Source organism: Neophocaena asiaeorientalis, unplaced genomic scaffold, assembly GCF_003031525.2.
Source record: "Neophocaena asiaeorientalis asiaeorientalis breed wild unplaced genomic scaffold, Neophocaena_asiaeorientalis_V1.1 scaffold177, whole genome shotgun sequence".
NCBI lineage: Eukaryota > Metazoa > Chordata > Mammalia > Artiodactyla > Phocoenidae > Neophocaena > Neophocaena asiaeorientalis.
Window position 1 is genome coordinate 8,334,283 of NW_020172779.1, and position 144,179 is coordinate 8,478,461.

At 41.8% G+C, this 144,179-nt stretch overlaps 2 protein-coding genes across 3 annotated transcripts in view; both read left to right on the forward strand.

Moving 5' to 3' along the window:
- The first annotated feature begins 24,223 nt into the window (after positions 1-24,223).
- On the forward strand, positions 24,224-69,132 carry FAM91A1 (family with sequence similarity 91 member A1). 2 transcript variants are annotated; one of them, XM_024741326.1, is made up of 24 exons: positions 24,224-24,295; positions 29,231-29,315; positions 30,325-30,476; positions 32,352-32,409; positions 33,113-33,180; positions 33,739-33,852; positions 35,087-35,177; positions 35,593-35,655; positions 39,676-39,782; positions 40,304-40,342; positions 40,872-40,984; positions 41,411-41,526; positions 42,387-42,496; positions 42,815-42,901; positions 44,952-45,084; positions 48,622-48,770; positions 50,136-50,270; positions 50,409-50,522; positions 54,600-54,672; positions 56,655-56,804; positions 58,802-58,906; positions 59,434-59,557; positions 61,166-61,235; positions 66,539-69,132. In XM_024741326.1, exons 1-24 carry the CDS (start codon positions 24,224-24,226, stop codon positions 66,641-66,643), a joined length of 2,433 nt encoding a protein of 810 aa, XP_024597094.1. In that variant the 3' UTR covers positions 66,644-69,132. The 2 variants fall into 2 exon arrangements, with proteins under 2 accessions (XP_024597094.1, XP_024597093.1); XM_024741325.1 differs by lacking the exon at positions 66,539-69,132 and adding an exon at positions 63,266-66,214.
- Positions 69,133-110,925: 41,793 nt separating this feature from the next.
- FER1L6 (fer-1 like family member 6) overlaps positions 110,926-144,179 on the forward strand; it is a 118,055-nt gene continuing 84,801 nt past the window's right edge. Inside the window, exons 1-13 of the mRNA XM_024741324.1 lie at positions 110,926-110,998; positions 115,203-115,323; positions 118,014-118,068; positions 118,165-118,296; positions 122,595-122,657; positions 127,009-127,087; positions 128,403-128,559; positions 129,179-129,365; positions 130,382-130,574; positions 134,880-135,220; positions 139,294-139,402; positions 140,163-140,334; positions 144,172-144,179. The exon at positions 144,172-144,179 is cut by the window's right edge and continues 113 nt beyond it. Coding sequence (XP_024597092.1) covers positions 110,926-110,998; positions 115,203-115,323; positions 118,014-118,068; positions 118,165-118,296; positions 122,595-122,657; positions 127,009-127,087; positions 128,403-128,559; positions 129,179-129,365; positions 130,382-130,574; positions 134,880-135,220; positions 139,294-139,402; positions 140,163-140,334; positions 144,172-144,179 — 1,690 coding nt within the window. The remainder of the gene's footprint in view (positions 110,999-115,202; positions 115,324-118,013; positions 118,069-118,164; positions 118,297-122,594; positions 122,658-127,008; positions 127,088-128,402; positions 128,560-129,178; positions 129,366-130,381; positions 130,575-134,879; positions 135,221-139,293; positions 139,403-140,162; positions 140,335-144,171) is intronic.

Here is a 144,179-nt window from a genome sequence, read left to right on the forward strand (position 1 = left end):
GTGGAGGAGATATACAAAGAACAAATCATTACGAATTGTTGTATGGGCTACGGAGAAACCAAACAGGATGCTGTGATGGAAGCTAAAGTGTGTGTGCATGAGAGTGCGTGTAATTTACTTTAAACAGAGATAGAACTCTTCAAGGAGCTAACATTTAGGCTGTGAACCAAGGGGTGAGAAGAAGGGCATCATTTGAAAGGAGAAAGTGTTCCAGGTCAGGTGTTTTAGTTTGTGCTACACCTCAGAAATAAGACAGGGCTTTGCAAATGGCAGGAAATGAAAGCTGGCCAAAGAGATTGGAGTCCATTGTGTGCCAGGTGGGATGCTGGGTGCTGGAGATGCAGTGGTAAACAAGACACAGCTGTCCTCTGGGTACTGACAGTGGAATGGGGCAGAAGGAAGAAGATATAAGTTAACAACGAACGCTTTGACCATTCATGAGTACTTTGCCTTTAGTGTCTAGTTTGCGTTCTATAGTTTCACTACCTCCTTTTCCCAGCCCCAGTATTCTCAGGGCCTAGTCTTCCCTGCCCTACCTCCGTGCTGGCTTTGGAATGGATCTCTGTGTCACTGACCCCTCCTAGAACCCTTGATCAGTGACAGTTTTCCTCCCTCCCTTCCTCTCCCACCCCAGGCTGTTGAAGCTCAAAGTTCAGGAGGAACAAGGGCAATTTGATGTGCGGTGCTCAGTGTGGAGATAAGTTCTGCCCAGTTATGGAACACCGGCAATTCATCAAGAAGAGATATGGTTTATGGCTCCAGGGAGGTGAAAGATAGAAAGCCTAGAGGCCAAGGAAGAAGCTGACACACCTTATTTTTCTAGATCACCACCACTACAGCCACCTCTTGATAATTTAAATGTACCCACAGTCAAGTTTGGATTTGACTGAAACAGAACTATTTCTGGTATCATCTCATCCTTTTCTCCTTCCCCGTGGGAGTGTGAGGAGGTGGCTGGGATAATTCCAAGCAACAGCAGCAAGGGGGAATTCCTATGACCCCAGGCCATTACTGGAAGGATGTCATAGCTGGAGGTCCAGAGGGCAGAAAAAGAACTGCCTAGGAAAGAAGAGTGAGCAGACTTGATGGAGGAAAAGAGGGCACAGGAGGGGTGATGGGAGGCGTTTGGGGATTTTATTTTTTTGGTATCTTTATGAATATTTAGTGCTTCTAAATTATTACAGGTGCTGCATCTTTCTTTATTAGACTGGGCCTGTTTATTTGCATTTCTTGGATTTTGGTGGTTCTCAAAGTGGTGATGCCAGCCAAAGTTCTAATCTAACTTTATGTGTCTCAGTAGCAAGTCAGAAATCAATCTTGCCAGAGAGTCTTTCCTTCTTAGCCCACCAAGGTTAAGTTTCTAACACTTCTTAAAAATGTTACTTATATATCTGTTGTGGGTTAAATTGTATCTCACCCCCACCCCCCAAAAAAAGACACACTGAGGTCCTAACCCTCAGTACCTCTGAATGTGACTTTATTTGGAAATAGGGTGTTTGCAGATGTAACCAAGCTAAGAGGAGATACTTAGGATGGGCCAGAACCCACTATAACTGGTGTTTTTATAAGAAGAGGAAAATGCCATACAAAGACTCCATCACACAGGGGAAGGCCTTGCAATGACAGAGACAGAGATTGGAGTGATTTAGCTGCAAGCCAAGGAACACCAGGGACTGATAGCCACCATCGGAAGCCAGGAAGAGGCAGGGCAGGATTCTCCCCTACAGATTTCAGAAGGAGAACAGCCCTGCCAACATGTTGACTTTGAACTTCTAGCCTCCAGAACCATGAGAGAATAAATTTCTGTTGTTTCAAGCTGCTCAGTTTGTGGCATTTTGTCATGGCAGCCCTAGGAAACTAATGCAACATCTCAAAAATCAAACAAAACAATCTCATCAGTTGCTATGATTCTCAGAGCAAATACATTATGCTGGATAATTTGTATTTAATAAAACATCCATTTAGAAATACCCTGGTGAAAGCTCATATGATAATACAAACAAGTATTTCAGATTATATTGTAGCCATACAGTATTCAAAATAACAAAAATACACAGATGCTGATTTTCTAAATATAACCGTCAAGTTGAACACTTGCCTAATATCTATTTCTGCAGGGAGAATTAATAGTATTTTCTTTATTTAGTGTAATTTAATTAGAACCCAAAAATTATAGTTGATTTTTGGACTGATTTTTTTTTTTTTTTTTTTTTTTTGGCTGCATTGGGTCTTTGCTTCTGCGTGAGGGCTTTCTCTAGTTGTGGTAAGCGGGGCTTCTCATTGTGGTAGCTTCTCTTGTTGTGGAGCACGGACTCTAGGCACAAGGGCTTCAGTAGTTGTGGCTCGTGGGCTCTAGAGCACAGGCTCAGTAGTTGTGGCGCACGGGCTTAGTTGCTCCGTGGCATGTGGGATCTTCCCAGACCAGGATTGAACCCGTGTCCCCTGCATTGGCAGGAGGATTCTCAACCACTGCCCCACCAGGGAAGTCCCTGGACTGCTATTTTCTTCCATATAAACAAAAGCAAAAAAGTTAATATTTTGTCATGTTTGTTTACACTTTTTTCTCTACATTAAATAATAAATGTAGATGCTAATAAATCTTGCTTAAGACAAAAAGACTAAAATCTGCAGGAAATGATTATAGTTTCTGAAAACAACTGTATTTTCATACTCCAAATTTTTTTCAGTAGTAAAAACCCTGAAAGTAACACATTTCATCTCGTAAGCATAAAAGCAAAACTCTCACAGATCAAAATACCTTCTTAACTCACTGATTGGTTAACAAGGACTTACTGCATATTTACCACATGTAAGACATCATGCTAAGCTGCAGGGCATGTGAAAAATTTCGGACACAGTTCCCACAGCCAGAGGCTTATGTTCTGGTTGGAGAGATAAAGCATCTACATAAGAGACAACACCTTGATTTAATGTAGCATTTTGTGGCCAAAAAAACCTCCAAACCAAAAAATAAACCGTAGCTCTGGGAGAGCAAAGACCTGAATTTTAGGCTGGTCTCTGGTACAACTATCAGTCACAGTCTCCAGTTCTTGGGTTTCAACTAAGTAAATGTAAGAGTTGGACTTCCTCTCTACATTTACTTCCAGACCTAAAATACTACGAACAGTTGGATTTAGGAAGGTATGTTGGGACTCTTTTGGTTGCAAGTGACTAAAAGTCTGATTAACAATAACTTAAACAAGGAATTTAATGGCTCGTATAACTGGAAAAAGTAGTTAGCTTCAGGCATACCTGGATCCAGCTACTCAAACTATATCGCCAGGATCCACTGTCCCTCTCCATTTCTCAGTTCTGCTTTCTCCCCATTTAAAGGGATCCCCCTCTCACAGGCAAAATGACTGCCAGCGGATTCATATTTTCATCCTCCCAATTCCAAAGCTGTAGAAAAGAACACGAGAGCTTTTCCTTTCCTGTAAGTTTCACTGTATGTCCTGGTCCGATTCTCTGGCCCAAATTGGGACTCAGCACGCGTCTGTGAACTGGCCACCGTAGCTGGAGGGAGGTTGTGAGGACTGGATTTCCTGTCACCTCTGGAGCTGAGCGTGGAGCCAACCCGCCCCCCCCACAAACCACGAGGTCTGAGAGTGGGGGGACTGGTCACCCAGAGAAAACTGGGGTGCTCTTAGTAAAAAAAGGGTGGGGCTTCCCTGATGGCGCAGTGGTTGGGAGTCCGCCTGCCGATGCAGGGGACACGGGTTCGTGCCCCGGTCCGGGAAGATCCCACATGCCACGGAGCGGCTGGGCCCGTGAGCCATGGCTGCTGAGCATGTGCGTCCGGAGCCTGTGCTCCGCAACGGGAGAGGCCGCAACGGTGAGAGACCTGCGTACCGCAAAAAAGTAAATAAATAAATAAAAATAAAAAGAGGGTGAATGGATGGTAGGCTGGCCAAAGCAAGAGATGTCCACTGCAGAAGGGCAAAAGGGAAGGCATAATGGGAGTAAGAGAAAAGAAAGGAAAGGGAAAAAGGAGAAATTGTGAGAATAGGAGGAAGAGGTGGAAATAGTAGCCCAGAGTGTTTTGAAGCCTCTCAGAGGCTGAGAATTAACTGGAGCCACCAAAAGGGGAGCAGAGTGCCCTTCCCTTGGAACTTTGTCTTCCAGTACAGCTTTCTGTGCATCCTCTTGGGTTGATCTGCCTGTGGTTGGCCACTGCCACCGGCACCTTCAACAGCTGCCCAGGTCACCGCACAGCGTCCCTCTCCTGATGGCTCCATCCTGTAGACTCTGCCCCTGTGAGCTCTGCCTCAGTGCTGACTGGTTGACAGGGCTCCATTGTCAGTGCTTCTCTGAAGATGAAACAGGTTCGGTCTATACTGCAGGATTTCAGAACCCAGCACTCACTCATCAACACATATGTATCAGTCGCTAAGTGAGGAATGTAATAGTGCTGTGCTAGGCACCACGGGGCAGAAGAAAGGAAGGTAAAAGACGGAGTGGTTGCCCTTCTGGAACTTAACATTTATCTGCAGAGGATAGATATTAAAAAGTACAGTTGGAAGCCAAGATATAATTGAGGTAGTAAATGACTATCTCAAAGGGATGAGGAAGACTTCCTGGGGGCATGAGCCTTACTCTGGGGGCTGTGAGTGGCAAGAATTTGAAAGGGGCGGGGGAAGGGCATGGGGTGACAGCATTGGTAGTGGTGAATGCTGTTTGGGGAATGATCAGGAGGCGACTAGGAGTGTGATATGTGGAAGGGACAGGGGGAGAGTTGAGGAGACCTTGGAAAGTTGATGTGGATGAGAATGGCTGCACTCGAATAGTAGCAAACGGAAAACTTGAAACCAAGGTTTCCAACAGGAGTGACTGGGACTCGGTGCCGACCTTTAGCAATAGGGCAAGCAAGGAAGGAGCTACTCTAGCAGGGAAACGTGGAAGCCAAGGTTCCAGAAGACCCCCAAAGAGAGGAGTTCAGAGGGCAGTTGGAGGAAGAAGAGCTGGGCCTGGCTGAGAAGACAGGGACGGACGGAGCCAGGTCAGGGAGCCATTCACCCAGGGGGTGTTAGCGTCTTGAGATGTACAGAGGACGAGCACGGAGAAAGGGAATAGAAGGCTGAAGATGGGGCTCAGAAAGCATATTTGGTGGGTGGTAAAAAGAAAGAGGCATGGACATATCTACACTACCAAACGTAAGGTAGATAGCTAGTGGGAAGCAGGCACAGGGAGATCAGCTCGGTGCTTTGTGACGACCTGGAGGGGGGGGATAGGGAGGGGGCGAGGGAGGGAGACGCAAGAGGGAAGAGATATGGGAACATATGTATATGTATAACTGATTCACTTTGTTATAAAGCAGAAACTAACACACCATTGTAAAGCAATTATACTCCAATAAGGATGTAAAAAAATAAAAAATATTATATATAAAGAGCTGAGCATGATATCTGGAACCTAGTAAATGTTTAATAAATGTTAATTATTATTAAAAAAAAAAAAAAAAGAAAGAGCGAGCCCATCAGAGAAGTCAGACGGTTCATCAGAAAAAGTGATAAAAAAGAAACGAGATAAAACAAATGCATATGTAGCATCGTGGGAGGCAGGCTGTCTCTTCCAGGTCAGCCCTCACCCCACTGGATTGTTTTTATTTGTTTCTCTGTTTGCATGTTCTCGCCCTGGAATAGGGCAGCGAATATCTCCACTTCACCCTTCTATATCCAGAGCTTGTATGGCACCTGTCATACATGGCATGTGGAAATAACGGCAGCTGACTTACAACATGTATTTGGTGAGTGAATGAGTGAGAGGAAGGAATTCCTTAGAAAGCTGTCTGTCGCAGACCAGATTTTGTTATGACAAACCCCAAGGGATGGAAAAATTTCTTGAGCAGGAATTTAATTCGTTCAAATATTCCTTTAATAACTGGATGGTTTGGCTGGAAATAGGTGTGGGGTGTGTGTGTGTGTGTGTGTGTGTGTGTGTCTGTGCATGTTTTTCTCACTTTAAACCAGTGCAGGTTAGAAAGGCTGGGATTCTCACCTACATACCCACAGATGAAGTATGTGCGTGTGAGTGATTCTGTAATTCTTAAATTGTTTCCCATGACCGTTCTTGTAAGTGTGGAGAATTAGCGCATGCCAATCCACTACTTAGTTCATGAATGAAATAGACAATCTATTGAGTATCTACTACATGCCAGTGGCTCTGGGGGTTGGTGCTGACGAGACCAAGTCCCGGCCCTGGTGGAATTCACGTTCTATTGGAGAAAACATAAAGACTAGACAGTGACACAAACAACATAGTTACAGAGTGTGAAAAGTGTGAGGCTGTGAGGAAAGAAACAGGGTGATATGAAGGTGAACAGTTGGGGAGGCCACCTGTCAGGGGGCAGGAAGGAGAGGCAAGTAGGAGGAAGGGGCTGGGGGATGAGCCCTGAAGAACAGACACAGCGTTTGAAGGACAAAGGGAGGCGATTTCAGGCCAAAAGAGGTCTTGAGGTCAAAAGGCTCTGGTGCCTTTGAATAACAGAGGAAAGATGTCCTGTGGCAGCTGGAGGGGAGGGTGGGGAGAGTGGGCTGAGTGCAGAGAAGGGAAAAGCAGATCAGACCAAGCAGGACCTCGAGGGCTGTGGTGAGGGATTTGGAATTTACTCGTAGAGAATTGCAAAATCACTAAAGAATTTTAGACAAGAGAGCAGTGCGATCTGATTTAGCGTTTCAAAGATAGCCCTTGCTGTGTGTACGTGATGGATCCCAGGTAGGCAGAGCAGAAGAGATAGGTGAAGAGGCTTTTGCAGCTGAGCAGGTGAGCGATGGAGCTGGCCTGGATGCAAAGGCGGAGTTTAGAGGTGGGCTCGGATTTGGAGGTGGAGCCAAGAGGATTTGCTGATGGATTGGATGTGGGGACAGAGGGCAAAGGAAAATCAAAGATGTCTCTCCCAGATGTGAGGTGAGGAAGGCTGGGGTGAATTGAAGAGATCTCCCAGCAGGGCATCAAGATTTTGGGCTTTGGTCATGTTGAGTTCGAGATGCTTATTAGACACCCAGGTGGCTACGGCAGACTGGCAATTGGGGATGAATGATGCCTGGGTTAGAGAAAACTTTGGGAATCGTTGGCATGTATGAAGTCATAAGCAGGAGGGAGATTATTATTATTTTAAATTAATTAATTCAATTTACTTTTATTTATTTTTGGCTGTGTTGGGTCTTCGTTGCTGCGTGTGGGCTTTCTCTAGTTGTGGCGAGCCGGGGCTACTCTTCGTTGAGGTGCGCGGGCTTCTCATTGCAGTGGCTTCTCTTGTTGCGGAGCACGGGCTCTAGGCGTGTGGGCTTCAGTAGTTGTGGCGCACAGACTCAGTAGCTGTGGCGCATGGGCTTAGTTGCTCCGCGGCATGTGGGATCTTCCCGGACCAGGGCTTGAACCCATGTCCCCTGCATTGGCAGGCAGATTCTTAACCACTGCACCACCAGGGAAGACCCAGAGGAAGATTATTGATAGAGAGTGTGAAGAGAGAGAAAAGGAGAGAGAAGGAAAGAGAAATGAGGCCCAGGACTGAGCCTTACCTGTGCCAATGGTCACCTGCTGAACAGAGAAAGAGCAGGAGGCAGAGAAGGAGCCGTGAGTTTGAGCAGAGGAGAACTGGAAGGATGTGGTGGCTAGAAAGGCAAGATAAGAGAGTGTTTCAAGAAAGAAAGCAGTTAACTCTGCTGAGTACCCCTGGGAGTCATATGAAGCGAGCACAAATATCTAAACTATACTTGACTGTAAACATTAACCTTGCAAATTTTCAGGAATATACATATCACATGAACAGAAGCAATCTTTTCTCAGATGGTTTTATTTTTTCATTACAAATTAATAATAAACTTTAATTGATTTAATGTTTTTAATTAGCAAATATAATTTCATTTGTGTAAAGAGGTCTGATTAGAATCAGAGTTGGCCTGATCGCAGTGAGTTAGAGCAGGTGGCAGTGTACAACAAGGTCACGCAGGACACGTGGGTCTCCTTGGTCACCTCGGCCACAAGATGCTCCACACCATCCCGTGTCTCTGTAACTATCTGATGACCATACCCAAGTTCCTTCCTCTTTATAAAGTGCTTCCATTTTTATAGTTCTAAAGCAAGAGGGTTAGGCCAAGTACCTTGTAAAGTTCCTTCTGTTTTAAGACGACTTTGATTCTATGATTCCACCTAGGTCCATTTATGGAGACCTTTCTTATTAAAGTGTATTGGCACCAATGAAAGACTTTTTTCGTCGTCATTCCAAAAATTTGGCCGAGGCTAACATTGCCTGTGTCAACGTGCAGAAGAATATTTTTATTTCTGGCTTTCATTTCATGATTCTGGGCAAAGCAGTGTCAGTAGCAAGATGCAGGATCCCCACTTTCAAACTCCGTTACTTTTATGGCATCTTAAAGCCTGACTCATGTTATAAATTAAATTTTACTTTTTAAGGGTACGCTATGACTACGATGCCTGAGATAAGAGTTCCAAGCCTTTTGAACTCCCCCATATTTTGGCTCTATATTACTGGCTGACTTCAAGGCCTGAACTTTCTATAAAGAAGGTACATGTTGAAAGTTATTTGTTCTGAAGCCCTTTGCTTTCCCAAGGACCACAGCCTGTGTGGGCTCCTCTTAGCAGTCTGATTAAGCTTTATTTGATGAACTACACATGGCAAAAGGTAGACTAAGTCATGCAGTTCCATAAAAATCTTTTTTTTCAGCCTGCATTTCAGATCTCATGAATATTCCCAAACTATCTTTAAAGAAAGGCTGTAGCAAATTGTAATATAAGTCATGCATAGTGATAACAGATAAGTAATTAATACAACAGAAAGTTAAAAAATCACCTGCTGACCAATATGCCATTCAAAATGTAGTTGCCAAAAGGGGGAAGTGGTGAACTTTATGCACCACTTTTTAACAGATAACTAGGTTTCTTTATCTTTCCTGATAGTCAAGACTACTTTTAGAGATAAGATTCTTAAAGTAATAAGTGGAATCAAGCATTACTAAGAGTTTAATTCATAATTTAGATACAGTGACTTATTTTATTTTCCATAATTTATGTTTTAAAATCCACCTTTTAATCCCACTCGTATATTTATTAGCCCCTGGAGAAGAGAAAATTGAAAATTCTGCAGTTTACTTTTGGAGTACATGTTAAATGGCTAGAAAACATGAAGCCTTTTAAAGTATCAGTGAGTGAAGAGATCTACCCAGGTGCTATGTAGCCAGATGTCTAGTAAATAGCTGAGAAAAACACAAAGAATAATTATGTGCTAAGTGGATGCACAAAACGAGACATGAAAAGAATTGCAAAAGGTACTTTTTACCCCCTAATAAATACAAAAATTCCATATGGGTGAGGACTCCTTTTCTATGTAAAAATGCTCATTTATTGTTAGTTCTGTGTCATCAGGGGAATTCTGGGGGTGGAGAGAAACTCTACTGGGGGCAAGTGTTTAAAACTAATTAGTACAATAGAGACCATTAAAAGGAACATTTTTATTTCGTTGAAAATATACACAAAAACCTTCTTGTAGAAAAGTCAACTGCATTGTATAGGCGTGTGAACATCACTCAACATCAACAAGAGTAAAACCCCAGGTGCCTAGTGGTAGATATTACATACACTGCAGATTGTTTTAATTTGGTGGCATTTTATCCAGAGCCACTACCCAAGGTAAGATTGTCTTGTGGTACCTGAAGAGAATCTAGATGCCCGAGAGGCCAGAGGGGGTAGGAGAGGCAGTGGGGGAGGTGTAGGAATGGAGAGCAAGGCCAGAAGCCCATACACCTTGGATTGCTAGGTGTGCTGGTTAATTCTGTGTCAACTTGACTGGGGAAAGGGATGCCCAGATAGCTGGTAAAACATTATTCCTGGGTGTGTCTGTGAGGGTGTTTTAGGAAGAGATCAGTATTTGGTTCAGTAGACTGAGTAGAGAAGATCCGATCTCACCAATGTGAGCAGGTATCATCCAATCCTCCGGAGGCCCTAATAGAACAAAAAAGGTGAAGGAAGAACCAATTCCTGCTCTCCTTCGTCTCCTCCGGCCCTGGGATTTCGGAGCTCTTGGTTCTCAGGCCTTTGGACTCAGACTGAATTATACCACGGGCTTTCCCGCTTCTCTGCTTGCAGATGGCAGACTGTGGGACACCTTGGCCTCCGTAACTGTGTGAACCAATTCCTATAATAAACCTCCTCTTATATATAGTGATCCAATTTTTATAATAAATCTCCTCCTATATATAACTATCTATATATCCTGTTGGTTCTGTTTCTCTGGAGAACCCTGACTAATACAACAAGACCCGTTAAAGCTGCGGTATTGGGAATTCCCTGGCAGCCCACCGGTTAGGGCTCCGAGCTTTCACTGCTGAGGGCCCGGGTTTGATCCCTGGTCAGGGCACCAGGATCCCATAAGCTGCACAGCCAAAAAAATGGATTTTTGTATTTCAACATGGTTATCACCCACCTCTGGGTTTCATTCCACTTGACAACCTCTAGATGTTTTACAGATATCTGCCGACCTAAACCAAACTCACCTCCCTCCCTCCTGTGTGCTGGGCAATATGTAAATGCTAAAGACATAAGTGATAAGGATGCTATTGGTGTCATTGACCGTGTAATTGTTGAAAAAAGCACATACACATCATTTCATATGATGGGGAAGTGCCACGGGCGAGGCAGGCCCACTGTTAGATCTGTGTGCACATGGCCACTCATTCTGGTGTGGGGACGTCACCAGCCCACGGCTCACATTGTGACCAATGGGAGGCTGAAGACAGGAAGGAGCTAAAATACGGATCCCTCACCCCTCCTACCACCCAAGTAACTGCTTTGAGGTACAGCAGTTTCATACTGCATCTGAGAGGCATCACACAGGACTTAGCAACCAGCTGTGTTTTCTTGAGAAGTGGTGGCCTGCTTAGGAACGTAGTATCTTATGTTTGTTTTTTGTCCTTTCCTGACTCCAATTATTTCCCCCTTACTCTTGCTGCCCTGGGATTATACCCCCTGATAAACTGTTAAGAGGTAAGCTTTGTCTAGCTGTTTTCTAGAGAATTGGTACAAAGACATTGCTTTTTTAAAATGTTTGGAACATTATCCTTGTTCCTATTATGGGATACCTAACCTAAGGTGGATGAGTGGGGGAGGAAGAAGTGGGAAAGGAAACCAGGAGAGGCTTCCAGGTGGAGGTGAGCCTTGAATAGGGTCTAGAAGGAAAAGGAGTCAGGCAAAGTGGGGCTGATAAAGGAAGATGAAACAACATGAACAAAATACAGACATGGAACTGTGTTGTATTCAGGGAATAAGGCTTCTGCGTAGAAGGCCAGTAGAAACTATGGGAGTCTCAAAGTCTTACTAATATTACAGTTATTATTACTGCTTAATAATATTAATAAGTGATACTACTACTTAATAATATTATTATTACTAATGATGTTTTTACTTCATATTATCAGCTACTTGAAGTCTTACAAATATTACAGGGGTATAGAGAGGCTGCTTTAACTTCTCTCTTCATTAACCCTTCCACTGAAGGCGAGATAAGAAGTGAGAGGATTTAGGAATACCCCGGCATTTGCATATAGGTGGCCTGAGGACAGAAGCTGGCTCACAGGCACGTGCCCATCAATGATGCCCTACACGGTGCGTGTTTATTTGTGTGTTTGAATTGGTTGCCCATCAAGTCCACATAAAATTCAGAGTTCCTGTTTCTCTCAAAAAATCAGACCTGGTAGTACAGGGCTTCTATCTCCACAGGAAAACCAATGGCTGGAACCGAGCAGTAGATGCCCACATTAGAAGAGGATACGAGACCTCAAGATTGCACCGTCACCCCTACAACCTGACCTGGCTCGTGTTGCACATTTACTTGCCTTGGTCCCTCTAGCATTTGAGTTTGCAGTTCTGGGAATTCACTCAATACTGGGTAATCTTGGGTCAGTGAGAGAATCTCTGCCACCTCAGCCTCCCAGGGCTGCATGCCACTATAGCCACTGAAGCTCATGGTGCTAAGACTGAGAAGATTGACACATGCCTGCTTCTTTTGGTCAGCAGCTCCTGATTCACACTCTGGGCCGAGCACGTCTGATTGGTGAGGCTGAGGTCACGTGCTCTTGCCTCGGCTGCAAAGGCAGCTGGGAAAGGGAGTATTGGCATTTATAACTTCTTTGATGGGAGGTGGACTCTGCCTCCAGCAAGATTAATAAAATGTTTTGCTGTTGGGCAGCCAAATGAATGACAGGAGTCCATTAGAAAGGGGTTGGCTGTCTAACTGTGGCATGTTTACCAGTGGGGCACAGGACACATGAGATGACTTTATGTCAAACACAAAATCTTTGCTTTGATAGCATGGCATTATTTTATGTGCATTAGGAAGTTACAGTTAAGGTATCAAACCTGCAAAGGACAGGAAAAGTTTATGAAGAGTGTGAAGTGTGACAATTTAAAGGAAAATCTTAAGTAAATAGTAGTTTAGATGATACTGGAAATAATAAAATTACTATTCTAATGACTGAACTTTTGGAAATCAGTCTAGGTAAATGAAAACCTTTACATTTCTCTTTATGCCAAGTAATGATGATGATGATGATAAAATTAATACTAACAATGCAAAATTTTACATTTATTTAGTGTTGTGGGCAAGACTGTGTTCTAAGAATTTTACTTTTGTTTATTTACTTAAACATCACATCAACTTTACGAGATAGTTACTATTATTTCCCCATTTTACAGATAGGGACCTAAGGCCCAAAGGGGTTAAACAAGAGTTCACTCAATAAATAGTCAAGTGAGGATTTGAATTCATGCCCCTACTTTCTACCTGACAACTGCATATATTAGGGTGGATATAGATTCCTGTACAATGATTGCACCAAAAATCTGCAGAACTGATTTAGGATTTGGAGTCAGAAATTTGGGGGTGAATGCTTTTCGAGTACTCATTTTCGTGCCAAGGAGAGTTCTCAGCCGCGGCACTGTTGATATTTTGAGCAGGTAATTCTTTTTTGTGTGTATGTGTGGGACTATCCTATGCATTTTAGGGCAGCCTTTCTGGCTTCTACCCACTGGATGCCAGTATATCTTCTCCAGTTGTGACAACCAAACATGTCTCCAGACATTGTCAAACGTCCCCTGGAGACAACATTGCCCCCAGTTGAGAACTCCTGGCCTAGAGAATTCTGAAGTCTCTCAGTGAGAAGCCCAGAAATAATTACCAGCAAGATTAAATGATACGACTAAGCCGCTCTGGTATGCTTTCCGAGGTAGTCTTCCATAGTATCATGTCATTATTCGTTAATAGCAGGCATGGCTCATTTCTTGTATCAGAAATACACAGTACCAGCTTGTACCAGCTATTGGTTTTTAATGCAATATGTGGTGAATCTTTAACTTTGTGGTTTACTTATAAAATGAACAACCAGCTTCTCATTTTTCTAGAATCCAGTGGCTGTACACTTGGCAAGAAATGACAGGTGACCTCAGTCTCTTTAGATTTTTAAGCCAGTACATGTTTCTTTCCCTGACTTGGTGTTTGATCACATCAAGAATTTTTTTTTCTCTTTTTTTTTTTTTTGCGGGCAGTGTTCTATGTAAAAATAGGACAGATTATAAATTATGTCCATTCTCTATATTTGAATATGGTTGTTAGGATTTTCAATACAATGATCAATATTATGTTCATGATGTATTAATACATCATAAAACGTTGAAGAGCTATGAAAGGACAAATCATCTCTCAGGTTGGGCTTTCTGGTCATTAAATCATTAACTTTTACTAGACACCAGAGTCTAGCAAGAGCATCACCTAATCCTTTTTATTTTAGTGTGCCCTGGCCTTCATGGCATCTCCCATACCATTCTTTGCCAGCCAAAACCTTCCCTCCAATCCCTTCAGATCTATCTGAGCATTAAAGTCCAACAAAAAAGTCACCTCCTTCACGATTGCTTCCAGAAGTCATAATCAGAAGAACCACTTCTTTCCACTGGCCCCACTTATCATCTTGTACCCATGCTTGTATTCATTGCATCGAATTAAGTGAGGGACTAGCCCTCCAGTGCAGCCTTGCTCCTTATCTTTTCTGTGCAGAAAATAAGTCTTAGCTCTGATTAAAGCTGGCCGTCGTTTGGGGGTTGAGGATGTTCATACACGACCATTCACATTGACAAATAATATTATAGCTGCTTTATTTTTGAAGGTGGATCAGTTTGTCCTCACACTCTCACCCCACAGGGTAGTGTGTGTGCAGGGGGTGGGGCCTTAAATCTACCAGTTAAGACACTCTTCTTGAAACAAATTAAAGTAAGTTGATTTATAATAGTGTTAATTTCAGGTATACATTACTCTTAATTCGGTCTCTCCCTGTTTTAAATACAGCCATCTCATTCGGGCAAGGTTTCTACTCAGCTATGCTCCACCTTGAAGATTTCATCTTTCTCACCTGTTTCTCCTCAAGATATGCCAGTGGGAACTAAAATAAACTAATTCAGAAAACTGTTTCTCAACAAAGCCTGGCTTTCAAGACTACTGTCTTAGACTCAAAAATCCTATTTTTTTATTTCAAAAGATGAACCTTGACTTTGTCTTTCTCTGTAATAATCCTTATCTGCTCAAAGGCAAGTGGATGATACTGGCTTTTTAATTAATTTTTCCTGACTTTTGCTTTCCTGGGCTTACCTTTTACCAGGTACATGATTCAGTTGGCTTTTAATATCCTTTAAAAATGATAAGAAAGAAAGAAAGAAAGAAAGAAAGAAAGAAAGAAAGAAAGAAAGAAAGAAAGAAAGAAAGAAAGAAAGAAGGAAGGGAGGAAGGAAGGAAAGAAGGAAGGAAGGAAGGAAGGAAGGAAGGAAGGAAGGAAAGGAAGGAAGGAAGGAAGGAAGGAAGGAAGGAAGGAAGGAAGGAAGAAAAGGAAGGAAGGAAGGAAGGAAGGAAGGAAGGAAGGAAAGGAAGGAAGGAAGGAAGGAAGGAAGGAAGGGAGGAAGGGAGAAAGATAGAAATTGCTGTGCATTAAGGCTATACAAATTATAAAAAGATATGGTCACTAATGACATTGAATTCAATCTTTGCAAATTCTAAAAGAAAGAGAATTTGCTTCTGTAAAGTGAGAGAACAAATGCTTACGTAGACCTGGGCCAAGAAAGCCAATTTCCATTTTCCTGGAATCAGTTGTAATGGGAGCCAAGACAATATCCTGTCTCTCACTGAGATCTCATTTACAGAGGTCATGAAACAGTCCTATTATACTTCATTTAATCCTTGATCACAGATTATACTAGTAGACAAACTCGTATTTCTTTTTTTTTTTTGCGGTACGCGGGCCTCTCACTGTTGTGGCCTCTCCCGCCGCGGAGCACAGGCTCCAGACGCGCAGGCCCAGCGGCCATGGCTCACGGGCCCAGCCGCTCCGCAGCACGTGGGATCTTCCCGGACCGGGGCACGAACCTGTGTCTCCTGCATCAGCAGGCGGACTCTCAACCACTGCGCCACCAGGGAAGCCCAAAACTCGTATTTCTTATTGGACAGTTAGATTACCTGTTGCTAAAGGTGTAAAGTTTGAGTGACACAATGTAGAAGGAAAAAAAATATTTCATTTCAGCCAGTTCTAAGCCACTGTGACAATACACCCAAATAAGCTAAAAAGATCTGAGATGGACCCATACCATATGTGTAACACAAACTCAGATAATTTCCATATTAGTCCAATAGCATGTAATTCTTCATTTATCTCATGGCTCTCCCAAGGGGTAGAGAAATTACTTCCTCAGTCTATACCAGTGTTGAATAGATGCCTGCTTATTTCTCGTACAGAAAAGTCTAGATTGGGGGGATTATTTTGAATATGAAAAAAATTACATTATAGTTGGCCATGAACTTATTGACCTGTAGAGTTAGAATGGACAGTAGAAGTCATCTTTGTTAACCTCATCATTTTACAAATTCATTTCAACAAGTGCTCATTGAGTACCTGAGGCCCAAAGAGGCCTGAGAAGTGGTTGTCAACACTGTGCTTTGAGTCACCTGGGAATATTTTAAAAACATGCATTACCTGGGCTCCAACTGAAGAATTCTGATATAATTGCTCTGGTGTGAGGTTTGGATGTTGGTAAGTTTAAAAAACTTCGCAGGTGATTCTCGTGCTCCTAGAACTACCCTCTCCCCCCAGTAAAAAAAAATGGCATTAAAATTTTTATTCTGTATCTTACCCACTTACTTAGGTTAACTGATTTGATGAGGTAAAGGGGGAGAAATGAGAGAAACTCTCCAGATGCCTCCTCACTTCTCTGGGCTTTCATAACTGTGTCCATTTTACCTCTATAGTTATTTTTCCAGCTAGTCGAACCTCTTTTTAAAAAATTAAGTTGCATACCTACTGTAGAATTCACAAATCCTATTCCCTCAAAATGTGATTTTACTCCCCATCATGGATATTGTGAAAATATTTTCAGTTAAGGATAAACCATGCCTGTAGCTGACTGACTTATCCTGTCTACCAGAGCTACCAAGGAGCTCTGCTCCAAAACTCGAGGCTCAATGGTGACCTTGAGATGGTACAAACCTCAGCTGGACCACTGCTCAGCAGTCCTAACTCCATCAGTTTCCAATGAAGTATTTGTTGCTATCAGATACTGGAGACAAATTAGAGAAAGAATTTCAAGGACTTTGAGGCTTGAGAGAATGGTGTGGATAAAAGTCAATAGTCAGAAATGAGGAAGTGTAGAACTTAGGTTGTAGGTATAGAAATGTTGTGTGAGATCAGCCCCTAGTGGGCACTGTGACGATTGCAATTGTTCAGGCTTTGTGTTGAGGTGACGTGGCTTGCTGTTGGAACAGTATTCATTGCCACGTCAGACCACAAGTGTTCTGAACACAGACTGACTTCAGATGGCAGAAATATAACATTCTCTTTATTATATAAATATATAATATTCATATTTCCCAGGCTACATGGCAAAGGATCTCTCAGCTTCTCTCTAAAACAGACAGCTCTTAAGTTGTTTTCTATCACTTGTAGAAGAAAATCCTAGAAACTCCCTAATGTAGAGGACAATGGTCCCATATGATCGTGCTTCTTCCCACCTCTCCATTCTCACCTCCTGATCCTTCAGTGTTCCATTCACAGTGTCAGGATGAGAAAGTTTTCAGGTGGAGATGGAGGAAAAGCATTCCAGACAGGGGTATTCTGTATGCAAAGACCCAAAGGGATTAAGGAGTGTAGCACACTTAGGGAATTCTAAATGTCTTGGTATTTCTGTAGTCTATAATGTGAGTGAGAATGGACGGCTGGGCCTTCCAGTCTAGCGTTCATTTCCTTCAGTTTGGACAGAGACAAGGTTAGAGAAATATTTCTCTACCCTGAGATAAACAAAGTACAAGTGAGATGGGTTTTGCAACTGACAACCTCTTAACAGAGGTAGGGGTGGTGGAGAACGTGGCCCTGAGAAAGCCCACGTTCTGTCTAATCCGGGTAGCCTGTCCTCAGCTCCACTGACTGGTGTGGGGAAGGGTGTCCAATGCTGTGGGATTTCCCACATTTTCAAGAAGATCCCCAAATCTGGATTTTTAGGAGAATTCTGCTCCCTATGCAACATCTATTCATTCATTCAATACTATGTGTTGTTCTAAGCCTGAGGCCAAGGCTGAGAACAAAGCAGACAGAAGTTCCTACATTTGGGGTGCTTCATGTCTGATAGGGGAGACAAATAATTTTAAAACTAAGTAAATTATTAAATATATTAGATGGTAATAAGTGTTATAAAGAAAAGTAATGTAGGGGAGGTGGCTGAGAAGGACTGGAGATGTTTTACAGTTTTAAATAACGTGGTTGGGGAAGGCTTAATCAAGAAGGTGACATGGAAGAGTTCGGATGTCACATAACTGATTCACTCATTCAATACATTCAATGGCATTTATTGAGCACTTACTATGTGTGAGGCATGATTCTAGGTACTGGGGATAGACTGAGGACGAGACAAAGTTCTTTCTTCCATGGAGATTGTATTTTTGCTGGGGAGACAGATAATAAACAAGAAATCAAGCAGGATAATGTCCATTAGTGATTCTTTGCAACAAAGAAAATAAACCAAGATAATGTGCTGCAGAGAGGTGGGGGAGAAGTGGCTAGGTCGGACAGAGAATTTGGCGAAGGCCACTCTACGTGACAATGGGTGGAGTGAAGGGAGCCTGCTTTGCAAAGGTCTGGGGAAAGACATTCGAAGCCAAGGGAACAGCAAGGGCAAAAGCCGTGAGGTGATAACAAGCTAGGTCATGGTGCTGAGCATCAGGGGTGATGCCTTGGGTCGTGGAACAGAGCAAAGCACATTCAGGAGGTAAAACCATGGCCAAGGTCGGGCCCAGGCAAAACTGTGAAACAAAATGTTCGCAGTGACTTCCTCTTTCTTCTTTCTAGACACCCCTTCCTCCTCTACAGGTCCTTCCTTGGCCTCATTTAATCCCCAAGCTCTTTCTCTTTCAAACTTCCTCTCAGAAAAAGATGTGATAGCTTGTACATACTAAAAAATGATAAGGCTAAAAAGCTATTATTCCTCCTAAGGGCATTTATACTTCAACTACAATGGTTTAATTATGAAATTTGATTTAATTATGAAATATGAATTTGATCAGCTGTTTGGGTGTTGGAGTATTTGATTGTTGTGGGAATATATTAATTTCCTATGGATGCGGTAACAGATTACTGCAAATTTAGTGACCTAAAACAACACAAATTTATTATCCTAGAGTTCTGGAGATCAGAAGTCCAAAATGAGTTGGCAGGGTTATGATCTTTTGGGGAGCTTTGGGGGAGAATCTGTTTTCCTTTTCCAGATCCAAGAAGCTGCCCATGTTCTTTGCCCTGGGGCCCTGTGTCACTTCAACCCCTGCTTCAATTGTCCCGTCTCCGTCTCTGACTGACTTTCCTGCCTCCCTCTCCTAAGACCCCTGTGATTACATTGAGCCCACTCGGATAATCCAGGATATACCCCTATCTCAAGATCCTTCACTTACTCACACCAGCAAAGACCCTTCTGCCATATCAGGCAGCATATTCTCACGTTCCAGGGAATGAGAATGGGGACATCTTTGGGGGCTATTATCCTATTTACCACAGGGAGTGATATTCTGGACTTTGTGAAATTAGTCCACCAGATAGCGCCCTACTTCCGGGTTGTTTCTGCTCCTTACTTTTGTTGGAATTGTGGGAATGAAATGGTTCTGTAGTCTTTCTGAAGGGCAGCTGTTCAAGACAACTGAGTAATTTTCCTTAGTCCAAGTTGGTAAAGCCAGATAAGATGGAATCTCATTGCACTTGTATTTCTGAACACACTGTTTACCCATAAGGTTAATTTGAATGGTAGCTTCTGGAATCGGGTTTCTAACACTCTGCAGTTTCTGACCTCTCTGGAATTTGAATAGCAAAGGCCTACTGAAGCAGAAATAATAGGGGGTCTGAGTTAAGGACCTAAAAGAATGGACATTATCGTTTACCAGAAAGGCTCTATGATGTAATGAGTGCTACATGTGGAGCCCAATGAGTTGTTTTTGCTTCCTGGTGGTTTTTTTCTTAAATTAATTAATTTATTTTTATATTTATTTTTGGCTGTGTTGGGTCTTCGTTTCTGTGCGAGGGCTTTCTCTAGTTCCGGCGAGCGGGGGCCACTCTTCATCGTGGTGCGCGGGCCTCTCACTGTCACAGCCTCTCTTGTTGCAGAGCACAGGCTCCGGACGCGCAGGCTCAGCGGCCATGGCTCACGGGCTCACGGGCTCACGGGCTCAGTTGCTCCACGGCGTGTGGGATCTTCCCAGACCAGGGCTCAAACCCGTGTCCCCTGCATTCACAGGCAGATCCTCAACCACTGCGCCACCAGGGAAGCCCTGCTTCCTGGTGTTTGAGGGAGCAGTCCTGTTCCTGAACTTCCCAGCACAGGGGTCTTTGAGCCCTGTGGATTAACCTATGGTCTCTCTGAACTGCTTTGTTTCCCGTCTCTCAAAGACTGGCGCCTTGAGGGAAATGAGGCAGATCAGTATTTTAATTAGCACCTGTGTTTCATAAGCCAAGCTCTGTCATCAGTTCCTACTTAGAAGGGCTTGTTGTTTGGATTTTCCCATATATAGCTTTGACCCATTACCATTTCCTCCTTCAAATTTCTTTCTCAGCTACTTGCTGCATTAGGATCTTTTCTATACTAATCTTTCCTATTCTACTTACTGAGTTAGATTCTTTTCTTTTGATGGTCAAGTTTCCAAAGGTCCATGTCTTATTGATTTAGCAGGTGTAAGTTCACTTCCACCATCCCCTGTCTACTTCTGTAGTTTTTGATGTGTCTATAGTCAATATTTGTTGATAAACAAAAAAGATGAATTTAGCAGGTGCTCGTGTTTGCTATAATTCCCTAAACAATGGTTTACAAAGATTTAAAAATTATGTTGACTTTAATTTTCATTGTTACATTGCATTAAATCAAAGTTAGACTTTGGAAGAATATGAGTTCTTCTACACTTAATTATTCAAAAAAATATTGTTGAGGGGGATTTATGTTGTTGACTTTGAACATTATCTGAACTGGAACAGCAGGCAGAACAGTTCAGTGAGAGCCTGAATCAAGGAATTGAAAGGATGGCTCTGGCAGGAGAGAGTCTTAGGCTCCAGTTTGGCGCTGTCTCTACCACCTGTATGATCTTATGAGTAAGTCAGGCAGCCCTGCCAAGCCTTGGTTTCCTCCTCTGTTAAACTGGGATTTTAAGAGTGGGATTCTTTCATAAGGTTGTGAGAAATAACCTGTGGTAAGTCAAGGGCTTAATACATGGCAGGCAGGCAATCAATACTTGTTGAATAAACATCTCATGGTTAGAGTTCTTTTAATTTTAGCTATGATGTCGAGGGTCTGTAGTCATAGGAGTCAAAGCATTTAGTTATGGGCTCTTATAGTTGGATAACACGAGTCCAATATATCTATGCAAGGGCAGCGTGGATCATATTTGTTTCAACCCATTAGAGATATTAAGGTCTCTGCCATGCGTCAGGCTGCTGCTGATCTGTGATGGTGCGCGGGCCTCTCACTGTCACAGCCTCTCTTGTTGCAGAGCACAGGCTCCGGACGCGCAGGCTCAGCGGCCATGGCTCACGGGCTCACGGGCTCACGGGCTCAGTTGCTCCACGGCGTGTGGGATCTTCCCAGACCAGGGCTCAAACCCGTGTCCCCTGCATTCACAGGCAGATCCTCAACCACTGCGCCACCAGGGAAGCCCTGCTTCCTGGTGTTTGAGGGAGCAGTCCTGTTCCTGAACTTCCCAGCACAGGGGTCTTTGAGCCCTGTGGATTAACCTATGGTCTCTCTGAACTGCTTTGTTTCCCGTCTCTCAAAGACTGGCGCCTTGAGGGAAATGAGGCAGATCAGTATTTTAATTAGCACCTGTGTTTCATAAGCCAAGCTCTGTCATCAGTTCCTACTTAGAAGGGCTTGTTGTTTGGATTTTCCCATATATAGCTTTGACCCATTACCATTTCCTCCTTCAAATTTCTTTCTCAGCTACTTGCTGCATTAGGATCTTTTCTATACTAATCTTTCCTATTCTACTTACTGAGTTAGATTCTTTTCTTTTGATGGTCAAGTTTCCAAAGGTCCATGTCTTATTGATTTAGCAGGTGTAAGTTCACTTCCACCATCCCCTGTCTACTTCTGTAGTTTTTGATGTGTCTATAGTCAATATTTGTTGATAAACAAAAAAGATGAATTTAGCAGGTGCTCGTGTTTGCTATAATTCCCTAAACAATGGTTTACAAAGATTTAAAAATTATGTTGACTTTAATTTTCATTGTTACATTGCATTAAATCAAAGTTAGACTTTGGAAGAATATGAGTTCTTCTACACTTAATTATTCAAAAAAATATTGTTGAGGGGGATTTATGTTGTTGACTTTGAACATTATCTGAACTGGAACAGCAGGCAGAACAGTTCAGTGAGAGCCTGAATCAAGGAATTGAAAGGATGGCTCTGGCAGGAGAGAGTCTTAGGCTCCAGTTTGGCGCTGTCTCTACCACCTGTATGATCTTATGAGTAAGTCAGGCAGCCCTGCCAAGCCTTGGTTTCCTCCTCTGTTAAACTGGGATTTTAAGAGTGGGATTCTTTCATAAGGTTGTGAGAAATAACCTGTGGTAAGTCAAGGGCTTAATACATGGCAGGCAGGCAATCAATACTTGTTGAATAAACATCTCATGGTTAGAGTTCTTTTAATTTTAGCTATGATGTCGAGGGTCTGTAGTCATAGGAGTCAAAGCATTTAGTTATGGGCTCTTATAGTTGGATAACACGAGTCCAATATATCTATGCAAGGGCAGCGTGGATCATATTTGTTTCAACCCATTAGAGATATTAAGGTCTCTGCCATGCGTCAGGCTGCTGCTGATCTGTGCACTAGGTGTCATAAAAAGTTCTAAGTATACATCTGTCAGATGTGGAATAAAATATTTAAAACCATTGTTTTCTTTTTTAAATTTATTTATTTTCCTTGTTTTCTTGGCTGTGTCGGGTCGTATTTGCGGTACACGGGATCTTCGTCGAGGTGTGCGGGATCTTTTGTCGTGGCGCTCAGGCTTCTCTAGTTGTGGAGTGCGGCTTTATCTTTCTGGTTGTGGCGCGAGGGCTCCAGGGCGCATGGGCTCTCTCGTTGAGGAGTGCGAGCTCAGCAGTTGTGGTGCGGGGGCTTCGTTGCCCCGCAGCATGCGGGATCTTAGTTCCCCGGGACCAGGGATTGTCCCCTGCATTGGAAGGCGGATTCTTTACCGCTGGACCACCAGGGAAGGCCCTTAAAACAGTGGTTTAAAACTGAAACAGATACTGTGGTTGCTTGCCAGTAACAAGGGTCATGGGTTTGCTAAGCCAGTGTAACGAATTCTGGAAGAAAGTGTCCCCAAAGACCTTCTCACTAGAACTGATATTAAGAGTGTCTTAATTTCTGCCTTTAAAAAGTGACTCCGGAGCCATCTGTAAGGAGCAGAGCAGTAACAGGCTGCATGCAAGAATCTTATCTCCTAGATTACTTCTGGACCTCCCCCACGTCAGCACCGGCTGTTTACCATTTCAACTCCCTGAATCCCTACATTTTAAGAATTTGGACCTTTGTGGGAATTCCCTGGCCGTCCAATGGTTAGGACTCTGCGCTTGCAGAGGGCCAGGGGGTTCAGTCCCTGGTGGGGGAACTAAGATCCCGCCAACCGGGCCGCAACAAAACAAGAATGTGGAGCTCTGAAGGAGAGCCCAACTGTTCCTCTTCCACAAGGTGTAGCAGCTATCAGGAGGGGATGAAGCATCGCTAGACCTTTGCTCCATTCCACTGGGGGGAAAGCTCTGACTTCACATTTCCTTCATGAGCCTGGACCCCTTCCACCTGGCCTCGGTTCGGGGTTGGCTCTTAAGAGCCCCCGGGACCTCACCGTTCTTGCCCCTTTTTTTTTTGCGGTACGCAGGCCTCTCACTGCTGTGGCCTCTCCCGTTGCGGAGCACAAGTTCCGGACGCGCAGGCTCAGCGGCCATGGCTCACGGGCCTAGCCGCTCCGCGGCACGTGGGATCTTCCCGGACCGGGGCACGAACCCATGTACCCTGCGTCGGCAGGCGGACTCTCAACCACTGCGCCACCAGGGAAGCCCTCTTGTCCGTTTTTAAGTCAACTATGGCCCCCTTCCCAAGTCGCTGCTTCTTGGCCGGCCCTCCCCCAGCGCCTGTAACCGCCCGTTCCAGGGCCACCCGGGCTCGCATTTGGGGGAAAGTGGGTCATCCAGCAATGGCAATAGAAACCCAATTAATTCATCCAGAGACTGACAGAAGGACACGGAGCGCTCGAGCAAGGCACGACTACCCGGATCCCTGCCGGCTCTACCTCGCTGCCCCGCCCCTCAGCTTGCAGGGGGCGGGCAGGAAGGCTGTTCCCGGGCTCCGCCCCCCGGCCTCGGCCCCCTGGCCTCGCGCCGGCGGGCGGAAGTGACGCACGCCCGAAGCCATTTCCGGCGGGCCGAAACTAGGAAGAAACTTGGAGCGGACGAGGCGTCCGACACCCTGTCTCCTCTGCTCCCGTGCCCCGTGGCCCGGGCCGCACCGAGCTGTCGGGAGCCCAGGCCATGGGGCAGCCCGGGCCGTCCGCAGTGTGAGGCGTGGGGCCTCCCGCGGGCTCCTCGGACGGGCTACGGCCGGGCAGGCGGGAGGCGTCGTTCCAGCTGCGGTCCTGGCCGCCGCCGCCCTCCCGGGCTCCCGGCATCATGAACATAGACGTGGAGTTCCACATCCGGCACAACTACCCCTGGAGCAAGCTGCCGGCCAACGTGAGGCAGGTATGGAACCTGGGGCCGGGGTCCCGCCCCGCCGTCACCTGCTCGCCGAGCCCGCGGGGCCGAGGCTGGCGCCTCTGGGCTGGCTCCCGGCCTTCGCCCGCCCAGGGTCTTGAGATAACCTACCCGCAGCCCGCGGGTGAGGAGGGGACGGTCCTGGGGCCACAGGGGCAGGATGGGGCCGTTTCGAAATGGGATGGAATGGTGTCCAGTGGACTCGCTTGCCGCCTTCGCACGCAGACTCCCTTCAACCGGGCACTGCGCTAGGCACCTTCGAAACAAATTTAAAACACGGCTCTTGACCTCCAGAACTGCGGGATGGTGGGAAAGGGACGAGAAACAAATGAATCCGTTACAGGCTGATAGCAGCTCACACGAACCTGCATGATAGTATATGCGAGCGCGCAGAGGAGGGCGTCAGAAACCGTCCAGGGAGTGTCAGGACGTTGTGTAGGGGAGGCATTTAAATTGGGCCTTAAAGGACGAATAGGAGATAGATAAGAGGGATTCAAGATTTTCCAGCGAGAAGGAAAGTCATTTTAAGGAGCTTTGATGAGTGAAAGCGTGCTTTGAGAGTAGTGAGCGACCTCCTCCATCACCGGAATCCGGAGGTTTAGATGTATTGGTGTGTTTGGCAGTGGGGCTTGGTGAGTGCATGGGGAGTGGTAGCGGTCAGGGCCAGATTTTAAAGGGCTTTCGGACTTTGTTTTGTTGGACTTCAGTCTGTCAACAAGATGAGTTTATTAGAGATGTTGCAACAAGAGAGCGACAGGAGGTTTTTGTCCGAGAGGTAGTTCTCAAATGCTTGAGTGTTATTTTTACTCAGTTGTTTTACAGCTATTTATTGAACACCTACTATGTGCTATGCCTTGTTTTAGGTGCGGGTTATTTGCAACAGTCAACACGGGAAAGCCCTGTCTTCATGGAGCTTACGTTTTAGTAAAGAAAGACAGTTAACAAATAAATGAATAAATACATAATATGGTGGGCGGTGGTAAAGATTATGAAGAAGTGATATGTGCTGTATAGAAGGCACTTTTTCTCTCTGGTCATAGATGGACCTTCAAGTTCCTGCCATGTTGCTTGGTTGAGAGTGAAATTCTGTTTTCCATTGGTGCTGGACACTGGCATATTTGGAAAGTTTGGGTTGTTGGTGGTGATGGTATAGGATTATTATACCATCCTCTCCCACCTTGGGGTCTTAGTTCCAGGAAATGAATAATTTAAGGTTCTGGCGGTGCATTGTGTGGCAGAGAAAACACTTTCACTTCAAGATACCAAAAATACAAGGAAGTGGAAAGATAAATTTAAGGAACTCAGAATTCTTGGGTGGCAGTGGCTGCCCATGTGATGTTAATCTTGAATGGGAGGAAGAAAGCTCTAAACCTGAAAGACTAAGTTTCTCTTGTTAAGCTGGAATGAGGGCTTTGATGGGCACTTTTTGTTTTTAGCATTTTGTGGCATATGGCAAGACAGCTGGAAGAACCAACAATCCTTTGTTTCCATGTTTTCTCTACTCTTTGTTTCACAAAAATAAATGTAACATAATAGAAGAAAGATGGATGATTCAGTTATGTCCAACAGAAATAATTGATCTTAATTAGTATTGGGAAAAGGCTTTTTTTTGAATTTTAGAATTTTATTTATTTTTTTATACAGCAGGTTCTTATTATCTATTTTGTACATATCGCAAAAACCTTTCCAAACCTTAGTCATGACTATTAAAAATAATCTCAGAACAGTGTTATACTTAAGCACAAGCATGACATTAAATTAAAACTTTTTTTGGTGAGATCACTTACAAGAATTGGTGTTTTAGCTTAGGATAAGCTTCCACTTGTAGAAGGTGTTGCAAAACCTATCTGTACAAATTACTTCATGGATTTTCTCTAGCCTTGCTCTTTTTCCCTAGGTCTACCTTGGATTAGGACATCAGCTTTCTGTCTGGGGTCTAGCACTCAGAAAAGTACCTTCCTATCCATTCTTCATACTATACTGTGCTGAGGTTTCTAAAATGCAAACCCAGTCCTATTTCTATTTGTCTCCATAGATTACATGTTGCTTCTTTTTGAATTGAGATATTAACTCCTCTAGAAAGGTTTTCCTGACCTATCTCTGGAGTAGTTGACCCTCAGGTGTGCTGCCCCAGCACTGTCTTTCTCACCCGTAGCGCTTACCCCACTATGTTGTATTTTCTGGTTACATTACTTGTTTTTGCTTTTGTATTTTGAGCACCTATCTCTTAGTTGGCTTTTAGTAAATACTTTTGCAGTGAATGAGTGATAGTATCAGTCTGAGATTTTTTTCTAGGAGCTAAAGCTTAGTCAGTTTAAAAGTGGGGAATAGTCCTTGTGTGGAAAGAATTTGGTTTTTGGTGTTAAAGGTACTAAGTACTTTGATAAGAGTTTCTGGTAAGTTTTGATGAGTTTAATTCGAAAGTGACTCATATTTCCCAGTTTTGAAAGCTGGTGGAAGGTGATCCAGATTTTTTTTAATGTATTTTTAAAAAAATATTTGAAAAAATAGTTTTTATATAAATGAGATGAAAATTTTTTACATAGTGTGAGCTATACTAGACTTTCAGAAATACATTAAAAAGTTATGGATCAGGCCATTATTTCAGGATCTTTCTATGTAGTTTACCAGTATTCATTGTTCAAAACAATTCATAGTTGTTTTATTTGAAGGGAAATTTTATGATGAGGTTCCAAGGAGGGTTAATTAAAAAAAACTATTGTGTATTTTGGGGGAGGTGGTGCACATTGGGGTTTGTAGGAGCAAAAGCTTTAGAAAGAATTCTTTATGCTTTTAGCATTATCTGATCTACAGTGGGTGTTTACAGCCGGTTTCTATGTCACTCCTTCTGTTTTAGTTACTTTTATCTGCAGCCCAGCTTCATTTGTCAGACCTGGTGGGAATTTCTACAGGGTCTGCACTGTCTCCCAGTAAAATGACCTTTCTTTCGTTGCCTCCTGTAGTGGCAGCAGTGTTTTAAAATGTGGATGGTGGGAAATTGGGGTGGGCGTGGAAGAGAAGCCAAAGAATCTTTGTGAACAAAGCAATTATATTTTATGTACAAGGGTAGTGAAGAATAAAATCAGCTGTTAATGCAGTTTTTAGTTATTTGTGTGTCTGCACATGTATCGATCAGGACCAGTCATTACTTAATGACTAGCGCAAAGACTTAGATGTTTAGTAGATACTGTATTCTCTAATTAACTTATAAATAATGGGGACCTTATATTTTGTGTAAGTGGCTTGATTTACACTTTTTATCCTGGAGTTACTGGGAACAGAGTTTTAAAGGGAGAAAACGGTTGTAAGTTAGAATAAATTAAGGGACTTATTTTGAAACAGAAGAGTAAATCCTCAAGTTTGGAAGTTGCTGAGAGTTTAGCAAATTGTCTGCTGTGTGAGTGAGTGTGTGTGTTCTCTGTTCCTTGAGAAAGAGACTTTTATTTGGCAGTAGAGCTAGAGGAGATCCTTTAAAATTTTACAGAAAGCCTAATATTTTGAATCCCCTAAATATCTTCAATACTGGCCCTGGTTTTGGTGCTACATAAAAGACAGGAGAGCAGTATCTCTACAATGAACTTTACTCCTAACTTCTTGTAATGTTAAAATGGATGAAAATAATGTCAGCACATAACATTTCAGCAGTAGTGTGGCTTATGGTTCAACCTGTGATAAATCAATTAATCTAGATGCAGGAAGAAAGATTTTTAGTTTTCTCACGTTATGTCCCTTTTTTCTTAAAATGCTACCCACCAGTAGTTCCAGTTGTGTGCCAGTTTATTTAGATGTGAGTTTCATCTGTTTTGTGAAGATGGCCTTAAGTGAAAGTATGTGCATGGACATTTACCTTGGCTTTCAGAAACCTATGAGTGAGAAGTATAATAACTGAGTCCTCTGTTCCTTCTGTCATTAATCTCTTAAGATGTCTTATTTTATAGTGTGTTGGAAAGATCATAGCTAGTAATTAGAAGGGGGATAGCAGTCATATATTAAATTAAGTTTATGGTCTCACATTGAATATGTTAACTATAATCAGACAGACTTATTCTTTGCTTTCATGAGAACCCAATTTTGAACTTAAAACACTAAATTCACAGCTAGAAAGCATTTTGCTCACTAAAAAATATATCGGAAATTCTAAAATTGTCTTAAGTGTTTTCTGATGAGGCCGTAAGATGACGTTTTTAAGAAATAATCGTATTTAGAGGTATATTTTAAGTGTACATTCTCCAAGAATCTTAATTTTTAATAATCATAGCCCTCAACTGTAAGTAGTCATCAGATGGGGATCTGTCCTTAGTGGCCATTCTTAAATTTAAATAAATGTAGGTGCAAGAATCTATCCATCTACACAAATTGGAGATGGTCAAGAAGGAAATCTTTTGATGATGGCCATTCTGACCTGTGTGAGATGATATCTCATTGTAGTTTTGATTTGCAATTCTCTAATGATTAATGATGTTGAGCATTCTTTCATGTGCTTGTTGGCAATCTGTATATCTTCTTTAATAACTGATTCACTTCGTTATAAAGCAGAAACTAACACACCATTGTAAAGCATTTATACTCCAGTAAAAATGTTTTAAAAAAACAAAAGAAGGAAATCTTTATTAGTAGAACTTAGTTTTTTGTTAACTTAAGTGAAGTTATGCTCTCAGACTGCTCTTTTATTTGATATTAAATACTTTAGATAATTTCAGTAAATCCTTTTAGAAAGGGAGACTGAAGATAAACACATTGAATTTTTGCTCTAATACCGTAGCAGGAAAGTTTGTATGATAAAATTTAAGAAAATCTTTACTCAGTTCTGGAAATTAGAGATTCCAGGATAAAATTAGGGGGCATGGTATTGAAATTTTATGGGGTAAAGGTACTGTTGTTTAGTTTAGAAACTATTTTAAATCTATTTGAAATTTTTTTTAGAGTCTTGGAAATTCACAGAGAGAATATGAGAAGCAGGTTGTCCTGTACAGTATCCGCAATCAGTTACGATACAGAAATAACTTAGGTAAGTAGAGACATTTTTACATTGAGGTAGAAATGACTACTGCTGAATTACATTTTCATAAATCTGTCCTATCTTTTCATTATATATTTCATAGTACTGAAATTTTTCCATGTACAGCCTTTAATAAATTCTATAATGACCCATCACACCTAACAATAATTTGCATTAGCAAGTAGATTCTTCTTTCTAATTCCAATGAAAATTATTTTTTAGAGTACTGTTTATAGATTCATTTTACCTATAGAATATTAATTTTGATTCAGTTGTCCTCTTTTTAGTTTAGTGAGAAAATATGCCAGAAAAGAAGTACGTTCCTTCTTAATGAATTTTGACTTTGAGTTTTGTTTTGGTCTCTATAAATTTTCCAAATAATACAACTTTAATGAAGACTCTTTCTATAATAATTGGAACAAATTTTAAACATAATTGGCTCCATTTTTTTAAAAAAACTTTTTAAAAAATGTTTGCTGTTTATTTGTCAGATTACTTTGATTATTCTGTTGCCCTGCTAGTCTTCCCTCCCATTTGTTACTCTTATTTTAAGCATAGTATTTCAGAGATAGGTTTTCTGTGAAAACATATTCCATGGAAATCAGAGGTTTTTTTACATTTAAAACACAGAAACCAGCAAATAATTTTTAAAAATAGACTTGATTTCATAGAAAACTGCCATTCAGATTGGCTGTCTTGTAAAGTGTCATAGGGATTGGATGGATTATAGCTTATGTTTTTGGGGGGAGACATTCCATGCTCACTTTCTTTGCTTTTTGATTTGTTAAGAATTATTTCTCTACTTTTCTGTCCCATACATTTTACTTATATACTCTGAAGTCTGTTGCTTGTGGTGTAATTGTTTCTTTGTTCCAACTTAGATTGTTTTATTTTCTTCCAATTTACATACTTCTCTTTTTAATTAATATTAGTTTGTAAAGTGTTTCTCCTTGCATTTATAATTATATTTAAGTATAAGATCTGAAAAAAAACTGGAGAATTTCCCTTTCTTTCCCAGTTAAACATGTCAAGAAAGATGAACGCAAATACTATGAGGAACTGTTAAAGTACAGTCGAGATCATCTCATGCTGTACCCTTACCATTTATCAGATATCATGGTAAAGGGCCTGAGGATAACACCATTTTTATATTATACTGGGATTATGGAGGTGAGTTTACAGTGTACGTGAATCTTCAGGGATGGGATGGGACTTCATGTCGGGGACACTTTGTGAATGATGACCAGCACTCAGCCACGGTGGACATTGTTTCTGAGTTTATAGTGTAAAAAAGACGGTTGCTTACAAGTTAACTGTTGTAGCCACACTTGTGCAAGTAGTTGTCCTTATCAGTGTTTTCTCGGCAGGAAAGTATCTGTCTTTATTCTGTGTTCTTGAAGACGTTGTTGACCCTTTGTGCTGTTGTAGCGTTAATCAGCCATTTATGTTAGCACAGTTTGTATAAAATTTATTGCTTTTAATACACTGTTAAGGTTGAAAATGTGGGTGACAGAATTGAACATTAAGCTCAGAGAAGCTTAATATATTTAGCTGTTTTCTAACTGTAGAAAGAATAAATGATGGTATAGACCCAACATTATATAATGCATGTTTCAGAAGAATAGAATTGTATTAGTAGTCCTGGTTGCTAATCTTTCTGTGATTACTAACTTTTAGATGTTAGCCTTTTTCCAAAGGCAGTTTTTAGGCCTGTGTTGAATAGCTTTAAATAGTAGTTATATACTGTTTTTTTGGTGTTTTTTTTTTTTTTTTTTTTTTTTTTTTGTGGTACGCGGGCCTCTCACTGCTGTGGCCTCTCCCATTGTGGAGCACAGGCTCCGGACACGCAGGCTCAGTGGCCATGGCTCACGGGCCCAGCCGCTCTGCGGCATGTGGGATCCCCCTGGACCAGGGCACGAACCCGTGTCCCCTGCATCGGCAGGCAGACTCTCAACCACTGCGCCACCAGGGAAGCCCCTATATACTGTTTTTAAGTGAGTTTTATGTAAAGCTTGGCAGTATTTATCTAGTATTCATTTGCTGTTAATTCTATTTGAGTGCTACTGTTCTGGGCTCACCAGCCACTTGAAGAGCAGAGGGCAGCCTAGAACTGAAGGAGTTGGGCGCCTGCAGTAGCAGTGAGGTTAGCTCCCTTTAGGACATGGCCGCCTTCACAGGAGCTCCCTTTGCCTGTCTCCTTAAGCCCCTTCTTCACAGGCACTTCTATAGTCCCATGTCTCCTGTGTCCCTGTTTTGGAGGAAATACAAAGTAAAGCTTGAGGCCTGGCCGCCCAGGTTTCTGTCAGTCCCTTTCCCTAGAACCAGGGTAGCGTAATGAAGGTGGCAGCTAAGCAGTGTGTAGAATAGTTTTGTTGCTGTCTCTCTGATTATTTTTCTGGTGTTATCCACAGGTTTGGGGGAGATAATAGAGTGAGGTTTTGTCCCATTTACCAGCTTTCAGTGCATCCATGTGCTTGCTATTCTCTGGTATCTGTTTTTATACCATTGGGTATAACTCCTGGGCTAAAAATGGGTCTTATCCCCACAGTAAACAGCTGGTTTATTACTGGGGAAACAGATGAGGGTTGCAAGAAGCTGGATACTGAGTTTGACTCTGTTGCTGATTGGGATTTGGAGGAGCAGAGGCTGCTGAGCCGTTAAGGTCTTTGTCGGCAGTGCTTGTCTTGGATGCTTGTTAATGGAGCTATGACACACTGTTGGGCCTTCTCTCGGGATTCTCTCTAATCCTAGGGTAGGAGTCTAGGATCAGGTATGAAGTGTGGAGAGCCTGGAACCCTGAACTCTGAGAGAGGTATTCCTTGCATAGCTTCCACAGGGCAGAGGTTCTGGGCAACTGTCTGGGCTTCATAGTGCGCTGTGAGGAACCCAGACCTGAAAGCCTGACCTTCAGTTGCTAGGTTGGGACCTCGTGGTACATGCTACACTGTCACATGCATGCTCTAGGTTGCCAGGCTCTGATCTCAGTGCTTCCTGTGGCAAGGACATTTTGCGTTTTAACATTTACGTTTTTTTTCTTTTTAAAAGGACATTATGAACAGTGAGAAAAGTTATGATTCATTGCCCAATTTCACTGCTGCTGACTGTAAGTATTTAATTATGCTGAAGAACGAGGCAGTGTTTAGAGTGTCTTTGTGCATGCGTGCTCTTGCCTTTCATTATTGTGCTTTTAACCTGGAAGACTTGAAAGATGAGAACAGCAAGCAACATTATTGATAGGAATTTTATCAGATGATACAAGTCAAGTGGAAGATTTAGTCTAAGTGTCTAAGAGAGGAATATTTTGGAGTGGTAGAATCAGAAAAATGGGACTAGTCTCTGTTTCTAGAGAATGAAGTTCTGTTACTTGGGCTGTGGTGTACACCCAATGAGGAAAGAAAATTCGTGCACAGTATTTTCGCAGCATGATATATGGTTGTTACTAACATAATTTGCTGGTGTTTTATTATGCTTATTTTAATGAAGTGTGTATTTGAAATGTGACATAGTTCTGTTGTGTTAAGAAGAAACTTTTGCTGAGAAGTACATTTTGACTTCCTGGAATTGGGAGGACTTCTGCTTTTTAAAAATTTTCTCAGTTAGCATTGTCAAAGTGTCAGCATGAATTCACCTCTCCCAGTTGCTTGTCTTTTATATTTTGTTTGAAGAATTCTTTTTAATTTGATATTGATCATCTGTCAGTAATCAAAAGAGGAATGAAAGTCAAAGGTTTTTTCCTAGTAGGTTGTGAGTGTACTGACATTTCAAGATGTATTAAATGATTTTAAAGGAAAGGCTCTTTCTTTTAGGTCTAAGGCTTCTTGGCATAGGGAGGAACCAGTACATTGATCTGATGAATCAGTGTAGATCATCAAAAGTAAGTTAGTTGTTTCCCTTCCCTTAAATTTCTTGTCCTCCTTATCACACAATCTGATTAAATTTTTAAGTAGTAGAAATAATGAATTATGATTTCTTTCATCAAATAAAATATGCTTAATACAGAAACAACTCATCAGTATCTCTAGGTTATAGCTTAAGTGATTATTGAATTAAAAATATCTAAGGCATAAGACATTTCATTTATTTTTAAAAATTAACTTTGCTCTGCTGGTCTTTTCACCTGCTCATTCCACTCCCAGGGTTCACTTCATGGGTGAAATCAGTACACAAATGCATTTTCACCTGGGTTTCCTTTGAATTTCTGGATTTAGATCCAGATTTAATGATAGTGTTTTGAAGTAATTTACTTTGAAATAATTTAAGAATGACTTTCTCCATTCAGTATATCTAGAATACTTTAGATTTTAAAACATGAGAATTTTAAAAGATATTTATTTAGTCTGTTGGAAACTGTCTTGTTATACTGTTATCAATAAAAAAAGAAAGTGGTAATTTTAGATAGATTGCAAATGCTCTGATGTTTGTACCATTGCAGAAATTTTTCAGACGGAAAACGGCCCGTGATCTTCTACCAGTAAAGCCGGTGGAAATTGCCATAGAGGCATGGTGGGTGGTGCAGGCTGCATATATCACAGAAGATGACATAAAGGTAGATAACTTTAAAAGTTAAACATAGGATTTTTATTTTAAAAATTATAATTTTTAACTATAGTTACATAACTTTTTTACGAAAAGTAACACTAGTTGGTTTTCCTGAAGGAAATTAAATTCAAAATTGTAAATGATCTTAGTAGGCTAGAATATTGGAAGTTTTCGAAAATACTCTTTAGTCATCAGGGAGACTTGACTTGGTTCATGTACAGTCATCTGGGGATTTTACTTACATGTTTCATGTAAAGTGACGTGATGCCACAGCTACCAGCAATAGTATTGCCAACGGTTTTTGAGGACTTGCTGTGTGCTCAGTGTGCCAGGCACTATTCCAGCTGCTTTTTATATTGTCTCATTTGAGTCTCATCACAACCCCAGAGCTGTGTATTATTTGTAGCCTCTTTCACATGTGAGGAAAGTGAGCGCAGAGAAATGAAGTAATGGCTCCAGTCACAGTTCTAGTAAAGGTCTGGGATTATAACCCAGGCAGTTTGCTGTGCTCTTAATCACTGTGCTGAACCGCTGTACTGAAGTGGTAAGTGCTTGTTAGGGAGTAGTGTCAAGATCAAGGGAAATACTGTTCCCAGGGGTCAGACCACATTTGCTATAAGCTTTATACATTTTAGAAGGGATGTTGATTTAGGGGAAAAAGGTGGAATAGCAGACGATGTGCCTAGAGACCAGTCATATCCCTGTGGCTGAAGGAATTAAGTGAGCGTGTGGATTTTTTTTTAGTTGGCATTTTGTTTTACTTCCGAGGACAGAATAAACCCAGTGAGTGCAAGGCTTAGAAATTCTGCTTCAGTGCATTTACTTCCGAGCAGAGATGTCAGACTGTGTCATAAGATGGTGATCTTGTCAGTGATAATAATCCTGTGGCATGTGAATGAACTTCTGGTTTGAGAGATCCAGAATCAGCAAATGGATCAGATTCCAGTGCAAAGAAGATGAGTCAGTATTACTACTTATTAGTGAGCACATTACTTACCCGCAAGTATTGGCACTTAAAATTGCTTTGTGGTATGAGTTCTGTTGGTAGCATATTTTGGCACCTTAATTGATGGTTGTGTGTGGCTTTTTTTGTTTGAATTCTAGAGTAAAAAATGAAAAAAATATGTAGTTCATTCAACTAATGACTTATAATCATTGGTTTAAACATGAATAGATTTCAGGAAACTTACCAGTTAGTTAATTTGGACAGGACCTAATTGAAAATATTTTGCTTTTCCTAGATATGCACTTTGCCCGAGAAATGCGCTATTGATAAGATCATTGATGCAGGCCCTCAGCTCTCTGGATCACTAGATTACAATGTAGTACATAGTAAGTGGTTAGTAGAAATGGTCTTTCGTCAACATAAAAAATTATTTTAAGCCATCAGCAATTTATAGCAATTATTTATCAATTAGGTAAGAACAGTAATATTTCCTAAGGAATGTTATTGTTTGAAACGTGACCTTAGTCCATTGTTTTCCAGTGTGGCTATAATTAGTCACATAGATTAGAAATTTATACAAATGAATCATAAGAAAAATTTTGCAGTTCTGAGCATTTGAGGGAAACCAAGATTTGAAAGCTTTGATGTAATTTTTTTTTCTTCTATCTTTCTTTTTTCCTTTTCATATACCATTAAGTTGTAAGAATCTTTACAGAAAATCAGGAATAAAGTTTTTATTTTATTTTTTTAAATTACAGTGTTTACTGGTTCATCTAAAACAAGATACTTTTGCTTCTGTAGGTTTATATAACAAAGGATTTATTTATCTGGATGTACCAATATCTGATGACAGTTGTATAGCAGGTAAATATGTGCTAATATTTCTCATTGTTTTTTGAATGGCTACTAGGTGCTGGGCACTGTGTGTCACCCTGTTAAGTTAGACACATATCATTCTGGGATCTTTGATGTTAGAATTTTTCAAAGAAAAACATTACTTCCTCATTACGTTGCAACTCACTGAGGTGGTTTTAGTTGAATTCCTTTCATTTTTATCTTCTGTTCATGGAAGCACTGTATTAAAATAGCAGAAATCTGAGGTAAATTTCTCACAATCCTAAATCAAACCAGTGTTTTTATGCATTTATGTCACCTTTTAAACCTTGTTCAGTGCATAAGTTTCTACATATATTCAGTAATATCATACAATTATATGTTCTTCATTTTACATTATTTATTTATTTGTTTGTTTATTTATGGCTGCGTTGGGTCTTCGTTTCTGCGCGTGGACTTTCTCTAGTTGCGGCGAGCAGGGGCTACTCGTGGTTGCGGAGTGTGGGCTTCTCATTGTGGTGGCTTCTCTTTGTTGTGGAGCATGGGCTCTAGGCACGCAGGCTTCAGTAGTTGTAGCACACGGGCTCAGTAGTTGTGGCTCACGGGCTCTAGAGCACAGGCTCAGTAGTTGTGGCGCATGGACTTAGTTGCTCTGCAACATGTGGGATCTTCCCGGACCAGGGCTTGAACCCGTGTCCCCTGCATTGGCAGGTGGATTCTTAACCACTGAACCACCAGGGAAGTCCTTGTTCTTCATTTTTACCTGACATATCTGTGTCTTATATTTTCATGTCACTACCATCTTTTTTATCTTTATCTCTTCCTCCTCACCCACCTCCCCAAGTTAAATCAATATTAAGACCCTTGTATATTTCATCTTGTATATTTCATCTTGTATATTTCATCTCACACCTGTCAGGATGGCCATCATCAAAAAATCTAGAAACAATAAATGCTGGAGAGGGTGTGGAGAAAAGGGAACACTCTTGCACTGCTGGTGGGAATGTGAATTGGTTCAGCCACTATGGAGAACAGTATGGAGGTTCCTTAAAAAACTACAAATAGAATTACCATATGACCCAGCAATCCCACTACTGGGCATATACCCTGAGAAAACCAAAATTCAAAAAGAGTCATGTACCAAAATGTTCATTGCAGCTCTATTTACAATAGCCCGGAGATGGAAACAACCTAAGTGCCCATCATCGGATGAATGGATAAAGAAGATGTGGCACATATATACAATGGAATATTACTCAGCCTTAAAAAGAAACGAAATTGAGCTATTTGTAATGAGATGGATAGACCTAGAGTCTGTCATACAGAGTGAAGTAAGTCAGAAAGAAAAAGACAAATACCGTATGCTAACACATATATATGGAATTTAAGGGAAAAAAATGTCATGAAGAACCTAGGGGTAAGACAGGAATAAAGACGCAGACCTACTGGAGAACGGACTTGAGGATATGGGGAGGGGGAAGGGTGAGCTTTGACAGGGCGAGAGAGAGTCATGGTCATATACACACTAACAAACGTAGTAAGGTAGATAGCTGGGGGGAAGCAGCCACATGGCACAGGGATATTAGCTCGGTGCTTTGTGACAGCCTGGAGGGGTGGGATAGGGAGAGTGGGAGGGAGGGAGACGCAAGAGGGAAGACATATGGGAACACATGTATATGTATAACACTTTGTTATAAAGCAGAAACTAACACACCATTGTAAAACAATTATACCCCAATAAAGATGTTTAAAAAAAAAAAAAAGACCTTTGTATATTTCAATTAGTAAACCATTTCCCTATTGCTGGTTGTTTAGATCATTTCCTTTTTTAAATATTTTATTCTTTTTTATTTTATTTATTTACTTTCTGCCTCAGTGGTGATGTGGTTAACATTCTTGGACACATCCTTGGCTTTTTTTCCCTCTAGATTAGATTTCTTAGCAATTTATAGAAGCACTTGTTATCTTAAGGTTATGTATTATAAGTGTGTTTTCTATCATATCTTTTAGGTATTATTCTTGTTTGTGATATCTTTTACCATTCTAAGATATTGTGTAATCAAATATGAAGTGTCACAAAACCCCAGGGACCTTACTGTTAACAATGAGTGTTGGGGGCTTTTCACAGTGTGTCCTGACCTCTATTTTTTATTTGTGTTACCATGTGTTTATGGCCAGGCCTTCCTTGTCTTTTTTTTTTTCTATAACTTTTTTTTGCTATTTCCAGGTATTTTTCTTTATTTTTATTAATGTATTTTTTGAGTAGGCAGTAATTATGATTATAAAATACTAAATTTACAGAAGAGTATAAAAAGTCTGATTCCCATGCCTGCCCCTAACCAGTCAGTTCCTTTCTCAGCCGCCACTAAGTTTCCTGTATATTCTTCCAAAAACATACTATGCACATAGGCATATATGTATATATCCTTTTTTGTGTGGTTTTATTCTTATGCAGGTGGTGTATCCAGCTCATACTTTACTTTTTTAATTATATATTGATACTATTCCATATCTCTTTATGTAGAGTTGCCTCATTCTTTTTGCCTAGATGTAAATTGTGTATTTCTAACCTTTTAGTGCCTTGTTTTTTTTTTTTTTGCGGTACGCGAGCCTCTCACTGTTGTGGCCTCTCCCGTTGCGGAGCACAGCCTCCGGACGCGTAGGCTTAGTGGCCATGGCTCACGGGCCTAGCCGCTCCGCGGCATGTGGGATCTTCCCGGACAGGGGCATGAACCCATGTCCCCTGCATCGGCAGGCGGACTCTCAACCACTGCGCCACCAGGGAAGCCCAGTGCCTTGTTTCTTCATCTCTAAGATAGGGTATAGTTTTGAACAACTCTTAACATTAAGAGGATTAAGTGAAATTGTATATATAAAGTAGCTAGTAGTATAGGCTGGCACTTAGTAAGCATTCAGTAAACGTTTACACTTCGTATTCACACAGCTGAGAGTGTAGGAAAAGAATTATATTAAAAAATGGGATTACTAAAATATTTCTAAAAAGAAACCTTTGATCCTTAACAGTCCTTGGATGATTGGAAATATGGGTAGCACTAAATCAAAAAATGACATGAGCCAGAGCTGTAAAGTAGATAGCCTATCCTCATGTATACATTGTGGTTCTTCACAGTGCCTTCATTTTGACCACTTGAATTTTGTCTTATATCTCTCTGTTGGGAATAATTTAGGTTTTGGGTGAAGTTAGGTAGTGTTAGGGTTAGAGGACACAGGGACACCCAAATCCTGCTATGGCCTAGGCACACGCCTTCTTCCCACGATGTTTTCAGGGGAAGTGTGCCCACAGGGGAGAATGGCAAAGGAAAGCATAGTGCCTCTTTATTGTTGGCCAGGCAGAGCATTCTAGTAAAGTGGGTTAGAGCATCTGGACCAAAGAGATGGAGAGAAGTGAGTATGAATAAACAGGTGGGGAGCATCGATCGGGCAGCCTCTTGTGCAGAAGGTCTTGACCCTCTTCCCATCGAGGAGGTTACAGAATAGAAAGCCCCAAAGAGCAAATTATACCAGTGATAAATGTGGCAGTCACGCAGATGAATTTCCCCTTTTCTCAGGATGGAGCAGGGATGATGTGGAGGGCAGAGAGCCAATACCTTCTGTCCACCTGGTTTTGGGTAGCATGGTGACTTGCAGTTCTTGCTTCTCTGCTTTAGACCAGCCACCTGCTGCCCTAGACGCATCAGAAACACACCCTTGGCAGGCTTCCCCATTCTGGAGCAGCACCGGCGCCCCTGCCATTCTACCAAGTCCATGCCTCTAGCACTTCTCTGCCTCAGTAATGCTGAGAGGTCCATGGGGATGAAATTACTCTTTGTAGGATTTATGCTCTGCCATAAGAGTCCACTCTGTGTAGACAGCTTTGCATATGACCTTACTTTGGGAGTTTTAGGAAAACTTGCTATGGAGTTGGTAAAATGAATCAAAAGCTGAATTCAGTCCCTAAGTTGGAGGTCTCTTTTCAATTAGATGTTTGAATTAAACTTTCTTGTTTTATAAAATTATGTCACTGAGAAAAGTCTATTTTGTTTATTTTAGTTCCTCCTCTTGAAGGTTTTGTAATGAATCGAGTGCAAGGTGATTATTTTGAAACTCTACTCTATAAGATATTTGTTTCAATAGATGAGCATACTAATGTTGCAGAGGTAAGTATAATAGCATCTTATGAAAAAACTTAACCTCAAGATTATAAAATAAGTTTGTGTAAAGTAGATAAAATTATTTAATTATATAATTAAAATATTTTCAAAGTCCACCCATGGTTAGATCTTGGACCATTAATATACTTAAGTTCACTATTCTTAAGTTACTTCCTGCATATGTATATTAAAATTTTTTTAGTTAATAGCTTATGAATGGGTTAAATAACTTTATATGACTTTATAATAAAAGCATTGTAGACAGTTGACTGATCTGGAAATTTTTTTTATTTTGAATGAGATGAAATTAAAGGCTAAGTAATTCAGTTGTTATGGTCACTGCCTGGATTTGTACTCCTCTAAGTGTCTTAGAGATATGGAACGAAAAAATTCTGATTACAAAATTTATTCAGACTCAGTTATTAATAATTTAAATTTTTCTGATTATGGTCAAATTGTCTATTACAACTGTGTAATATGCTTATGATTCTTAGAATGTAAAATCTTTTAAAAATTTTATTTTCCAGCTTGCAAATGTTCTTGAGATAGACCTATCCCTGGTTAAGGTATGTAATTTTTATACTCTCTTCACTTGTGATAGGAATACTGAATGGATTATAGATTTTTGTCTTGATACTGAGAAATGGAAGCAGTGAGATTCTTATTAGCTGTCAGAGGAAGTGTGCACAGTCGGGGTGCTTACAAAGATAGAGAAGAGCAAAATAAGAACCCTGAACCAGTATTCCATCCCAGGGAGTGAAAGCTGTACTCACACGTCTGTGCCCACCAGAAAGCAGCCTGACCAGTGTCTTGTAGTGAAGTCACAGTATCTTGTAATGAAGTCAGATAAGCAACAACTTCCGCTTCTTTGGGGGTGGATCTAGGGAGGACCAGGCCAGACAGTTGGGAGCATTCCCTCTCCTACATATGTGAAGACTTTAGGGGAAGACTAGGCCTACTGAAAATTTTTTCTTCTAGTTACGGGATGAAAATGTTTGAGGCTCACTGTAAGCATAGTCCGTAATAGTTTTTTCTCTACAAACATTCTGAAGTCTAGTTTATTTCAGATGTTCATTTCCTTTATATTCCTTTCAGAATGCTGTGTCAATGTACTGCCGATTGGGGTTTGCCCATAAGAAGGGACAAGTAATAAATTTGGATCAACTTCATTCATCGTGGAAGAATGTTCCATCCGTAAACAGATTAAAGTAACTCATTTATTTAGTAGGAGATTTTCTTTTTGAAAAAAGCATTGCTTTACATACAAAAATTTTACTTATTCAACCTGTCAAGTGAGGTGAACCATATATATATTAGTGGTGGTTAATCTTGTGTGTGTGGTAATCTTTTTTAGAATTTGATGAAAACTAAAATGCTTTCCCCAGAGAAAAGCTCATACAATATTTTACATATAATTTTTAAACATTCTCAAATTTCCTGAAGCCTATCCATGGGTTTAGTTAAGAACCTTTTCTGTGTGTGCAGGGTATTTTGGGACTGTGTCTCAATTTGGGGCTTGAATGTAAGAGTGGATTTAGGTGGATGTTCATAATTTAAGTACTGACTTCAGTAGCTGTTTTTATATATGATCATTTATATGATTTTTAAAAAGTGAATGTATTCTTCATTAATAGGAGTACTTTAGATCCACAAAAGATGCTCCTATCATGGGATGGCGGGGAAAGTAGGAGTCCTGTACAAGAAGCTTCATCGGCTACTGACACTGATACAAATAGTCAAGAAGATCCAGGTTAGCAGTAACTCAGTTTGAGTCTGTCTGTAGATAAGCCATGCGTCTGCACATACACTCATAAAGCAAACTCTCCAGGCTTACAATTATTTTGTGGTTTGTTCTGGATTTCAGTCATTCAAAAGTAGTCTTTTGAGTACTTACCCATATGTTGGACCTTGTGGTAGATCTTAGGGGTATAAAATTGACAAGAATATGGTAGTTTCCTTCCAAAAACTAAGTCTGGAGAGTATAACCATAAAAACCACCACAGTGTGAGAAGCATTATGGTGCTTGTGGAGCGCAAAGAGGAAGAGCCCTCTTTCTGCCTAGAGAGGTTTAGGAGCCTTCATGGAGAAGATGATTTTTGGGTTGAGAATGAATAAGAGCGTGCCAGCTGGCGAGTGCAGGAAGGCCATTGCTTGGGCTAAGCACAGAGGGAGGCAAAGCATAGTGGACAAGCGGGCTGCACGCTGCACATGGTTTTGTGTTGGGAGGGGAGAGGGGCACACAACATGGGCTTCTGCTCCTACCCTAAGTAGCTCTGTTACCTGAGCCAGGTGACTTGTCTGTAGAGGTTAGGCTAGATAGTCTTATTGATCTGACAGTGATCAAGTCTTGGTTTATTACTGGTTTTCAAAATATTTACTACAAAAGTGAGTGCCTTTAAAAAAAATTTTTTTTTTGAACTTTAACTTTTTTTATCTCTATGTTGGAGATAGGTAGGATTGGGACCTCTTGTGACTACAGTGTTACCTATATTATGTACTTTCTGATTATTAAGTGAAGCTGAAATGAAATACTTTCTCATTCCAAATGATAAGCAAAGAACAGTTTTCACTTACTTGATTTTTAAACTATGATTTTTTCCCCCCCAACAGACACAGCCAGTATAAGCAGTTTGAGTTTGTCTACAGGATATACAAAGCGTATTGCATTCCTGTTTGACTCAACTCTTACTGCCTTTTTAATGATGGGAAACCTTTCACCAGTAAGTCAGATTCTTGTTTAAATACAAAAATGTTTAAAATAAAGATTAGATGTAAAATAATTCAGTGCTTTTATATCTTTTTTTTAAGTACTAGATTTTTTCTGGAAAAATGCAGCTGCCTTTGTCTTATATTCCTTAGAGGAATGTCGGAACTTTTTAGTGAGGGCTACTTTTGTTATTAGAAAAATCAGCTCCTCACCCACCCTTAAGTTTAAATGTATTGGAAAGCGTAATATAAATCTAAGGGAAAACTACAACTTATTAATAATAGGCTCAAATAAGGTACATTTTAGTTTTGTTTTTGTTTCTTTATTGCAGAACTTGAAAAGCCATGCAGTCACAATGTTCGAAGTTGGCAAACTCTCAGATGAGTCTCTGGACAGCTTTCTTATAGAACTAGAAAAGGTAAATCTAGATAGCTTATTATGGGATGTCAAGGCATTTGGAATCTTCTCTTGCTTGATAAAACATCAGTTATTGATTATGTAGATTTTTCGTATGTTCTTGTTCACTGCTACCTCATTCGCACTGTAATACCGTGGCAGGCATTTAGGCTTAAACATATTGAGCGGATGAATGAATTTTGTGATTTAAAAACAGTGATTTGTCTACCTCATCTAAGCTGTTAGCATAATTTGATATAATGAAGAAATCTTAAGTCTATGTGTAACTTTTTAAATTGCACTTTTCTAAGGTAGCCTTTAACTTTTTTTTTCAGTATGACTCTAAGATCTACTCTTAAGCAATTTTATTTGAAGTTTTTGTTCCACTTATCTTAAATCTGGAACAGTGTCTGTCCCTGGGTATCGTGTTTATGTCCACTCTCACTACTGCTTTTAGCATCTTGAAGACTTCAGCCATATTTGTTCTTAACTGTCTTTTTCCTCATGAATACAACCTAGTTTTCCTTAGCTCTAAATCTTGATTGCCCTTTTGGTGTTTTTCATTCCCTGGATATTTTATTCTGCCCTCTGCACTTGTTTATGCAAGCAGTTTGTGTGCCTAATCTATTCTTTGACTAATAATTTTGGTAACTTTTGTGCTTTAGTGATGAACTCATGTATGTTTAGAGAATTTTTTATGATTTTATACTTCCTTTACATCTCAGAAAAAAGACTTACCATAACATTTTTTTCCACTCCCCCTTCTCCATAGGATTTTTACTTTTTTAGTGCCTGAGATAATCCTTGTTATTAATTTGTCTCTTTAACTTTTATCTTTATATTTTTATTATTTCCTCAATACTTTTAATATCTTGTTTAACCCTATATCTTATTGTGTATCATCTTTTGCCAGTAAATTTTTTATATTTAGCACATTTTAACGTGTTTTCTTGATTTTTATTTTTCTCACCTCAACTAGTGTTTTATCATGTATAGCATATTGGAAGATCCATTTTACACTTTATATATCTGTATTCTTTTTTACCACATAGTCATTCTTGGGAAAGCCCTTTAGTCTGAAGTTTAGTTTAGTTTTTTGTTTGTTTGTTTGTTTGTTTTTGTGGTACACAGGCCTCTCACTGTTGTGGCCTCTCCCGTTGTGGAGCACAGGCTCCGGATGCGCAGGCTCAGCGGCCATGGCTCACGGGCCCAGCCGCTCCGCGGCATGTGGGATCTTCCCGGACCGGGGCACGAACCTGTGTCCCCTACATCAGCAGGCGGACTCTCAACCACTGCGCCACCAGGGAAGCCCTGAAGTTTAGTTTTTAAAAATAGTTTCTTAGCTATTTTTTAAGCTTCATCTTGATTAATCAGTTGATCTTATTAATTTCATGCAAGTCTAATTTCGTTATTTCCCCCTGTAGACCTTTCCTTCTGTTTTTTGTGTTGTTTCTGGAATGTGTATGTTTTTACATATTAAACAGGTGACTGACTCAGTGTCAGAAGAGCACACATGTAAACCCAGTGAAGGCAGGAGTTTTGTCCACCACTCTCTCCTTACATCCTAGAGAGGTCATAGCACATAATAGGGACTCAGTGAATCCTTGTTGAGTGATTTTAAGCTGTATGTTCAGCAATGTTGAACAGCTATGTTGAATCACGTATACCATTGTTCCTTGCAAAGTTGTGAACAGGGTGATAAGATAGTGGCATAATTGGTGACCATGGATTAGAGTACTTTTCTGGATGAAACAGAATATATAGATCTTGGAGTTTTTAAAGCACCTTATTTGAATCATACATGGAACATACAACGTATAATGGTACAATTCAGCATTACTTCGTTGCTAAAGTTGTTGGTTTTACTTGCTGGGGTAATTTCTGTCATATTCAAAGGTATAGGCACATGGAAGCCCAACCACGATTGGGGTTAACATTTGTTTCAAAATCGCCTGGGCAAATTTTTGATTTATTGATTTAAAATATCTTAATATCTCTACTGTATGGTTATATACTAGCATGAATGGCATGAGAGTGGTTTTTGTTGCAAAATTTGTTTTCTCTTGGTTTAGGTTCAGAGCACTGGTGAAGGAGAAGCACAGAGATACTTTGATCATGCACTCACTCTGAGAAACACAATATTGTTTCTGCGTCATAATAAAGATCTAGTTGCACAAACTGCACTGCCAGACCAACCCAATTATGGTATGATAAAAATACTTGATTTTGAAGACATGATCCTGTGGAACTTCTTTCTAAGAAATTAAACAGGTCATGCTCACTTATTTAATCATCACTTATTTAAAACATTTTGTGTAGATAGCACATTGAATTTATAACTGTTGGCTTGTTCTGTGAATTTCTTTACTCGTCAGCTGTTCCTTACCTTGTTTTACTGTTTCTCCTCTTATGTACCACTGACTTTTGTAGTATCTAAATTTGTTTAGTTACCTACAAAAAGAGTTGGAGTGTTAATTTGTTTAAGTAGCTGATGGGATATAGAATAGGCATTTGTTTTGAGAGATGGACAAATGCCAAAATTTACTTAGGAAGCATGAAATATCAAGAATGAAAGATTCGTTATATAAAGATAATAAACAGGGTCTTCCTATTCAAATGCTGCTATAATATTTACTAAAGTATTTTACTTTAAAGAATAAAAAAGGGAACAGATAACCTCATTTCAAAGAGTTAAAGAAAGAAATGGAAGCAGTTGTAATCTATTGATGAACTCTAATGTGGTTCTTGCCCTAGTGTGCTCTCTCAGTTTCGTGGTAGAAAGGGGTTCCCGAACTTTAGTTGAACTGATGGTATTAGCTCCTAAATTGTGGAATGGTACCCAGGAATGTGTGTTTTTAAAAAGATGCAACAGCTTGGGCACCAGTGTAAGAGCATTACGCTGTGAATGTAATTACATTGTGAAGTCTTTGGACATTCACAGGAGTTGCATTTTGGGACACTGAATTCTTAGCACCAGTATCACATTTAATTTCACTTATTCTTTCATTTACCTAAAAGTTCTATTTTCTGGCCAAGAGCCATCTTTTTCTTAGTCATATCCATTTTCGTTCTACTGCTTTCATCAGCATCTGGCTTTCTTTTCAGCTCAACTAAAAAAATTTAGGGCAGAATCACTTGTCACTTTACAAGAGTTGTTGCAGAGGAGAGGACAAAGATGCTGGGTAATTTAGCTGAGTGAGGTTAGACACACTTAGTACCTAGTGACTCACTTCTTCAGCCTTGGGGTGTTTGGTTCAGAGTTGTGCATTAGCAGTATTACAAATGCTTCCATGCTGGAGCTCTTTCTGAGGTTATTCATAAACAGTTGAAACTGAGAATATTAAATCACCAAACACCAAGAGTCTGAAGCACTTATTGATAAGCATTTGTTGATAGTAACCATGTTTTGGTTACCAAATATTAGATATTGTGACCTAACAGTGAGTGGTGGCACAGTCTTAAATATGTCTCTGGATGTACAAATCCTGGAATTTCTGGGACTTTTTAGTGACTTATCGAGATAATGGGTTAGAATATTTGAACTATTCTGTTATAGCCATCTTTTACTGCCAATCATAGAGTCCAAGAATATTAGTGCTAGTGACCAGCCAGGGGTAACTCAATTTATAGGTAAAGAAATTGAAGCTTATCTTGGTTAAATCTCCTGCCCATTTAGTCATTAAAACCCATATAGTTAGTAAATGGAAGAGCGGGGACTTGAATCCATGTCTCTTGAATTTTTTTCCTTTGCTCTGTTCCTTACATCATCTTCTCTTGAACACTAAGGTTTTTATTGATTTATTCATCAGCAATTCGTGTTTAATAGATTGGGCTAAACTTTGTTTTTCACCATGAATAGTCTGTGTATCATCAACTAAGTTAAATGGTAAACCTAAACCTATCCTGTGTGAAAGTAAAGTATAATTCTAACCTTTAAGGTATATTTAATAGTTGACTATTTCTGGAGCTTAGAATAATTGATGGCTCCAAAGTTAAAATGTGATTAACTCCTCCCTCCCCATGAGACCAAATGAGCAATTGTTTATGAAGTTTCATTCTTTTAACCAGCCTTTCTTAACTGGGGCTCCTCATTAGAACCACAGAACACAGAAGATGATTTAAGTGATGTTTCTCAATTTTTCTTATAATGGCGTATAACTAGTACCATTCTAGATTCATAGAAAAGAAGGTCATTCGTTCCAGATAAAGAATAACTTTTTAGGGCATTAGGGCTTAATATTCTCCATGTTGAGAAAGGTAACTTTCTGTAGGTGCCAGGAGTGATAATCTCACTCCTTTTTAAACAAGAAATTCTATAGTATTGGTGTTTAAGCATCTTGTTTTGAGTAGCAAGAATTTTTTTTTTTATGTCACTAATAATTTGTAGTTTGGGTGTATCATGTAGTACTTGGTATTCACTGTAAAGCAAAAAGTCTTCTGATACTGTCATAGAAGCAAACCTCTGATATGTGTGAAAAAGACTAGTTTCTTAGTAATCTTTTGGTTTTAGACAGCATGAGGCACTGCTTAAAAAACAGAAACAATGTGTGGTCTAACTTTTTTTCATTATTTATAAGCATAATTTATTTTTTCCAGGTATCTTTGTCTTTAAAAAAGATCTCTTTTCCCTAGGATCAGTACAAGTGAGACCTTAAAGCCACTGTTTGTAATTTGGCAGTCTAGTACTATGAAGTGTTTAGAAATTAAACCTCATCTGTAGAAAAGCAATCACAGTTGTAAAAACTTTGTTTTAACCACCATCAACTCTTTAGACTTCCTTCCATATCCTAGTATTCATTAAGTATTTTCTGTACTTGGCATTGACAATGTTGAGTTTTGCCTGAAGCTTCTAACCCTTTCGTGTTTCAGAAAAGGGCTTACTGCAATGACCCACCCTTTCTCATATAACTTAGTTAAGATCACAGGCACTCCCCTTGTTTATCTGTGAGAGGCCAGACACAGACAGACCCTCCAAATTCCCTTTATCTTTTTAGAGAGCAGTAGGACTGGTATTTTCCAGAAGGATTAAGAATGGGAACACTTAAAATCAGTTGCATGCTAAGTGAGTTCCTGCTTTATGGACTACAGTTTAGGCACATGTTTCTAAATGAGGAATTCTTGCCCTTCTGGTCAATTCAGAACTTGGCTGCAAAGTTTTTATAGAGATTGAAAACTGGGGGAGGGAAGGATACAGCTTTCCCATGGCACTTAGGCTTTCATAAGATGCCACTGCCATGATGGAGAGGAAGTAAGATAAAGCAAACATATTTTTAAAGTATAAGGTTAGCCTGAAGAAACACCAGTAGAATAAAGACTTTCAGCTTTAAGTCTTAAAGAGTCTTATTGGCCTCCTAGGAAATAAAGTGCTTTATTTATTTTTTAATTTTTATTTATTTATTTATTTATTTTTTCCCGGTACGCGGGCCTCTCACTGCTGCGGCTTCTCCCGCCGCGGAGCACAGGCTCCGGACACGCAGGCTCAGCGGCCATGGCTCACGGGCCCAGCCGCTCCACGGCATGTGGGATCCTCCCAGACCGGGGCACGAACCCGTGTCCCCTGCATCGGCAGGCGGACTCTCAACCACTGCGCCACCAGGGAAGCCCTAAAGTGCTTTTTAATAGAGATATTCTACCTTATTAAAAAAATTTAAATCTCAAGGCAGGTATCAGTGTTTCATCTTAGACTCTTTTTTTTCACATTGTCAGTCTTTCATTCTATGTATGTGGTTGATCATAATTCAGGTTTTCCTCTGGATCTCTTGCGCTGTGAAAGCCTTCTTGGGTTGGACCCTGCAACTTGCAGCAGAGTTCTAAACAAAAATTACACACTGCTTGTTTCCATGGCTCCTCTCACCAATGAAATCCGGCCTGTCAGCAGCTGCACCCCTCAGGTAAAGACTCACTGGGAAGCTCACTCTGCTGCCATTTCATCCTTCCTCATGGCGACTTGAAGGAGAGGTTTATCAGTCTTATTGTATTAATTCTCAATTTGTAGATAACCAGATATTAACATCATCAACTCAGAAAGCAGTTTTGTATTTTTTGCTGTTGTAAGATGTTATGTTCAGTTTGTGAGGTATAATTGGTACATTTTATATATGTATTATCTAGTAACTAGTGGCACATTCAGTTAAAATTTTCTTCTTGAATACAGGATTTTAAAGAAAATGTTTTTGGCTGCTCTGAGAAGGAAACCTGGATTACCTTGAGGGATAAGATAAATTTAATTAGGAAAAATGAAATATTTTGGAAGTGGGGCTGTGATGCTAAGTAAGCTGAAAAGAAAAGATGATGCTTGAAAGCTGGAACTCTAGTTTAATCTGTAAAATCGTGAAAATGATTGCTGGTCTTTTACTTTTTAAAAATTGATCAGTTGCATTTGTTTGTATACTTAGCAAGGCCACTGTGACATGTACCATTTTCAAAGAGTGAGCTTTGTGCTCTGTTCTTCAGTGCTACATCCTTCCTGGTTTCCTAGATGTGCTAGGTTTAATGGTGTAGAAGAAAGGAAGGGATTCTTGTACCAGGATGATTTTGTTGCCTGTGCTGATCTAGCTGCCTCAGTGTGCCCACTCCCCCCTTACCCCAGTTTTGTCCTCTGTTAAGCAGGAGTGATTGTAGATTTGCGGCCCACCCCCAAACACGCGCGCGCGCGTGCGCGCACACACACACACACACACACACACACACACACACACACACACTTCCTTCTGTTCTTTAACACAGCCTCTGGTCATGGTAGGAATCCATGAACTGAATGAATGGATGAGTGGTAAGATGGATGGAAGGATACATAGTCCCTTTTGAGAAAAATTATTAATGATTGTAATAACTAACACTTTGATATAGAGCTTGTTATGTGCTGCCAGGTACTATTTTAAACCTTTAACAATGTCCTTAAGAGATAAGTTTTTTTTAAATTATTTTTATGCCATCTTACAGATGAGCAAAATGAGGCACAAGAGCGCTTAAGTAACCTTAGGTGATAGGGCTGAGGGGATGAAGCCAAGATTCAGACTTAGGCCGTCTACTGGCCTGAGTCCATTCTCTTAATTGCAGTGATAAGCCATGCTTTCTCAATTCCAGTGTAAGTTTGAAACTGTTTGAATGGATCCTTTAAAATTTATCTTCATGAGGATAATAGCAGTTAACACTTACATGAGGCATTAGCTTTAAGAATATACTTGGTCATTTGTGAAATTTGGCTTCTTTAGATAAGTATTTACAACTTTTTCTTACCTGTTTTATGATTTTAGCATATTGGACCAGCTATCCCAGAAGTCAGTTCTGTCTGGTTTAAACTGTACATTTACCATATCACCAGGCAAGGACCACCGTCTCTTTTGCTGTCCAAAGGTACAAGACTTCGAAAACTGCCAGATATATTCCAGGTATGTTGAATGAGGTTTTTTTAAAAATCATTTTTAAGGAGGATAGAAACTGGTAAGCAGTATTATAGATAACTTTCTTAATTTTTTTTTGTTTGTTTCTAAATACTATGCTGTGTTTTATTTATTTCTTTCCCATAGGGTTATGATCGATTACTAATAACTTCTTGGGGTCATGATCCTGGGGTTGTTCCTACATCAAATGTGCTCACGATGTTGAACGATGCCCTAACACATTCGGCGGTTTTGATTCAGGTACAGTTACCTTATTTGAAACAGTCAGTTTTGGATTTTTATTTTAAAGATCATAATTTGTCTAGCTTTCTGCTGAGTCGCAATCAGACATCAGTAATTTGACATTTGTAAAACTGAAATGTAAGGAAACAGAGATCTGCGTTTTAGTCCTGGCCTTTGTCTAGCAGCTTGGGAGTGGTGGAAACAGCAAAGGCTTTGAAGTTAGACCCAACCTTGAGTTTCAGCCTCATCTTTTGCTACCTGTGTGGCCCTATTTTTTTTTAATAGTAGCCTTAGAATAGAGATGCAGTTCACATATCATATTCCCCAATTGAATTCAGTGATTCAGTGGTTTTAGAGTATTCACAGATGTCTACAGTCAGCACCACACTCAATTTTACAACATTTTCCTGGACCTTTAGTTCTCACTCCTCTTTTCCACTTTCACACACCCCCACCCCCCACCCCCCCCCACTGCCCCAGCAAGACTAATGTACTTGCTGTCTCCCTAGAATGCCTGCTTGGGGCATTTCAGATACATGGAATCATATAATATGTAGTCTTTTGTGACTGGCTTCTTTCCTGTTGTCAAGGTTCATCATGTAGCGTGAGTACTGCATTCCTTTTTATGGCCAAATAATATCCCCTTGTACGACGAAGTGCATTTTGTTTATCTGTTCATCAGTTGATTGCTTCTACCTTTTGGCTATTACAAATAATAATAATCACTGTTATAAACATTTATGTACAGGTTTTTGTGTGGACATGTTGTCATTACTTTTGAGTGTATCCCTAGGAGTGGAAATGCTGAGTCATATGGTAACTCTGTTTAACTATTTAAGGAACTGCACCATTTTACAGTCCTTCCAGCACTTGGTATTATCTGATTATTTTATTATAGCCACCCCAGCAGGTGTGAAGTGGTGTGTAACATTTTAGAGATACTCCTCTTATACTTAGTTTCCCATCTGCAAAATGGAGGTGGTAATATCTACTGTGTAACAACAAAAAATGATAGTGACAGCTAATGCCAAGGTAAGCATTTTTAGCCTTAGGATTGTTGAGAGAATGAAATGAGAAGGTGTGTATGAAGTGTGTAGCACACTTTCTGGTATGTAATAGGCTCTTTGTAAAGATTTCATTAATTCATTGAACTAACAATTGTACTTGCCTTACAGAATTAGTAATTCTGTACTAATTAATGTGCATATACAAATAAGATGTCCCTGTCTTCAAGAAACTTAAAGTCTGGTGGGAAAAGTTGCATAAGCAGTCACTTCCATTTTTTTGCTGAGCGCTAAAGAGAGTTACACAGTGCAAGCATTAAAGAGAAGTATCTTTCTAGCCTTGGAACAAGGACAAAGGCTTAGGGAAAGCTCCTGAGAGAAAATGAGACCCAGGCTAAATAGAAAAGGCTCATTTAGAGGAGAGCGAGGCCAGGCAGAGGGGTCAGCATGAATAAATCTCTGGGTAGAGATTTTTTTTTCTTTTTCTTCATAACTATTTCCCTGGTGCCCAAAAATAGTGCCTGACTCGTAGAGGTTGCTCAGTGAGTGTTTGTTGAATAAATGAATAGGAATACGAAGTGGGAGCATGTGCTAGGGCCTGTAAGCTGTTATGTAATTTTGAGGGGTGAGCTGAAGTATGATGGGATGGTGGTCAGAGATGAGTCTGGAGAAGTAGGCAGGCCCTGGAGGGCAGTGGACCTTAACTGTCCCAATGTAGTGCTTAGACTTTCCCCTTTAGATTGATGGCAGCCAGTAAAGGGTGCTGAGCAGGGGATAAACATGGTCAGTTTTGATTTGGAAGATCAGCCTGAAGACTGTTGAGAATGGCTGGGTGGGAGAAGACAGGATTAGGATTCAGTGTTGGAGACCAGATAAGAGATGAGGACAGCCTAGGTCACGGAAGTGGTAATAAGAATGAAAAGGAAGAATTATTACAAATATAAAATAAATAGAATTGATCAGATGTCTGAGATGGCTGTGGGAAGAAGAAGAATGATTCCTGAGGTACTTGGCTTTTGAAAGTGGAAGAATGATGATATCACACAGAGCCGGTTTATGGGGGCAGATGAGGTGGTGTGTTTTGGGCCTGTGGGACATTTGGGTGGTGGAGATATTTAGGAGGTAATTGAAATTATTCTGAAATTCAAATGAGAGCTTGAACAGGAGAGATTGACTTGAGTGTCAGCATCAGCATGTGGATGGTAGTAGAAACCGTGAGATGATGCATTAGCCAGCCAGGGCAGACATGAAGTAGGGATGAGGGGAGATACACAGTAGAGTGGGTTAGACATGGACTGAAGGGTCAGTCTGCCTGAATTCACATCTTGATTCCATCACTTATTGGCAATGTTGGGCAAGTTAAATAACCTCCTTGAACTTCAGTGACTTCACCTGCAAATCGGAGATGGTAACAGTTCTTATCTTTATACGATTGTTGAAAAATGACTGAAATGGATGATCTACGTAAAAATGCTTTAGACCATTGTTTAGCACGTCGAAAGATCTCAAAAAATGTTCGCTGTGGTGGTGGGAGAAGAGTAAGAGGAGTTTTAAAGTGTCGTTAAGGAGTTCTGCCTTTGCTAAAAAAGAATGCCTCTTTTATTAATTTTTATGGAAAAATTCACCTTGCTGGAACTTAAAACACAACAAAATTAAGATTTTGATTAAAACCATGCTTTTATAATAGCCATCTTGTTTAGGGTTGAAATCATAAATGTATCAGTGGAATAGAAGCAAGATGTCAGAAATATATTCAAGTTGTTATATGAACCAAATAAATGAATGTGATTTTTTTCCCTGAAATTATTTTTTTTCTTTTATGTCACGGTATCTTGAATTTGAATAAGGTATGGGTCTCTTTTAAAGGGAAAAAATGTATAGATCCCCAGTGTTAAATTTTCTATTATAACGATTTGAAATACATGTAAACATAAATTCCTCATGCTTATCATTTTTACACAACTGCAAAGCCAAAGTGAATTTAGGAATTAAATATGAAAGACTAACAAAATTTAAATGAACAACATTAGTTGAGTGTGATGGGTGAAAGTAAATTATTATTTGTAATGTGGGACTGGCGTGGTTAGACTCATAGATTTCTTTCAATTTAACTTTTGATAGTAAATTCACATGATTCAAAAATAAAACACTATTAAAAGATGCACAGAGAAAAGTATCACTGCCCTTCTAACACTCTACCCAGTGCCCACTCCCTAACTCTCCTCCAAATCAGACAACCACATTAGTTTTTGCTGTACCCTTCTAGAATTTCTTTTTTTGTGTGTGTGTGTGTGGTATGCGGGCCTCTCACTGTTGTGGCCTCTCCCGTTGCGGAGCACAGGCTCCGGACGTGCAGGCTCAGCGGCCATGGCTCACGGGCCCAGCCGCTCCGCAGCATGTGGGATCTTCCCGGAATGGCCCACAAATCTGCAGGCGGACTCTCAACCACTGTGCCACCAGGGAAGCCCCTAGAATTTCTTTATGCATGTGCAAGCGGTTACACACTGAGATGCCCCATGCTTTTTCCACTTAGCAGTTGGAACTTTCCATTTCACTTTGTAGAGAGCTTGCTCTTTTTTGCAGCTGCATTGAAAATACATACATTAATTTATTTAATCAGTCCCCTACTGACAGGCATTTTGGTTGTTTCCAATCGTATATAATTATGATGTTGCAGCAAGTAATTTTCAGTATGTGTCATTCAGTGCAGGGTTTTGAGATTTACATTCCTAATCCATGGCATGCCAGGTTATCATGGGGATCCTCCACCACTTTTCTCTCTCAGCGCTGCAGCTGACCCTTGTGTGAGTGCACTTGATCTCATTAAGGCTTCACTTGGCTGACACCAGATTTACCTGTTTTTTCATTAGCCCATACACTCAATTTGATACACATTGCCTTAATAGGTTAATATAGACTTCAGATTGTCTTTACTTGCTGGAGAAAAATAGAAAATTGTTGAGAGCATTTTGATGGAGTATTAATGTGGAATACACCATCACGAGGCACAGTCTTGTTTATCGTTTGTGTGTCTAGTATTGGAAATACAGGTTTCGCATATACCTTTCAACTTGTGTTTTTTCGTGTTTAGGGACATGGTTTGCATGGGATAGGAGAAACTGTCCACATACCTTTCCCATTTGATGAGACAGAACTACGAGGAGGTACCTGAATTTTGAGTTGTATCCATTTGACTTCTTTATGATTAATCTTGTCCACAATTTGGTGGAAACATAGCAGGAAGTAAATTCTTAAAATTTTTAAGTTCTAGGGTCTTAAAACTATTCTGCTTTTAAAGAGTATTGGCAAAAGGTAGTTTTCTGTCATGTGCCTGTTCCTACAAAGAACTAATAGAATAAGACTCATTTAGGACCTAGGCCTAGAAGGAATACTAGTCTGTCTTGGAGATGAAGAGACTAAGTAGGTATAGCTACGTAGATGGAAGACTAGGTTTTCTGTATGTTTGGCCTTTTAGTTTCCATTTATTGTTTATTTATTTGGAGGTTGGGGGAGAAGACAAGTCATAGGGAAGATTTTACGCTTAGAAAGTTGATTTTTTTTCCCCCCAGTGTTACATACTGGTTTTTTCCAGGAGCTTTTATGGACACTAATGAACATTTGTATACTAACTTACAGTTTACAGAGAACTTGCATGTATTTCTTGTTTCAGCATTTTTTTTTTACAGTAACAAGTTTTTTTGAAAAAACTTTTACTAATGGTCAATGTGTTTTGATTTAAGTTTGTGCTATAGTATTAGAAGCCCCAAATCTAGAGTCATTGTGTAGAGAAAATGAGAAAACACTAATTTACTTTTTAATTAATTAATTAAAATTTTTTTACATTTTATTTTTCCTATTAGAGAGGACTTGAGTGAATAGCAAAGTCTGAGCTAAATTTAGCGGGTTCGAATCAAGGGTGAAAAGCCTGTTTAATGTTATCTCTTTTTAGAATTGTGAGCTACAATACATTTGATGAAAGATGCCTGGAGAATTTCTATAAACGCAAAATCATTCTTCCTTTTGTTTAAATACACCTTTCCTCTGTTGAATATTAAGAAAGTATGTATATTCAAAAGAAAAATACTCTCTGATTAAAACTTACGTATATTTATATAGCACTTATGTTTCCTGCTCCATGCAAAACTTTCATTCTCTAATCTATTTTTCTTGTTCTTAGAATATTGCTTGGAATTTTAGAGAGCAGGGAATCGTTCAAGTAATTTAACTTAATTCATATAAGAACTTTTCTTCTAAAATGTTAGTCACCAATGCCCCTCCTTGCCCAAAGCAGGGAAAAGGAAGAAGATTTTTATAAGTATTTTTTCTTTTCCACATGGCTCGGCTGCAAAAGGCTCACATTTGAAATTAAATGCTCTCTTTTGGCTGTTGTGAATAAATGTGTACAAAATTTGAAGAAGAGAGTTTTCTCTTCCAAAAAATAGCCCCTATTCAGAAATAAGTATTTCTCTGCAACTAAACTTCACTAGTTAATTCTCTGATACTTTATAAATTCTATGGAAAAATTTATTGTTCACCAGAAGATACAGGATGGTGACAGCAGGATCTTAAAAATCACAAAATCTCAAGAACTGATTAAGAAATCTCTTGCCTTTGGAGATTACTGTGCGAATTCTAAAAAAGAGGAATATTCATATTTGGTTATAGAGCATCTTTCTCTTTTGTAAGTTCACATATTTGTGAGAACGAGCTGATATTTAAATAATTTATTAGGGATATAATTTCAAGTACTTAGTTAGCTTTAGTTTCAATAAGAATACTTTTTACTTTTCTTAAATTAAAAAAAATGTGTATTTAATGCATTTCCTGGTAGAAACCCACTAAGTAAGTATTTGAGGCAGAATAGAACTACAAAGAGAAGCCTAGAGAATTTGCCACTGACTGGCCCTATTTGATTACTTAGCAGGTCAGTTGTTTTGCTACATCAGTTGCCTTCTGAAGTCTGTAAATATGTTGTATGTGTACAGCATCCTTTTTCATCCAGAGATACTCCTTCATTGGAATCAATCTTGATAAAATATAAAAGTAGTTCTAAGAATTGTTTAATAAAAGGAAAGTATATTTAAGTTTTTGGTGTTTTGTTGTAAAACTATTTACTTATAATGTGATGTCAACTCTTTGTTCTTAGAGTTTACGCGTGTCAATATGGGTGTTCATAAAGCATTGCAGATGTTAAGGAACAAAGTGGACTTGCAGCATTTTTGTGGATATGTCACCATGTTGAATGCTTCTAGCCAACTTGCAAACAGAAAACTCAGTGATGCTTCTGATGAGAGAGGTTAGCTACTAGCTGGGTTCTTTGAACTAAGATAATTGGTACTGAGTTTATCACAAGCTTAATATTTAAAAAGCACGGGTACCTTTGTGGGGATGTTGACTTATTTAATACTTAATGTTTTTCCACTGAAAGATGAGAAAATATTCTGTGACATCATTGGGACAAATATCAGTTGTTCAAATGGAGAAAATACTAAGAGCATAAGTAAAGAAGCGATGACCTGGGGTTGGAATACAGAATGGTTATTGGGTTTTAGCCCTTTACTGTCGTATTTATGTTTATAGGCTTTAAATTAAGTTCCTGTATGGGGTGATGGTTTCAAAACTTTAGTCTCTTCGTAAAATTGTTTTCAAACTAGAATGAGTAGTTTTTCCCTTTCAGCTTTCCTCTTTCTATCAAGGCACCATTGTCTTGTTATGCAGGCCTTAAAAATCATATCTTTATCTCACCTTCTCCTTTCCTACTCAACCCAGTTAGTTTCCAAGTTCTGTGAATTAGTCTTTAGAAATGTCTCTTATATCCATTTCTTTCCCCTTCTCTTTAATTCTCTGTGACTGCCATTCTAGTCTGAGTTTTGATACTTTATACATGTTTTATTGTGACCGTTTCCTGCTTAGCCTTCCTGGCCCCATTCTCTTCTTTCTGTCTCCAGCCTGTCCTGCATATTGACAACAGCTAATTTTCCTTAGATACCTTTTTCTTTCTAATTTAAAAATTCATTTTCAAATCACCTTCTCATAGTTACTGATTGTTTCTGTTCTGGCATAATTTTGGCTTGTATGTGGCTTTGGTTGCCATGATGTCACCTCTGGTCCACGACTCTAGGGAACCTTTTAATTCAAGTCTCTATCATTGATTGACTATATTCGCTGAGCCTCTTAGTTTGAAATCCTGAGAAAATATGATTGATTGCTAGCCATTCAGTGGATTGAATTAGTATCCACTCCTGGTCCATTTACCTTTGGCCAGAGGAGTTGGGTAACTTTCAACAGTTGACTGCCAGGTATCACAGGAGCAATTTTAGAGAAGAGGGCTGTGGGTTAGGCAGTCATTTCAATGAATGTCTACTGTAGCTGTCATGTTTTATTTCATTCATTCTATAAACATTTACAAAATACCTCCTTAGGTGTTGGAGATATTTCTGTTTTAAGTCCTAGGGAATAAAGACCTGGAAGGAGAGACAAGCAAGTGAATCAGCCTACTGTGTAGTGTTAAAAGACTGAGATATGGGGGTCTGCTTCTTGAAGTGCTAAAGTAGGACAGAGAAGGCATATCCCAGCCCAGTTGAGCTATCAGAGAGGCCTCTTAGAGAAGGTAAAGTTTGAACTAAATTTTGAAAAGTGAGGAGTTCGCTACACACAGATGATTGTTGTTTATTTAGAGGGTAGCAACCTTTAGGCAGAGGGAATCAGGCAATAGAGTAGCTCATCTTGGCCGAAAGAAAGAGTTTGTTGGGCAGTAGTAGATGAGAGTAGAGAAGTAATAAATGAGATCTAGAAGATCTTGGAGGATCTTTCATGCTGAAAGATACAGGGAGTCAAAAAAAAATATTTTGAGAAGGAATGATGTAATCAGACTGCATGTTTCTATGGGGATAGAAATGACTTTAGTAATTCTCTAAAAGGTCTAAACTTGTGTTCTGCCTTTTTAATCCTTTTTTTTTTTAGGTCAGGGCTTTACAAGCTCAGTACTATTTATGTTTGGAGCTGGATAATTCCTTGTTGTGGGGGGCTGTCCTGTGCACTGTTGGATGTTTAGGATCTCTAGACATCAGTAGCATCCCTGTCCCCATTCATGGCAACCAAACCATGTCTTTGAACATTGCTAAATGTTTCTTTAAGAACATTTTAAGAACTACTGCTTTAGGCTAAAGACTGTTCATTGTTTTCCGTTGTCATTTCTGTTGCCTGAAGTCTTCTTTTATGTTAGGACTGACTTATTGACAACCTGTGCCAACTACTAGAATCCTAATATTGTGTATGCCCTTTAATTATAAGGAGAACCTGATTTGGCTTCTGGCTCAGATGTAAATGGGAGTACAGAGTCATTTGAAATGGTCATTGAGGAAGCAACTATAGATTCAGCCACAAAGCAAAACTCTGGTAAGGCTTTAAAAATTATTTGCAATCTTGGACTAATTTCTGAGGTTTGACTCTTTTGTTAAGTCACTTGGATATCGTTTGTCTGCTCTTATTATAATGGACTTTTTCATAAGTATTTTCTAGGAAAGAATTTTATATATTTAGAATAATAAAGTTAGTTAAAATATTATAAAACTATGATCTGAGAATAAAAATGTTTTATTTTTCCTGTGTTGATTCTCTCATCTTGTAGATGTCCTGCACTACTTTTTTTTTTTTTTTTTTTGGTAAAAGACCACTTTGAGCATCTGTTGAAAGCTGTAGGCCTTCTTCCCAGAAGCATGTACATACTCAAAAAACATTCTTTCCTGTTTCAGAGATCCACTGATCCCCTCTCTGAGTCTTCTCCCCTGCTAAGCCCTTTGGTGGATGTCAGTGGGGGGTGGGAAGAATCTATGAAAATCTCTGGAGCTCAGTTAAGAAACCCTGGTTGGTCATAATATATATAAATATATATATGATTAATAACTTTATATATCCTTTTGTAGTTGCCACAACAGAGGCAGATTGGGTTCCTCTCGAGCTGTGCTTTGGAATTCCACTGTTTAGTTCTGAATTAAACCAGAAAGTGTGCAGAAAAATTGCTACACATGGCCTTTGCAGAAGAGAGAGGTGAGGGTTTATGTTTGTTGTCATCTTTTCATCTATGAGACTTCTTAAGCTCTCAGTATTAGTTGCTATGTCATATATTGTCTTATTTCACACATGATCATAGTACTTGCCTTGTGTTTATTTGTTGATTGAATAAAAATGGCTAGTTTAAGGGTTTGCTATGTAATTTAAAATTAAAGTTCAGTATCTCAGAAATTAGGCACATGCAAGTCTTTTGGACACATGTTTTGGTTAATTATATTTACTTAGTTACCCAGATTGGGCGAGAGTACAGTTAAAATGGGCATGCTTATATGACTGTATGAACCTAGTTTTTTTTTTTTTGTGTTACGCGGGCCTCTCACTGTTGTGGCCTCTCCCGTTGCGGAGCACAGTCTCCAGATGCGCAGGCCCAGTGGCCATGGCTCATGGGCCCAGCCGCTCCGCGGCATGTGGGATCTTCCCGGACCGGGGCACGAACCCATGTCCCGTGCAACGGCAGGCAGACTCTCAACCACTGCGCCACCAGGGAAGCCCTGAACCTAGTTTTTTTTAATATGTAAATATCAATAGAAATTCTCTTTCTTAACATACACTCAAGTTATGTTAATAGTGATTATCTCCAATAATGGAATTATGGCTGACTTTCTAAATTTTCTTCAGTTTCCACATTTTCTAAAATGAGCACATATTATCAGAAATGACATGTAGGTTTTATCTCATATGCCAACTCTGATCCATTGGGAATGGCTGCTAAGAGTCAGCGTTGTAAAGGTTCTGAGACTGTCTGGTTTAGCCAAAAAGAATATCATTGAATCTGATTGTCATGGTGGGTGGCTTGTAGAGATGATATCCACAGATCTTGACATCTTTATTTAGGAAAACAAAGTTGGATAATAAATAATTAATTTAATTGGCTCAATGTAGCTTATATCAGAAAATTAAAAGTACTTAACTGACAAATAATTTTAATAGCTATCCTGAAAATAAAATAGCATACATGAATAAAAAAAGAAATACTATATAGTTTTAATGATTGCCACTATAATTAATTGTTAGCAATTTACATATTTGAAAAATGTGTACCTAAATTTTTTTTTTTTTTTTTTTTTTTGCGGTACGTGGGCCTCTCACTGTTGTGGCCTCTCTCGTTGCGGAGCACAGGCTCTGGATGCGCAGGCTCAGCGGCCATGGCTCATGGGCCTAGCTGCTCCACAGCATGTGGGATCTTCCCAGACCGGGGCATGAACCCGTGTCCCCTGCATCGGCAGGTGGACTCCTAACCACTGCGCCACCAGGGAAGCCCTGTACCTAAATTTTTATTTTAGAAGTTTTCTTGTATTTAACATTTATATTTGGTAGTAGCTTAAACTTTCAACAATAATTTTCCACTTTTGGTTATGCATGATGTTTTATTTCAAAATGGTCTTTTTATGCACTGTTACTCTGTATTATTAAAAGAAGCAGAAATTTCATTAACGGGAACCATTGAAATTGTTTTTAAAAAATTTGTATGTAATTAACCAAGATGTATATACATATATAAATGTGTTTAAATTGTTAAAATTAAACTCTTGTGAGATATTAGTTCTTGTCATATTTTTTTTAAACTTTTCCCCTCTTTTTCAGCCTTCAGAACCTCTTACATTCCAGTAGAAAACTGTCTCTACAAGTCCTTAACTTTGTTCACTCATTCCAGGTAACAAAAACCAAAAAAAATCCAAATGGTATTTGCATAGGGCTTTTATAGTATGCAAAACACTTCCATGTTTGTTCTGAGTCTCCACAGCAGTAAGACATGAAATAAGCATTATTTCATGCTTATTTATGCATTTTAATTTATAAACAGAGATGCTGAAATTCAGGAAGTTAACTGACTTATACATGATTTCACAGGCCAGGTGTTTAGGAAGCTTGGACTGTTTGTTCTGTGCTGGTGCTTCATTAAATGGAAATGTGTTAAGCATCTACCATGGGCCATGCACCGTGCTAGGTGCTGGTTCTTGGGTCAGTACACTTCCATTAATAACTGCAGTGATTCTGCATTGCTGAGGGGGGTTGTCTGTTATGGTAGTGAATGCCAGTGCTCTAGACCTTTTATCTTCCCCCCAAGGAAAGAAAGGATACTCTAGACTTGATTTGTAGATAAACTTTTAGAATGGAATACTTTTGTTTGGTATATCTGTTCTAACATTATGAAATCAGTATTTTGGAGTTTGGTTTCATTCATTCTTTCAATAAATGATTGAGTCGACTCTATGCCAGACCCTTTACCAGGTGCTGGGGCAACAATGATGTCTAAGACACTAATGGAGCTTCAGTGTTGTATGAGACCATAGTCGAGTAAACATCGAAATATGTGAAGCAATTACAGATTTCAGTAAGTGCTTTGAAGGAGCCAGGCTCCTTCAAATCTGATGGAATCCAAAGGTAGACCTAATTTAAATACATAGAGATGATGCATAAGCTGAAACCTAAAGGATGGGAAAGAGTATTCCAGGCCGAGGTTAGTAGGTGCAAAAGTCCTGTGTCAGGAAGGCACTCGGCCTGCAAGGAAACGAGAAGGCCAGTGTGGCAGAAGCCTCGTGAAAGAGGGATGATGGGAAGAGGTGAGGTTGAAGAAGAACGGAGAGCCTTCTAGAGTATGTTAAAGAATATGTATTTTATGCTGAGTGCAAAGAGAAACTGTTAAAGACTTTTAACAGAGAATGACATTATTCTTAATTGACTCTTTTAAAAGATTAGTTACTGTTTAGAGAATAGATTAAAAACAGACAAGCACAGAAACAAGGTAAGTTCGGAGACTGCTCTAATAGCCCAAGTAAGAGATGTTGGTGGCCGAACACCCTTTTAGTTTTAAAAAAATTTGCATGTATCCATAATAAAGGTTTGTTTATTACATGTATATACTGTTAAACATGTAATAATGTAATAAATTATGTATATCATAAAGGATACACAAAACCAGGAATTTTATCAGATGCAATAAGTAGATACAGGATTTTAAAAATTTTCATGGTACTGCACTCCACTTTGGAGTGAGTACCCCACTTTGGAGACCACTGGCCTAGACTACGGTGGTGGCTATGGTGAGTGAGTCAAGTAAACTCATTTGGGATACACGTTGGAGGGAGACTGATGGAACTTGGTGATTAAATGTGAGGAAGGATTGAGGCTGTGATGAGGAAGGGAAGGATAAAGAATAATTTTCCTATTTCTTGACTAGTTTGAGTAGGGGAGGCTGGGGAGGAACCAGTGGGGGAAAATTTGAGAGTTTGCTTATGGACATGCTAAGTGTGGAATTTATGGTGAAACATCCAAGAACAGATGTTGGATAGGTGGAGGTTTGAGCCTGGAGTTCTGGAGAGAAGTCTGCTGAATGTGTGAATCTGAGAGCCCTGGGAGTGGATGGATTGTTCTGTTGCTTAATGTTGTGTGAGGGTTTTTGTCTAAGAATTAACTTTTTCTCACCCCATATTCTCATAGCGTGTTATTTCTGTTTATTTCAAAGCACTTGTCATCATCTGAGTGTATTAGTCATTTCTGCACGTTAATACCTATCATTGATTATTTTGGGTTTGTGAGGTACAACTTTGCATCTCCTATAGTGCTTTGCCATTCCATAAACATTTCTTAGGTAATCAGGGTCTCTATTTCTCATTAGCTACATTAAGTGGTTTGGTAAAGTGTTGAATAGAATTTTTTTTCTCTTGTTTCTTGATCTTTTAGGAAGGTGCTTCAACACTGGATATTCACACTGAGGCCAGTTTTCCAAGTTTGCTTTCACAGTCTTCCTGTGCTGACATGGGAGTCCCACTTCCTGCAAAGAACTTAATATTTAAAGATGGCATCTTAACAGAGTGGAGTGGACGTTCACCTTCCTCACTTCTTATTGCTAATCTCCATTTGCAATAATTTGGTTACATCATTTGTTGCTCACACGTTCTGCCATTTTTCTTTCTTAACATTAGCTTTATATTGCCAGCCACTAAAAAGCATCCTGCTGCTGCAGTGCAGTTCATGCTTAACTGATGTTAAAGTTAAAGTTTGGGGAACATGTTCATGTTTTCTGAAGTTTTCCTCATTATTGCACCTCCTAATGCAACGAAGAGCTTTTTAGCAGTCTGCACTGTATTTTTTACCTTGAGACAATCTGCGTTTCTTTTATAAAACTGAGGATATACTTTATAGGCTTTATGATGACTGTTATGTTTATAAGCAGTCACTATGAATATTGCAGTGGTAATTTTATATGTTAGTTTATCAAACATAAATCTTGTTTAGTTTTATATTTTGTTACCTACTCTTTAGGGGATCGTGGGAAGAGGTAGAACTCTTCCTCTGAAAAGGCTTCTTGGTATTTAAAGTAGCAAAACTATAAAATGATAAACATCCATTATTGAGAGGTGATCTGATGGGGCATTAAGAATTGCTGTGGATGTTTGTAAATTACGTGTATTGGTTGAACATTGTTGAAGGTATGTAAATCAGCATAGTTATGTATGGCTTAACCTTGATTTAGAAGGTCTTAACTCAGACTATGACTATACATTGACATCTCATAAGAAGCTTTGGAAAACATTCTATTTTTAAACAACATTTATATGTGGACTTCTGTTGTCGCTCATTTTGGGCTTTATATTTTCATAGAGTCTTTATGGAAAAATAGAATTTATTTTCCACTCTTGTAGCTGTGGCTGCTGCACGTTTTCTCCCTGATTTATTTTTTGTTTAGTAGCTCTACCCATGAATGTTATGGAATTGGATTTGATGTTTTCAAACCAAGGATTTTGATTTCAGCTTAGAATTCCATATTAGAGGCCTTAAGGCTATGTCTTCTGATCAGAACACTTTAGTGATACACCTACTGTGAGGACATAAGCAATCCGGATCTTAAGTTTATGTGACTGGTTTTAGAGGAAATGATAAAGAAAAATTGAGTAATTTCAAAATGTTTCTTGAGTCATTGATTCTTTTAGTATCTCAAATGTTGAATAGAATAATTGGAATCACTTTTTAGATTTTACAAGTTACCTTCCTTGGGAAGTTTGTGCAGTGTTATATAGTTTAGTTTAGCTCTTCTCATAGGATAATGGTTTGCTAGTTTAAAACTAACCAAACTAACTGGTCAAACAACATATATCTAAAATATTTAAAGCATTAGAAAATTTGGGAAGGTTAAACCTAAACATTTTTGCTGATAATTTTTGTTATTTATAGAACTGACATTTGTTTATTTAACATACTTCTGGAAGTATGTGTCTTTCTTCAAACTGTTAACATAACCATGCATTCAGTACTGTCGCCTCCCTATTGAATATTTTGGAGCAGGTTCCCTGTGGCACAGTCAGTGCTGTGTTTGGGTAAATGCAGTAATGTTTAGTATTCTACTTTGTCTTAATATGAGGTAGAAACCAAGTGTATGTTATAAATGTTTGTGTATAAAAGGAAAAATACTAATATTAAAATAATTTCTTATAACTGTGAATCACTCATTTATTTTTCCATTAATTGATATTGTACATTCCTAGTGCTGTTAGGTATGTATGTAACTTTTACAGTTTTTCAACTGAAAGTTGTAAGTATTTCATTTGATCAGGGCTCCTTAATCTCATTTTCATTTGCTTTGTTCAGATTAACTGTAGTTATTTTATTTATTTCTGTTATTAACAAGCTTAGCCTACGGTAATGACATGTACACTAATAAAGCATTGAGTGTTTGTAGTTGTTGGTAGTGAACCCAGTTGTTGGTGAATTTAAAACTTAAAATATGGGAGTGATTTGCTGCTATATTTCCTTTGAGAGCTAACAGAGGAGGAAATAGAACCTAATAAATGATTATGAATTTTAGGGAAAGTACTGAAAAAACATGTAGTCAACTCCGGTTTCTCATGTGAATGAGGAAAGATTCTGATTCCCAGGTGAAGACCTCTCATACTTGTAAGGATGGATAATCTGCATTTATAAAGCTGTTATTAGCAAAATGTGAAAGCCACTTTTATGCTTTACTTTGTGAATTTGGCTTTGTTTCATTCATACATTAACTCATGTAAAGATGCATCTCTTAAATCTTGTGTTGATCCTATTCAACAAAAAGGTAATAAATACAGAATTTATTATTTGCCAAAGAAAATTTGTGAAAGAATTTTTATCCAGTTTTTCTGCAAATGTTTAAAGTAATTTCATTTGGCTTTATGCTGCCTCCCCTCTTTTCTGCCCTTAAAGTAGCTTAAACCATTGGCAAACTTCAGAAACCAAGAGAAAAAAAGAAATATAAAAAAGGACATAGAGTTTAGTATGGTACAATTTCACCTATCACATAGGTCTAAAGAAGTGTAACTTTATGTTGTTAAAAAAATATATGATCGTTTGATTTTCTTGATTCCTTTTTTTCTTTTAAAGTGTGTAATCAGATATTTTATTTGTTTTTTGGGGGGGAATATTGGTTTCTTTTAGTTGTTTCCAGTTTTCTTTGCCATTTGTGTTTCTCTTTTATGTTCAGTGTTTCAAATACGGTTTGTATTTAAAGATTTTAAAATACCAAAACTGTAACTGAGCACCGTGGATTTTTTTTCTGATATGCTGTTAATATTATACAGTGAAATGTATAAAGTGTTGTCAATTTGATTATTGACACATATAATATGTTTACAAATAAACTGTGGTGTTGGTCAAGTTGCTGTGAAAATGTGTATAATCTTCTGTAAGCCCCTTCATTAATTTTAAATACAGGCATGCTTTCAGTGCTGACATTTTCCTATACTTTAAAAAACAAAAATAACCTTTTTATTTTATAGTAATTTTAGATTAGCAGAAAAATTGCAAAGGTGGTCCGGAAATATTCCCTGTATCCTTCCACGAGCTTCCACTAATGTTTACAACTTATGTAAACTATGGCACATCTGTCAAAACTCAGAAATTAACATTGGTACAATAGTATTTACTAAACTACAGACTTTATTTGGTTTTCACCTATTTTCCTCTCATGTTCTCCTGTTCCAGGACCCCGTCCAGGATTCCACGTTGCATTTATTTACTCATCACTGCCGCCTTGGTCTTCACCGATCTGTGACAGTTTCTCAGTCTTTCATGACCATGACACTGTGAAGAGCACTAGTTGGTGATTTGGTAAGATGTCCCTCAACGTGGGTATGTCTGGTGTTTTATCATGATTAAACTTGAGGTTGTGCTTTATCAGGAAGGATATAGCACAGCGGTCCTGTGCCCTTCCACGCTGTATTATATCATGGGGTACATAATGTTAATAGGCATTATTGGTGATGTTCCTTCATTGGTTAAGGTGGTGTCTGCTAGGTTTTTCCACTGTAAAGTACCATTTTTCCCACTTTCCATACTCTTTTTTGTGTGTGTGTGAAGTGAATTACTAAGTCTAGTCCACACTCAAAGGGAAGGAGTAATATCTATATATATTCTTTACAAATTTTCTTAAAAATTTGTTCCTTTCCCCTATTTATTTGATCATTTATTTATATTAGTATGCAATCATGGCTATTTATTTTATACTTTGGGTTAAAATCCAGTACAGTTGTTATTTATTTTGTTGTGCAAATTGTTTTAGCTTTGCCTATTGGGAACTCTTTGAAGTTGGCTCCTAAATCCTTCTGGTGTACCCTCGTCTTTGTTTTGTTTTGTTTTGTTTTGACCATAGTCTTACTTCCTAGCACTGCAGGTATTATCTGGATGCCAGCCCTAGAATTAGCCTATTTCTCCAAGGAGCCCTGGTTCCTTTCATTGCAGAATGGTACTTAGAAACCAAGGTGGTGGTTTAGGTGTGCTTGCTGCTACTGCATCTACAACTTTCCAGTGAAATGACCTAAGAGGTATAAATATGTATACTAACAAATATATAGGTACACATCTCTATAATTATTTTTAGATCCATCTATCTGTATGTATATGAAACTGATTCTCATCTAGCACTACAAGGTTCATTCTAGTTATGCCTCTTTGCTTGTTCATAACTTCTTTCTCTGAGGGTGAGAAACCTAGCTCTTTTTACCTACAATTTATCTGTTCAACCCTAGAATACTTAAAAAGTGGTTTCAGAATAGTTAACGTTGTACCCCTGTGAGAAACAAATTGACCAACTAGGGTATAGTGTTTAAGTACTTTGTTTTGTCTTTAGCCTTATAGTATTCACTCATTTTCCAAAGTAACTTAGTTCAGCTCATTTTATTCCCCACTCCCTTCATTGAAGTTATGTCATACATTTGTAAAACAGATTTATTTGTCACACTCTGAATTCCATCTGGGATCTCTCAACATCCCAGCTGATTTTTCACTAGGAAAATTCACTCTGCGTCGTCTTTGACAAACGCAGTCACGTGTCCACTGTCTCAGCACTACACAGAACGGTTCGATCACCCTAAAAATTCCCCTTTGTACTCAACCCCTTACCCCACCCCTCACAACCACTTATCTGTTCCATTCCTATAATTTTGCTTTTCCCAGAATGTCATACACATGGTGGAATTGTACAATTTGTAGCCTTTGAGTCTAGCCTCTTTTGCATAGCAAAATGCATTTTAAAATCATACATGTTGTGTGAATCAATAGCTCTGTTTTTTCTATTGCTGAGTATTTCATTGTATGGATGTATTACGGTTTGTTTATCATTTAACATTCATGTTCAGGTTTTAATACAAACAATTCATTTTGCTTGGGTAAATACCGACGAGTGGGATTGCTGAGTCATTGGTAAGCGTGTATTTAACTTTATAAAAACTGCCAAACTGTCTTCCAAAGTGAGTGACTGTGCCATTTTGCATTCCCACCAGCAATGAATGAGGGTTCCCACTGCAATGGTATCTCATTGTAGTTGAAATAACTAATTTTCCCAGTGAAAAATGATGTTGGGCATCTTTTCATGCGCTTATTTGCCATTCATATATCTTCTTTGGTGAGGTATCTGTTCGGATTTGTTGCTCATATTTTAAAAACGAGGTGTTAACTGAGTTTTAAGAGTTCAGTAAGTATTTGAGTACACGTCTTTTATCAGATACGTGTTTTGCAGATATTTTTTCCCAGTCTAGCTTGTCTTTTCATTCTCTTAATAGTGTCTTTTAAAGTAAAGTACAAAAGTTTTTAATTTTGACGATGTCTGGTTTCTTGGTTTGGGGTTTTTTTTTTTTACCGGTTGTGCTTTTGATGCTGTTATCAAAAAACTCATCACCAAACCCAAGGTGCAGAGTTTTCATTTTCTTCTGAAAGTTTTATAGTTTTATGTTTAGGTCTTTGACCCATTTGAGCTAATTTTAATATGCAGTATTTTAATATGCGGTATGAGATACATGTTTATATTTTCTTCACTGAATTGCCATTACACCTTTGTCAAAAATCAGTTGATGATCCTATAGAGACAAAGTAGATCAGTAGTTGCCTGGGGTGGAAATGGGGGTGGTGGTGACTGCAAATGGGTATAAGGCATCTTCTTGGAGTGCTGGAAATGTAAAATTGGATTGCGGTGATTGATGGTGTGCAACTCTTAAGTTTACCCAAAAAAATTGCCTTGTACACTTAAATCAAGTAAATTTTATCATATGTAAATTATACTTCAGTAAAGTGGTTTGAAAAAATCAATTGGCATTTTTTTGTGTGCGTCCGTTTCTGGGCTCTCAGTTCTGTTTCATTGATCAATGTGTCTGTCCTTTTAATACCATGCTGAAATTGGATACTGTTAGTCATCCAACTTTGTTGTTTTTAGAATTGATTTTGGCTCTTTTAGTTCCTTTGCCTTTCCATATAAATTTTAGAAACAGCTTTTCAGCATCTACACACAAGCCTGCAAAGATTTTAATCAAAATTATATTGAATCTGTAGATCAAATGGAGGAGGATTGATATCCTAACAAATATCTCTCCATTTATTTATAACTTCTTTGATTTTTGTTGGTCACTCTTTTGCAGGTTTCTTTTGTTTTTTGAAAGGTTTTGAACTACAAATTAAATTTCTTTAATAGCTCTATTCCTATTAGCTATTTCTTCTTGAGTGAGTTTTGGTAGTTTGTGTCTTTCAAGGAATTGGTCTGTCTCCTCTAGATTACTGAGTTTATGGGCATTTATTTTTCATAGTGTACTCTTACTGTCCTTTTATTTAGTGGGATTAGAATAGGAAGATAAAAAGATGAAGTGAGATAAATCCCAAAGAGAAAGTGGCTAAGAATGATCCAGAACAGATGAAAGATGGGAATCCAGAGATACAGGAATCCAGTGCATAGTATATATCAATAATGTTCATCAGTAATGAACTCAGAAAACAATTCAATTACATCATCAAAGTACTTGGAGAAAATGACTTGACCTAACAGTTGTGAATCTGGCAAAACTATCTTTCAGGAACAAATGTGAAAAAGACAGTTTCAAATATAAAAAACCAAGTTTATCATTAGACTAACCTCAAAAAAAAATTCAAATAAAGAAATTTTTCCACAAGGCATGTCTGTTATATGAGAAGGAATGCTGAGCAAAGATGTTGATTAATCTTAAACTTCTTTTCTGAATGAAAATAATATGATATTTAATTTGGGAAAGTAAAGAAATAGGGCTAAAATCCTAAAAAAGAAAGTCATGTGAGTCAGGAGATTACATAGAGTTAAAGCACTCTAAGCTCATACTGTTCAGAGGGTGAATAATATTCTTTCATCTGTACATTCAGTACTAATTGTACATTTACTATCATGTCTACTGTGGTAGACATGATACTATTTTAGTAAAGGGGCGGATCAGTGAATAAGACAAATTCTGGTCTTCATGGAGTTTACACTGTAGTTAGTGGAGACAGTAGGCAAAGTAAGTAAATTGTGTAGCAGGTTAGAAGGTGATAATTGCTACGGGGAAAAAAAATGGTGAGAAGGATGGGAAACACTAGGAATTGGAATTATACTTTATCAGTAGCTGGCCAGAGAAGACCTCAATGAGAGGGTGACATTTAAGCAAAGACTTAAAGAGAATGTGGGCCATGTAGACATTTGGGGAAGAGTGTTCCAGGGAGAGGAAACAGTATGCAAAGGCTCACAGGTAGAAGCATGCCTGGCATGTCCAAGGAACTTCAAGATGTGATGAGACTGGGGTAAAGGGAGCTGGGGTAAATTGTGTTGGATAGATAATGGTGGCAGTCTGCTTTGAAATGGTTTGTTGATTTTGTATGTTTTGCTCATGAGAAAAAAGTATGAATGGCTTTCATTTTCCAAGCAGGCATCTGCTGAATCCCAGACAGGACAGTCAAGTCAAAACCGACCTTTAGGCCATTCCTGCTCTCCGTCTTTTGAACACCATTGAAAATCCAGAATGCCAAAAGGGCACAGCTGCCGGATTAAACTTTTAGCTTCATCTCTTAGTGTTTTTATTGCTGGTGTTTAAAAAAATCACTGTCCAGGTCCCTGGAGTGTTGGCATTAGGACTCAGGCAAAGTGCAGAAGTTGTGTTGAAAGCTCAAGAGTCCAGACTCCTGAGGACCTGAGTTGTTTCAGTAGCTTCTGTTAATATTTGTTTGCAGGCTTTTCTCTTCCGGTGGGTGGCAGTATTTCACTTTTGAATCCTCCTTTCTCTGAGGGAATTAACTTGCATGAGGACAGCACAGAGTAAGCACCTCTTCACCCATCACCCCCAGTCCTGTTAACTGTGGGTTGTGTTCGTTTGGAAAACTACTCGGAGAACTGGAGGACTTACTCCTACAGGTTGATTATGAATAAATTTCCAGAAAAGGTATCTCACTGCAGGAGCGTCTGACTCAGCCTGGGCATTACAGAGTGAGAACAGAAGAGTGGATTTGGGGCTTAGAGACAACAGTCAGCATGGTGGTGGCAGGGGTGTTACTGAGCCTCAAAGATGAACACTTATTCCATCATTTTTTAAATTCATTTAAGAAAATGTTTCAGATGTATTTCATTTCTATTGCTATGTATTAATTACCAAAAATGTAGTGGCTTAAAACAACATCCATTTATTTATCCCCCCTTCTGGGGGTCTGCAGTCCTAGCATGGCGTGGCTGGGTTCTCTGCTCAAGAGTGTCAGATGCAGAGTCAGGGTGGCAGGAATCCTCCTCTGGGGCTCCGGGCCTCTGCTAAGCTCACACAGTTATGGCAGGGTTCAGATCCTTGCCCTCCCTGTTTCCTTGACCATCTGCCTGCCGTCTGGAGCTACTTGCAGCTCCTAAAGCCTGCCTGCTTTCCCAGACACAGTCCCCTTCTAGCTCTAAAGCCCTGGGGAATCTTTCCTGTGTTGAATCCTTCTAACCCTGTGACTCTCTGACTTCCCTGTCTGACCTCCAGACCGGATTGAAAGCTTCCTGCGCTTAGGTTAGGCCCCAAATCTCCTTATTTTACCTTAACTGCATCTGCAAAAATGTAAGCAGATAAGGTAGGGGGTCCCCAGAGAAGGAGAAACAGGCATGGCTTGCTTGACATAAGAGAAGCCATTTTTGGCCTAAGCCATTTTGTGATCTAAGCCTGGCCACAGTGCTTATCCTTGAACAGGTGTCAGTAATAATGATCTTAAGAGAACAAAAGGGCAAATTTATCAGGCAAGAGAAGTAACAATAGCAAAGATAATGTAACAGTGGTGAAGACTCCCAGTTCTGTTTCAATAGTAAAGATTAGCCTGAAGCCTCAAGCAACCAGAACTGGAACCTAAGGGATCATGTTGACCTTTTCTAACCCTCCTGACTTCGATCAACTACAGCTTGGACTCTTGGGCTTGGACTCGCCCAAGCCCATTCATGAATATGCTCGTACCTTTAGCTAAAAACCTTCCCAATTTTGCTACTCTAGGAGACACTGCTTTGAGAAAGATTCTCGGTGTTTTCCTTACTTGCTGCAAATGATAAGTCCTTTCTTCTGTTGCTCTTTGGCTTGGTTGTGTCCTTTGGCTTGACACCCACCAAGAGGCGAACCCAGTTTTCAGGTAGCATTTTGACCTGCCCTGACAGTGGGCTGAACATACTTCTGGGTCTGAGGATACATTTAGGGAGAGAGACATCCGTACTTGGGGTGGGAAGGCAGCAGAGTTCACAGGAGCTGAGGCTGCAGGTGGCCTTAGGGCCGGCCAAGGGAATATCACCGGGGCTCGTGACACTGGGTTTGTCTGGGGATAAGTGTGCTGTGATTTTCACTTGGCGCTTGCACAGGGCCCCCTGGTTGGGAGCTTCATGAGAGGGAGTGTCCTGGGCTATGTCTACAAGTTGGCTGTCTTCTTGGTCTGCCCTGGATTAAACCAAGTCATGCTTGGAGCAGCAGACCCTGTCCACAACCCATGGTCTCCCTTCTGGTGGTTCCCCTTCTTTGCCATGGAGGCACTTGGGGAAGGGATCTCAGCATGAGTTAGCCCCTACTTCAACCCAAGGGAGTCGATCCTGACTGATCTAAATTGGTTTGATCATGTCACCTCTGTCCTTTAATTGGTCTAAGAGTGGCTGTGTGATCCAATTCTGGCTGATGAAATATTAGGGAAGGTCTCCTGGGGAGGGCACCCCTCCCGAAGGACAGGCAAAGCCTTGTGAGTGAGAAGATTTTTTTCCCTCCCCTTCTTCCTGTCTGGAACTTGGATGTAATGTCTAGAGGTGCAGCAGCCTTCTTATGACCGTGAGCGTCAAGCATACAACAAAAACCAACAAGTAAGGATCCTTAAGCAGCTGAACCAATGTCAGCAACTTCTGGATTCTGTGTTACGTGACAAAAATTACCCCCATTTAAGCCATTCTGAATTAGATTGTTATTTGCAGTGGAAGTATTTTTTTAAAGTACAGATTAGGAAATAAAGAATTATAGCACATAAACTCTTAAAATTAAAACTTATTTTAACTTAGGTCCATCATTATTTAATTACTATAATCTAATTTTAAATATACATATATAATTTAAAATTATACTTGTAATTAATTATGTTAATATAGTTTAATTTAATATAAATTAAACTTATTATTCACTATTCAAGGAAATAGTCCAACCCATTACCTATTTCATACCTAGACATCAGCCTCTGGTAGAGCATTTCCAGCTCTTGGACATGGCTGTGGCTAAGTTACATTTCGAAAATCTGACAGCAGAAGTGCTATGTGGTGGGCACCGAACAACGAGTAGAAAACATGAGCTGAGCACTTACTCTGTATAAGACATGTGTCGGTGGCTCTGCAGGCATTATTTCATCCTCACGATGATCATACAGAATCAACAGTACCATGATTATCTCTATTTTGCAGGAGGCACGCCTTAGTTCAGGAGTGCTACATACAGAAAGTAAGAAGTGAAGCCGGGCAACATGATATCTGCTACAGGAAGAGGCCAGACCGTCTCAGGGTCCATTCTGTGGCTGAAGGTCTTGTAGGAGTTTGAATAGAGAGGAATGGTGAGAAGTGAGTCAGCTTATGCAAAACTCAAAGACTGGGCCAGAGCAGGCAGGGCCGTAGTCACAGGGTGAACGTGGTCAGTTTTCTACACAACAGCATCATTTGTCATACTGTTGATTTGAATATTATAGATTTGTTGTATTTAATTTGTATACACGTTGGCTATGAAACTTTATGAGATTTAGAGGCATAAGAATTCGCTGCGCACATATTTAAGTAACATTATACTAAAAAATCGTTTTCATGAACAATAAGAGTCTGAAAGACTTTCTCCTTTTGAAAGGGAATGTGGACGTGAATTATTCAAGTGTGAGAAATGAGCTAGCGGAGAGAGATGGAGGCGGGGCGGGGGTGAGAGGAACATGTTAGGGAAAGGAAGAGCCAATGAAAAGCTTCAAAATGAGGGGGAACGTACATTGTTCAGAGGTCAGTCAGCAACTCGGGCAGCATTCAGGCACGGATTTTAGAGCATTCCCTCTCTGGTTCTCTTCTTCTGGGGAATTCTTCCCTCCCTTTTCAGCAGCTGTTGTTGAACTGAATCCTATCCTCTGATTCTCCAGTAAATATGTGGGTTTTTAAAATGGTAGCTGTGCTTTGTAGAACTTAATTGGGGCATGTCTTCAATTAAAAAGCCATGAAAATTCATCCAGTGCTTTCCCTTCTCCTGAATTTCCACCTCTCCACCTTCGGCCAGTTTTGGGTCACTTAGCAGTGCTCCAAGGCAGTTTCTTTTTTTTTTTTTTTTAATTTTTATTTGTTACCTTGTTACCAAATGCCTGGTTTCATTGTTTAGATACAACTGAAGTGATTGACAATGTGTATAGTCACGATTGTTCTCTTACACTAGCCTTATTTTACGATTTTTAATATCTGAATTATTCTCCACAGACCTAGATTACCATCAAGCATTGATTTACAATGTTGTGTTAGTTTCTGCTGTACAGCAAAGTGAATCAGCAAAGTGAATACATGTATCCACTCTTTTTTAGATTCTTTCCCCATATGGGTCATTACAGAGTATGGAGTAGAGTTCCTGTGCTATACAGTAGGTTCTTACTAGTTATCTATTTTATGTATAGTGTGAGCAGATTGTTCTTTGAGCTCTTGGAAGGTAAGCGTGATCTTATTCTAACATTGTGTAGTCTCACTGAGGGTCTCACTCATGATTGGTGGTCAAAATATATGTGTTGAGTTGATTTGAACACCGTAGAGTGTTGTGAAAGCAAAAAAGATTTGATAAGCCCTGTTTCTGAAAAGGGAATGTATGAAATCAGAAGTATGAGTCTCTTAGAGAAGGGAATCGCATTTGGTTACAGGGAAAATGAAGTAAATCACTTGGATCCATAAGTATTTTGTTTCTTGAGGTTCTATGTTTTATGTTCTTTCTCTGGACTTTTGAGATCACTGAAGGGACCCAGGGGGGCTGCACAAAGAACATACCTTATAAATTAATCAGCTTGAGACAAAGTTCTTGTAATTAAACTCAACCATGGCCTTTTTTTTTTTTAAATCATTTTCTCCTTTATGTTTCCTGACATTTTCTATAAAGAGATAAAGATTCTCTTGTCAAATTGTTTTTTTTCAGAGTCCATCTCTTATCCCTCTGAAATGTAAACTTCTATGCTTAATGGATAATGTAGGTCTGTGAAGAATAATTCAGATAAGAAAACAAGGCTAGTGTAAGAGAGAACAGTCGTGACTATATTCTACCCATTGTCAATCACTTCAGTTGCATCTAAACAATGAAACCGGGCATTTGGTAACAAGGTAACAATAATGAACTAGTTTTCTTTTTTTACATTTTTTTTGTAGTTTAGAGTTAAGTCATTTGTTTTTTGTGCTTAATAAAACCTCTGGTCTTCAAGAGAGAGATTTATAATTGCTGCCTCATCCTGCAGATGTTTTCAACAAATTTATATGAAAGTGTTTTGGACAGTTTCTAAGTGTAAACATATTGCCAGTTGTCATTCATCTGCAGTACTCAAAACATGCTGATTTTGTATTTGTCTGGCTTCTGTCATAGGAGCTGCAAGAAAGAAAATTTAAAAATCTGATGCTTGTGGTTCAACCATAGAAGGGGCTGACTGGACGAATATAAAACAGCCAGTGAAAAAGAAAGTTAGGCATTTAGTGTTTTTCTAAGACTCATAATGAAAACAAAGCAGCAATACCAGTACAGACTCTGGTTGTCATGGTGATGATTTTGACAATTTTTTCAAATCTAAAACATACAGAAGCCTAGGAACTGCCTCACAAGACACGTGATCCAAGGACGCCAGGCTCTTTGAGGCAGTGAAATTTATGTTTAGGAATTTTGGTTCAGGTGAGACAAGTCTTGTTTCTGTTTGCACCACTGTTCCTGAATCTCCATGTAAATTAAATCTCCATGTGTTCACCCACTGGAAACCTGTCCTTTCGGTTTTTTTTTTTTTGAATGGAGTTTTCATGACACAAGCATGATTGATTAAATCTTTGGTCATTGGTGGTTAAATGCAATCTCCAGCCCCTCTTCCCTCCCAGGAGGTGGGGGGCCGGCTGTGTGAGGAGACTGAAAGTTCTCTAAATCACAGGAATGCCTCCCCTGGCCACCAGCCCCCATCCTTAGGTGACCTAGAGGCTTTCCAAAAAATTACCTCATTAACATAACAAAAGACCTTTATCACTCTCATCTCTTAGAAAATTCCAAGGATCTTAGTAGCTCTGTGCCAGAAAACGACCTGATCAGAATGAAGAAAGAGCAGCGATAAGAGTCTATAAAAGGCACCAGTTGTGCCTTAGTTCTCCTTTCACATTTTTGTTTGTATTTTTATAAAAGCCCTGTTCATTCTTTTCACCAAATTTAAACCAGGACCCAGGGCCGTTTCTACCAGAAGACGAAATTTTACTCCCCACACATTTCTCTCCTATTCTTCTTGGCAAATTCTAGAAGTAGGTTTGCCAGATTGAGCAAATAAAAATACAAGGTGTCCAGTTAGGTTTGCTTTTAAATAGATAACAATTTTTTCTTGTAAAAGTATACATTCCATTTATCTGAAACTCAGACGTCACGTTATCCTATCCAATAAACTTTTTCTTTGCCGGCAGTGAATGACCTGATTTTGTTTGGGAATCTACCCTTTCTTAGGTGGATTTACTTCGGAAGTCAATCCTGATTGGTCTAAGTGAACCGTAGTAGTTCCATTCTCCTCCACAGAGACTGGTTTAAACATGGTATATGGTTCAATTCTTGACAGTGTGATTTGAGAACAAACCTACTGGTGTAGAGATTCTGGGAAAGGCTTCTTTGCTAGTTGAATAAAACACATAAGAAGAGCTGGCCTCTCTCATTCCTCTGGATTTTGTCCTGTCTAAATGTGACACCTGCAACCATGGCAGCCATCTTGAGACCATGAGGGCAGCTAGACTGTGGGACAAAGGTAACTTTTTGAAGACGGCAGAGCGGAGAATTGGGAAGAACCTGGATCTCTAATGATGTCACTGATCCCCTGAATTAGTTAAGCCTGAAGATACCTGACCTTGGAACTTCTTACTTGATGAGATAAAATTTCCTTATTGGGAGTTCCCCAGTGGTCTAGTGGTTAGGATTTGGCACTTTCAGTGGCCCGGGTTCAATCCCTGGTGGTTGGGGAACTGAGATCCCGCAAGCTGCATGGTGCAACCAAAAAAAAAAAAAAAAACCTATTGTTTAAGGCATTTTGATTTGAGTTTTCTATTACATGTAACCCAAAGCACCATAAATGATAAATTATTTATTAGACCAGAAAACTGAAGCTCAAATAGGTGAGATAAGTTACCCAATGTCTCCAAACAAGGAATTACTGGGGTTAAATTTGCCCACAGGGCTGTCTGACTTCTCTCTGTTATACCAGTTCAACCATTTCCTTATAGTTTGGCTTTGGACAAATTCTACCACTTCTCTGAACTTTGACTTCCTTGCCTGTAAAGTAGGGATGTACCTCTTCCCTCATCGTGATGCATTAAAGATTGAAAGAAATAGTGTAAACAGAAAGGTCTGTATGAAGATGCCTAGTAAATTTCCTCCTTTCTTGCCCAGTTTGTGCTTTTATTCTTAGGAATATTCCTTTACTCCTTACTGTGAGAGGAGATGAATAGTCTCATTTTTAAAAGGGCTGGCATTGGGCTTCCCTGGTGGCGAGAATCTGCCTGCCGATGCAGGGGACACGGGTTCGAGCTCTGGTCTGGGAGGATCCCACATGCCGCGGAGCAACTAGGCCCGTGAGCCACAACTACTGAGCCTGCGCGTCTGGAGCCTGTGCTCCGCAACAAGAGAGGCCGCGACAGTGAGAGGCCCGCGCACTGCCATGAAGAGGGGCCCCCGCTCACTGCAACTAGAGAAAGCCCTCGCACAGAAACGAAGACCCAACACAGCCAAAATAAATAAATAAATTACTAAACTCCTACCCCCAACATCTTCTTTAAAAGAAAAAAAGGCTGGCATAGTTTAAGGACTTATAAAAAATAAGTAAACTTTCCCATTCCATGGAATCACTTAGACCCTTGAGTGTCTCACTGTTCATCGCACTTAATGAAGCTCATCAACTCAGTGAGTTCTTCAGGCTGTGGGGGTCACTCACAAATATGTCCCCATGCTGAGTGTTTCCTTCCATCTTGTTACGGCTTTTCAGTCCAGCCATCACTCATCTCTAGTTTTCACACTGTGGATGACAGTCACAGTGGCGAATAGTGCCCACCAGCAGCCTAGAGGTAATGGTCCTTGGAACCATATATATACATTTTTTTTAAACAACAAAAATTTATTCTCTTATCGTCCTGGAGACCAGAAGTTGTAAATCAAGGTATCGGCAGGGCCGTGGTCCCTCCAGAGGTTCTAGGGGAGAATCCTTCCTTGCCTTTTACCGTTTCGGGTGGCTCCGAGCAGTTCCTTGGCTCGTAGCTGCGTCACTCCAATCTGTGCCTCCATCTTCATGTGGCCTTCACCTCTGTGTGTCTCTCGTAAGGACACTTGTCAGAACCATACTTAACTAAAGACAGAGGCTGGGACATCAGTTTTGAAGATAACTGGCTAAGTGACCTTGGACAGGTTGCTTAATCATTCTGAGCTTCACTTCTCCTTATCAAGAAAATGGGAATAATAAGACTTAACCTCACAGACTGACGCAAGGATTACACAAGGTAAAGTGAGAGCTTCTGATGCCTAGAAAGTGAACAGAACATTGTCACTTTCAGTAAGTCCTACCAAACATGCACAGCTCAACATTCTGTTAATGTCACCTCTGCAGCAGCAGCAGCGTCAACTACCTAACTATTCCTTTTCACAAAAAAAAAAAAAAATTCATAAAGAAGGGTTTTAGCTTTTCAGTCACACATCATTTCTCTTTAGAGATTGAGCAGTAATCAAATTTCCAGACCTTGTGTGTCCTGCAGGGGCATGAATCGGTCACAACTCAAACAGATCCTCCAGCAGCTTGCTGGCCCCTCACCAGCATCGCCAGTTTGAATAAAAACAGGAAAACCTCTGGGACTCTCCAAAAGCCCATCTTTGGCGTTTGAGTTAACTCGAAACCTGGGCACATGATTATATTCCCTCTGACATAGCCCCCTCTAAATTAACTTACCCCAGTTGAGATCACTCAGTCCATTTCAAAGGTTAAGAAAAAATGACAAAATAAATTGTTTTCCTAGGATCGATATAAAATGTGCTTCTGATGAGACGTTACGGAAGATAGACTAAAAGAATCCTGGCTAGTCACTCAGTATAGATTCTCTTACCCCTAAATCATTGCTCCAGCTGGGCTGTATTTATGGAATAGCCCCTCAACCCTTCCCTCTCTCTGCCCTCTTTATGAAATCAGAAGACTCAAATACAGTGTGTGTGTGTGATCTAAAATAAACATTCGCCAAACCCCAGGAAACTCTCTTGCACTCTTTCTGAACTACTGCCCCCCTCCGGAGGTAACTAGTATTCTGACCTCTATTACTTTGCCTTTGTGTATCTTTGAACTTCACATACATGGGATCATGCAGTTTGTACTCTTTTGTATTTGGTTTCTTTTGCTCATCAATATGTTTGTTAGAAATGGTCCACATTTTTGCTTGTAGTCATTGTTTTGTAAATAGAATTTATTAGTGGTTTTAAGCTCACAGCAAAATTTAGTAGCTGGTACAGAGGAGCCCCATATACCTCCTAGCCCGCCTCCCATCCCACGCATAGCTTCCCCCATAATCCACATCCCCCCTCAGACTGGTATTTTGTTACAATTGTCATGTAGCACAGTGGTTTTCAATCAGGGCAGTACTGTTCTCTTAGGGACCACGCAGATGGAAAAGTGTGGTGCTGTCTTAATTGTGACAATCACTGGCTCACTACTGGGCAGGCAGTGGGCAGGGGCCAGGAATGGTAAAGGTCCTGGATTGTGCAGTGCAGTCCCACGAGAGAACAACTAGCTCAAACTGTTCATTTTACAGGGGAGTTAAAGACCAGGCGGAAGGATGCTTGTCTGAGGTCACACAGGATGACCTGGGACAGGACACTGGCCCCAGGGTCCTCACTTCTCCAACACAAGTTGCAGCAGTTAAGAGCACGGGCTCTGGAGTCAGATAACCTGGATACAAACCCATAGTACAATGTGTTCTGTTTGTGTGACACTGCGCTAATTATTCATCTAAGCTTCCGTTTCTTCATCTGTAAAATGGGAGTAAGCTTAGTATTTGCCTTGTAGAGTAGTTTTTTGAGGGTAAAAATGAATTAATTTACCAGCAGAGTGCTCAGAACAGCACTGGTACAAGGGCAATGCTCCTTAAATGTTGGGTGTTACTATTTCTCACAATATTTGTGTGTGGCTGTTTTTGTGAAGATGGCTGGTATTTTCCTTTTTTAAAAAATAGTTTTAATGCAGTATAATGTATTTATTCAAAAGCTCACATATCATAAGTGTGCAGATTAATGAATTTCTGCCAACTGGACCGATCCTCATAACCAGCATCCTGATTGATACATGGGGCATCGCCAGTACCCACGCAGCCCTTTCTGCTCCCTGCTTGTCACGACGCCCCGCAGAGTAAACCATGATTCTAACAGCATAGATTCTTTTATGCCCATTTCATACTTTATATAACAGAATCATACAACGTGTACTTTTTATGTGTGTCTGGCTTCATTCACTCCATGTCCCTCCCTCTTCCCACTCCCCCGTCTCTCTCTGTTTATTGGAAAGGGATAAAGTGCCAGGCCAGGGGGAAAATACATGGGTGGGTGACTTAATAGGAATTTTTAAAAAGGAAAATATGCTACTTAGATTAATTAATGGGATTTGGTGAACTTTGCTGCCTTATTAAAATCCTGACACGGAAGAATCCCAGGTGTGGTAAGAAGAGCCAATTAGTGATTTGGGCTTTGAGGAAGGGATAAAAGAAAGAGAGTAATGATAAATAAAAATGTACTTAGCATCTATTCCGGGGCAATGAGTCAAAGCAGGCCAGTTGCTAGCAGAGATAGCTGTTCACCAGAGCCCTTTCTAGAATTTGTCTCCCAGTGATTTTATTTATCATAACTGATGTTCATTTCTTTATATAATGAAAACACATTCTAAGTACAAGATGTTTTCCATTCCCAGAAAAATGATCTGTGCTGCCTGCAAACATTTTGTGAGGTGGCCCCAAGTCAGCCCACTACTTCTTTCCCCAAGCACACCACCCTGCAGACTTGTTGGCATGTTTGTGCCATAAATAAGTAAAAGTCTGTTGACTTCATGTTCATCTTCATTTTTATACTCCCGTAGGAGTCATTGTCTGCTTAATTGCAGGATATAGAGGTAATCATTTTTCTCTATCTTTCACCAGAGCTGCAAAACAAATTCTGAGCTAATGGTTCCACGAGGCAGGAAGTCACCAGAGAGTTGCCAGGCATTTCAAGAGCGGTGTAATAGGAAGAAATAAAGAGCATAGCCCTACAGAGAGATTCATAAGTGATTTAATCAACACTTCATACAGGGAGGGAGAGTTGCCAGCTGTTACCTGCCAGGTGAGCCTGAGTGATGCAGTTACAATTAGATCCAATTTATGGCAGAGTTGGGATTGCTTCTAGGTGGGATTGAATGGAGTTCAATGTGACTAAGATAGAGTAATAGGGGGGAATATTTTTCCTAAAGAAACAATGAAGGAAGTTGTTGGAGAAGGTCTGAAAATAGAAAAAGCAAAGGTTTGGACAAGTTTCTTCTTCACTTTTACAAGAATGAATTTATTTTATTGTCAGTAGAGTCAGACATTTTTAGAATTCTTAATAATTGCCTATATAGGATCTCCCTTGTTTCCTGTACACACCCATGGCTTTAACCGTCACCTGTATCTATATATCCAGATGTTGGTTGGGCATCTCCATCAGGATGTCCTGCCATCATCTCGCAGGTAGTTAAGTCCAAAGGTGAGCTCACCATTTCTATCCCTTTTCTCTCAAATCCATTTGCCGCTGTATTATTTGACTTGATAAATGGCACTCCTCAGTCCCTCAAGCTCAAGCTCCACACCTGGAAGTCAACTCACTCTCCTTTCTCTCTTTCTTCTCACTTATTCCATTGTTGACAAATCTTGCAATTCTACCTTCTAAATACCTCTTAAGTCCAACCCTTCATCCTTTCAATTCTCATTACCACTAGAGAATTTTGATTCCTTTCTATTTCTTAACCAATAGTCTTCCAAGTAGTCATCTGGTCTCCAGTCTCCCTTCTCATCAATCTACCCTGAACATTGATGTCATGGCAAAGAATATCAAAAGCATATCTGAGTCTAACAATGTATAGAGAAAATTATACACAATGACAAAGTGGCATTTATTCTGGGTATGCACAACTGGTTCATGAATCAAACATCAGTCTGTGTACTCCACCACATCAACAGGCTGAAGAAGAAAAACCATATGATCCTACCAAACTGATGCAAAAAAAAAAAAAAGAATTTGACAAAATCCAACCTCAATTCATGATAAAAACTAAGAATAGAGGGGAACATCCTCAGCTTGATATGGAACATCTACAAAAACCCTACAGTTAACTTCATCCTTAATGGTGAGAGACTGGACACTTCCCCTTAAGCCTGGCAGCAAGGCAAGGAATGTCCTCGCTCATGACTCCTGTTCAACAGTACTGCAAAGCCTAGCTAGTGGAGTACAAGGAAAAAATATATATAAAGTATACTGTTCGGGAAGTTTTACTTCCAGTAGAATGCAGAACTATAAAGTTTCTAGAAGAAAAATCTATGTGACTTTGGCTTTGGTGATAAGTTTTTAGATATGACCAAAAAAGTGTGATATGTAAAAGAAAAATTGTTTGTTGAAATCATTTTCAGATCACCTTCCTTGACCCCAAGATACTCTTCTTCATTCCTTGAAGGTTTGGGTCCTGGCTCTCTCCATCCCTGTCTCATAATGCCTGATGAATTTCACCATCCACATGGACGATTCTGCAGCATCTGACCTCTCCGTCTCCTGCCCTTTTCTCTTCCAATGATCTTGTCCTCTGCTCTACCTCAGCATCCCATGCCCAGGGTCATATCCTGATTTTATCAATATCCATAATTGCATCCCCTCTGTATCTTATTCCATTCTGAAGGCTCTACCTTCAGAATATATCCAGAAGCTAATCATGTTCCCCACCTCTGTCACTGCCATTCTGACCCAAGCCACTATTGTCACCTGTCTTAATAGGTCTCACTGCTGTCCCCCCATGTTCTTCTCTGTAATCTCGTCTCCATTCAGAATCCAGAGTGATTCTTGAAAAATGTAGGTCAAATCATGTCCCTCTGCTTCTCAAAGTCCTCCAGTGGCTATTTCACTCAGAGTAAAAGCCCAAAATGTTCAGTGTTCTACAAGACCCTCCATAGTCCAGCCCAATCAGCTCTCTGGCTCCAAATCAAGCCACCTTTCCCTGTCTCTATGCCAACCACACTCCCCTCTTTGCTCCTATTGAACATACCAAGTAAGCTCCCACCTCGGGGCCTTTGCACATGCTGTTTCCTCTTCCCAAATTATCTTCATTGCTATTTCCTAGATTTCTGTATGGCTTGCTTTCTCTCTTCCTCAGGTTTGTTTTATTTATTTATTTATTTTTAATTTTTAATTTTTTTAGCACACAATTTTATTTGTATAAGTACAGAATTACATATATATATACATATATATATATACACAACACATACATATATATATGTGTATATATTTTTTTTTGTTTTGTTTTTTTGTTTTTTGGTCATGCTGTGCATCATGTGGGATCTTAGTTCCCCAACCAGGGATTGAACCTGTGACCCCTACAATGGAAGTGGGGAGTCTTAACCACTGGACTACCAGGGAAGTCCCAGGTTTATTTAAATATCACCTTTTCAGGACTTGCCTGGTGGCGCAGTGGTTAAGAATCTGCCTGCCAATGCAGGGGACCTGGGTTCGAACCCTGGTCCAGGAAGATCCCACATGCCACAGAGTAACTACTGAGCCTGCACTCTAGAGCCTGCGAGCCTCAACTACTGAACCCGCATGCCACAACTACTGAAGCCCGTGCGCCTAGAGCCTGTGCTCTGCAACGAGAAGCCACCACAATGGGAAGCCTGTGCACTTCAGTGAAGAGTAGCCCCTGCTCACCACAACTAGAGAAAGCCCACGTGCAGCAATGAAGACCCAGTGCAGCCAAAAATCAATCAATCAATAAAAATAGAGTGTATAAATATTATTTTTTCAGATAGTCTTTCCTTAACCAACTTAGCGATCCCTTCTACACGTCCACTCCATCACTCTCTATTCCCTTTACACTGATTATTTTTTTCCATAGTGCTTATCAGCAGATGTAGGGATGTAGGTTTAAAAAAATTTTTTTAATTAAAGTATAGTTGATGTACAATATTGTGTTAGTTTCAGGTGTACAGCAAAGTGATTCAGTTATATATATTTATATATATGTATTTTAAAGATTATTTTCTATTATAGGTTATTATAATAACCTTGTAAGATGTTGAATATATCTTGTGCTGTACAGTAAATCCTTGTTGCTTCTCTATTTTATGTAGAGATAATTAATGGCAGTGACAGAGGTGGGGAACATGATTAGCTTCTGGATATATTCTGAAGGTAGAGCCTTCAGAATGGAATAAGATACAGAGGGGATGCAATTATGGATACTGATAAAATCAGGATATGACCCTGGGAATGGGATGCTGAGGTAGAGCAGAGGACAAGATCATTGGAAGAGAAAAGGGCAGGAGACAGAGAGGTCAGATGCTGCAGAATCGTCCATGTGGATGGTGAAATTCATCAGGCATTATGAGAAGCAGGGATGGAGAGAGAGATGGTGAGCCAGGACCCGAATCTTCAATTAATCCCATACTCCTAATTTATCCCTCCCCCGCCTTCCCCTTTGGTAACCATAAGTTTGTTTTCTGTGTCTGTGTGTCTGTTCTGTTTTGTATATAGATTTGTATTATTTTTTAGATGCCACATGTAAGTGATACCATATAATATTTGTCTTTGTCTGACTTCACTAAGTATGATATTCTCTAGATCTATCCATGTTGCTGTAAATGGCAATATTCTTCTTTATGCCTGAGTTATATTCCATATTATATATATATTCCATATATATATATATAATCACATCTTCTTAAGCCAATCGCTGCTGATGGGCACTTGGGTTGTTTCCATTTCTTGGCTATTGTAAATAGTGCTGCTGTGAACATTGAGGCACATATATCTTTTTGAATTAGAGTTTTTGTCTTTTTCGGATATATACCCAGGAGTTGTTTATATCCAGGGTCATATGGTAGCTCTATGTTTAGTTCTTTAAGGAACCTCCATACTGTTTGCAGTAGTGGCTTAAGTATGTGTTTTTGATATTTCTTCCCCAACCAGAATATAAGCTGCACGAGGTCAGGGACTTTGTCTTTTTGTTCACTGATTTAGCCTTAAGAATCTAGAAGAGTCCTTGCTAATGTTTGTATGGACGAAAGTTCTGTGTATCCTTTAGGAGTCAGATTACATGTCACTTTCTAGGGAATATTGAACCAACCCTACGTCCCCTAGGACCTTAGGATGGGTTGGCCATTCCTTCCTCTCTGCTCCCAAGTGCCCTACGCTCAGGGCTTTGTAACAGCATATTGGTCTTTCTGTCCCAGCCCCTCCCAACCCCTGCCCCCCCCTCCCAGTACTGATTTGTAAGACTTTCTTAAGTACGGACCAATTCTTCCTTCTCCTGCTCATAGCCCTGGTACCTACCACAACACTTGGCACATAGAAATGCTGACTGAGGGACAAAATGATGTAATTTATGTGAAAGCACTTTGTGTACACTCACCCAAGAGTCATGCTTTCACATAATTTTTAATTATAGTTGATTTATTGGACTTGTCTGGAATTGCTAGCCTTCTTTTTGTTCACTGCCATGAGTTTATCCAACCTCTGTCTATTTAGCGCATTTTTCCATATCTCAGTTCCTCTGTGCTCCCAAAATAGCAATATAATTTTCTCTGATTGATGCTGTTTCTCTGTATAAAATGGTGAAGGTCCTGGGTTCACATACCTGAGTTCTCTGGCTCAGGTGGGTTTCAGGACTCTTGAGAGTTCAGTTCAGCTGGACGTGCTTGGTATCAAATGAGATGAAGTGGGGAGAAATAGCAGAGCACTTTGGAATGGCAGGCATGATAAGGGCCATTGTCATGCTGCTGCTGTGATAGGCAGTTTCTAGACCTGTTCTGTGAGTGTGCTCACTGGTAGCCCCATCTTGTTCGAGCCTAAATTGCTCAGGATTTGAATTAGCATGTTCGTAAGATTGTTCCAATGACAGAAAGCTCTATCACATATTATGCAAAAAATCCTCTAGCATATGCATGTGAAAAAAGCCTCCTATGACTTTGTTTTCTTTACCTGTCCCTGCAAAGAAAATGGGATTATTATCTGTAGTAAGATTGATTCTTTCCTAAAAAAGTTGTTACCATTATGAAAAAGAATTACCAGACGTATAGAGGCTGACAAACTATTATTAATTGTTGTTTTGCTTAAGCACATTTATCATTATAAGAAAGAGAGAGAGAGCTCTGCATCAATCTTTTTGGTATTGTAAAGAATCTATCTAATGCTCTAATTGTTTTAACTTATTTTATTATTATTTTTTTAAATAAAGTGGAGGGTGTCCTTAAAGAAATCAGGTTTAAGATTGTTGACCTGTCTTGTGTCAGTTTCCCAGAGAGAGCAAGTCTTAGAATTAAAAACAGCTGGGAGAATGGCGGGGTGGGAATACGGTAACATTATATGTTCCAGAAGGGGAAAGATGAAAGACAGAAAGAAGCTGGCTGTGCTGAAGACTGCTGAGAATTAGAGCAGGGGAACTTAGGGGACCCACTGGTAGCATTTTGCTCCCAAATGTGCTTTTTAACTCTTTAATGGCCAAGGATAGCTGGAGTTCCTAGAGTCAAAGTCATAAGGAGAACCTGGATACAGGACAATGGAGCAAGACCTGGATTTCATCATTATGGCCCAAGCTCCTACCCACCGCCTCCCCTGCAGTGTTTCCTGACTTCTTTTATGTATTTATTTGGTTGCGCCAGGTCTTAGTTGTGGCGGGCAGGCTCCTTAGTTGTGGCACGTGGGCTCCTTACTTGTGGCATGCATGTGGAATCTAGTTACCCAATCGAACCCAAGCCCCTTGCACTGGGAGCGCAGACTCTTATCCACTGCACCACCAAGGAAGTCCCAATGTTTCCTGACTTCTGTCCTTGGGACAGAGATCCTGGGAGAGGCACGGGGTAGGAGCCACATCTCAGGACCCCACCCTGAGTGCTTAATTCCAGGCCCTGCCTGCACTAGCTATGTGACTGTAAGTTTCTTCATCCATCAGGCTTATTCTGGGGATAAACAAGTTAATATTTGTGAAACATTTAGAATAGTGCTTGGCGCATAGCAAAAACTATGTGTATGTTAAATAAATTACTTTTTTTTTTGCTTTGTCCAAATACTTTTTTCCTATTTCTGTCCTATAAAGGTTTACATGTAACTGTATCTGTTTTAAAAGGAAACTTTATGTTACTAATGAAAATGGAAAATGTGTTTTTAAAAAGAAAGTAACTAAAAATAAAAATGAGGAAAACAAAACAATGCTAAATTCTAGCTATATTCTGTGCCCTGTGTCAGGCTCTGAGCTTGAGGCCTCCTTCTCTGTTAAAAAGTGAGATTTGTCAAGGCTTGGTCATTAAAGATACAGTAGCACCAAAATGAGACTTTCCCTTTGTTGTAATCACAAGGATCAAGGAAGAAAGAGAGTTATAATAATTTTATTATAAGTTTCAATAATATATAATCTCACCTAAAATAATCTCAGGACCACCAGGGAAATACACACACACACACACACACACACACACTCACTCTTTCTCTCTCTCTCTCTCTCTGTCTCTCAAATATGTATTTGGAAAAATGGAGGTTTAATCTCATTTCTCTCCTGCCTTGGCCACTTGTAAATTGCTTCATGTTTTCCAGCTCTGCGGGAAGCACATATTGTTGGTTGTCACTTGGGTTTCCCAGATGCTCTCCCTCATGGGATGCTGCTTCTCCTCCGTGGGTGCCAGTGGAAGTTAAAGGCTACTGTGGGGCAGGCTGTACTTCTCTTTATTATGCTGTCCTTCTACCCATCACTACGTTGCCGCCAAGATCAGGGGTATATCAGACTCTGCTGAAGCATATGTGAGTTTGACCTGGCTCCTTTGGCTGTCAAGGACAGCCCTGACACAACTGGTGAAAGTTCAATATGGTCTAAGGATTAGGTCATGGTAATTCCCTTTCTATCTGTCTTTTCTGTATGTCTTATACATATTAACTCATTTTCTTTTCAGAACAACCCCATGAGTTAGTAAATATTAGTTTACAGATAAGGCAGCTGAGGCTCAGAGAGGTTAAGTAACTTGCCCAAGATCACACAGCTAGTAAGTAGGTAGCAGAGCTGGGATTGTCCAGATTCTAGACTCTGGGATTTTGTCACTGCACTGTACTGCCTCTCAATAAACAAACAATAAACAAACAAATAAGATAAGTACATTGTGGATCAGAGACTGACCTGTGCTAACGAAGAAGACCAAAGCTGGGCATGCAGGGGGCTGGCTTTTGATTGAAATGAGGTGGTCAGGGACGACCTCACTGAGCAAGTGAGGATTTGAACAGAGGCCCGATGGGGCTGAGGGAGGAGCCGTGAAAAATCATTCATTTCACTCCTGAAATCAATCTTAGAAAAATTAACGGGATGTATTAGCTCTGGTCTTGCCCATTGCTCATCTCAATGTAATAAGATATGCAGAATCAAATTTACAAAGAACATTGATGTTTGGTGCTGGGAAATAGACATGAGAAGATCGGAGCAAACAGGATGAGGATAAGGGTAGATTCTTAGAATTCTCGATGCCTGGTTCAAAGTGAGGGCAGGGTTACACCACACACAGTGCAGGCTCCTGGGGGCCCAGTTCACAGAGTAAGGGTTCCAGGGCCAAATAGAAAGCTGGGACAAAGTGAGAGAGTGGCATGGACATACATACACTACCAAACGTAAAATAGACAGCTAGTGGGAAGCAGCTGCATAGCACAGGGAGATCAGCTCGGTGCTTTATGACCACCTAGAGGGGTGGCATGGAGGGTGGGAGGGAGGGAGACGCAAGAGGGAGGCGATATGGGGACATATGTATATGTATAGCTGATTCACTTTGTTATACAGCAGAAACTAACACACCATTGTAAAGCAATTATGCTCCAATAAAGATGTTAAAAAAAGAGGGCTTGTTCTGGAGGCAGCAGCTCTAGAAAGAGCAAGTGCTGTCCTGGGAGGGGGAAGGCAAGGGGTGTGGGCACAGAGCATCATCCTAGGTGGTGGCAAATGAGAGAAGCCAGCCAGGGGTACCACGGAGAGCTGGGGGGCTGTGGGTAAAAAAGGGGAGCACGCTCAGTTCAAAGGCCTCCAGATTCCAGTTCTAACAACATACTCTCACCTTTGTGTGTTATTCCTTCCAAGTAGGATTTTAAGTCCTTTTTGAAGCAAAGGTACCTAGGTATTGTATATGCTGCTAATTTGAACATCTGAGAAAGTCTGGCTTCTTTCTTCTGCTCTGCAGAAAGGTAAAATCAAGCCGAGCACATGGAATTTTTTTTTCATTATTGTGGGTACATACTGTGTTATTCACGAGAACTCTGAAACTGTGCAGATTTGACTCTTCTGCAAGGAATCTGCCTTTCTGCTTTGAACCTGGAAAGATTTTTGGAAGGATGTGTCCTGGTAGTGGTTTGTAACTTGTCTTTTTTGCCTGAACAGTCATGAGTCTCTCATTTTTAAATTTCTGTTTTTTTTCTTTTATCTTGATGTCTTTCCCTCCTTCCCCATTTTGCTTTTGAATATTGCTCTGATTTGCTTTTCCTTTTTAAAGACATAAATTATATTCATGGTTCTCACTGTGTAAAATAGTATCTGTATTAGGTAGAAAATAATGGCTTTAAACACCATCTATCTGCTGATGACTTTCAAGTTTATGTCTCCAATCCCAGCCATTCCCTGAGCTCTGGGGTCAAGAGAAGTTGGAAATCTTAAATGTTGTCAATGAAGTAGATAAAACAACAACCACGGTAACATCATGTGATCCAAACCTATCGAAATCTAGTCTGCAGAGGATGATTTATATAAAGATGTAGAGGGAGAAAGATGCAAGCCATGCTCGGGGAAAAAGCACTGCTGGAAAGTATGTGGATGTGAGTGGTTGCAAGTCGGGGGCAATAAGAAAAAGAGCTGGGTAGAGCTGTATCTCCCAAGACCTGAATATACTTGTAGGAGTTCAGATCTTATTCTGGGCTGTGGGGAGCCTGTGACTATGGAGATGGTTTGTTGAAAACTCTGTTTTATAAAGACTTATTTGGTTGCTTATGGAGGAAGGAATGGAGGAGGTTGTCGAGTTGAGGACAGGGAATGAGTTAGGAGGATGCTGCAGAGATCCAGGGTGAGAACCGATGAGGGTCTGAATCTAGACTAAAGGGGACTCGTGAGATACATGAACGGTCAAAAAAATATTCATGATTGGCTAAAAATAAAGGTTGCTTTCTGTTTCTTCAGAGATTGATTTAGGAAACTGAGGTCTAAGTCACAGACAGACCACTAGCTAGTTTTGTGGCCCAAGGCCAATCATTCCTCTTCAACTTTAGCTTTCCTTCTGTCAAGTGGTGACAATGATAACTGTTCTGTCATCTCGGGATGCTGCAGCAATCGAGAGAAGCAGAGGGCATGAAAGAGCAGCCACCACCATGAAGGACTGTATCCATGGAAGTGACTTTTTGGGGGGTGTGGTGGTTAGCACGCTAATTTTATTTGAAATGAGGACAGCAAGTATGGGCTGTGTTGGGAAGGACAAGCTTTCCGTAGAAGCAGTTTTTATTGGTGTTATCGTAACCAGCTCTGGGATTCTGCATCAGTTAGGACTTTAAAAACATAAGGAGACATGAAAAATTCTTATTAAAAAGAATGACTTTTTTTTTTTAGATTTATGTGAAACAATAGCTGCATCTGGAGAGGAAAAATTTACTCTGTTGCTATGAACAGTGCCAACCATGGCACACAGTGTGGTTTACAGCCACTTAGGTAAAATGGACCCACCCACTACCCTAGCTGAGGGCTCAATCCGAGGCAGCCACATCTGACACCTCAAGCCACGTCTGGCTCAGCAGCAGCGGGTTCATCTGCCGATCAGTGGTCTAAGATGTGCCCTCGTGTCAAAAAGACTCTTCCAAATGGGAATAATGGTAATTAGTTGAGCCAGGGATGTAATTTCTGTAGGGAATTTGAGGAAGTAAAGAGTAAAGCATCCGGTCTATGGCATGAGGACAATGGGATAGATGAGTAACATGGCAGACCACTAGGGAGAAGATGGTATGGTGGTAGAAGGAAAATGGTAAGATGGTAGGATGGAAGAACGCTAGTAGGGAGAAGATCCAGGACCTTTGGCATCCAGCATCGCTGGAGTGGCTTTAGGTCAAAAACCACTCTTCAGTTGCATCCTCCACAAGGCCACGTCAGCTTTCACTACCTTGTTCAATATAATTTCATTCAGTGGGAATCCTTAAAATAACCTTCACCCTTCACTTGAGTTAGCCAAGTCTCTTGAAACCGAAAGGCTATATAAAAACACTACCCCTATTCACCTGAACTGAGAATAATCTTTCTTGAGGTGATTGAATTTAAAACAGAGGTCATCTAAAATTTGCTTATATGGTTAAGTGAGATGGCATATGACTGGATAGACTCAGGAGTTTAGGTTAAACATTAGAAAAATACTACATTTCAAATTCCTCATTTACAGAAGGGCCATTGCTTTAAAAAAGGACGATATCTTAAGACTAGTCAAGTCAATGACAGTGAGGACAAAGTTGAATTAATTCATGAAGTTGATGGTGGAGTAGAATAATCCTGGGCTTCAGAGTCAGAAGCCTTAACTCGAAGTCCAGGCCCTGTGACTTCCTGGTTGGGTGGGCATTGAGGTAAGTCGCTCAGCCATGCAGGACCCTAGGTGTTGAAAAATGGAGGTGTGATGGTGATGGTGATGGTGATGGTGACGATAATGATGATGATGGTGGTGGCCCAGGAGTCCATGGGATAATGTATGTGAAATACCTTATAAACAAAACTATATTGTTTGCTATTATTAAGAAGTTAAAGGGACTTCGCTGGTGGTCTAGTGGTAAAGAATCCTCCTTACAATGCAAGTGACATGGGTTCGATCCCTGGTCAGGGAACTAAAATCCCATATGCTGCGGGGCAACTAAGCCCATGCGCCACAACAACTGAGCTCGTGCGCCTCAACTAGAGAGCCTGTGTGCCGCAAACTACGGAGGCCGCATGCCCTGGAACCTGCGTGCCACAACTAGAGAGAGAAAACCCGCACGCCACAACTAGAGAGAAGCCCGTGCACCGCAACAAAGAGCCTGTGCACTGCAACGAAAGATCCCGCAAGCCTCAACGAAGATCCTGCAGGCCGCAACTAAGACCTGACGCAGCCAAAAATAAATTAAAAAAAAAAAAAAGAAATTAAAGTGTCAAAAATTACAATGTTTAAGGTGAAAAATTTAAAAAGCAATAGCAATTATACACAGGAGAAGGAGATGGACTAGTTTCAGACAAATCACTAGGGAAGAGTTAATATTCCTATTCAACACCACAGGACTGGAATGTTTTGGGGACTTAACTTTTTTAAAGAAAAGTGATACTATTAATAATGATGACAATGTTGCTAATAATCGTCACAGCAGCTGCCACTTACTGAGCATCTCCAGTGACCCAGGCACAAGGTAGTATTTGATATTCACTCTTGAATCCTCCAATAGCCATGTTTATTCTCCCTACTTTACCCATAAGAAAACCAAGGCCCAGAAAGGTTAAGTAGCTTGATCAGAGTAGAACAGCTTGGGATTCAAACCCAGGTCTTTTTGGCTCTTCATTATGTGCCCATTTCCTGTTGACCTGATTAGCTCTTCCTAGGATGCTGAAACAGAGGGACTGCAATGATCCTTGCAGATTGGCCACTCTAGGCCCTTCTTGTGAGAGAAAAGGAATCTGAGGTCCAGAGCCATGAAGTGGCCTACCCAAGGGCACACAGCTAGTTACTGTTGAGATCAAATTCTCAAACTCAGGGCTCCGACTCTCAAAGCAGTAGCCTGTCTTCTATATTAGGCTGCATCTCTGGTGCAGCTATTTTGAATTTCCATGCAATCCTGCAAATAGGCTGTTGGTTTCATTCCAGAAAATTACAGAGCAAATTTAGCCTTCCCGAGGGAACAGCTGGCATGTGTGCTGTGCTGTGATGTCTGGAATTGCCCCACACCCTGCGTTTATGGTGGTTTGCCTCTGGCTTCTCTTGGAAGCAGAAAGCTGTGGCATAGAGTAAACAAGGGAGTTCACTGAAAATCAACCCCTCGATTCTTGTGTATTAGCCACTTCCGGCACGAATGTCACATGGTACCACACCTGGATGGGAGCAGAGATAACACATTAATATGCTCACAACAGTCAGCTTTTATGGAGTTCTCATCACATACCAAGGTCTTTTAATTCTCACAGTTAAGCTACAAGTTAGTGGATTAAACCAATTTAACAGATGAGGAAATTGAGACCCAGGGACGATAAGAAACTTGTCAGTGTTAAAAAAAAAAAAAAAAAAGCTTAATGAGTACTGGAGTCAGGCTGTAGCCTTCATGCCAAAGCTGACATTTGTAACCATCATACGTACCTGCACTGTGCTTAGAGCGCTCTGCACCCATGGGGATGCTGGGTGGTTAGGAAACAGGCAAAGTTTTGCTTTCATGAAATTGATAGTTTCACATGGGACACACATGTGTACAAGCATAATTAATTTGAACACTTGTTATCTCAGAGAGAGCTTTGACTTTTTCTGCTGGACACTCTTTGAAGAGATTTCTGGGAATCATCTTAAATTTTTTTAACATGGCTATACAGTGAATTTTTATCCCCATTTTACAGATGAGAAAACAGACTGAGAGAGGGGAAGCAAATGACCAAACTTTCCATAGTTAATAAGTATTAGGGTCTTGATTCAGTCCAGGCTTGTAGTTACTATGGTCAAGTTTCAAAAAAGCATTCAAATGCTATGGAAATTCAAAAGGAGAAGCCCATGGAGTTGAAAGCCTATTACGCTAAACGTTTAGAACTGACTGATTAATTTCCCTGCCAACCTCAGTGATCTGGAAGGGCAGTGCAGTGCATGGTTTTGGAGGCAGTGTGTTGTAATCAAAATAGGAAGAGAACGGGCATCAGAGCTCTGGGTTTGAGACCACTCTCTTCCTCCAAGTTCAATGGCCATGAACTTGGTGGCCATTGTAACTTGGCTGTTGTTAAGCCAAGAACACCTTGGCTCTTTCTTCTGTGTCTTGCTTGCTGTTATGGAAAGGAGCTCATAAACCTGGTTTCTCTTATTTTATTTAGTTTTTAAAATTTGTTTTTTGGCTGTGTTGGGTCTTCGTTGCTGCGCGCGGGCTTTCTCTAGTTGCAGCGAGCAGGGGTTACTCTTCCTTGATGTGCGCGGGCTTCTCATTGCTGTGGCTTCTCTTGTCACGGAGCACAGGCTCTAGGCATGCAGGCTTCAATAGTTGTGGCTCGTGGGCTCAGTAGTTGTGGTTCACGGGCTGTAGAGCGCAGTCTCAGTAGTTGTGGCGCATGGACTTAGTTGCTCTGCGCATGTGGGATCTTCCTGGACCAGGGCTCAAACCCGTGTCCCCTGAATTGGCAGGTGGATTCTTAACCACTGCACCACCAGGGAAGTCCCTAAATTAATTTTTTAAAATGCATTTAGTTGCACTAGTCACACTTCAAATGCTCAATAGTCACATGGGTTAGTGGCTACCATGTTGGTCAGTGTTGATAATAAAATATATCATCACCGAAGAAATAGCCCTTTTCTAGGAGAACTGGGTGATCTTCTTTTTGGTTTTGGCCTTGCTACACAGCTTATGGGATTTTAGTTCCCTGACCAGGGATCGAACCCAGGCCCTCAGCAGTGAGAGCACAGAGTTCTAACTGCTGGACCTCCGGAGAATCCCTGAGTGATCTTTAAAATATATATATATATATATTCATTTATTTGGTTGCACCAGATTCTTAGTTTTAGCAGGCGGGCTCCTTAGTTGTGACATGTGAACTCTTAGTTGTGGCATGCTTGTGGGATCTAGTTCCCTGACCAGGGATAGAACCTGGGCCTCCTGCATTGGGAGTGTGGAGTCTTATCCACTGCGTCACCAGGGAAGTACCCCTGAGTGATCTTAATAGCGTGTTTTCCTTGAGATGAGGTGGTCTTATCACATAATTCTTAGAAGAATATGAGTTTGAGGCTTGAAGGCATTTAGCTTTTGATTCTGTCATTGAAGGGAATTAAGACACATGCCACTGGGTGGGAGTGGTTAAGAAGCCTGACAGATGGGTCCGCTCTTCGTGGGACGGTTTCCTTTTGCACCTTTGATTACACTGGGTAACATGCTAAAGAACAGCTATGCACATCAATGAGTGTGGATTCAGCCACACCCCAACAGTCTCACCCACCAGATGACTCTGAAACTCAGAAACCTGTGCCCAGGAGCTGGATAAAGCCAGACACCAGGACTGTGCCAATTCCTAGCCCAGAGGAGCCACCAAGAAGAGGAAGAATGGAGAAGCCATCCAAAGCCAAGTAATATATTTCCTTCTCCTAAAGTGAAGACTTCTGGGTGTGGCCACAGCCAAAGGGCTGGGAGCTGGGGGTGAGGGTTTCTCTTCAAAAAACCCTTAAAGGTTAACTAAGACTTAAGGCTTAGGAGGCAAAGGTTGTGGGCCAGGTGGGACATTTGGGCCTGATCATGCACTTAAAGGACACATTTTTTCCCATCTGATGAGAAAATATATAATTTTCATTGTAGAAAATCTGGAAAATACAGAAGTCATGAGGATTTTAAAAATCACTCACAGTATCTCTGGAGATAACCATTGTTAACATTTTGAATATTAAAAAATTTCCTTTAATTTTTTCAACTGGACTACAAAGGGTTAATATTAAATGCTGTTATTTTCGGAAAGCAGGACCTTTCCTTATGTAATTTCACTATCCTGTAAAGCCACCTTAAGCCTGTGGTTTCTTTTCTTCCTCTGGCCTTCTCCTGCTGCCTCAAAATCTCTTCTCTCGGTTCGTGAATAAGAGGTGGTGTCTTTTTAGTCCTGTGGTCTCATTTTTGGACTTGCCAGGGGAGCTTTGCTGGGGCTCAGCCTGCACCCCTGTGGCCACAAGGGCCTTGGGGGAGATAGTCGTGTGTTCAGAACACATGACTTGGCTCTTCATTTTGCTTGGGGCTGGTTAAAAGGGATCTAAGGACATTTGTATCTTTTCATCTACAAAGCAACTTGGTAGAATTACACGGGCAGCCCTCAGCTCTGCTTGGGGACGGGGTTGGGGTAAAAGTACATGATTGGGCTGCTGAATCATTTTTGAAAACTCAGTCATTTAATAAATATATCTGCTATGAGTACAGCACCTTACCAGGCACTGGGTCCACAAAAATGGATCACCCAGATTCTTCTCTCAAAGCACTTACAGACAAGTGATATTGATGAATAACAAAATAGACGACTATGATTTGGGTGTTGTGAGATTATGATAGGGGTAGACACCCGGGTGGGAAGAGAAATTTCATCCATTCTGGAGGATCACGGAAGGCTTCTTCGAAAAAGGGCATCTAAGCTGAGAAGTGGAGGGTGAATGGTAAACAACATTCTTGAATGTGGAAGTGGAGGTGAAGGTGAGAGAGAATATTCCAGGTAGAAGGCACAGCACAAGTAAAGGCTGGGAGGTAAGAAAGCATGATGTCTTTGGGAATGACAAGCTCAGTTAAGTATATACGATGTCCATTCTGTGTATTTTGCTGGTAAATGCTTGGACAATGATGTTTGCTTCCAGACTGGCTTGTGTTAATCTCTGATGGCACGTTTTCCTTCCTTCCCAAGTGTAACTGCCACTGTTTCTAAAGAAGACTTGGGTCAAGGCCACCTTCCTTAGGCAGCCTTCCTAGATTTCCTCTGGTGGAAAGAAACTCTCTCCTCTGAAATCCCATAGTGCTCTTCTCCTCTCTAAACTTTCCATTTATACAACAGCTACTTTCAATGTCTCTCTTGCTGCCTTCCTGGACTCTGAACAGATTGAGGTCAGGGACAGTCTGTCTTCCAGAATCTTACCTGGTGCCTAGAACAAAGCCGCACTTACACAGCGTGTGTGTGTCCAGGGAGAACTGGGTTCATGGTGAGGGCTGGTCTTCTGTGCTGCTGTCTTGTATTTTTTGAGATTTTAGCTCATCCTCTCCCTCACTGTAATCATTCTTTCCCTCCCAGTGCCTGCCCTTATCCCCTGTCATGGTCGGGCTCAGGATAATTTTCAGAAGAGGATAATGGCATTCGATTTCATTTATGCATGCAGATTGGATGTGTCAGGATGAAGGTTTTAAGTGGCATTATAAATAGTGCCTGGGGTAAGGTCTGCGCTGAGTGGCGAGAGAGCAGAACTTCTCACGTGGGGACCAACACTTTAGTGTTGCAGAGGGTTTGGGGCAGGGCTTATATCCAGCTGTTATGCACTTGTATGGCTGCATTCATTGGTAAAATAATGAAACTGTACCATACCAGTGGCTGACTAGCTCCATACCAGTGGCTGAGTGGGCTCCTGTCTTGAGCCCACTGAATGTCCTTCTGACACCCAGGACCACCTACATCCAGCAATTAATGGGTTAATGCCTGGCATGGCAGGAGGTGTCCAGGAACCAGTGCCATTCTGACAGGTCAATACCCATGCCACCGATATTTTGACTATCACCCCTGATTATCAAGTATATGTCTGTGATAGTGAAGAGTTTCCTCCCAAAGAAAACAGATTTGGTGGGTGCATTTTGATAAAAGAGGGCTGATTAAGAAACCATATACAAGAATGATTCCAACCCCTGAGTTAATCATTTACTAACTGTATCACCCTAGTTTACTAACTGTATCACCCTAGGCATGTTGCTTCAACTCTGCTTCTCTGTTTTCTTGTCTGTAAAAGAGGGAAAAGAATTCACTCCTTTAGTATCCATCCATCCATCCATCCATCCACCCACCCATTTGTCCAACCAACAAGCAACTGTGCCATCGCCGGCCTGGAAATGTTGCCTAACAGTGGCTGGACAGACATTTAGGGAATTTAGTTTGGGGAATAGTCACAGATCTGGTTTTGAAGGTCAAATGAGACATTGAAAGCAAAAGCCTTTCAAAACTGTGAAGGATTTCACTGATGTTGGGGTCCTCGCCACATCAATAGCAACATTACTACCGTGGTGTTTACTCAGGGAACAGACTAGGGCGTTTTGGTGCAATATAACATGAGGAAGGCCCTTCAGCTCTTTATTTATTCATGCCATTTGTATAATCCTGCTGGTGCCGAAAGGACCGTGAGTCACTTTCCATTTAACTAGTGTTTGGTAAGAGCCTCCTTGTTCCAGATACTTTTTTTTTTTTCCAAAACGAAAAGAACTTTACAAGTTTTGCTGATTGTAAACATAATACACAGCCTTTATTGAAATGTAAAACAACACAGAAAAATGTATAAAGATGCGAGTAAAATTAACCCAAATCCTACTCCCAGAGATTAATACTTTTTTTTTTTTTCTTTGGTACGTGGGCCTCTCACTGTTGTGGCCTCTCCCGTTGCGGAGCACAGGCTCCGGACGCGCAGGCTCAGCAGCCATGGCTCACGGGCCCAGCCGCTCCGCGGCATGTGGGATCTTCCCGGACCGCGGCGCGAACCCGTGTCCCCTGCATCGGCAGGTGGACTCTCAACCACTGTGCCACCAGGGAAGCCCTGACCTTTTATATTTTTATAACCATATTTCCCCCCCTTCCTGGTTTTATCTTTTCTGTCTCATGTATCCTTGCTATCTATAAAGAATAAATGAACTAACAGTGCCATAAGAGGCTATATTGTATTATTTTTATATTTGTATTTATATTAATATATTTCCTCCGGAGGCAGAGGATGAAGCCATTCATTACAGCTGGGCCTTAGTCAGAGAAGGAGGAGACGCAGAGCTCAGCAGTGAGCGGGGGACACTCGGGCTGGAGGGCACAGTGACTAATCTCACAGACTCCAAGAAGGACTGGCTGCCTCGGTTTGAATTCCCTTTCCACCACTTACTGTTTGAGTGGTCTTACCTGGGCACCTCTCTAGGTCCCCTCAGTTTTCTCATCTTTAAAATAGGAAGGACATTGTACCCACTTCAGGGGTCACCTTGGGACAAACTACAATGGGGCATGTCTAACACTCAGCAGAGTGCCAGGCACATGGTGAGACTCACCTCAACGAGCAGGTGCCATTCTTATTAGTCTTGGTTTTAGCAATTTGAGAAGGGCCTCCAGAGACCGAGATGGGAGGTCCTGTCTCAATCTGCCTTTGTGAGGAGGCCTGGCTTGGGCTTCCTCCTTGAGGCTGGTGTGGGAAACGTTTCTCAGCTGGTGGCTGACCAAAGCCAACACCTGGCCCCCAGCCCACTGTGGTTCTGTTGTTCTCGCCCACTGGTCACTCCCACTGAGGCTCCGGAGACCTTGCTGGCATTTTTTACATCTTTTCTTAAATCCCATGAGGAAAGTGATTTGTTAATGGGCATTTCTGAATCTGGGGGTTCATGAACCTCCTGGCAGGCTGCCCTCCTGAATAACCAGTCTCGTGTACCAAAAGCCTCACCAAAACTTTGCAGGGTCAGTGGGTGAGTTTTATCCCAGCCTGGCCTCCTTCCTAAGAAAGAGGCTTGTAGGAAATCATTCCCAAGAATCAGCTCCCTTTTCATGTACTTCCTCTTCATGTGATCGAGGAGGGGTGTTTGCTGCAGGTCTGACTTGGCAGTTAGCGTGTCTGGACCTCTCTTGGTTCCATTAGCATTCCCTTGCTGTGTACACACCTGTATGAGAAAGTAAATCTTGGGTTACAAAGACAAAAGGCAGTTAGTAGAGCAGGATTCCAGTTAAGAGCTCCTTACAAATCCTTTTGCCAACTGTCAAACCTGCTGTGAGAGGCCACCATAGAGAAGGCCTGTCTGGGGAGCTGCAGAGACTTCTTTTTTTTTTTTTTCAAGGATGGAATTGAACAGAACCTGGGAAGGTTCTTTCCATCCACAACTTTCAGATGGCCTCGTCAACAATTCATTGTGTGCTATCAAATATTACTGTCTCTGTCTCCCCTTGGAGATTCTTATAATCCCAGCAGACCAGGGACTTAACACACTAAGTATGGGCAGTTGTGAAGAGGAGGGTAGTGAACTGTTTCCCAGTTACAGACACAAGGCACGTACGGCTGGGGAATAAGCAATGATTTTAGGGGGTACAGGGACAGGTTTTAGCCCCACTGATGATTCTTAGTGATAATTAGCAATCACTCTAGGGATGGTAAATGGTGGTCTATAATCTTATTTCCTTTATTACCTCTGAGTATAAAAAGAGGTTTCCCCTCTCTCTTCCTCTCCCAGCACTTCCCCCTTTTCAGTATCAATATGGGTTTTTGGATTATTATTTAATGTGTTATAATCCCTTCCTTTTGTTATTGATTTTGATACCCAAATTGTTCCGTATTTTGCCAGAGGGAACCCCTTCAGGTTGGCTCCTGTGTCCTTTCGACATGTTCCCATAGGTTTCTGAGCATTTCCTTATTCTCCAGAATAGACTTTCCAGGTTATATCTAACCTCTTATGATTAAAGTGTTAGAAAAAGCAGGAAGGTGAAAATCTTTTCCCAACTTCAGCACTGGCAAACACATCCCAGAACTTAGGCAAAAAAGCAGCACGTTCTGGACTGGACTTAACTGATCACTGAAGCTCCAGAAACGGGTCACGGGAAAGTCACTGTTGTCTGGGAGAGGCTGTGGGGTGCAGACACAGATAATCTATCAGAGCTTCAAAACCTTCTGTATAACATTAATTGGATGCCTACACTGGATGGGATGCTGAGGGCAAGAAAAGTGAAATATATCTTGTCTCTGTCCTTTAAGAGCTTTCAGTATGCTTGGGAAGAAATCAAGGGTGATGGTAACCATTCTCAAATGCACTTCAATCTATCAGAATTTTACGGTTCCATGGAATCAAAGTCATCCCCTTTTCATTGTACAACAATAGTAGAACGAGGATGGCCTGTTTCTCCTGGATCTTTTACAACATGATAGTACTTTCCAGAAAGAGACTTGCCCTGTAGACGGTTTTGGTGATGAGTCCCCTGTGCTGTGCTGTATAAGTATGATTTGGGTTTTTTTTTTGTTGTTGCACAGAACAAAATAACATGTAGGTTACCTCCAATAATGGAACTTGTCCTATGGATACGTTGAATATGGGATAGTGAAGCAGTGAAGTGTGGAAGTTAAGAGCAAAGGTGTCAGAGACAAAAATTGGCTGCAGGATGGTTGATCCTGGGCAAATCAACTTAAGCTCTCAACCAGGACTCTCAACCACTGTGCCACCAGGGAAGCCCTTTGTGATGTTTTTTATTTTATTTATTTTTTTATACAGCAGGTTCTTATTAGTCATCAATTTTATATACATCAGTGTCCTTGTGATGTTAAGTGACATCTTTCTAAGGGATGGGATGGAGTTAATGGGGCAAAGAGGTGTGGGAGGGCATATGGATTCTAGGCACAGAGAAGGGCATGTGCAAAGACCCTGAAGGAAGGGCATGTTTCAGTCAAGTTGCTGAGGGAAGGTGGTGTGGTCGGAGCAGAGAGAGCAAGCAGTACGAGATTAAGTAGAGAAAGAAGGCTGCGGGTTGTCCATTTGGTTTTTCCCTGCGATGAGCAATCAGCAAATATTTATGATTGAATGTGTACTGTGCAGCCAGATGACTTCTGTTGTTATGATGTGTACTTGTATCTGAGCCAGACATAGCAGCCACATGGTAAGGCTGTCATTCTGCAAACAAGGAGAAATAAACTTAAATCCTAGGAGGAGGGATTTGAGCTTTAGCTAGAGAACACTTGGGGACCCCTGGGGCTGTTGAGCTCAGAAAAGAGTTGCCACAGGATCTTCTTTTGTGAAGAACAGATCAGACAAGAGGAGGAGGTTTGGTTCCCTTGAACGGCTCAGGAATCAGGAGACAAGGTTCCAGCTCTGATGGTTGCATGATTGGCTATGCGACCTCAGACCACATCACCTCTTTAGTCATCATTTTCCCCTTTTGTAACGTGTAAGGTTGGGGCTCAGTAATCTCTGACATCTTTGCTTCTGATTGGGGTCAAATCTATGATGACCAAAAACGGGAGGTGGGATGCTTCAGGAAGCCTGTGCCCCATCTGTGAACCCCTGAGCCAAGGCCCATTTCTCTGGAGACATTGAGCTCAGTTGTGGATGTTGAACGAGGCTGCCTTGTGAGCTACTCTGTAACCTGCTCAGTCCTCACTTGCAAAACCTTCTCCCCACCTCCCTGCCTTCCTGCCTTGCTGTCCTGCCCCTTGGAGGCTCTTACACCACTGCCTGGCCCACAGGCGTCAAATTCCCATTCTTCCCCATGAGGGGCTCAGTGGAGTGCACCCACTTTCTTTCCTTTCATGTGGTGCCATTAAGAAGTGCAAGAGGGGGACTTCCCTGGTGGCGCAGCAGTTGAGTCCACCTGCCAATGCAGGGGACACGGGTTTGATCCCTGGTCCGGGAAGATCCATGCCGTGGAGCAACTAAGCCCGCAAGTCACAACTACTGAAGCCCACGCACCTAGAGCCTGTGCTCCGCAGCAAGAGAAGCCACCACAGTGAGGAGCCCGCGCACCTCAACGAAGAGTAGCCCCTGCTCGCCGCAACTAGAGAAAGCCCGCACGCAGCAACGAACACCCAACACAGCCAAAATTAATTAAATTTTTAAAAAAGCGCAAGAGGAAGTAACAAAGGGCAGTGGATCAGTTCCTTGGTGCTGTCATACAAATGACCACAAACTGGGAGGCTTAGAACAACAGAAATGTATCCTCTCCCAGTTCTGGAGGCCAGAAGTCTGAAACCAAGGTGCTGAGAGGATTATGCTCCGTCTGAAGGCTCTGGGAGAGAATCCTTCCTTGCCTCTTCCAGCTTCTGGTGGCTCCAGGCATTTCTCGGCTTGTGGTCACATCATTCCGATCTCTGCCTCTGTCTTCACATGGCCTTCTCTGTGTGTCTTCTTTTCTGTTTCTTGTAAGAACACTTGCCTTTGGGTTTAACACCCACTCATGTAATCCAGAATGATCTCATCCTGAGATCTTTAACTTAATTACATTTGCAAAGACTCTTTTTTGCAAATAAGGGCACATTCACAGTTTCCCAAATGTGTATATTTTGGGCAGCCACTATTCAACCCACTCCAGGCAATGACTTCTGAAGCATCTGATCCACCAAAATGCCTTCTTTTTATTTGTCTCCTTTCTAAACTTGACGTCTTTGAAATAACCTCAGACTACAAGTCCCAATGAAATGCCACAGAGAGCAGGCTGGAGGGCCTGAGAGCACAGGCTCTGAGGGCAGGTGGCCTTGGTTCAAATCCCAGCACTTACCAGCCCCTCTGTGGCTCAGTTTCACCATCTGTACATTGGGCACAGTGATAGTACCTACCTCTGAGGGCTGATGTGGGACTTAAATAGGATAATACTTGTAAAAGTATCTAGAACTGGCCCCAAGTAAAGTGAAAACATATTCATTACTGCAAATGAGTAGGGGATGGTGAAATAATTAAAAATCCAACTTTGATGGCTGGACGGTGGCTAGAAGGTATCCAGGGCTTTGGCACTGTCTGGAGCTGGAGTTTCTTTGAGCCTTGACCTACCTGTGGCTACCTGACTTGGAATAAAACACCCTGGAGGCCCCTCCTCTCAGGATCTGCTCTGAGCTGCTGTGTTTGCAGACCAGTCTTGGGCTCTGGATTTCAAACAGAGATAGGGAGCTGCCGGGCAGACACAGCAGAAAGGGCATTTCCTGGGAGATACCTGCCCGTCTGGAGGAGACAGCCTCGTGCCCGAGACCCTCTCCATTCTAGAGGGTAGACTTTCTCCTCCCAAAGACCAGTGCTGGATGCTGCACCTCCTACCCTGCTGACCTGCCTTGAGGCTAAGAAGTTAGTTATCGTGAGTATTTCTGGGCAAGGTCAGGAGCCTTCACTGGTCAAGGTGAGACCGGTTGCTCTTTTTCTTATTACTGAGCTGGACTCTGTTGCTGTCCAGGCTGCTGGGAGCCCTTCTGTTTGTTCTTAGAGACCTGCCGATGCAGGGGACACGGGTTCATGCCCCAGTCCGGGAAGATCCCACATGCCGCGGAGCGGCTGGGCCCATGAGTCATGGCCACTGAGCCTGCGCGTCCAGAGCCTGTGCTCCGCAACAGGAGAGGCCACAACAGTGAGAGGCCCGTGTACCCCCCCCACACACACACACACACACACACACACACACAAATATAGATATATATGAACTTTGTCTTTGAGAACACAGCTCATTGGCACTGATTACTTAGCCACAGGGGTTTGCAACCCTGCTGCACTTTAGAATCACCTGGGGAACTTAAAAAACTACTGCAGCGTGGCCCCGGAGCTGACCAATGAACTCAGACTCTCTGGGATGGGATCTGGCCGTAGTGTGGGAGATAGTTTTAGAATGCTCCCTCACGTGAATCTGATGTACAGCCAAAGTTGACCATCATTGCCCTAAGTAAACGGATATGATCAGGAGAGCAGTAATGGGACGATCACGGGCAGAGAGGAAAAAAAGTTTCGGAGTCTTGACAAGGCAAGATGTCGCATAGATTTATATTTTAACAATCTTCTGTCAAAGCCCACATTATGGCTGTTTCTATGTTTGCTGGTTTGCCTTTAATAAATATATGTCAGTCCTAGAAGTAAGATGAGTACACAGATAGCATATACCCAAGAAGGTATTTCCTAGCAGGCAGTGGGAAATTTACCCAAGGCTCTCTGGATAACCTCAACATGGTGATAAGGCTTGATTTTGTTTTGTTTTTTAGGATAGACTTGATTACCTGCAAATCCATTCTTCTGATAAAGGAATTTTATTAAATATATATATTTTAAAGTTTTAAAGAGTTCCCATATAAAGAAATTCACAAATCAAAGTGGTTGTTTTTTTTTAATATAAATTTTTTATTTATCTATCTATTTTGGCTGTGTTGGGTCTTGGTTGCTGCATGCTGGCTTTCTCTAGTTGTGGTGAGCAGGGGCTACTCTTTGTTGCAGTGCGCGGGTTTCTCATTGCGGTGGCTTCTCTTGTTGCGGAGCACGGGCTCTAGGTGCGTGGGCTTCAGTAGTTGTGGCACGTAGGCTTTAGTAGTTGTGGCTCATGGGCTCTAGAGCGCAGGCTCAGTAGTTGTGGTGCACGGGCTTTGTTGCTCCGCGGTATGTGGGATCTTCCCGGACCGGGACTCGAACCCATCTCCCCTGCATTGGCAGGTGGATTATTAACCACTGTGCCACCAGGGAAGCCCCAAAGTGTTTTTTTTTTTTTTCCCCACACTGGATGTTATGAGTGGAACTGGAGGGTGAGGTGCAGAGGTGACCTGAGTCGTCTTATCTGGGAAGGAGAGTAGCAGGGGCCGGTACTGGTCACATCCATTGATACAATTAACTTAGTGTTTGGCCTCTTGGCCTGAGCTGCTTCTCTTGTGCACTGAAGGTAGAAAAGGTGATTCCAGAAGGGGAATCTGGTGACACAAGAGGAAAACCACAAGGTGACCATGGTTGTGAGCGATTTCCTGATCTCGGCTCCCCTGAGCCGTGGACATGACAGTAAAGTTGCTATTTGTAGAGCTTAGAGCAGTTCAGCATGAGGGTTCAATGAGGTGACATACACAATATCCCAGTGAGAAAAGCAGTGTTAATTTTACCACCACTTCCTGCAGAAGAGGAGCCTGGAGCTCCGAGAAGTCCTGTGGCCAGCTGCAGTGACATAGCTAGAAAGTGTCATTGATGAGACCCAAACTCCGGTTGCCGGGCTCTTTCTGTGTGCCAGGCTGGCTGCCTCCTGGGAAGTGCGAGCCCTGGGCTCAACGTGAAGCAACGCCGCCTCGAACAGACGTGCGGAAGCAAGTTAAACATGCGCAGTTTAATGCTCTCGCTGTTTGGATGTAGATATCGGAGTCGTGGTAGCTTTCGCCCTGAGGAGACCAGGGTGGTATGGGGGTTGCTGTGTGTCTCTTGACTTATCTTGGGGTGGCCCTGGGAGGAGATTCAGTAGACCCTAAACTGGAGAGTTCCATCCTTTCTTTGAAGTGGGGCAGGAGGTTCCCATGCCGGAATCCTCGGCAAACTGGAGAGGGGGGCCGGTACGATGGCAGCTGCCTTGAAGACTTACCAGGTAAGTCTTCCTGCTTTATTGGTTGATCCCAAAATATTGGCTGGGAACCCCGACAAACTCTTGTTTGTAAAAGTGGATAATAATAGCATCCTCCTCGTGGTACGTGGTGGGGATCCTAGGAGCTTATGTATGTAACATGGTATTCCTGGCACTTGCTGAGTGTCAAAGCATGTTTAAAACCTTCAAAACTCACTCAGGGGAATATTGTAGCATGTTTTCTTGTCATCAACATTATAATACTTTATAGCATGTTTTACATTGTATGAGCATTGTTTCCTTTTTTAACATCACCCTGTGGATTTGATAAGAAATACTGTGTCGTGTGAGAATGAAACATGTTCATCTGATTTAAGCATGCAGCCCCCAATTCTGGAGCTAACAGGTGGCTTCAAGCAGGGCCCTGAGCTGAGTCTTGTGTCTCCAATTTACCCTGGGCTGTGCAATCTGCCAGTGGCAAGATCTTTCAGGGCTGGCGAGCTGTGCCCTCTCTACTGTGGATGTCACGGGGCTGAGGAGAAGAAATCAATTTTCATCAAGAAATCTTTTCACACTGGGAGTCATGCTGGGATTGCCCTTGATAACTGACTCAGAGTTTCAAGCAAACAACCTTGTGTGTTTGTGAAACAAACATCAATCCACCCAGAGAGCAGAGCTGGTTGTAAATTCTTTGGGCATTACTGGAAGGTTTCTGGCCTCCTCTGTATGGGGTCTGAGCTGTGTCTAGAGCAGACCTCCTGAGAACTGGTTCTTCTCCCAAATTAATTAAAAATCTCTGAAGGTGGTTCCGGACACTGGTATATTTTAAACTCCTTAGGTGGGTTTAATGGACAGCAGGGTTAGGAGCTCTTGGTTTTGGAGGGGCAGGGGTGCCTGACTCTGAGAGGTGGCGCATCTCTCCCTCCTCCCGTGCCCACGACAGTAGCCTGTGGCATGCCCCATGCCTCAGTCACTGCCCTGTGGGAGGGCTCGGAATGCTGAGGCCATCCGTGATGAACTGTCAGCTTCCTAAAGGAGTGTTAAGTCTCCCTCCGGTAGCTACTGTCATTTACTGGTAGCAACTTCCTGTTTCCAGATGGAAGTTACTCAGTCTTCTCAAGTACTCTGTCGAGCCTGCTTGCCAATTTCCCAGGAACATCAGATTCTGACTCTGTGAAATGATCACAGCAGGGAGCCCTTGGGGACCACAGTGGTAATTCAGGGTCTGGACGGGACTGGCCTGGACTCTCTGCATGGTAACTCTCCTTTGAAAACAGGAAAGCAAAAACTATTATTGGAAATTTCCTTTAAGAAATTTCAGAAAAAAAGGGAATTTCCTTTGTGTATTTGAGATTCCTGGGAGACTTAGAAGCATGTTGTTATCACAGCTTTCTTTGTCCTAGGTGCTTTGCTTACTTACCTCATTATATTCTTACAACAATCCTGTAAAGTATGTACCGTGTCATTTATCTCCATTGTACTCAGGTGGAAACTGGCTCAGAGAAGTGCTGTGACTTACCCAATCCAACCATGTCTGGGTGGTTCCAGAACCCATTCTTTTTTTTTTTTTTTTTTTTTTTACATCTTTATTGGAGTGTAATTGCTTTACAATGGTGTGTTAGTTTCTGCTTTATAACAAAGTGAATCAGTTATACATATACATATGTTCCCATATCTCTTCCCTCTTGCGTCTCCTCCGTCCCACCCTCCCTATCCCACCCTTCCAGGCAGTCACAAAGCACTGAGCTGATCTCCCTGTGCTATGCAGCTGCTTCCCACTAGCTATCTATTTTACATTTGGTAGTGCATATATGTCCATGCCACTCTCTCACTTTGTCCCAGCTTAACCTTCCCCCTCCCCGTATCCTCAAGTCCATTCTTTAGTAGGTCTGTGTCTTTATTCCTGTCTTATCCCTAGGTTCTTCATGACATTTTTTTTCTTAAATTCCATGTATATGTGTTAGCATACGGTATTTGTCTTTCTCTTTCTGACTTACTTCACTCTGTATGACAGACTCTAGGTCCATCCACCTCATTACAAATAGCTCAATTTCATTTCTTTTTATGGCTGTGTAATATTCCATTGTATATGTGTGCCACATCTCCTCTATCCATTCATCTGTCGATGGACATTTAGGTTGTTTCCATGTCCTGGCTATTGTAAATAGTGCTGCAATGAACATTGGGGTACATATGTCTTTTTGAACTATGGTTTTCTCAGGATATGTGCCCAGTAGTGGGATTGCTGGGTCATATGGTAGTTCTATTTTTAGTTTTTTAGTGAATGTCCATACTGTTCTCCATAGTGGCTGTATCAATTTACATTCCCACCAACAGTGCAAGAGGGTTCCCTTTTCTCCACACCCTCTCCAGCGTTTATTGTTTCTAGATTTTTTGATGATGGCCGTTCTGACTGGTGTGAGATGATATCTCATTGTAGTTTTGATTTGTATTTCTCTAATGATTAATGATGTTGAGCATTCTTTCATGTGTTTGTTGGCAGTCTGTATATCTTCTTTGGAGAAATGTCTATTTAGGTCTTCTGCCCATTTTGGGATTGGGTTTTTTGTTATTGAGCTGCATGAGCTGCTTATAAATTCAGAACCCATTCTTTCCATCATTCTACTGTATTTCAGGATCTCAAAGGACCCCCAGAGTCCCCTAGGCCAGTGCCCCCTGCCTTTGATGTTTGTCCTCTCTACAACATCTTTTACCAGTGGTCCTTAGGTCTCTGCTTGCACATCTCCAGGAACTGGGAACTCACTTCCACCCAGTGCAGTGCATTCCACTGTTCAGGCAGCATCAGTGAGGAAGGCTCCTTAATTCCTCATCTGGATCAAGGCAGGACATGAAAAGAATAAATAAACAAATAAGGAAATAAATAAATAAGTGAATGGAGGGGACATATGTCTCCTAGTAGCTTCCTCTCATTAGTTCTAACCTTATCCCTTCAAATAATAACAAGAATAGCTAACATTTATTGAGCAACTAGTATGTTTCAGGTACTGGGCTAAATGCTTTACATTTGTTATCTCATTTACACATGAGGACCCTGGAGTTTTGAGAGGTTAAGTGACCCGTTCAAGGTCGCAGAGATGGTGCTGGGATTAGCACCCAGGCAGTCTGGCTGTGGAGGCCCTGATCTTGGCCACTGCAGTCCATGCACTCTTGAGTCCTAAATATGTAAGAAAATTGAAAACTTCAGTTGTTCTGCCACTGTCCTCACATTGCTCAGGACTGCAGGATGCTCGCTGAGAGGGTCCGAGCCTTTGCTGCTCTCGCCTCCCTTCTCCTCCATTCTGTCCCTGTTCCTCTTCTTCCCGTCTCCAAAGGCCACCCCATCAGCCTGCCCGACTCAAAGCCAGAACTTTTTCTGACCTTCCATCCTTCCGCGCAGCTCCAGAAATGGATTCTCTCAGCAGGCTGGCAGAGGGTCGGGATGCTCCTGGTGTTAGAAACAACAGACTGGGCCCCTTTCCAGGGCTGAGGAGGAGGCCCCCAAACAGCTTCCTGCTCATGGCTAATAATAATAATAGCTAACATTCTGGGCATATACTACATGTCAGCTGAGCTGTGCACTTGTGGAGTGACCTTCGTAAATCCCAGAGCCTCTTGACCTTAGAAATGGTCTGGAGCTCAGCTGTGGAGAGGGTGTTCATTCTGCTCAGGTGACCCTGTGGTTAGAGCCTGGGCTCTAAAATCAGACAGGCCTGGTTCCAGGGGTAGCTCTGACACTTAAGAGCTGTGTGACCTTGGAAACTTTACTTACCCTCTCTGGGCCTTGGCCCCTCATCTGCAAGATGGATAGGAGAGGGTTTCTGTGACGATTAAATGATATCATTTGTTTTGAATGCCTGTCACAGCTGAGTAAAGAGAAATGGAGAAGAAAACAGCTAGTGTTATTAGTTTTGTTGTGGTTCTAGGTGGACCTCAGGATTTCTGTTTAGGAGGGGGTTTTGTGGTTTCTGTAAGAGTCTGGAGAGCATGTTGGGTCATCCTGATACTTGTCTTTTGATGCCCATCCTGGGTGGTTTAGGAGGATGGTCAGGTTCCAGAAGAAGAACTCAGTGTGTGTGTGTGTGTGTGTGTGTGTGTGTGTGTGTGTATTTTCTCTTAACATGTCTGAATGAGTCAAAGTAATTATCACTGTATTTTTTAATTTTTCTTTTTTTTTCAGAAAGGAGATGTTTGGGCTGAAGCTGAAGAAGAAGAAGAAAGCAGAGAAGGGGTTAATCCTAGCCAACAAGGGTGCCCAAGGTGAGTCTTTTGAGGGGTAGGGAGGGACCACCACCCTGGGGCCTGCAGGTCTCCAGGGTTGACCCCCCCTTGGCTGAGAATGGGATTCATTCTCCGAGGAGTGAGGTGGGAACTGTGCTGCCTTCTGGGTCTTCAGACCCTGCCAACCCCAAGTGCAGGCCCAAAGTGATCCCCCGCTGCGCCACTGGTCATCTGGTCCCTTGGCCAAACAAGGGTGGGTGGACACCTGCTGGACCCCGGAAGGATTCCCCCCAAGGAGGCAGTGACAGGGTTCAAGCTCCCATTTCTGTTCTGATTTGCTCTGTGGCCCAGGATAAGTCACTCAGCAGCTCCAAGTCCCAGCTTCTCCCTTTGTTAAGTGGGCATGACGTGGGCTACTGAGCTGACCGTGCGATCATGGGGAGAAGCAAGTGAGATTTTGAAAATCAGAGGGAGGGTAGCAGCTGCTCTGGGGGAGGCTTTACATATACTGTCCCATTTAACCCCTCCGTCATCCTACCAGAAGGTGTGCCTATCCAAGTTTCACAAATGAGGTTACAGAGATGCAGAGAGAGTAAGTAAAGTGTGGAAAAGACCAGCTGCAGAATTGCAGGGCTCAGTGAAAAATGAAAATGCAAAGCCATTGTTAAGAACTTATTAAGAATATCTGGATGGTGACTGCAGAGCATTAGGCCAAGGGCAATGAGTTCCTTCTGATCACAGGACCCTACAGGGCTGCACAGACCCATGAAGCCAGCCTTGAGGGTGGGAGGTGCAGAGCCAGGAAGCAATGGCATTGGGATATATTGATAAATCCAGGCTCTCAGACTTTCTGCGCTTAGAATGGGCGATTCCTTCTCCAGAAGAGCAAAGCTCCAAGTTACAGTGTGACCTGTGCCAGTGGAGGCCAGGCCCCATATCAGGGAGACACTCATGTGTATTGAATCAAATATGATCAACTGATTCCAATGGACAGGTCTGGGGTGGTGTCTGGAAACTTACGTTGGGTGGTCGTGACAGCAACTGGTTCAAGGCTAGCTTTCTGGACCATTTCTAAACCAAAATGGTACAGTCAGTCTGCTTTATTTTCACCCCTCTCATCTCCTTGGAGGGGTGCGTCCTTCACCCTTCACCGCGTACCCTGCAGGTGCCCTGCAACCTGGCCTCCACCAAGCTTCACTCCTCACCCTCAGGGAAAACCTAACCTTACAATGGGAAAATACAGAGACTCATTCATATTAGAGTGTTGATGGTAACGATCAAGTCATTCTTGGATGGGACAGGAGAGGCATTACATTTTAGGTGGAGACAAGGCTTAAAGCTTAATAGAAGTACTTGTCTATTCACTCAAGTTGAAGGTATCAGGGATTGGGTAGAAAAGACTCTGGGGTCTTTCCTGGTGTCCTTGAAATTATGACCCTGCAGTAGGTCCTGCAGATACAAGCTTGAATAAGACACAGTTCCTTCCTTCAAGGACCTTATGAAAAATAATATCTATGACACATTGAATAAGCCCCTGCTATTTTTTACTTGACATGCATCATTCATGACTCTGAAATGTAGTTTCCCTTGCCCCTGTTTTATAAGAGGTTCAGAGAGGATAAGTGTTTGCTAAAAGTCACACAACCAATAGGTGCAGAAGCTGGCTTCTGAGGCTAGGTCAGTCTTACACCAGAGCCCAGGCTTTCCTACCCCATGGGTCAGCCTCCAGTTAGGAGCCCTTACTGACTGTGCAACGGGGAAGGAACAAGCTGGTGGAGATTTAGGGCAGCCGACCATAGGCGTTTCAGAGGAGCTGGCTCCCCAGGGCTCATTTTTTTTTTTGTTTAAACATCTTTATTGAAGTATAATTGCTTTACAATGGTGTGTTAGTTTCTGCTTTATAACAAAGTGAATCAGTTATACATATACATATGTTCCCATCTCTCTTCCCTCTTGCGTCTCCCTCCCTCCCACCCTCCCCATCCCAGCCCTCCAGGCGGTCACAAAGCACCGAGTTGATCTCCCTGTGCTATGTGGCTGCTTCCCAGTAGCTATCCACCTTACGTTTGGTAGTGTATATATGTCCATGCCACTCTCTCACTTTGTCACATAGAGTCTTCAGCCCACAGAGCAAACAGGGCGGAGAGGAGTCAGGGCCTCCTAAAAGTAAATAGCATCCATCCTACTGGCCATGGGCTGACCCTGTGGGAGACAGCGAAAACAAAGTCTACAGAACTTAGTGCAAGTTGGTCTTTGCTTCTTGGCCTGACTGGGGAAGTTAGGACTTCCGGGTGAAATGTTTAGAGATTCTCAAAGTCTGTGGCTCTTACATCTGTGTATTTTGAGACATAATGGCTATGCCTTAATTTCCTAAAATTCCAGTGATCCTGACGCATCCATTAATTAGCTACCCAAAGAGTAGTTGTTGGGTACCTCCCATGATCATCATTCATTCATTTATTTAACAAATATTAATAGAATGTCTGCTGAGCCTAGGGTCCTGTGCTCGGTTCTGGGTATGTAGTGGTGACATTGGATAGTTTAGAGGGAAGACAGCCCTGTGGAGGATTCTTCCGTTTGCCCCTCCAGATCTATCTTCCACCCTTGTCCACCTCTTCTCTGTCCCAGGAGGCTGACCTCTATGGATGCACAACCCAGGTCCCTTCCCCAAGGGGGTACCCCAGAAGGAGGTCTGGGGGAGGAAGGAGTGTGAGGTCAGGACCCAGTGGTTGGATGTGTCCCTCAACTGGAGGATGGGTACCCCTCCACCTAGGAAAGCCGACTAGACCCGACTTCCTCTCCTACCACTTTCTGGTAACTGTTCTCTCTCCTCATTTTGGGGGCCTCCACGTGGTATCAGCTTGGCTGCCATAGCCAAAGATAGCTGTACAACCCTTTGTGGTTTTCCTACACCCACGCCTTTGTAAAAAGTCCTCAAGTCTTTCTCCTGTGGACGGGCCATCTGTTATCCATGGGGACCCTGATGCGGTAACTGCATTACAAGTGGAGAAAAGTGCTGTAAAGAAAATAGACAATGTGCTTACATGGAGACTATTGGGGGATCTCTTTTAGTGTGGTCTGAGAGGGGCTCCCTGAGTGGGGGGGTAATATTTAAGTTACAGCATCGAGGGTGAGCCCCCGATGGGTGGGCAGGGAGAGCAGCTCAGGCGGAGGGCTGCCTGTGAAGAAAGACTCCAAGCAGGAGAGAGCTTGTTAGAAGGGATGGAAGCCAGCCTGTGTGACTAGAAAGCACTGAGGGTAGGGCCGGGGGGCAGGTAGGCCAGGAGGAGGAGATGGCAGCCAGGTAGGACAGGGAATTAGAGTTGCGTGTGCACTTCGGATTTATTCTAAGTGCAGTGGAAAGCCATGGAGGGGTTTTCAAAAGAGAAGCATGATTTTTTTTTTTTTAAAGTAGGTTGCAGTGGAGCTCCTTGGTGAGTAGATTGGAGAGAACAGAATGAATGAATGAATGAGTTAGCTATGGATGGTGCTTTAGCTGACTGCCTTCCTGCCTGCAGGCCTGTCTCACCCTCCAGCACGTAAACCCCTAGAGGGAGGGGTCCACGTTTTGTTAATTCCTCCATCCTGAACATCTAACCTAGCCCAGTTTCTGGCATGTATAAGGTACCTAAGAATGATCACTGTAAACCTGATTCCCTAAGAGTTGCTCCTCATTCTTTTATTTTTTAAAGTTTATTTATTTATTTTCTTTTTGGCTGCATTGGGTCTTCGTTTCTGTGCGAGGGCTTTCTCTAGTTGTGGCGAGCGGGGGCCACTCTTCATCGCGGTGCGTGGGCCTCTCACTGTTGTGGCCTCTCCCGATGCGGAGCACAGGCTCCGGACACGCAGGCTCAGTAGCCATGGCTCATGGGCCCAGCTGCTCCACGGCATGTGGGATCTTCCCGGACCAGGGCACGAACCCGTGTCCCCTGCATCGGCTGGCGGACTCTCAACCACTGTGCCACCAGGGAAACCCCGAAAGCATATCTTTAAATTTATAATCCATAATTCCACAATACCAGTCATACAAATCTACTCCCTCTCTTTTTTGGAAACAGAAGAGACATAGTATGTGTCTGGCTTTTCTGCCAATAAGATGTTAAGGTCCATGCGGTCAAGGACTGTCTTTGACCAGTCCTTGTACACCTTACGGTGACTGGCATAGCCTGGACACAGAGTTGAGGCTCATATTGCCACGGTGTGTCATATTTAATAGATCTGTCCCTTTTGTTTGCTTTTCTAGATGGTCAAGGAGAAGCAGAAGCACCACAGGAGGGGCTTTCTCACCAGGAAGGCCTGGGAGGAGATTTGATTTCTGACAATGCTTCCACCTCTCCTGTCCCCTCAGCTCCTCCAAAGAGAAGGTACAGTATTGATACGGGCAATTAGCACACATTTGCTAGCACCTCCCCTCTGCCAGGTACTCCTGCAGGCTCTGGGAGAACAGAGAATAACACCTAGTCACCGTCTACAGGAGCTGAAGGTCTGAGGCAGGAAGACTGAGTGTTTTGTCTCCTCTACTTTCTCTGTGGCAGTGCTGGCCAGGGTCCCAGCTCTACCAACGTCTTAAATTTCCTGAGTTAAGGTACTCATGTCCCTCATTGTTCAGGAATGACAGCAGCAACAGGAGACAGAATCAGGTGCTGTCCCTCACCTGCTCTTTAATTCATCAAGATGCTAGATGTCTTGGCTTTGTGTTTGTCCCAAATGAGAAAGTGGTTCTTATACTACCCAACAAAGAGTCAGAACAAACTGGCCTTCTGCGTGCAATTTGTTGTATCAGTTAGCTATAGGTGTGTAACCAATAACCCCTAAGCTCAGTGGCTTAATATGAGCACTTATCATGCGTTAGTTTGGATAGTTTTACTGGTTCCACGTAGTCACAGGTATATGACTGATGTGTCTGTTGTCATTTGGCAGTTCTGCTGATTTTAGTTTGACTGTTGGTTGGTGGTGGGCTGGTCCAGTATTGCTTTACCTGGGACCACTGGCCTCTCCTCTATACGGTATTAGATCCTCCAGCAGGCTATTCCAAGCTTATTCCAATGGTGGTGATGGCAGGGTTCCAGGAGAGAAAGTGGAAGTACACAAGATCTCTTGAGCCCAGGCTTGGAATTGGCAAAAGTCATTTCTGCTGCATTCTGTTGACCAATGCAAGTCACAACTCTAGCCCATGTCACAGCAAGAGGAGGCTACAAGTTACAGGGTAAAAATCCTGGATACAAGGAAGCCAATAATTGGGGCTATCAATGCTTTTAGTCTACCATATCTGTTTATGTCAATTTCTTACTAATGATAATTCCTCATGCCATCCCTTCCTTTTCCACTCAGAGTTGTTATTATCAGTAGGGCAAATTAGTGCTTCCTTGTGTGGCACATCCTAAGTTGGTATTACTGGGCTGTGACAGGATGGTACACAGTGTATGTGTGTATGGGGAGGGGGGCAGGGGTCGGGAGACAGATGGAAGTCAGAAAAGGTGATAGCTCAGTGCTTGACCCTTAAAAGAAGATGTGAAGTTTGTACGTTCGTACTCACTGCAATGTCTCCCCCCTACACGGCACCATGACAGCTACCACTCCCCCAAACCCCAGAATCAGGACTTCAGTTATTTTTTAATATCCTTTAACAGATCCTTTGCCATTTATTTCGCTAAGATAATAGCATAGAACTAGTGGAGGAAGGCAGGAGAAAGAGAAGGAAGAAGTACGAGCCTTTTTCTTTCTCCTGGCCAGTGCATCCTCCATCAGTTAAAATTCTACCCACCTACTAATGTCCAATTCAAATCTGACCTCTGTAGTGATGTCTTTGTTGCTTACTTCGGCTCTCACAAATTTCTCTCTTCTCTGAAGTTCTATCACATTTTTTTCTACGACATGTCTTACACTTAATAGTTCTCCCTTTATCTGCTTTGGTCCTCTCTCCCTTGGATAGCTTGCTAGCTCTGTAAGGACCAAGATGATGGCTTGTTCATGTTTGTTTTTCCTCTGAGACTAGCACAGAGCTTTCACATGGTAAATGGTCAGTACAGGTTTGCCGTTTTATTGATGAACAGATACCCTTTGATATCTACCCTTTCCTACGTGCAATATTTCTTTTAATCCTAAAAGCAACCCTATGCGGTAGAAATTGTTATTTCTATTTTTAGATGAAGAAATTAAGGTTAATATCACAAAATTGGGGAAAACAAATATTCTAATTCAGATCGGCCTGACTCCAAAGCCTTGAGACTTTTACTAGTTTACTCTGTTCTCTACTGGACTCAATTATAATCAGCAGAAATGGAAGGAAGTCAAATGCGGCAGTGTTGCTAGAAGGCAAGAGAATAAAATTCAATAGGAACTCGAGCTCAGTTTATATCCCACCCATTGCTGCTTCTGTGGCAACAGGGATTCTTCACCTCTTTATGTTATTATCCAATTTCTAGATGCCCAGGTGTTGTACATCTGTTTTCAATTACTCATGACAGTCCTGATAAATGAAATCCCCTGGAATGTGAAATCTCGCTCAGATGACATCTTGGTCATTCTTTGCAATTTTCTTTTTTACCAATTTTTTTTTTTTCAAAAGCAATCACGAAACTCAGAATTGCTATATTTACCAGAAATGGCAAATTGGTCCTCTGGATAGGATCAGACAGCAGATTAGGGAGATGCTTATTTAGACCCAGCTCTGCCACTGATTTGCTGAGGCATCTCAGTTTCTCATTCTGTAGAATAAAAAATAAATGATACTGATAGTCATACTCACAGTAAGAATTGACATTTAGTCTTGCCAGGAACTGGGTTAAACCTTTATATGCCTTACATCTTTTAATTGTAGCAATCACTCCTTGTGTTAAGGGCTATTATTAGTGCCAATTTTAGGATGGGAAAACTGAGTCATAGAGAGGTTAAGTCATGTGTCCATCTATACTTATCTCCTCCAGAGGTGGAGAGAGAATATGTGATATAAATAAAAGCATGTGGAAATACCTGGGAAAATATTTTCATGGCTTATGGATCTAAGGTAGGTTCTTACTTAATGAAACAAATATGTTAAACTTTCTTTCAATAGATCAAAACTGTTGACTAAGATCCACGATGGGGAGGTCAGATCCCAAAATTACCAAGTAAGTGATGAGCTCTTCCTACCAAGCCTCCCCCAGCTCTTCTTGTGTGAATGAACAGCCAGACCCAGAGTGTGTACATGCTGCTTTGTGTTGTAGATTGCCATAAACATCACTGAGGCCCGCCAGCTGGTGGGTGAGAACATCGACCCAGTTGTGATCATTGAAATTGGGGATGAGAAGAAGCAAAGCACAGTGAAGGAAGGAACCAACAACCCACTTTACAATGAAGTAAGTCACGGAGGTCACCAACTTCCTCTCCACCAACACACTCTTCACCACCACTCTGCAGCATTCTTCAAATAGAAAAACCGTCGCGGAGCCTCCTTCCAAAATTTTACAGACAATGGAAGGGAGAGGCAAGGAATTCCTCGTGATATTAAATTCATTGCTGTGTTTTCAATAGACCCATTTTCTTATTTCTTTAAAAAAATTATTTACTGGAGTATAACTGACTTACAATATCATATTAGTTTTAGGTGTACAACATAGTAATTAAATTTTTAATACATTATGAAATGATCACCGTAGTAAGTCTGATTACCATCTGTCACCATACAAAGTTATTAAAATATTATTATTTTTTTGCGGTACGCGGGCCTCTCACTGTTGTGGCCTCTCCCGTTGCGGAGCACAGGCTCCGGACACGCAGGCTCAGCGGCCATGGCTCACGGGCCCAGCCGCTCCGCGGCATGTGGGATCCTCCCGGACCAGGGCACAAACCTGTGTCCCCTGCATCAGCAGGCGGACTCCCAACTACTGTGCCACCAGGGAAGCCCTATTACAATATTATTGACTATATTTTCTGTGCTGCACTTTACATCCCTGTGACTTATTTACTTTATAACTGGTAGTTTATACCTCTTAGTCCCCTTCACCTATTTCACACATCCCCCCAACACCCCTCCCCTCTGGCAAACACCAACTCGTTCTTTGTATTTGTGAGTCTATTTCTGTTTTGTAAGTTGTTCCTTTGTTTTGTTTTTTAGATTTCACATATAAGTGAAATCATATGGTATTTCTCTTTCTCTGACTTATTTCACTTAGCATACTACCCGCCAGGTCCACCCATGCTGTCGCAGATGGCAAGATTTCAGTATTTCTATGATTGAGGAATATTCTATTGTGTATATATACCCCATCTTCTTTATCCATTCATCTGTTGATGGACACTTAGGTTGCTTCCATATCTTGGCTATTGTAAATAATGCTGCAATGAACATAGGGATGCATATACGTTTTCAAATTAGTGTATTTGGTTTATTCAGATAAATACTCAGAAGTAGAATTGCTGGATCCTATGGTAGTTCTGTTTTTAATTTTTTAAGGAACCTCTATACTGTTTACCATAGTGCTTGTACCAATTTCTTATAAACTCATCTTCATCTGTCATAAGCTCTGAGTTTATATCCAATAAATGTGCTGGTTAGGGAGAAGACATACATTCTTCTGCATAGCAGAAACATTGAAAATTTAATTATTAATTTTGAAATAGGCATGCTGTGTTGGAAAGTACAACAGTGGTATTTTTCTAAGCAGCGCAAAAATTGTAAAGGAAAGCATCAAGGAGAGACACAAAGCTTCTAAATTTATACACACTAAATTCTTGTTTTTAAATAAAAAGATTAAACAGTTTTTAAAAATGGTCAGAGATACAGAGTTTAAAATGATATATGTGAAAATATATATGATATGTGTTTCCCCCTGATCTTTGATCTCTATCTAATCCCATAGTGCCCCTCCCTGGAGACAGCCATTCTCCCCAGGCATTTGTGTATCCTTTGCAGAGATATTCCAGGCCTGCGTAAGAATACAAACAGATACTGTAGCCAAATGGTAGCATTCTATACACACTGTCCTGGACCTAGGTCTTTTCACAAAACAATGTATCTTGGAGATTAGTCTGTATCTAGACATATAGTTCAGGGCTTCCCTGGTGGTGCAGTGGTTGAGAATCCTCCTGCCAATGCAGGGGACACGGGTTCGAGCCCTGGTCCGGGAAGATCCCACATGCCGCGGAGCAACTAAGCCCGTGTGCCACAACTACTAAGCCTGTGCTTTAGAGAACACGAGCCACAACTACTGAAGCTCACATGCCTAGAGCCCATGTTCCACAATAAGAGAAGCCACCACAATGAAAAGCCCATGCACCGCAACGAAGAGTAGCCCCCACTCGCTGCAACTAGAGAAAGCCCCCGTGCAGCAACAAAGACCCAACACAGCCAAAAAAAAAAAAAAAAGTAAATAAATAAATTTATATATATATACATATATATATATAAAAGACATATAGTTCAATCTCATTTTCCCTTCTTTGCTGTAGAGTTTTCCATTGCATTGATATATTATAATTTACTAAACCAATCTCTCATTGATGGATATTAAATTTTTTTTCAGCCTTTGGATACTACTTATAATGATATTTAAATGGCATAACTAGGGTGAAGAGTATATGCATTTAAAATTTGATATGACCACACTGCCCTCCAAAAAGGTAACAATCTGTACTCCAGCTAACAGTGTGCGAGAGTACTCGTTCCCCCCTAGGCACTTCAACACCATGAATTGTCCAAAAATGCAGTAAACTCTTAATTAATATTTTAATGAGAGTGGTAATTGAAAAGGCAGGCAGAGAGAGTATGCATAATAATATATATAGAAAATTCCCAAATCACATTTGAGCTGTTAACTCCTTTCCTCTTTATCTTTCTTGCCTCTGAGACTTTTACGATGTGTTTAAGTGACAGTTTTCTCCTTTCTGTTCTACGCCTCAGCTCCATAACATCTTTCGGCCTGAATGCGATATGAAATAACGTGCATGAAAATGCATTAAAACTGCAAAGCTCTACAGATTTGTTGACGATTTTATTAATGTTTGCTTTGTGCATACAAGTCCTGGATCTAAATGACATTCAATTAGGCTAAGTGTAATCATTGGGAAATCAAGTAAAAAACAAAGACGTGGAATTAAAAATCTTTGTTACAGATTTAGACTCTAATTTTTCAAGCCCAAAGATCATCAGATGTTGAAGGAACCAGTTAGTAGAGGCTGGGGAATATTTCCCAGTTAGAAAAATGTGTGTGGGTTCAGAGGTCCAGGGAACATATATGAGGCAGCTAAATCTGAAATACTGTGTGTGAAACTCAGTGGAAGGCAATAAACATTAGAACTAATTTATTGATCCAAAGGAACCCCCAGCATCTCATACACCAGAGAATGAAGAACTTCATGCAAGTGTTTTGGACATAAAAGAAATTCTGAACACCGAAGCTCTTAAAAACTTTAAACATGTATATGAAAAACTTCCTGAAATGTTATACATAGTTTCCTGTTCTCTTAAACAGGAGACACTGAACATAACGTAACTTTTCATTGATATTGAAAGACGGCCATTTTGAACGTCTCTTATTATGGTATATGATGACATCTTTCAGCTTTCATGTTTTGATTTTTCTGTGTTGCCTTTAACGGCAGGCTGTTAGTGGGTCACTTCTCCCTTTCCTACTGCTGTCATTTTTGTCTCTAATGTCCTTGTGTCATACCTCCATCTTGCAGCTCAAACACAAAACAATCCATGAAACAACTTCCTACTGGCCTCTCCCAACCCCATCAGTCCTCAAAACACACAACCCACAGCAAAGCACTACACCAGTTTTCTACATGAGGAGCCTCCTACCTCACATTTGGGAGGCACTCAATAAAGTTCCAATGGTGAAACGTCTAGCACTTGAATTCCTTTTATAGTAACTTCAGGAGAACTCAGCTTTGGTCCCCAGCCCAGCAATAGCTAGCTATATGACTCCAGGCATGTCTTTTAAATTCTTTCATCTTCAGTCTTTTTAACTGTAGAATATGGAGAGCAGTCTATATATTTTCTTCAACTGTAGAATTCAATTGCTTTCCTCAAATTAGAAATCTCCCTTACCCATAACTTCTTTTCATTCTTTCCCTGGTCAATCTTGGGAATTTCACAGGGACGTTTGAAGCTGAAAAATCCTGAGAAAATCAAATTTTAATCAAGTTCACTCCAAATTAAAACCACACTGTGATATACTTTCACTCATCATTATATATAGGCAACAAATAAATAGATAGATAGGTAGATAGATACATAAATGTACAAGAATTGAAAATTCAAGGGTCGGCAAGGGAATGGCTATTTTCATATGCTGCCAGTGGGAACGTAAAATGGCTTAGCTCCTTTGGAAAAAAATTTTATGCTAGCTACTAAAAGTTTACAGACACACAAGCCATGACCCAACAATTCCAATTCTCATGTCCATTTTAGAGGAAAATGTGTTGTGTAAAGATGTAATTGGTGATAGTCTTTCTTTTTCTACTTGAAAACAATTGAAAACAGATTAAATGACTTTCAGTAGGGCTGGGCCGATCAGTTGGTGACACAGTTCTGTCATTGAGAACCTTGCAGCAATTTGTTAGAAAAATGCAGATCTAAATCTATTCCAGGAACAGAGTTCTTACATGCAAGCCAGGAATTTATGGGCAGAATGAACTTTATGTTTTCCAGTACTTTGTCTTTGACTTCGTTGGGCCCCAATTACATCTTTTTGACAAGATCATCAAAATCTCAGTAAGTATATCATTGCTGGTGGGGGTGAGGGGAGGTGGAAGAGATTCTAGGCTTTGGGAACTCTCTAGGGCAGCTCAGTCTGTTTACGGATGAATAGATTCAGGAGTGTGAGTGTGGGTTGTTGAGTTTAAAACCAACAGAATAGAACTTGAAATAATCAGTGCAGAGGCATCTGGGAAGGAAAACAGACTCAAGAAAGGTTCTATACTTGCTGGAAGCAAGTTGTAAGCTACCATCAAGCCATTGTGTAGCTGACTAATGTGGGAATGTGAAATATATACGTGAAGTATAAATGACATCTTAATAGATTGCCATTTTGAGTTGATTTCTTTCTTTTTATCAAGCAAATGTTAGTATTTCTCTCTTGGGGTGATAGCCATGCTAATAATAGTTAGTCACACCCCCCATTCCCCTCCTATTTGGTAATAAATAGAGAAATAGGAAAAAGAAGCAGGAAGCAACCCAATATATCAATAATGCTGAGTCGGAAAATGTGATTTGCAGCAAGTGGTTGCCATTTGGAGTCTTAATAGTTGCCTCGGAGTGTAAACAGCAGGACCTGCCCACGGGGGAGTTGGGTCGGCTACAGAGAGCCTTCCGCAGCCCTGCCGGGCGATTTCCTGTCTCCACAGATCAAGTCTGAGGAGTAGAGATGGAGAGAGCTTCCTGGTCCACACAGGTGCCTTACTAGGTTGGCCCACCATGTAGAGGGCAGGAATGAGAAGGAGAGTGCCCGTGTTGAAGCCGTATTAGTCCAAATGAGGGTAGGGCAGGCCAACCGGGATCACTGCCAACTTCACATCACACCACTCAGTAAAGGAACAGAGAGCTGTGTGGATGGCTCATTGCATCCATCTCACCAGACTGAGAAATCTCTGCTTCTCCCATGAAGAGCACAGTGGGGGTGTGTATGCCTTAAAGTGGTGGGGATGGGCAGGGGGCTTGAAGGGTAGGTGCTCTCTTCCCAATAAATTCTGAAAGAACAGAATTCCTACTTTATGTGACAACGTAAGACGTGTGGAGAATGAGGAAAGGTTTTGAACAGTGACACCAACCCTGATCAGAGTTATGAAGATGGCAAAACTTGTCTTGAAGACTTCCTTGCCTGTCATTATCACCCAGTCAATCTCTGTTATATAAATTATACTATATTACATTACATTACATTATATATATGCATATTATATATAAGTCGTACATTAAGGCTTAGGTAATAGTGGAATCGTGATATTCTCTTTCCCGGGGGCACTTGAAGAATGTGACTCTTGAGTAATGAAAAGTCAATAGGAGCCAAACATTCTTCACACGTGAATTTCAGGCGTGATGACAGGTGGTGAGAAGATATTTCAGGACGTGGGGCGTTTTCCAGGATGTCTCATTGCATCACTCAGGCAACCACCTGTTTGTGGGATCGGCTTTATAACAGGCACCTAGGGGACTGTCTAGAGTGCAGATGAATAGTTAATAGCTAGGTTTTTTTTAATTAATTAATTTTTGGCTGCGTTGGGTCTTTGTTGCTGCGTGTGGGCTTTCTCTAGTTGCAGCAAGGGGGGGCTACCCTTCGTTGAGGTGAGGGGCTTCTCATTGTGGTGGCTTCTCTTGCTGCGGAGCACAGGCTCTAGGTGTGTGTGCTTCAGTAGTTGTGGCACGTGGGCTCAGTAGTTGTGGCTGGCAGGCTCTGGAGCACAGGCTCAGTAGCTGTGGAGTATGGGATTAGCTGCTCCGTGGCATGTGGGATCTTCCTGGACCAGGGATGGAACCCACGCCCCCTGCATTGGCAGGAGGATTCTTAACCACTGCGCCACCAGGGAAGTCCAATAGCTAGGTTTTATATGGCATCATAGACAAGGGTCATGACTCTCTGCGGGGCAAGTGGATTTTTAGCAGAGGATCAAAGCTGGTATTGCCTATCTCTGCTCGTCTCACTTGGAAGAAAAGAATACTTTGGTCTCCCTAAAAGACACTTGGGGATAGAGACTGAAGATTTTAAAGGGAAAACTACCCTTGAAAAGGGAGTGTTTAATATAAGTTTTCTGTTAGTCCATGAACCAAAAGTTAACATGTCCAGAAAAAATTCCATGTGGGAGAAGGGGGCCAGTGCTGTAAGCAAATGCTGTTGGGACAGCCAGGCTGTAGCAGACCCTGGTGGTGCCAAAGACCGTCTTCCCTTGACAGTGGCCCCAGGCATGCAGGGCCCCCTTCTCTCTGTGTGTGAGATGCCCTTGTTCTTGTAACCTAATGCTTGACCACACCAGCATTGCCTGGTGCTCACACAGGGTGGATGATGTGAGGAGGCCTCCTGTTATTTAAAGATCCATCTGGGGCTCTGGCTCATTATGCCCATAGGGACCAAGATGCCTTTGATCTGAGAAGAGAGCTTGAGTTAGGCTCATGTTTTTTTTTTTTTTTTGCGGTTTGCGGGCCTCTCACTGTTGTGACCTCTCCCGTTGCGGAGCACAGGCTCCGGACGCACAGGCTCAGCGGCCATGGCTCACGGGCCCAGCCGCTCCGCGGCACGTGGGATCTTCCCGGACCGGGGCACAAACCTGTGTCCCCTGTATCGGCAGGCGGACCCCCAACCACTGCGCCACCAGGGAAGCCCTAGGCTCGTGTTCCTGCTGAGGGCTTTGGGAAGCTGCAGTAGCAGCTCTAAGCATGAGGGGTTTGAGGTGAGTTTTGTGCCTGTGGATTTAAATAGCTCCTCAACTGAAGCCAAACTGTCCTTACTTCCCCTTTGTTCTCTAACACCCTTGCAAACTTTGGACAAGGGAGGAAGAGTGGGAAGGGAGCTGGGAAGGGCTCTCATTTTCTTCATTTTTTGAAATCAATTGAATGTATTGTTTCTTACTGCCTCTTTCAAAAGGATCTGTTCAGAAGCTACAAAAGTCTCTCACTCATCCATCATTCAATTAGTCAATCACTCATTAACTCACTGAATGTTTATTGAGTGTTTATTACGAACAAGGCCATGTGGTAGGTAGAAGAAGGTAGGAAACTGTACTTGAATCAAGGAACTCATAGAATTTTACAGTTAGAAGGAAGCCTCAGAGACCATCTAGTCCAACTTCCAGCTGGCGTAGGAATCCCTCTCCACCACCTCCATGACACATGACATGGGGTTCTTGGGCACTACTTGATTATATCCAGAGATGGGGAGGTCACTACTCCTAGAGTAGCCCATTCCATTGCTGGGAAGTTCTGTTATAAAAATTGCCTTTATAGTGTGCTGAAATCTCTCTTCCTGTAGCTTGGGAACCACACAGGGATCCTCCTCCCTCTTCTAGATGGCAGTATTTTCAAGTGTTAAAGACACTTGAGTTACCATTGCTTTTCTTCCACACTCTCAGTTTTCTCTTTTCTGGGTTAAAAGTTAAACCACTGGGGGCTTCCCTGGTGGCTCAGTGGTTGAGAATCCGCCTGCCGATGCAGGGGACACGGATCCATGCCCCGGTCCGGGAAGATCCCACATGCCGTGGAACGGCTGGGCCCGTGAGCCATGGCCGCTGAGCCTGTGCGTCTGGAGCCTGTGCTCCGCAACGGGAGAGGCCACAACAGTGAGAGGCCCGCGTGCCGCAAAAAAAAAAAAAAAAAAAAACTTAAAGAAACCCCCACTAAAAAAATTAAACTACTCCTGATTCTTCAGCAGTTTTTCATGCAGTGTGACTTCTGGACTCAGGCCCAGCTCTGCCAGCTTCCTTTAGAGCTTCCTAATCTTAATAGCATTAACATAAAAATGTGCTGCTCTAACCAGCCAGGCACTGTGTTGACTTCTAATCAAAGTATTGAGGATGACAGCCTCCTTTGTTCTGACTATTGTACGTGTCCCAAACTTCTCAAGGCAATAAGGATGAGTTCTCTGAGAAAGTGGTGAGCAAAGTGTTGTGGGATTTTAGGAGAGAAAGGGAATACTTTCATCTGCGGAGGATCAGGGAGGGCTGCTTGGAGGAGGCAGCATTTGCTCTAGGCATTTAAAGATGGATAGCATTTCAAAAGGCAGAGATGGGTTTGAAGAGTGGGCTGCCCTAGAGTTCATTTTGGCTACAAACAAACAAACAGACAAACAAGCAAAAAAACACGTTTTAGGCAGTGAGATTTGATACGCGTCCTTCAATAGAAAATTAGCTAAAATCCTGCTAGGAGATGAGATACAGCTGCAATACTTTGGACACCCTGTACAGCCAGCCCTGAGGTTTGATAACCAAATGTCACTGTGCTCCAGATAAGTGTGAAGGCCAGACAAGGTTCAAGGCCTAGAATCCTCTTTGAATGGGTTTGTCATGAACCCATTTCACAGATTTATCCCCAAGGAGAAATCTAGTGTTGTCAGACTCACCGCTCCATCTCTCCCCAGGTCTTTCACCACAAGCTGATAGGAGGTGTACTGATCGGCTCCTTCCAAGTGGACCTGGGGACCGTGTACAACCAACCTGGTGAGAAAGCATTGCCTCCCAATCTCTCTCTGTTACTCTTCTCTTACTGTGACACCTGAAGGTCAGTTAGTTTACGTGTTCTTCCATGTGTCCATTTATTCAATAACACTGAGCACCAGTTTTACAAAGTGGAGCAAGACATGTGGCTCTTTTATTCTAAGTTCACAATCTAATGATGCAAATATCTTATATGTTCATACATCCGAGCAGCTTAAAAATTTTTTTTTCATAAATTCTGTCTAATTTACTGCTGTGAGACACAAGAAGGAAAGTTGGAAGGGTGTAGAAGTTAAGAATATGGACTCTGGGGCCAGATTGCCTGGCTTCAAATTCCACTCTGCTCTTTCCTAGCTGTGCAACCTTGGGTTAATAACTTGACTTCTCTGTGCTGCCGTTTCCTTATCTGTAAAAATGGGGATAAAATAGCACCTCCTTATAGGGTTGTTGGAGGATTCAGTGAATATATACGTAAGTGAATATATGCATAAGAATGTATACATAAGCACTTTATAGGATCTAGCACAGAATAATGACTGTGACATGCCATCTGTGGGCTTGCTGTAATTATTATTATTATCCCTGATTTGTCAGAGGAGCTAGGTAGTTTGTCCAAGGTCAAGAGCTAATAAGTAACAGAACCAACAACACACATAGATCTTCTCATGAAAGGCCCCTTCTCTTCAACAGTGATTCCAACTCACATGACCCCAAGGGGGCCAGGCAGTGAGCATCGCTGAGTGCAGTGGGCTGGGTTTAATGCAGTCAGGGGTGACACAGGCTGTGAGAAATGGGGGGCAGGGCTCACAACCCCTGTGGAAGGAGTAGCATCTACTCAACTCCTTACCACCTACAGTCGTGTGGAAATGTGGGCTCCGTGTGGCCAGATCTAACAGTTTTTAAGAAGGTAAGCCTGAAGTCTAGATTTTGTAAGAGTTTTGAAGTTTGGGCTCACCGTGTAAGTCAAACAAAAAGATCCCTGAGCAGCGTTTATGGCCTGTGAAATCATGTGTGGCTTCTACACTGCATTAATGTCCTCCTCTCTGGTCAAATCTAGACTCCTGTACAGGCAATTTCCACTGCGTTGAAGGCTTCCCAACTCCCTGTGGCAGTTTGGAGAAAAAGATGGAGAAGTGGGTAGGAAGAGAGGAGAGGAAGGAAAGGGGGAGAGAGAGGCAGCACAAGACTTGGAAATAACTGTGCTGAGCTGGCCCCTCCTGGGGAGTAGACGGTGGGGAGGCTTCGGGTTGGAAGAGAACTGGATGGAGCGTCGGGGTGCATCAGTGCAGGATATCTGAGCTGTCAGGACTTTTTGCAGGTCATCAGTTCTCCGACAAGTGGGCCCTGCTAATGGACCCCGGCAACATCAGGACTGGCACGAAGGGGTACCTGAAGTGTGACATCAGCGTGACTGGGAAAGGAGATGTCTTAACGCGCAATCCCAAAACCTCTGATGCCAAGGAGCAAATAGAAAAGTGAGACAGGTCCATTGAGGACCATGCAAGAGAAATGATATGTCCCAGTTTCCATGTCTCTTTCTTCTCCCTTTCCTTACGGGTTCATGAGAACTTCCAAGTTCAAGGCCTGTCCAGTGGGGATTCTGCTTTGTCAGAGGCACGACGATGTGTCTTATCAAAGGCGTCACTATCCTTTGGGAGGTCAGCTTCTAGGACAAGAGCAGCCTGCCTTCCTATAATAACCCATAATAGATAAGCTATTCTTGAGCCTATCCTATTGATCTGAATTTAGTTGATTTTTCTTTGAAGGAAGAATAATTTCAGCCACTAGCTTGTAAAATGGGAAGACTTTATGCGCCTCTTCTAAGTGTTTATTCTCTAATTCCAGGACCTGAACGAGTTTGCATTCACTCTATTTTTTTAAATTAATTTTTATTGGAGTACTGCGTTCACTCTCCTCATACTCTGTGCTGTCATCTACACTAGAAAGAAAACTCATATCAGCGATGACTCCTATCTTTTCAGATTTTTCTCCTGTATCAGAATTCTTCTTTCTGCCTCCAAATTGCCTCTACCTTTTCTCTCTACTCTTTCAAGTGAGAAAGCTTTTTTATGTCTTATTTTTGTCCCCCCCAAGGAACCTTTTGATCCCACAAGGGTTTCCATCAGAGAGACCCTGGGCCAGATTCTACGTGAGACTCTACAGAGCTGAAGGGCTGCCCAAAATGAACTCCAGCATCATGGCGAACATCACCAAAGCCTTTGCAAGAGACAGTAAGGACCTCGTGGATCCCTTTGTGGAGGTCTCCTTTGCTGGACAGACGGTGAGGAAGGGTCATCACCAATCCTGGCAGGCCTGGACTGGAATCTTGCTCTTTACCCAGGACACTGCTGGTCAAATGACATTAAGTTAAAATCAAAATTAGGAAGCGCCCAGAGAGAGGAAGCTTGTCACAAAAAGGTTTTACATCGCATGGCAGGAAAGTAGTGGAGGGCCACCCACTCCTTCACCACTGGAGCTCGTGGAGAGAAGTGAGGGGAAGACCACAGTGCAGCACCCAGGCAGGCAGGCCTCCTTCCTCACCTCTGGCTGCTTCTCTGAGCTGTTGCCCAGTCCCCAGCCCCCAGAGGATTACCACCTCCCTTTCAATCTGCTCTACAATCTACCCAGCTAGTCCTTGTCCTGTGTAAGCCTGGACATCCCTGTTCCCAGCTGTTCCCTGCTCAAGAGCCATTGGAAGTGCTAGGGCCTGGGCACATGGTCAGAGCTTAATCCTGGTTGGCTGGACTTGGAAGCTTCAGCTGACACACATGTTGTCTCCACCCGGCCCCTCCCGTTGGCAGGGTGAATCTTGGACTATTTCTATCTTGGATCCCATTGGCATATATAGGACATATATAACCCCCATATAGAACACCACCTCCATTGTATGACGAGGAAACTGAGGTCCAGACTAGGGAAGGGATTTGCACCAGGTCCAACTTTTATAAAACATGAAGTCAGGCTCTAACTGTATCTGCTGCAATCCTGGAGATGTATGGCACTCCTTCAAACACAGGTGTCAAGTTCACCCCAACCCAGTGGATGATGAGAACTTCCTGAGGGCAGGACCTGTGACAACTCACCTTTGTTCCAGATGCCCAGCACAGTGTCTGGCACAGAATAGAACATCAGTAATGTTCATGGGGTGTAACTGATTTTCTTGGGTGTCGGTGGAATCAGGTTCATTATTTTTGACAACTCACTTTGTATTTCCAGCTGGTGTGAAGTTTTCTTTAGTCGGTCAAGGGCCCCTTTCATTTCCTTCCGTGGCTCACATTTTCCTGGCTTTGTTTTTAGGGGCGAACCACGGTGCAGAAGAACTGCGCCGATCCTGTGTGGCACGAACAGGTGGTCTTCAAGGAAATGTTCCCTCCCTTGTGTCGGAGGGTGAAAATCCAGGTATGGGATGAAGGCAGCGTGAGTGATACGGTGCTGGCAACGCATTTCATCGACCTGAAGAAAATTTCCAATGAACAGGATGGAGATAAAGGTAAGGCCACATGTGTCTGACTTGGAGATTGGGTCTCCAAATGATTGATTTAGAGCCTTCATCTTCAGAAAGAGAGGGTTGGAGCAGGCAATGTCTTAGGCACCTTCCATCCTCTGTGTGGTCTGTGGCTTGGGTTGGTTCAGGGTGGTGAACAGAGCCAGACTCTGGGAACCACGAGGCTTGTTCCCTGTCCCATGTCTTCCAGGAACATTGCTGTGTGTCCTTGAGGAAGTCACTCCCTCTCTCTGGGCCTTAGGTTTCTTAATTGAAAAATGAAGAGTTTAGATTAGATAAGAGGTTGGCAAACTGTGATCCATGGACCACATCTGGACTACCACGTATTTTTGTATGGCTCACAAGCTAAGAATGGTTTTTACGTGTTTATTTATTTATTTTAAAAAATTAATTAATTATTTATTTTTACTTTTGGCTGCGTTGGGTCTTTGTTGCTGCGTGTGGGCTTCCTCTGGTTGCGGCGAGCAGAGGCTACTCTTCGTTGCGGTGTGAGGGCCTCTCGTTGCGGTGGCTTCTCTTGCTGCGGAGCGCGGGCTCTAGACGTGCGGGTTTCAGTAATTGTCACACGTGGGCTCAGTAGCTGTGGTTTGCGGGCTCTAGAGCGCAGGCTCTGTAGTTGTGGCACACAGGCTTACTTGCTCCACGGCGTGTGGGATGTTCCCAGACCAGGGCTTGAACCTGTGTCTCCTGCATTGGCAGGCAGATTCTTAACCCCTGTGCCATCAGGGAAGTCCCGGTTTTTACGTGTTTAAATAGTCCAAAAAATATGGTGCCCTCAACTCACAATGGGAACTCAAGAGCATGAGTATTTCAGGGAGGTCCTGCTGACTGCACTCAGAGAGCCAGGGCAAGAATGGACAGTCCCAGCTAATCCACAGAGTCAGGCAAAGGAGTCTTCACCCAAGATAAAGCTCTTTATTTATAAAACCTAAATTAATACCTGTTAATTCTCTAAATACCCCAATCTACCTTCCCTTTTTTAAATCCCAATGCAGTCTTCCTCTGCACTACAAATTTGCATTGACCAATGTATATATTTGTGTATATGTGTGTATGTTTGTGTGTGTGTATATATATACACACACACACATACACATTATACTGAAGGCGTGGCTTAAGCAGAGAACGAGATTTACACGTTTTTGTGCCCTGCACAGAGTGACACCATAGAAAGGCCTTGATAAATATCTACTGTTTAAATATTCATGATGTGGGAGGATTTGCCACAGGATTTCTTTCTGCAGAAAGCACACTCTGTCCACCTACAGGATTTCTCAACCAGACATAAACATGTTACCCACAGACTTCCCTGGTGGCGCAGTGGTTAAGTATCCACCTGCCAATGCAGGGGACACGGGTTCGAGCCCTGTTCCGGGTAGATTCACATGTCTCAGAGCAGCTAAGCCTGTGAGCCACAACTGCTGAGCCTGCGTGCTGCAACTGCTGAAGCCCACGTACCTAGAGCCCATGCTCCGCCACAAGAGAAGCCACTGCAATGAGAAGCCCATGCACAGCAACGAAGAACCAATGCAGCCAAAAATACATAAATTAAAAAAAAACCAAACACGTTACCCACAACTTTTCAGAAACATCTTGATGGGTTCAGGGAGATGTATAACAATGGTTTAAAAAGTAGACATCGGGGGCCATGGGAGGGGGATGGGGGGGAATGAAGAGAGGAAGTTTTCAGGCATAAAACTATTGATAACAATAAAGCATATGGAAACTTTTCCTCGTCAAAAAGCGAGGGGATTGTTAAGCAAATTATGATATATATACTTATTAAGAGTAATGGCTAACATTCTAGACATCTCTTAAAGACTTGTGTGAAGCACTTAATATTATCTCTTTTAATCTTGATAGGTGAGATAGGTACTATTAGCACCCCCATTTTACAATTGAGGAAACCGTGGCATTGGGAAGTTAAAAAACTTCCACAGCTTGAAAATGGCAGACCTGAGAGTTGAGATTTGAACCCAGGCAGTCAAGCTCAGGACCACCATGCTATATACTGCCTGTCAAAATGGAATATTCTGTTGTCAAAGAGATGTTTGCATAGACACTGTATATTTTCCCAGATGCTCTGTATTAAGAAGGGAAACTACTTATGCTAAGAGTAAGTTAAGATTAGCAGGTCTTTTCAGTTCTACATTTAGAACATATCTCAGAATATTTACTTCTCTCAATCTCCACTACCATCGCCCTGGTCCAAGCCACCCCTGTCTTCAGTTTTTTTTTTAATATAAATTTTAAAAATTTTTATTTATTTAATTTATTTATGGCTGTGTTGGGTCTTCGTTGCTGTGCGCAGGGTTTGTCTAGTTGCGGTGAGCAGGGGCTACTCTTCGTTGCAGTGCGCAGGCTTCTCGTTGCGGTGGCTTCTCTTGTTGCCAAGCTTGGGCTCTAGGTGCAGGGGCTTCAGTAGTTGTGGCTCGCGGGCTCTAGAGCGCAGGCTCAGTAGTTGTGGTGCACGGGCTTAGTTGCCCCGTGGCATGTGGGATCTTCCCGGACCAGGGCTCGAACCCGTGTCCCCTGCGTTGGCAGGTGGATTCTTAACCACTGCGCCACCAGGGAAGCCCACGTCTTGAGTTTTGATGGAGAAGTAGTGCTTGAACCACTGTGCCCACATCCATTCTTTGTTTTTAAATTTTTATTTATTTATTTACTTATTTCTATTTTAGGGGAAAAGCTAAAGTCTTGACAAAAACATGGTACTAAAACAGGAAACTAACGAATGCAAAACAAAACAAAATCAAACCAGCATGGACTTCTGTTTCCACCTTTGAAGATAACTGATTCGGGACTTGCCCTAGCACTTTATTTAGTTGTTTTCTAACTTTTTATTTTATATCAGAGTATAGTTAATTAACAATGTTGGGTTCGTTTCAGGTGTACTACAAAGCGATTCAGTTATACATATACATGTACCTACTCTTTTTCAAATTCTTTTCCCATTTAGGTTGTTACATAACATTGAGCAGAGTTCCCTGTGCTGTACAGTAGGTCCTTGTTGGTTACCCATTTTACATATAGCGGCCCACATCTGTCCTTAGAACCCATCACATAGTAACCAGGGTGATCTTAAAAACACACAACCGGTTAGGTCACATCTTTGCTTAAACCCCTCTAAAATATTCCCATAATTTCTAAGATACAGTCCAAAATCCTTATCAAGCCTCCCGAGACCCGCTCACCTCTCCAAACTCTTCTCACCCGCTCACTCTCTGGACTCCAGCCACATTGGCTTTCTCTTCCAGTTCCTTCTATCTCCAAGCCCCTTTCCAACTGCCATGTGCTCTTCCCTCTGCCCAGAACTCTGTCTCCTCTCTCTCTGCCTAACTCCTCTCTCCACGTCACACCAACCTGTTTTGTGTCCTTGCTGCCCAAGATACGTCTCCTTCATAGCATTTGTAATGTGATGTGAATATTTATTTGTTTAATGTTTGTATCTGCTTTATTCTCTACTGGGCTCTGTGTTTTGTGTCTGCCATGATGCCTGGCACATGTTAGGAGTCAATAAATGTTTGATCAATGAGTGAACAGATGAGGAAGCAAGTTGGCATTCATAGTCCTACTACAATTGTGGACAAGCGTAGACATGCATGGAAGAAAGACTAGAAAGGATTGTAGCAAAATGGTGGTTGTGGTTGTGGCTTTTGGTGATGGGATATTCTTTTTTTTAAATTAATTAATTAATTAATTTTGGGCTGCGTTGGGTTGCTGCGCACGGGCTTTCTCTAGTTGTGGCAAGCGAGGGCTACTCTTCGTTGCGGTGTGCGGGCTTCTCATTGCGGTGCTTTCTCTTGTTGCGGAGCACTGGCTCTAGGTGAGCAGGCTTCAGTAGTTCAGGCACGTGGGCTTCAGTGGTTGTGGCATGCGGGCTCAGTAGCTGTGGCTCGCGGGCTCTAGAGCACAGGCTCAGTAGTTGTGGCACACGGGCTTAGTTGCTCCGCGGCATGTGGGATCTTCCCAGACCAGGGATCAAACCACTGTGCCACCAGGGAAGTCCGAGATATTCTTTTCTGTTTTGTTTTCTTTTTTGGCCATGCCAAAAACTTGCGGGATCTCAGTTTCCCAGCCAGGGATTGAACCTGGGCCATGGCAGTGAAAGCCAAGAATCCTAACCACTAGGCACGAGGGAACTCCCCGTGACAGGATATTCTGTAAATATTTTCTCTTGTCTTTTCTTTATATTTTACATTTCTCAATGAATGTGCACAATTTTCATAAAGTAAAAATAGCCACAGCTTGAAAGCATAACTAGGTGACTGAAGCCTGGTATCTTTACAGGCTTTCTACCCACATTCGGACCTGCCTGGATTAACCTGTATGGCTCACCCAGGAGCCAAAGTCTGATGGAAGACTACCAGGAATTGAATGAAGGTTTCAGAGAAGGCGTGTCGTTCAGGGGCAGAATTTTGGTGGAGATTGCTGTGGAGATCCTCTCGGGAGGGACACAAGAGTTTAAATTCTCCAAGGCACTCAAGGAGCTCAAGCTGTCTTCAAAGGACAAAGACTCCAAATCTTCCAAAGACTCAAGTAAAGACAAAACTGATGGAAAAGCCCAGCAGGCTTCACACAAAACCAACTCAACAGAGGTCGAGGTGGAGCCTTTCGATGCGCCTCTGGAGGTGGGTCTGAGCGCTGCTCCACCGCGTCTGTGATTTGAGCCCAGAGCAGGGACAGCACCTGCCACAGGCTTCCAAAGACCCGCAGAGGTGACACTGCCCCTCCAAAACATGTGTTGGCTCATGTATTCCGGGGCTGGTCCTCTGCCTCTTCCTGCTCACATCACAGCCATCTGCTCGTGATACATTCCATCCGCGTCCCCCCCAAATACGGATTCCCATGGCAACCAAAGTAAAAGAGAAATAAAAGTGCTCTGGGGGAGCTGGTGGGAGTGGGTGGTGGGGTGATGGACTGAAGTCTATCCGTGGCCTAATTTTGTTTAGTTTTGTGAGCTTAACGTACGCTCTGGATGTGAGATAATGTGGGATGAGGGATGAAGAGGAAGAAGAGTGGGTGACAAGCTGTGGGATGAAAGAAAGTGAGAAACCTACTCTCCTGCCCCCCCCCCCACGGCTGTGGGGAAATCACAGCTGGAAGGAATGGTTATCTTTGCTTGTGATTCAACATAATGCACAGCAGCATTTTTTAGCCCAGTTCTGTGCTATGGTAGAGAGATCTGGGGCTCCAAGAGGAATACAGACCATGAATATCCTCCCAATTGTTTAGTTCAGCAATAGTACTTTGTAGTTGCAAACGAAGGAATTTTATGTTTTGGTGGGTAGATTATAGCTTGGATGATTCTACCTCTGGGAGTGGGTTTCTCAGGTCATCCAGGCAATAATTTTAGATGGGGAAGGGAGGTAATGGCCAGTCTTCCTGAGCTGTCCATTCCTGGTAGAGACTAGACAGATGGAAGGATTTTTAGTATGTGGGTCACCTTAGCTTTGGAAGAGCCACTTAATTTTACTGCTGGGAGCTAATAAATCTTAAGAAACAGTGCGGGGGAGAGGTTGTAGCTCAGGGTTGGAAATCTTGGGGATTGGTCCTATTCATGGCTCTGATACTAACACCCCTCCGTGTTTCAGTTTACTCATCAACAGAATGGGGTGGTAATGGTCCCTCTGTCGTAGGCACCTCCTGGAGTGAATGAGGGAATAGTTGTAAAATGGTCCGCAGAGTTCTTAGCACATCCATGGTGAGCAGGCAATACCTTTGCTGTTGCTGTGGTTACCAGTGTGTTTCTATGGTTTACTCCCACCACCAGGGGAAGGTTATTCAGAGCTCTCCACCCTGCTTGACTTTTTTTGGACTTTGCCAAAAATTGTGGGTAGCTTAGTGGCCACCTAAACTGATATCCCCTGTATCTGTCCCTGTTGAATGTTCCATTCTTTTCTAAACAGAGGTTGCAAAGTGGAAAGGGGCTAGTTGAAGATTTCTTTAACCTAAGTCAATATCTTCAAGGTATTTTGCTGAGGTCATCTGAAAAAGTAAAGTCTAGCAGAAAGCCAGGGTGACTGGGAACTTATGTGGGGTAGAGCATCCATTTTTCTACAAGGCCAGGGGGCCATCTTGGCTATGGCGTGATCTGAGGGGGAAAATTCAGACCCTTATTTCATTCAAACCCTTATTTCTCCTCCCTCCTCTCTTAATCTTGGCTTTCTGGTTTGTGGTCAGTTCCTTGCTGTGTTTATTAGTTATCTATTGCTGTATAGCAAATTACCCCCAATTTTAGCAGCACGAAATAAACAAATGTTTATTTCCTCTGTGGGTGAGGAACTTGGGAATACCTTAGCTTGGTGGGTCTGGCTCAGAATCTCTCATGAGGTTCCCATTTAGATGTTGGTAGGGGCAGCACTTATCTGAAGGCTTGACTCAAGCTGTAGGATCTAATTCCAACATGGCGCACTCACATGGCTGTGGGCAGGAGGCCTCAGTTCCTCACTACATGGACCCTTCCATAGGCTGCTCGAGTGTCGTCATGGAAGATGACTTCCCCCAGAGTGGGTGATCCAAGAGAGAGCAAGGCAGAAACTGCTATGTCTTTTATGACCAAATCCATGGAAGTCACACCCTGACATTTAGGCCACATTCTAATTGTTAGAAATGAGCAGCAAGTCCAGGCCATGCTGAAAGGGGTCGGGGGGGCGGAAATTAGCCTTCACCTTTTAAGGGGAAGATTTTCCAAGAATTTGTGGACATATTTTAAAACCACCACACTGGGCTCCTCCCTTTCCCAGAGTCTCAACAGCTCAGAGTTTGCCCTTACCAACATGGTAACATCCCTTTTCTGCAGCATCTTCTTCTTTTTTAGCTCTCCAGGGTCCTCCAGCTCTAATCTCCTTTGCTGCAGCCTTACTCTCACTGCATATCTGGACAAATGAAATCCCATGTTGCTGGCTTTCAAAACTCACCCTCATCACCACCATCAAAGCTTTTCTCCCTTAGGTCAAACTTCGTATTCATTTTTAAATCCTCAGCATTGGAAGGAATGAAAATAGAGTCTGACTCCATGAAATTTATGGTTATAGAAAGGGAGATAAGACACACAAAATAAATATACAGGAAGTGGAAGGTGATAAGTGTGATAAGTAGGGACAGAGAACGTGCTGTTATTTCCTGGAGTGAGTGCAGTATAATGATTAAAATGTTGGGCTCCCAAGTAAGACCGCTGGGTTTAAGACATGGCAGTGTGGTGCAGTGGTCACTGCCCCAGCCTCTGGACAAACATTCCCTGTTTGAATCTTTGAGCAAGTGACATAAGCTCCTTAGGTTTATTTCCAATAACAACCTCTACTTCATCGGCTCACAGTGAGGATTTAATGAATTAATACAACAAAGTGCTTATTAGAGCCTGGCGCGTAGTAAGTGCTCTCTAAGTATTAGGCATGTTTAGTAACTGTGGACAGATGCCTTACTCTTTCATGGAATTGCAGTGTCTTCATCTTTAAATGGGTGTAATAGAAAGACCCCCTCCTAGGGTAGTTATGAGAATTGCATGAGGTAACGCAGGTAAAATTCTTACTACCACATCTGACACATAGTAAGAGTTCTGTAAACATTACCATCATCATTTTTCTAACTCAGGGAGTCAGTGGATGCTTCCGGAAGAAGAGGCATTTGGCTTGGACCTCGAAGGGTGGGTGGGATTAAGACATGAATTATAGTTGAAATACTTATGGTGACTGCCACTTGCAGCATTGATATGAGTAGGCTTTATAATAGGTATTGCACATGGATGATCTCATTTCTTCCCTGTGTGGGTCCTACTATGATGTTTATTTCACAGACAAGGAAAATGACACCCGGGCAATGGACGTGGCTTGCCCAAAGTCAACAGCTAGGAAGTAGCAGAGTTGGGATTTGAAGAGGGGATTGGCTGGCCTTGGAACCTGCTGTCCCTCTTCCAGGCTCTATGGCCTCCATTCCCTTCTGGTCTCTGAGTGGTTTTTAACCTCCTCCCAGATAGTAAACTTGGCCCCATGAAGGCACGATAAGGGGCTGGCTTACAGCCAAGGGACACAGTGGTGGCAGGTGGGAGTGGTGTGTGCTCTGTGACTAAGAGCCAGCACTAGGTCCCCACCCTGTCCCACATTTTCTGGTCAATAGAAACATTTCCTGCTGACGCCAACAGCACAGGAGGCTCGTGTGTGAAGGAAGGGTCTCAAAAAAGAGAGAGGAATACAGGTCAGGGCTCTTGATTGAAGGGAGCTCTTAATCTATGAAGCCACAACAGCTTTATTTCCTTAAATGAACGCTATTGCTTTTTCTGCTGAGTTTAATAAGTCCAAGGGTAAAACCAGAAAGAGCAGACTATAAATCCAGCTCATTCAGCCTCTTCGCTCAGAAATGTGATGCTGTGGCATGTGGTGTCCCAGCTACACATGCTCCTTGAACAATCGACCTCTTAGAAAGATATGTATACCAAGCTTACCTTTAAAATAAAAGGAAATTTGATTGTAAGGTTGAAGCTCAGGAGGTGGAGACTACATCATTCTAGATAAATGACTGAATTTGGATTTGCAATTTGTAGGTCCTGGTTTCTGCCAGTCTGATTAGAGGGGAAACTATGTGCCATTTCAGGCTGACACCAAGACTCAAGTTTCTATAAATTACCTTGGACCGGGTTGGCATCACTAATTCAGCTTCCTCCTGCTAAAAAAAGAGGGAGCCCTAATGTATTTTTTTCTTTCTATAGATTGTACCAGAAAAACAAGAGGAATTCTTACTCTTTGGAGCATTTTTTGAAGCTACCATGATTGACCGGAGGATTGGAGATAAACCCATTAGCTTTGAAGTTTCTGTTGGTAAGTGCAGACAAGCATGGCGCCTGGCACATGGCATGAACTTTACACCTACCTCTTAAATAAATGAATTAGTGTGTTACGTGAGGATGGTAGCACTCTGCTGGAGGTTTGCACCTCAGGAAGAAATGAATAAATCCTTGTCCACTCTGTTGTCAATATGTAAGGGATAGATTTATTTTCATACTTACAAAAAAGGATTAAGAATATAATCCTTGCATTCAGACAGACTTGGACTACTAATTCTGGTTCCCTTACCCTAGGCTCACTTAATTTCTCTGGGTCTCAGTTTCTTCGTCTATAAAATGGGGATAATTATAACTCCTCTTGGAGCTGTTGCAAGGGTTTAATGAGTTAATGCATGCAACATGCCACACATATAATAGGTGCTGTTATTATAACTCCCAGCAATCTTCCTGGACTAATGTACATCTGGGAAAACCACTCCAAGAAAGAGCATTCCAACAGAGAAGGTCTTGATTTATATTTGGGAAGTTCTCCATCAGTGGAGCAGAAGGAAATGGAGATGGAATCCAGTTAATTTGTAACTTAAGTAATTTTTACAAAAAAATCGTAAGATGTATGTTGATGATGGCTTAGTGTCATTGTTAATCTTATTTCTTTGGTCTGCCCATCACTCTGCCTTCATACTGAGAGCTTATTTCCCTGCCCTGGGAAGACATAAACTTGGATCCTTTCTGCCAAGCAGCCTGATTCTGCTTATTGACACCTGGCCCTTCTCCCCTTGCTACTGGCTCTTCAGGTAACTTTGGGAACTTGATTGATGGGGGATCGCATCATGGGAATAGGAAGAAGTCAGTTGACCCAGCGGAAGAAGATGCCCTTCCACTGCTGCATGAAGGAGAAGGGGACGCAGCCATGCCCATGGTCTCCACCACTCACCCCGAGAAGCCACTCGTGACAGAAGGGAACAGGTAGGAGACACAGCAGGTGAGAGTAGCCGGGGTTTCTGACAGTAGAAGCTTGACCAATTTCTGGGACTGTTTGATTCAGTTCTTCCCTAAAACTGGAAACATTCTTTATCTTATTTATAAGAACAAGGTGCAGGGCTTCCCTGGTGGCACAGTGGTTGAGAGTCTGCCTGCCGATGCAGGGGACACGGGGTCGTGCCCTGGTCCGGGAAGATCCCACATACCGCGGAGCGGCTGGGCCCATGAGCCATGGCCGCTGAGCCTGCACATCCGGAGCCTGTGCTCCGCAACAGGAGAGGCCACAACAGTGAGAGGCCTGCATACCACAAAAAAAAAAAAAGAACAAGGTGCAAACAAGGGCAACATGGTAAGTGCCACTCTCCTGAATTCTTAGTAACATGTTGACAGCTCTCCAAACGACACATCCAGGGGATTCATGTAAGGGCAGAGCAATGATGATGGTTATTATTATCATATCTGAAGCTCCATTCATTCTATAACTTTGAAGCATAACAAGGTAGGAAGGTCAGATGTTAAAATTTCAATCCCAAATCCTATTAACAGTTGTTATAGGCATCTGAATATAATGTAAACTCAAGTTGGTGGAATTATTATATACATGATTTATTATCTTATTTTTGCCCACCATCAAACTGAAGAACTCAAAAATGAGCATCAGCCACCAGAAAAGACCGTTTCAGAAAACTGCTGGGACACCTACATGTGCCCTCACTGATCGTTAATCCAAGTAACATTTCAACAGGCAAAGAGAAGTGAAATTATAGAACTGTCTTAAGAAAGTGTTGTCAACCAAATGGTTTATGAGAAGGGAAAGCCACACGTAGAGAAATTCTTCTGTGTTCTGAGCTTTATGCCATGAGTAAAAAAATATGATCTCACTGGATTGTCATAAGAGAACATGGCTCTCCCTGTTCACGTGTGAGGGGATGGGAACCACATCGTTAGTTCTCTTCAATCTTCGCTCTTCTCTCTCTGGGCACGAACCCATGGCTTACCGACCACTGTTAGAATAATGACTCGCACATCTATTTCCCCAGACGGGCTTCTTTCCTGAGCAGCAGGTCCAAACACCTCCATTTGGGGGTCCCTGGATTATTCACCAGACTCATTGTCTTCACAGACAACTTTGCCCCTTTTCCTATCTTTCCCATCTCAGAGACTGGGCATAACATTGTCTGCATCCTCCAAGCCACAAATCAGAAAGTTGGCAAATGTTCACTTTTCCCTTCCTACCCGTATCCAATTAGTGATGAAGTCTGGTCAATTCGAGTTCTCCAGTGTGTTCTCTATTGCCATTTCTTGAATCTGGCCTGTCAGCACCTTTGGCCTCAATTATTTTAAACGCCTCTTACCTGGCTTGGATCTGTTTCAAGAAATTCACTGAACTATCTATCTGAACTCCCCAGTCCCCTGATTGACATTATACATTCGCTGTCTGTGGCTTTCAGAATTAATTTCAGAGGACATTTTTTTTTTTTTTTTTTTTTGCGGTACGCGGGCCTCTCACTGTTGTGGCCTCTCCCTTTGCGGAGCACAGGCTCCGGACGCGCAGGCTCAGCGGCCATGGCTCATGGGCCCAGCCGCTCCGCGGCATGTGGGATCCTCCCGGACCGGAGCACGAACCCATGTCCCCTGCATCGGCAGGCGGACTCTCAACCACTGCGCCACCAGGGAAGCCCAGAGCACATATTTTGTTGATTTGATCCCTACCCACTTCTCTACGATAACCTCTGGGTATTCCCCAAACCCCAGTGTTCCCGCAGCGCCATTCCCCCGATGGGTCCTGTGGTTTGCCGTGTCTGGGCCTTTGAACACGCTCTTCCTTCTGCCAGAGGCAACAAGCGCCCTCCCCAGAACTGCTTGCTTCTGTTACCTTTCAAGACTAAGTTCAAGTTCCCTTCCCTGAATCCCAAGTCTTATTTGGACCTTCTCTACTCACCTGCATCAAACATTAATCACACTGCATTAAGATATTTTTACTAGTCTGTCTCCCTATTAGACTGTGAGTACCCTGAGGGCAAAGGACTGTGTCTTGTTCACCTTTGGATCTGCTCATCTCCATGCCAGGCACATAGTAGATGCTCATAACTGTTTCTGAATGAGTTAAGGACATGCTATAACTGGGTTGGGCACAGGGTACTATGTGGGTAGAGGGGGGCAGTGGAGGAGGTGAAGAGTTGGGAAAGGTCACAACAAGGGCGACATCCTAAAGGGCGAGAACGAGCTTAAGGGACAGAAAGCGACTGTCTGGGACAAAGTAGGAAGCAGTAAGTGAAAATAATAATTTTTGAGCATGGCCTACATTTTCTAAATCCTGTCTCTCCCATGGACCACCCTCCGCCTCCCACAGACCACCTTCTTTGGGGTCTTTTTTATGGGTCCCTGGCAGCCACCCTCCTTTACACGCACCAAAAAGGACCCCAAACTTCCCAGCCCTTTAATGGCTTCTCTGTCCAGTCTCGAAACTGAGGACATCAATGAACAGGATCTGCAGCTCTGGGAGGCTTTTATGAGACTCCCAGTGGTACTCTGCATCCTTTCGCCGGGATCCTTTTGGCAGTGAAAACATCCCCACCTTGTTAGACTAGCCCGTTGTTGACTGTTGGAGGGGATATCAGGGGATGTAGTATGGGAAGGGTTTGAGAGGAAATGAGAGCTCTACGGAACCCTCCGATGGACCTCACATTAGTCCTTACAGGCTGGCTCAAAGAGACCAAGATGCCATGCTGGTGTTTTGGGGCTTTATATTCCTGTCACTATATTGAGGCCCTGTCCACATAGTGGCAAGCCAGGGTGGTAGCAGCTGAACTGGAAGATTTTCTAATAGACCACCACACACACACATGCACCTATGTGCACACACACATACACACACAATTTGTCTGTTGCCTCCATGACAAGACTGGCCTGCCTTCCACGTTTCTCTTCACACAGACCCGGGTGTTTGTGGGACAATTACAGGCGGCTGGGGGCAAACCTCGTTAAGAATATCGCTGTTTTTAGGCAGGGAACTTCAGCTTTTTGCTACACCTCTCCCATCTTCCCTGCTTTCACATCCATCCCTTTCCTCCTTGGGAACTGAATTCTACCGGTTAGTTCCTTCTTTTCTGTCTTCAGTCTCATCCTCTTAACTTTTTTCTTATCATCATTTAAGCACATCCAACCATCGCCATCAGCCATTCTCTTTGGCTCCACAGCTCCCCTTCCAGCTACTTTGCCATCCCTCTCATCCCTGCTTAGTCAAGCAGGTCATCTGCATTACCGGCACCAATGCCCAGCAACAATACATTTTGTGTGGATGGATGAATGGACGGCAAGCCATGGGATGCTGACGTTTAGTTTGAAGCACACGACTTCATCTTCATTAATATTATTACCCTCTTAGATTTCTCTAGCGATTTCAGTTTATAAAATACATTCACATCTGTTATCTTGGTTGATCCTTACACAGTCAGGGCCCAGCATATAGACCTTAAAAGGAAAAAGATGTTAGTTTTCCTCCTTTCTCTCTTCTCTCAATTGGAAAGAGAATTTCTCCTTGAAGAGGGCTTGCCTTGCCTCTTGTGAGATCATTTCTAAACTTTGCCCTGGGTCAGAGGGTGGTAGCTTTTATTACCTCACCGCTGTAGCCATATAACAGTTCGTTGCTTATTGTCTATGGATCCCCAAGTAAAGGCTATGGATGGAATTAATAGTTTGACTATTTTGTCGTCACCCTTCCCCCAACCCACCCAGAACATACAAACATGAACAGGTTACTGGGATTGTCTGAAAAACACTGATCACCAACTAACTTCCAGACCTAATGTGTTTTCCCAGGAATTACA

What these genes read in the sequence shown, in the direction of transcription:
- FAM91A1 (XM_024741325.1), top strand. Translation starts at nt 24,224, where the DNA reads ATGAACATAGACGTGGAGTTCCACATCCGGCACAACTACCCCTGGAGC. An exon ending in TCAGCAGCTGCACCCCTCAG is followed by an intron (nt 48,771 to 50,135) that starts GTAAAGACTCAC and finishes TTATGATTTTAG; the next exon opens with CATATTGGACCAGCTATCCC. An exon ending in AGCCACAAAGCAAAACTCTG is followed by an intron (nt 58,907 to 59,433) that starts GTAAGGCTTTAA and finishes ATCCTTTTGTAG; the next exon opens with TTGCCACAACAGAGGCAGAT.